We start from the raw sequence: 111138 nt of genomic DNA on the forward strand, positions 1-111138 counted from the left end.
AACACCCAATTCAATACTTATTCCACACCAGGTAACTGAGGAGCCATCACAACTTCAGTCCCTGCCCACAGAACACCTCCGCAAGCATTCATCAGTTCTTGTGTGCAAAGCTCTGTGATCCACTTTGTACAAGGGGAAGATGGGTTACCCAYACAAACAGCAACACACTACACATCGGAATGGCAACTGGTGTTATTCCAGTAGGATCTCTGGGCCACAGCCTAAGTCCAGCCAAAGAGAGGAATCTGGTCACAGGAAGAAGTCCTCCATGTTACTGTGGATGCTGCTGTTCATTGTGGTCTTGGTCTCTAGGTTGTTGTTCTGGACGATCCTCAGGGAGAGGGTTGTAATTGGGATCCTCTTCAGGTGTGTCAAAAACCATCTTCCTGGCAAGGGACATGCCCATCCCACCAAGCAGGCAGGTTAGAAAACTGATGTGAGGATAACAAACCCCCAGCCCTCCTAGGAACACCCTGGCCCTCTGTGGGGCTTGGCTGTCAGCCACAGCCACTGGCCTATTGCACCATCACCAACCATTCTTTTGTTCAGCTCAATACACAGYGATGACAATACCTCCTTCCTTGATCTCTAGGTCAGGTTTGATCCTCAGTGCACAAAGCAGAACAAATTCTGCYTTCTTTAACTACAAAAACACATCCAAAAAAATCCTATCTACATATAGCATTTCCAAAAGCAATAAGAAGGCTCTAGTTCTACTAGCACAGCTGAAGGTGTCAGCAGCTGCTGTATGGGCCCTGTACACATGTATATAATGTGTAAATAATGCAGCAGAGGCATGAACTGTGGAGCTGAAGTSCTGTCAGCAGGCAGTTGCCTCTTATGGTCACAGACCAGTTTGTTATGGAAGTGACCGGGTTGAGAAAGCCCACAACAAAGCCCACAAAGAATCAACTTTACTTACAGAAAGCTGGGGGTTAACAGCAACTTCTTTCCTCCAGGCTGGTTGGGGAAAACATCTTCCAAGAAATAATAGATATGACCCACTGCAATCCCTGGGGAGAGATGCCASAAGGTCAGGCACAGCTGTGACTCCTTTGCCAGCTGAACCACAGCTGCTGGGAGCTTGAGCAGGGCAAAGCTCTAAGGATCCCTCAGCTGTGTGCCCACATCCAGCTCCCAAGAGAGACATGGATGCTGCAGTTTGTGATCAGCACATGAGCAGGCAGGGAGCCCATCAGCCTGAGGGCAGCACCGCACATCCAGGAGAGCAGGAACAGCTCACCATACCCAGCTTCTGCCCCCAGGGAAGGCACACCAAAAAGCAACTCACAAGCAAAAGCAAAGGCCYGAGCCCAGCCACCCAGAAACCCAGCCAGCTCACTTCAGGAAACTCACCATCTTAAGTAAGGTGAACTAAGAGAAGGTGCCAGTGCCCCAGCAGAATTTAGGAGAACTGAACACTATGGCTGCAAGGTGTCCTTGTTCCCATCACCCACCAGCTTTGACTTACCCAGCATATCAATGATGATGGAGTTGCCAAGGAGCAGAGAGAATCCCATCAGGACCCAGGGTAAGAAGGGGGCTTGGAAGTTAAGAAGTCCAAAAAAGTTCATGCGGATATAGGGGTTCCTGCGACTCCATACATACACCAGCATGATGGTAAAAGCCTGGCCCAGGAAAAACAGGCTGGCAAAGAGTCCAAATAGCTAGGAACTACCGAGTTAAGGAAAAACCTACCCACCCTGTGCACCACCTCCAGGCAGCACAGGGTGCTTTGTGATACAAAACTCAACTAGAGCAGCTAATCACAGGATTCCAAGACATTGCCCACTGTGTCACCAAGCCTTTCCTGTCACCAAGCCTTTCAACACAGTCTCCACACACATTTCCTCCCAGAACAAGACACACTGGAGTGGCATATGCAGGTTGCTCACTCCTTAAGCTGATGTCTACAACCAGAGAACTCATACAGCCACATTTACAAAATTAACCTCAAAATGACATTCAAAGAAGGGCTTTCACAATCTTAACAGCACTCGGGACAATGGCACATCTTAACAAACAATTCACATTCAAGTATCTGCCTTCTACAGAAGTTCAGCAGTGAGATGGCTCTTGGAATTCATAGTCCTCTYATTCAAAGCACAAGGAGACAGAGGCAAAATTTCCCCTGCAATTGTTGGAGTGGGAAACCAAATCCACCTATGGCTGCTGCAGCCACCTGGGTGCTAATGGCTCACACAGCTTCATGCAGAGCTGTCTGTGGGGACAGCAGTGCTCTGAGCCATCTGCACAGGACAGCAGAAGACATTCAGAAAAGGTTTATGCTTGGGAGGGAAATATTTTTCCCGATCAGATTACTGTGTTGTGAAAAGAACTTAGGATGTGTGACTGTACCTCCAGCTACAGACAGGTTGCAAGCTCTGGGCCCACACTGCAATCCACTGAGGGCAATCCACTCCAGTCCTCATGGCTCTGTGCTCTTGCCTTTGTCCTGAGCCACCCTCATGCAATGGTAGCCATGCTGCACTCACCAGAACTCAGTCAGTGGCCCTGTCACAGTCAGACAGGTTCTCAGAGCAGAACACAGGGCTTCCTTTCAGGGTGAGCTTCCTGAGCACACAACCACATGTCCTCTTCAGGGATGAGGCAGCCCAACCCAGCCCCTTCCAGGGGCAGCAGCACTTCTGCAGACAGTAGCACAGTCATAGGCAGCTTTTCTCTCCTCTCAGCACCCTGGGTGAGGCACAGGCGGTGGGCAAGATGAGAAGCACAAGCTGTGACACACAGCCAGAAGCTGCCCCAGCACCCCATGCTCATCAGAGCTCTCCCAGGCCACAGGGCAYGAGCCTGGCATGCCTGGGGCACAGGGCCCTCTGTCCTGAAGCACAGAGGAGTTTCACAAACCAGCTGTGCTGCTCAGCAGGCAGTAACTGCTCCACACCACCACACAGCCGGGATGCTGTGGAAGGCAAGCCCTCCACTATCCACAGCACCTCAGGAGACAGCGCAGAGCCTCAACCAACTCAAAAGGATACTGTCATGAGAAACCCTCCAAAGAGGAACATGAAGACAAAGTCAGCCGTCCTTCCACGGAAGGAGCCTTCTTCTAGCATGCGGCAGTACCTGTACCTGAGAGCAGGAGAGAAGGGAGGGGTTGCAGTATAGGAAATTAACAGCTGGGAAYGCTGTGCCCCACAGCACGACTTTCCAGGGAATAAGCTGCTGCAAGCTATTTYATCCCAGGAAGCTGTCAGCCAGGTGTCCAAGCCCCAGAGCAGAACAGTGCAAACTTCACCTCAYACCACTGACCCCAAGGAAAGAAWGAGGCACCTGCTGTGCTCCARCCAGAGCTCACCCCAGCAATGGGCACTGTTCGCCAGCACGAGCCACAGCAGCAGCACTGCCAGCTTCTTTAGCCCTTTAGCAGGGTCTGCCCTGCAGCAAGCAGAAATGGAGGGGCAGGAGGGTCACAGCTTCAATTCAAGAGAGCCAAGGGAAGAACCCACAGCCCTAGACTGCTGTCAAGGCAAGTCATGCTAGGGGGGAAGATGGATGGGGGGAATTGCATCTAGGCCAAAATGGGAGCAGAGAGCTTCACTGAGACCAAAGGATACAGAAATATCATGTTGAAAAAGAAACTGAATCCCAGGGGCCCAAAAAAGAGGAAGTTGGTGATCAGCCTCCATATCTGAAAAAGAAGAAAGAGGAGAGAGAAAAGGAGGTGGACAGGGGTCTCTCCTCATCACACTGTCCACAGGGAATGCCCAGTCATGCACCTGTTCCAGCAGAACTACCCCATGACACCAGACAGCTGCTCCACCCTTGTATGGACCACTTTCCATGATACTCTGATGTATCAGAGTATCTCACCTTTCCAGGTGTGGGGAAAAAAAGATGTCTCTTCTTTTCTGAAGAGGATGAACAGCCATAAGTCAGCACCCAGAGCCAAATTAATTATTTTTCACATCTCTCTACATGAAAGCCTTCCCCAACCAGCCCAACAGCAGGTGCCACACACAGTATAACAGAGAAGGAAGAGATGGGTTCTGAGTTAAGGGAAAAAGGAAATGCCAAGATGGTGTGTGACAGGGAATAGCTGGAAGGAGTTATCTCCATGCAGGTGCCTGTGACAAGAGGGAACGGTGTTGCTGACCCAGCCTGCAGCAATCAGGGCAGGTGGGAGCAGTGGGAAAGGAGCCCCTGGGGATGACACAGCACTCCCTGGGCAGAGGGACACCCAGGCCCACCCTGTCACWCGCACCCCTCGCCGGGAGGAGGCACCAGGCCCCAAACCCGTGCGAGGCCTCACCTGGAACTTCCTGAAGATGAGGTCGGGGTTGAAGTAGAGCTGGAAGGGGGTGATGAACTCCAGCTGCTGTGGGAGACAGGCAGAGCCGCTGCTATCACCCGCTGCCCTCGGCCAACCCCCGGCTCCCTACCACAACCCCCCAGCTCTCAGCCCGCCCGGTCCCCGCTCACCACGGCGGCGGTGGTGAGCACGCAGGCGGTGGTGTAGGCGCGGGTCACGGCCGGCATGCCCAGGTACTCCTGCGCGAAGCCCTGGTACGCCATGGCCGCGCCGCACCGCCCGCCCGACGCGGCGCCTTTAACGCCCCCCCTCTCCGCCGGCAGACCACGCCCCCGCGGGGCGCGCCCGGCCAATCCCCGCGCGACAGCCGGCCAGAGCCGACCAATGGSAGCGCGCCTCATGGCCCCGGCTGGCGGCCGCCGCCAACCCGGAGTGGACTCCCCGCGGACAGGGACGGGAGCAGCCCCGGGCCCGCCCTCAGGGGCAATGGCAGCGCCGGGGGCGGGCGGGACGGGAACGCGGGGCAGGGGCTGCTGTGGGCGGGCAGTCGGGGACAGAGGGCGGAGAAACACCTGGGCTGAGGCGGCACGGCTCACCGGGGACTGCGAGGCTCGGGCTCCCGGGTCCTGGGACAGTGACAGGGCCCTGCCCGGCTGAGGGGCGCGGTGCCTCAGCKCGGTCCCGCAGTGTCCCCTCAAGAGCCGGGGGCTGTCAGCGCCTTGTTCCCCGCAACTCGCTGCCTTGGAGGGAGAAGAACCCGCCGCAGAGTGCTGGGTCTGGGAAAAGGGCGGCGGTGCTGGTGCCTCAGCGGTTGTGCCGGTTGCTCCGCTGATCAGAAGGGTCTTATGTTCACTAATGCACAGGGGGCTTCGGGATTTCAGTAATTTCTACTAAAATCTCTCCTGCCTCCCGAATGGAGCAGTGAGGTGTTTCCCCAAGCTGTGCGAGATCGCACCGGGCTGTCAAGGTGGCAGAAGGTCGCCTGAAGAAGCCAATGGATGTGTGGTCCCAGCAGGTGCTGGGGTGCCCTGGGGAAGGGCGGCATTCAGCCCTCAGGAGAGAGCAGAGCCTTTCTGCTGCCCCATGTCCAATGCACACAGTGCTCCTGAAAACAGGAGCTGATAAACATCTGCAGAAACCTGACATCCTTCAGTCTCTGCTGATTGTGCTTTCCAGACCTGTCTGCCCTGTTCAGGAGTCGGGTCTAATGTTACAGCTACYCTGGATTGAGATGAGGAATGGCTCTGGTGTTGGATTTGGGCTGGAGAGGGTTAAGCTGTCATCAGAGCCTTAATGAGCCCTGAGATTTCCCTTTAARCCCACAGTTAATGGGAAATGAAATTACCGACGGGAGAGGGAGTCTTTGTGTCTTCCACCACCTCCACCCTGAGTGCCCTTTGATGAAATACAAAACCCAGATGGAAGATGACAGGACATGAGGTTAAAACAACAGAGTGGGGGAGAGAGGGGAGARGACCAGAGACTGGTGGGTGTCTGTGAGACTGAGAATGGGCTCCTGAGCGTGCTGCAGTGCTGGCAGCACCTCTGATGTGGTGTGCTGACGGGGAAGGACAAACTGCTCCAGGTCAGAGCAGCATTAGGGATCCTGGAAATGGAGTCGAGCACGGAACTTGGACCCCGAACTGCAGCCGTGTCAACAGGCTTGGCTGTGTGGTTACAGCCTTTTGGTGGGAGTTGGGATGGGTGTGAGAGCTCTGGAAGTTGAGAAGAGCTGTTGGGCCAGGAGCTCTATAAAATGCTGCCATTATTCACTGGCTGTTTCAGCCCAAAGGCCACACTGCTGCAGCTCAGCYCTCCAACACACCACAGAGCTCCCAACCCAGCAGAACGGGTAACTGAGTTAAGAACTGAGAGTCAATAAATGAATAACAAAATAAATGAATAAATATGCAGTTCCTTTGGGTGAGGAATTAGGTTTCGTATCTGCTCTTGCARCCTGTGGACACCAGAGAGAAGCTGAATGCAAACACCATGATTCCTGCCCCTTGTTTGAACCAAGGCTGGGAGATTAATACCGTGAGCCTCTCTCCTGGAAGGAGGTCCTTATCCTAGAGCTCTCACTAACTCCACAGAGATGAGAATCCAGATAGTCAATCTCACTCTCTGTGAAAGACTGTGTACAAATTAAACATTGCATAAAATCTAAAAAAAAGTAATAATCAGTTTCTCAATTTTCTTCTCTTTCCTTGTTTGCTAGCCAGAACTGAAAAACTCTACTTGTCCAGGCTTCTATTTAAAGCCTCTTTTCCATGGTTTGTGGGGAAAGGAGGAGAAGTGATGAAATGGGAAGCTCACCAGCTCCCACTGGGAGAGGCCAAACAAATCTCAGAGTCACCCTGAGTTCCCAGGCTGCTTTCTGCCCATGATCTCACTCCCTTCGGAGCTCAGCCAAGCTGACTTCATGCACTACAGTGCACCCAGGGCAGCTTTAATCTCTGTTACAATCCGTGTCACATTTTATGGGCTTTTGGAGTTACGTCCTTCCACAAGTTCCCATCAGCCAAGGCACATATTTGGGTTTGCATTACACACCTTTACTGTGATGCTGACATGCAGCCTTTTATAAAATYATGAAATCTAACTAAAACCCTAAAAAAAGCAAAGTCAAACTCTTTGTCTCCGCTGCAAGAAGAGGGACTGCCAGAAAAATGCTGCCCAGGATCTTTTTCACTGATTTCCTCCTGCCCTCCTGCCCTGCACAGGGACCCAAAGCAGATGTAGCACAGTGATGTACCATTGCTTCCTGCCATCTGCTGGGTTCCCTTTCCTTTTGAGAGCACTTCAATTCCTGYCAATGTGCAGCATCAGCTTCAAAACCCAAGATGTCAGAAACTCGAAGTTTCCATACAAATAAATCTGATGCCCAGACCTCAGTCCATTTTTGACCGGCTTTCAAAAAGTTCTCTCTCTGTGGCCTCTTGGAGCTGCCAGAGGAACTGGTTAGAACTCCCAACTGTAACCTTTGCACAAATCCTTCAAAGGCAGCACTGAAACATGATGGTATCAGAGGCAACTTTTAGTGATAGTAACCTGCAGCAGAAATTCAACAGCTTCCTGTCTCAGTTTCTGCAAACCAAAACTTCAGCATTAGAAAAAAAGGAAAAATGCTATTAACTCTCCCCATGAGTTAAACAGCACATAAACCTCAAGAAGGCACATGAGCAAAGATAAATGAGCTGTTGCAGCATTCATCTTTTTTGTTTGTAGTAAATTATTGTGTGTAATTCATGTTTCCTGTCCATAAATTCCAGAGAAACTTGAAGACATGGAATCCATTCTAATTCAGTAAAGACAAAAACAACTCCTTTTGAGCCCATCTGGAACTTGTTTTTATCATAATTGTTTTGGGCTCAGTAACGAGTTCAAGATCTAACTGCCATCACTAATTGTTTCAAGAATAAACAGATGCTTTGTTTAAAGGCAGCAGCTCCCATTTTGCCCAGCACTGCAGTCCCGGGGTGGCAGGATGAAAGGAGCTGTGTGCCATGTCAGCACAGGCTCTAACGAGCATTGGCGCCCTTGGCAGGGCACTCACCCCTGCCCACAGGTGATGGGGCACAAAAACACCCCCAGGCACGCACTTGGGGAGAGTCCAGCCTGTGACATGTGCCCTCTGCTCTTCTACACCATTGGCATTTTGTCTGTAACTTCACCCGATGACATTTTGTGACGTGTCCTACTGTGACAAGTCATACCTGGCCTGATGAAGCGTAGGCATCTCCTCCAGCAGGGCTGTAGGGTACCCAACAGAGAGTGTTCATTCCCTGGCCATATAACCCCAAACTCCTTCCTTGGAGTAATGCTCCACCCTCCTGCCTACAGTGCCAAATCTTTCCTTCACCTCAAAACAAAGATACCCCCACACGCCCACTCTGAGAGACTCCTTCACAGGATATGAGACCATGCCAGTTCTGTTTGAGGTCTCTGTTCAAGCAGCCATGGATGTGCCATGCCTGAGACCCCAAGAGCCCTGGTGTAGAAGAGGTCTCTACATCACTGATGCACTGGCACTGGGGACAAATGAGCCAGACCAGCCATGGGGACCTCACTGAAAGGTTGTTTCAGCTCTCAGACTCAGTCCTTGGTGGCATGGACAAGAGGTGCCAAGAGCTCCACAKCCACCATGGAGCAGTCATTAAGAGTTTCTGCTCCAGTTTAGGAAACAAGACTCCATGAACCCGCTGTGCACAGATAAGCTGTGTAATCATAAATGCTTGRGGCACTTGAAATGTTTACTTTTCCATGTATAATAGCCATATATAAATTMTTTCTCCTTCATTGAAGGATTTCTTGTTCCAAATCTTGCTCAAATAACTCTGGAGTGGGATGGCTAAAGTCAGGAGAAAGTGAATCATACAGAATTGGATGGATTTTTAAATTTGTTTGTTTGTTAGAAAGAAACTAAAGATAGCACTTRAGAGTTCAGCCCTCCAAGGACATGTGGTTTGCACAGGGCTTGCTGTAAGTCATAGTTAATGTTTTTTTTATTTCCWATGGTTTTTAGTTCAAAAATACAGCTTTGTGTCTGGCATAACATGAGAAAGAAGATCTCATTTAAATCTTCTAGAGCAGAGCCTCATCACATATCCAAATAAAGCACCTCTTCCTAAACAACTTCTGATCATGAGTTGAAGACWTCAAACAAGAGAATGTCTGTCTCTTTACACAGTTATTTTTTTTTCCAGCATTTAATAATTCTTGTTAAATTCTTTTGCCTTGTGATCTGTCCCCTACACCATTGGTCACCTCCCACAGCTGTAGTCGGGAATATCCTTCAGGGGCCTTTATTTTGTAACATCCATTTCACAAGTGCTGTGGCCAACTCAACGAGAGATCTGAAAAACAATGCTTGTGTCTTATAAAAAGAGGTTGTGCTCAGCTCACAATAGCAGCACATCAACTGAGCATGCTGTCAGCTGCTGCAGACCCCTACAAGGAGGCAGAAAAGGTATTTGTACTTTGGTTTTCACCAAGGCAGGACTRTGTGTCCCAGTCCAGCTGCCTCTCAATAAGCCAGGGCACAGCTCTAATCAAAAGCTGCATCTGAAGTGAGTGTTAAATAAGACAGCAGGATGAGTCTGACACTGACCCCACTGCACACAATTTCCTCTCCTCTGACGGGAACATTCAGCAACATTTGCTGCCATTTGGCACAGTCTAAGGGCTCTTCTCTCACACACAGAAGCAGAGGTTTTGTTCAGCCAAGCACTTTGTTCTCTYTGGCCTTCAGGTCACCCAGTTCCAACTAACTGCCTGCATCAGTCTGATATAAAGATGGAAGGAAWGGAAATAGTTCAGCCACCTAAGACCTACAGCTCACAATGGACTGAAAAAAAAGGTATTCCAATTTTTTTTAGGATTTTGTTTTTTCTCTGTTTTCCAAGAGAAGCTCTGTTGCTTATCAGGAGGAGGAAAAGGCAAATTGCTGATGCAACACACAGCATACAGCCATTCTTCTGGCATCCAAAAATCCTAGCTAGCAAGGGAAAGCAGCTAATTCCCTTGGCTRTATCAGCCCTTGTGTCCTCAAAGGACTCAGTTCCCATGTATCTCCTCTGGGCTGGAAAGCGTCCCAGTGACTCTGTGTGGTAGCAGAAGCTCTGTCAGCATTGGGTCCCTGCCCTGAGAAACCTCTGTGATGAAGCTCATTTCCTGAAGTGTCTTGAACTTAGATAAATTGTGGGGTTTTTGTAAAGAGCATTAGTGAACTGCTGGAACTGAAAATAATGGTGTCACAGCAGGGCACTCATTTCCTACAAAGAAAATCCATTTCAACAACTAAGTTCCGTAAACATTCCTTTCAGCATGAAGTCAGCAAACCTGCTGCATGTTTCTTGAGAAAGCTGCTTGTTTGCAGATCTTATTATTWGTCTTCTATATTCTGAGTGAGTTCTGCAAGAGTCTGGACAAGCAGCCAGAGGTATTTTGTATGTCACAGTGATGGACCTTASAGGAAAGTGAGAAGGGATTGCAGAAATAGCCATGCTAGAGCTTGAGAAATAGCCAGCAAACCAGCCAGGGAGCTGCTCCAAATCTCTYCTGCAATTTGCAGCGTAGCATTTTTAGGGAGAATTCATCCCGGAGATCCAAGCCTCACAGATGGAAATGGGGCCCTTTTTCTCCCCTTGAAGTTGGTCCAGATGATTCTGGTGTAAAAGCATACTAAAACATTGGAACGTCTCAGTTCGTGACAGATCAAAGAGCATGTGTTGATGGTCTTTCCTAACGGCAGGATTACCACTTATTCCTGCAGTCAGATAATTGCAGGCAGAGACTGCCATCACGTTCTCCAAATARCTCCTCTCCCATGTTCATGGCATCATATTTCATCCTGATTATGACAGGTTTGATTTCAGTGAAACAGTATTTGAAGGAAGGGGGTGCTGGGTCCCCATAGCACTGCAGGAAACCTGCTGGGTTTATGTGAAGGCTCTCAGAGCCAGGAGTTTGAGTGACTGCAGAGCAGTGGTTATACCCTGGGGACAGACCCTGACCCTAGAGATATCCACTCCAACTGCACCTCTGAAACTGTCACAACAAGGATGAAACATTGGGAATTCTGTGGGTTTTAAGGCGAAGCAAAAAGCCAGTTAGAAACACAACCAGTATGAACATCTCACAGCATCGAAGCACAAATCATATAGATGTTGTGAAGGAAGGAAAAAATCTATCCCTTCACTCCTCATCAAGGCAKCTGTTGCTAGAAAAGATAGAGGACAACTTCCTGGAGGTCTCACTTCCAACTATCCAGGTGCACACAGATCTGGCCACAGCAACATCCAATTTATGCCCCTTCTGGAAAGGAAGGCTGCAGAACAGCCTGTGCCACAATCTCCAGCACCTCACTRCTACMGYAGGACTTCACTCACCTCTGGCAACTGTCACAAGCTCAGAGCTGACAGCATGAAGAAAYGAGAGCTTTCCTTTTTGAATGAACKACTATTCTTGAGMTATGCTRTCTAAACTGTCCATCCGTGCCTGTTGACTTGCACAGTTACATCTGTTCCCCAGTTAACAAATTATTTTTTGGGAAGTTGCTGGAAGTATTCGTCTAACGCCTGCCACATGCCACAGGCAGCAAAGAACTGGCGTGTTGGATTCAGCCTAATACAGCAAAGTTTGTACTTCTCCTGCCACTTAGTGGCTGCAGCTGATGCAGCACCACGTCCCTATCTACACATTCACCAGAAAATATTTCTATGATGTGAAACAGATTCATATTTCTAATCAACTGCAGTAAGACCTGAGCAGGGATAAGGAGGCATTTAAAAACATTTAACTTATTTCAAATACTCTGAAATCTGTCAGGGCCCTCACAAATTTCACTCTGCAGGATGAAAGGATGTTAAAACACCATGATTACTCCTGAAGGCCAGATATTTTGTGAAGCATCAGCTTTAACATTACTGCTGGCAGTGCAATATGCCTCCATCTCCATCTCCATCTCCAGGATTCATAAGGATTCACCATTTCCCAATGCCAGGGAGTGCCATTTTATTTTATAGGAAGAAGCAAGGCTGTCACTGCTGTCCTCTGTACCTGACAAGGTCTAGTGCTCTAAGTGGAGGTGTTTGCTCTATACCAGGTTATGGGGAAGGAACAGTTCCACAGCTTTCTGTGCGTCCAGGCACAGCTGGATTGCCTGTCTGTCACCAGGACATAGAGTACAGGAAAAGGCCTTGGATAACCAGGGATTTGAAAGGCTTAGGCTTCATTCATTGCACTGATGGGACCAAGGGAAATAGTCTGGTTTGTCTTTCAGATCTTCGATTTTGTTCCAAGACAAATATAATCAGAAAAAAAWATAATTGTAGTTCACTTCTGCTTTGCTGACACCTAATCAGAGGAGTGATAYTGGTAACTGTGCCAGATGCTCTGAGGGGGATTTTAGATTGTAAACCACACTGGYCTTCAAGAGGGTTTAGACAGATCTGAATCTTGGAGAATTATTTCCCCAAACTATCATGCACTTTCAACAGAATTAATTGAACTCTCTTGCTAATGAACATGCAGCTCYGTTTTGAGAATGTAAATCAGCTGGCAAAACACCTGCCAAATCAAGTGTCTTATCCTAACGTAATGGGTGACTAAACACACATTCCTATGCTGGAGATTTAAATAATCCTTTAGAGCACTGTGAGAGTACCAGAGGCTTTGGCAGACAGAGGGAAACCTACGGAAGAGGATGAACAAACTGCAGAGACTGGTAAAACATCTATTTTACTATTATTGTTGACAGATTTTTTTTAATTTGAATTTTTATAAGGCTGTGTAAGTACTGTCAGGCTTGCATAGAATTGTTTTTCCAACTCATAACAGTCCCTGGGATAAAGCTGACAGACTAATGGCTCTGCTGGCAGCTGCACACCACTGCAGTGCTGGGAAAACACTGCAGGAGCCGGGCAGTAAGGAAGGCTTGGGAAGGTCACTCTGTAAATACAGCTCAGCTCTGAGTGCAGAAGTGTTTGCTGGCTCCTGAAGGGAGAAATAAACCATTTTGCTTTAGCTCACGGCCACAAAAGAGCTCTGTGTGTGATACAGGACTTGATAGCGACTCTATAATGAAAGCAGGAAAATGAGCGGGCATTGTAAATAAAAGGAAATGTGCTATTGTAGGGAGATGGAATCTCTCTCACCTGGAGAACTCGAATAAWTAGTAAGAGCAGAGATATCAGGTGCTCAATCCTTGGCTCAGGTCTTAGTAAGAAGACAGGGAAGTGGTGTGTCCACAGAAAGTGCAAGCAAAATGTACCCGCTGCTGGCTGGGACAGGAGAGAGCTCAGCCTCTTSTTGCTGCAGGGTTGGAATAGCCTGGCTTTATTTCTGTCCTGAGAGAACAGCCTGTCTCAGGCTGGTATGGAAGTTATTCAGAAGAAAACACTTTGAGRAAAGGAAAAAATACAAGATTATTTGAATTTATGGTTTTAGAGCTATTGTGAAACTAGACTGACCTTTCCTTTTCTTTGGTGGACGGCTCTGCAAGAGGAAAATGAGCAGGTAAAGCAGAAAGAGCTCCCCAGCTCTGGGTTATTTAAGTTCTCAGGGTCACTGGGGTCATACTCATGTAGCAAAACACAATCTGGCCTGAGGTGCCCTGTGCTGACTGGCAAAGAGCCAAGCCTGAGCATGGGCTCTTCATGTTACACTMGAGCTTTCCCAGTGGGAGGGGTTTCTAAGCAGGGGGCTGGCAAAGGCCATCCTGGCCTTGGGACAMCCAGAACATTCTGCAGGAGATGCCAGACTAAAGATCAGGGGGCCCCACCATGCTCAGAGTGGTCTTGAGACGTGGGACAGAGCTCCCAGGACACCCTGAGGGCTCATCTTGCCTGTCACAGAATTTCACCTACAGATGGGGAAACGAAAGGCAAAGGCACAAAATAGTGGGAAAAGCATGTAAGTTATTGCTTGTCAGCCTGCCAGTGAGCTGTCAGCTGCCACGCTGGGCCAGCCAGGAGAGCTTGTTTGACACCCTCAGAAAGTCAGGAGATGTCACTTTTATACCACACCCGGTCCTGTGGTGCAGCCTCATGGCCCTTCCCGTGCTTCCCAAGGCACAGCAGCAGTGCCAGCTGCAATGAAAATACTCATGAAGAAACATCCTCWAGTGTCCTGAACATGACACTGTCTGCAACATCTCACCTATATAATAATACTGAATACTCAATTATAAACTGCTAAGCACRAGAATATGTAGAAATAACTGCAATGAGAAAGTTCGGCTGAGAAATGTTGTCTGCTCTGTACAACATGTGGAGTGCCATAGGAAAGGCACTCTATTTTATTYTRAAATACATGTTATTAWTATGAAAAGAWAGAAGTAATAGCATGCCAATGAATMATGAATGCACTGRATATACATGGCCATGGGAAAACCCCCCAAATCAAAGCCTGAATGTCTGTTGAGTCATTTTATTCTGTGCAAGGAAACCACCCATTTTCTGCCCATCTTCTTCAGCTTCAGAACAAGATCCTGATTCTGACAATATGTGCTGCTGGGATTGGAGGCACTTTCCAGTATGGTTACAACATCTCCATCATCAATGCTCCAGCCTCAGTAAGTACTGCTGGTCTGAGTGCTCCCCCAGGACAGCCTTGGTGGCTCTGTTGGGCTGTGGACAGTGGTGTGCAAATGAAAATCTGCAGGCTGAGGGATAGAAAGCAGGAATGTGTTGTTCCCTTTGTGTAATTCACATCTGGAGTATGGGACTTTCTTGCCAAAAGCCACCCTTAAGCAGCACCTAGTATCACAAGAATTTATTCAAAAGCTTTGTTTCAACTGCTTTAGCAAAATCAAATTTTAGTTTTCCAACCTGCATCCTTTGAGATAGATTTTTGCCCTGAGATTCAAAGTGAGACCCATTAAATTAATTTTTWAATTATCCAAAATGACTACATACACATATAAAACAACTGCAACTTTTCAACAGCAACAGTTCTACACCCTAAACTCTTAGCTAAAAACACATCTAAGAACGGGAGGAGACTGGAGGAAAAACCCAGAATAAAGAGATGTATTAGTAAGGGAGCCTTTTGCAGTGTCCTTCCCTTTCTGTTGTGGTTATGCAGCCCTGTCCTTCTCTCTCAGTACATCCAGATGTTCATGAACACAACCTGGCTGGAGCGCACGGGTGTTCCCCTGGAGAGCAAYGTGATCCTGCTGCTGTGGTCCTTCACTGTCTCTGCCTACCCTCTGGGGGGMCTCACTGGGGCTGTGGTTGCTGGTCCCATGGCCATCATGTTGGGAAGGTAAGATGTGCTGGAATTTAATTTGAGTGTTCAGCTTCTCTTAGTCCAAGAGGAATTAGGAGCTCTACRGCACAATACCCACTGTAGCTAAAGATAATGAAAACATGTTTTCTATCTGAGATAAGTCYGCTATAAGCATTCTGGGTTGGTGAGGAGAAAGTACCTGACAAGACAATATTTCTTATCTCAAAACTTAACAAGGAACATATTTTCTCCCCACATTACCTGCAAATCATATTCCAGTCCAGATGAGATGCTACAAGGATTTCAGCTCAACTCCTTAGCACAGTAACCATCTACATAATCTCCATCATTTTTGTGCCCAGTTTTCTGCCATACTTTTAAATGGGGAGTCATAATGGATCAGACCAAGGATTTTTCCTCAAAATAAATGGTGGGAATGGGTAGGAATGACACTGGAAAAACAGAAGGTGCTTATAAACAGCAGTGGTTGTATCCCAGGTCCTCATGTCTCACAGGCTGAGTATCCACCTTTTGGTCTCAAATATTTCAGGAAGTATTCATTAATTCTCCACAGTGGGATTTTTTCTCTTTGAGCATCTGAAAAGTATCTGTCTTACCTCACCTATCTTTCACGCACAGCTCTGTCCCCAGTTTTCTTCAGAAAAAAAAAAACCAAACCACTGTTTGACCAACATAAACTAATAGGAAGTTAGATTTTGCCTCCCTCTCTCTTAACCCCAAGATTTTCCTCTATGTGCTACCACTTTGGTTTGCTCTCTTATATGATGAAGCAGGCCCCATTATGGTTTGAGRTCCCATGACTTACAAGTTTCATGGTTATGAAGATCTGAACGGATATGGCTTTCTTATCACATTAAAATTTTAGAGATTTCACCCTGTACTGCTTTAGAATAAAATCATATTCCATCATAAATAAGAGAAAAAAAAGACTGACTGGGAAGGCAGTGAGTGTAGACTAGATAGAATTGTTGGCATTAGTAATAGTATGGGTCAATAGAGCTCTGGGGTTTTTTCCTTGATTTTCAACAGAAATTTCTCCTGGGACACACAAAGACTTTCTGACAAAGTTTCACAACCATTACACTATTACATGAAAAATGCYTGTTTTCAACAAATTAGCATTTTCACCCCAAAGTGCACACACATGGCTTACTGAAGGAATATTCCCCTCCATTGAAATGGAAACTCCGTGTGAGCACCAGAGCCCTGAATCTGGGTGAGAACTGGTGAGAACCTGGTGGTGCCCTCAGAGAGCCTGAAGGCAGCACTGCAGGGACACCTCTGGGCTTGGATTAACCAGGGTGTTCTTTGGTGGGGTTTCCAGGCTTGGCAGGTGGCACCTGCCATGTGAAATGTTTTATCTGATAACTGAACCTGACACTCTTGTGCTCACCACTGTCTTTTCTCTCGGAAGGAAGACGTCGCTGCTGCTGAACAACATCTTTGTGATCATAGCTGCAACCTTGTCAGGATTCAGCCGAATGGCCAAATCCTTTGAAATGATTATGCTCAGCAGATTTTTTACTGGCATGAATGCAGGTATGGCAACATGAGAAATATCAACGGACAAAGGTCATAACAGGTCACAATTAGAAGAAATTTAAATAGGAATGATCCAAGATATTAAAGCAATTAATCCTTTAGGCTGCCCAGACACATATGAGTGAATTAAGAAGTTGTTTCTACAGATATGATACTTGGGTTCCAAGGGCTTTTCTTTAAAGCATACACAAGCAGAGGTTTTGTGTACTACATGAGCCCCTCTGTGCATGGGGRAAATTGGAGCTGAAAATGGATCCCTATCTGCTTGTAAGAATGTCACTCCCTCATCAGCATAAACACCAACACAAAAACTTTTGTAGAAGTTCATTCCAGCAAGCAATGTTCAATGTAAGGGACATAAAATATGGTATTCCCTTCACAATATGGAAGTAGAGGGAAACATTGCGTATAACCTTGGATTTGGTACTGAAAAGACCATAGGACTGAGGCCCTGACAGGTTTCATTATCCACTGCCACTGATGAATATGGAAATGTGTGTTTAGTGGCTTATACAAGGGATAGGAATGAAATTGAAGGTTTGCGTAAATAACAAGCACTGATAGCTTAGTTATCACATGGTCTGCAAAAGAAGAGTGCAGCTATTGAGAGGTGGCTGACTGCATTTATCCTTGTCTCCTCTGGCTCCAAGCTGAGCTCAGTGTTTGTCTTGCCCAGGTGTGAGCATGAACATTCAGCCCATGTATCTGGCAGAGAGTGCCCCCAAGAAGCTCAGAGGAGCTGTGGCCCTGACCTCTGCATCMTTTACAGCCTTGGGACTGGTGCTGGGCCAGGTTGTTGGACTYAGGTAATGTAAAACAAAAAGCAGAGGATGGTGGGTTTTTGCCAGGTTGTAAAAATTCTGTGTAAATTTTGTTTGTTTTTCTCTAGGGAGCTCCTAGGAGGGGAGGAGAACTGGCCATTCCTTTTAGCAAGCAATGTGGTTCCTGCCCTGATCCAGCTCACAGCTCTGCCTTGGTTCCCTGAAAGTCCCAGATATCTCTTGATTGACCGTGGAGACAAAGAATCCTGCACCTCTGGTGAGTTTAGGGTGACTGTTAGCTCCTCAAGGAACATGTGAGGCTTGGGCCCCAACGTTTTTGGAATGATGCCACAAATTTTACATGTAGAAAGTTTCATATCAATTTGTAAATATGATTACTTCCTCTTTTCAAACTAAAGAATATTCTATAATCTTACATATATTTTATCTATTGAGGTAATGAAAGGCATCTTCCCACAACAGACTTACTTGCTACAGTAATAGGATCAAAAAATAAGGCTCGTGTTCACAATTGCAAATATGTTTTGTAACTATGAAGTGAAATAAATGCTGGTTGGAGAGCTCAGGGTCAAATCTGAAGCCAATTYATATTAAAGGATTTGATTAGATTTGTAGCATACAAATCTTTATATGCAGAGTGGCTAGAATTATTTTCTGGGAAATATGTGCTGTGTACCAAGAACATCTTAATTGCCTGCATTTCCCAGGGGAGTCACTTGGGATCTAGGTCAGAGGCACGGCCACTGAAATGGCACTGGTGGGAAATTTTGTTGTCAAACAATGGTGAGGGATTTGCAGCCCCTTTCTCCCTTTCTTTCAAGTGGCTGCACCACAGCTGATCAGCTCTGTGAAGATCACAGCATGATCACAGGCTCTGTTCTGCAGCTTTCTGCAGCCATCACCTGCTGCTCGATCCTTCACCCTGCAGAGCAGCAAACAGAAGGGAAAGCTCAGGGGTAAAAGGTTTCTTTGTCCTTGCAGCACTGCAGAAGCTCAGGGGCACCAGTGACCTGAGTGCAGAGCTGGAAGAGATGCTGGCAGAACAGGCTGCTGTTAAAGGCCAGAGAGCRAAGAACCCGTGGGAGCTTTTCCAAAATCCAGCTCTGAGGTGGCAGCTGGTGAGCATCGTTGTGCTGAGCAGTGCCATGCAGCTCTGTGGCAATGACTCGGTAAGCAGTGGCACCGGAGCAGTGCTGCCTCAGGGGACAGGGCTGGGAGGGAAATCTCGAGTTCAACAATCAGTCAGCAGAGAGGAACAAACAGTGTCTCTCTGTCTGTGGACACCTTGAAATGGCAGATGATTGGTTCCCAAAATACACCTTGCATTACGGGAAGATTTGGAAGGATGCCATCACAATGGCCTATATGAGTGCATTGGTCACTCTGGGTGGTCCTTCAGGAAAAACAATGGCATGTATTTTCAGATGTCTTCCCTTGCTGCTTTCTCCTTTCTTCTCTCCACAGATGTATTTTTATGCAGCTTATGTGTTCCAAGAGGCTGGAATTCCTCAGGACAAAATCCCCTATGTTGTAATCGGCACGGGAAGCTGTGAACTGATCACATCTGTCACTTGTGTGAGACACTCAGTGCACTCTGGTGATGTGCAGCCTCTGTTGGCAGGGAGGAGGCTATTCCTTACAAATTTGGGGGTTACATTGCTTTTCATGCCAAGGAAGCCCTTGAAGTGCAGCAGCCAGGTTGTCTGTCAGGACCCACAGTGGGATAGGTTAATGCAGAAGTATTTGGTCAGATGTTGCATTGCCATTACACTCKGAAATCTCTGTGAAGTGTAACTCTCATGCTTTGTGTCCCTAYGGACAGTGGCAGAGTTTAGGTGCAGCTGGGACATTCTCATCTCCCCTGAGCACCTTCCTTGCCTGACTCCTGCCTCCAGACCGTTCTTATCACCTTTTTTTTGCTATGAAGCAGACAACATCCTGAAAGTTACTGTAGGGCAAACTAGGCATGGAGTATTGAAATGTGAAGAGAAAAAAGCAAGAAATATAAACACAGGTTGAATATCTTGCTTTATTTCACTGTGTTACTTTGTGCAGAACATGATTATAGACTACGCTGGTCGGAGGCCACTGCTSCTGGGGGGATATATCTTCATGGCAGGATGGGCCATTGTCTTCATGGTCGCTCTGAGCCAGCAGGTAACAAACTTTACTTAAATATTTAAGTAGAATGGAGTTGGGCTTTGCCTTTTATATGACTGGGGTRTTCAGTGGTGGCAAATAAGTGTAAGTGCCCTCACTGGTTTTCCRTTGGTCTCTGTGGCTGTAGACTCAGATTAGCTGGATGCCTTATCTCAGCATGGCCTGCATTTTCGCCTATATCCTGAGCTTTGGAATCGGACCAGGTCAGTTCCCTCAGTGTTTTCAGTGAAACTTTTGGGTACTGCAGGGGCTTGGAGATGTGTGCAGGCAGCTTATGGAAACTCTCAGACCCTCTTTAGCTACAGCCCTCAAAGGAATGAGGCAATTCCTGCCTGTGGTGTTTGACTGTTTCCTAGGGGCTTGCATGCCCCAGTGAGTCAGTGTTGTGCAGGGCCAGGCTGTGCCCTTTTCTCTATGTGTTGTTCCCCTTCACAGTCATCCTGGTTATTAGGCCAAGGCACTTGGGAGTGATTCTTGGCTTAAATAGATGACGAGGTTTTGATTTGCTGACTAATCCATTAGSGCTGTAAACCATTGTCAGCTATGCCATCTGATTATTTTCTTGCAGATATCTGGAAGCACAATTTCCACATCTATTTGTTAGCCTGCTAATGTGCCTTTTCTTGGCAGAAACTGTTAGTTTCTGGGGGGTGGGCAATACACAGGCTGTTGTGGATGTTTGCATGGTGAGTGAGTAGATGTGAAACTCTTGTTTGCTCACATGAGTTTGAAGGAAGGTAGGTAARAATAGAACCAAGCTGCCAGTGTCCCATGCCACACAGGTTGGCAATACTTTCTTGTCCCAGTCCCTACAGTGCCATGGGGTTGAATTAATTATAAGCTTTTCTCACCMTTGGGTCCTGGCAAGAATAAWGTGGATTACAAAACTTCTTGGCAGYTCATTCCAACATGAGAAAGTTTGAATAATTAGCCAGTCCTTAATATTTAACCTAAAAATTCACCTCTTACACTTCATGTTGGGTTTTCTTGTTAAGATATGTTATYTCATTTTTAATGTGATGTCAACAATATTAACTTCCTTGCCATTTTCTTTTCCAGCTGGTGTAACAGGAGTTCTGCCCACAGAGGTTTTTGATCAAATGTCCCGACCAGCTGCTTACATGATCTGTGGCTCCCTGCTCTGGTTCAACCTGTTTCTGGTTGGAACAGCCTTTCCATTCATTGTGGTGCGTTCCCAAAGCAAAGCAGCTCTTTAATGTTCTGTACAAGAAAGAGGCTCTGATAGTGACCAGGAAAAGAGAATATGACAAGAGCAAGATAGCACTTCTATGAAAAGTGCCTTTTAGAGGAAAATGGCCAAGATTCATCCAAATCAAACTTTCTCTGTGTTCCCTATGGTGATTTCTGATTTGAGGTTCGCAGCAGATTAATTTGAGGCGTGGATGGCCATTATTCTTCCTCTGTCCTCAGTTGAGAACAGCTGRAACTAAAGAYGGGATGTAACTTCCCTTCACCATTCCCTAAGATGMTCCCTGAAGMAAAAGGGAGCAGAACTCYACAATATACATTCCTGTCCTGTTTCCTGMTGAGGGCTGCCATTCTGCACAATTRTACATAGAGAGAAAGACAGAAAAASAAATTTCAAAATACTGTTCTTGCTATGTCAARTCTCCCAATCTATGCTGGGAAGCTGTTGCATCCAGGCCTGTGAGACCCCACGAGGGTGCACAGAAATCCTCCCTGGGTGACCCTGGTTCATTCAGGAAGAGGAACTAATGGCCTATTTGTCATTGTACATGATGTCACTAACACTGTCTTGTATTTTCCTCCTCCTCAGAAAAGTCTAGCACATTTCTGCTACATCCCATTCCTTGTGGTCTGTGTCTGCACTGCCCTCTACGTTTGGTTTTTCCTTCCTGAGACAAAGGGAAAGTCCTTCCTGGAAATCTCGGAGGAGTTCAGGAAACGGAACTTCAGAACCAAGACCCGTGCAGGTTTTTATAAAGGCCCTGAGGAGATCAAAACCACCACATTGTAGCAGAAGAAAGGAAGATGGTATTTGGGGGAATTCTGCAGTGAATTCAGCAGAGGCTATGTGCCCTTGTAGGGACACAAAGAGATAAGTATGGTTAGGGGCAATATATTACTCTTAGATTCTTGAGTTCACCATGAAAACATACACTTGAACTGATAAATCCAAACARAAGTTTAATAATCTGTTCTCAGTTTTTAGTATTGTGTAACATATTCATATTTTAGTATCCATTTCAAAGAGTATCAGTGCTGCCTTATTCTCTTATCATCATACAACACCATGTAATACTTTAGAAAATTTCTTCAGAATTTCTCCAAACAGTAACTTCCATCTCAGAAGTCCTTTTTTCCTTGCCTCTGAATCTGGGCTTTCTAACACAGAAATTAATGCGATTAAATTCTGTTTTCAGACACCAGATGAAATTTTCAGTACCTTGTCTTGGTGCTCCCATGGTTTTTGTTATTAAGTGATTTCAAATAGACCCCTACTTGTTGAGCAATAGTGAGCAGTTAATTATTTTCAGCTATAAAAACATGTGACAGATGGATTAAAAAGAAAGCTTCTGGTACTTGCTAAGTGGCTTATTATACAACAGATTTTGGGCATTGTTTTGCAGACTATTTATCCTGGACTGGTTTTCTTCATGGTTTGTTTGTAGTCTTCCAGTCCTATGTTGCAAAGCACATGTGATTCCCCAGTCCAGTTTGTACTGCTCTGCTGCATGTTGTAGGGTTTTGCACCTATGCTCTGCTAAGGTTGTGTGCAGTGAGGAGCTTGTATGGAAGCAGCTTCTTTTGGGTGTGGATCTTTAGACCACACCACAAAATCCTCTGCTGCATGTCCTTGTTGTCTCCATAAAGCACATTGGCAAAGACCCAGATGTGACATTGATTCTCYTTAGTTAACCTGATACACAACAGGGCAACACTTCTTGTTTAATATGACTTTTCACATGCATTGGCCTGACTGGTTAAGTTTCTTCCAGTTTCTTCTCAAAGACATAACCAAGCCACCTCTTTTCTTCTGACTTYGTGTGAAAGTCACAGCACTGCTCATATTTTCTCCAAAGAACATGTATATTTTCAAAATAAGCAGGTAAAATTTCTTTCAGTGTGTTTTTAACTACATTTTTAAGAAAAATACAGCTTTTTTGAATAAAAAGACTGTAAACATTTCTGGAGTGTATTACTGTCTTTCTGCACACGAGTGGAGCAGCAGATCTCTTTCTCAGAAGAGAAGTTTGTGCAAGAACTCTCYTTCATGGCCCAAAGTTTATAAGTTATGAAAAATAAAGGTAAACTTTTGTTTCTTTGTGGTTGCTGCTATTTTAGAAGTCATTAATATATAGACATGGACAAGAGCAGCYACCTCTGTTCTTGGAAAACACTGAGATTTTGGAGTATGCAGGATTTTGGGATAAGACTATCAAAAGAAGGACTTCACAGAACTGGCAACTGAAAAGATATTTTTCATTAGTATAGTTTGGAGAGAGCAGTGAGGGGCAGATGGAAAGAGTGAAACATAAAGTCTGTCATCATGATGGTAGCAGAATATTCTGTCATTCCTTTGATGAGGACCAGAGAAAGGACAAAAGATAGAAGTGAAGCAAAGAAGAGTGAAGAAGTGAAGCAAATCAATAGAGGGCATGCAGGGCAGAAAGCAGGGATGGACTGAAGAGGCTGCCTGGGCAGAGGGAGAGGCCTGGCACACCCTGCTGGAACATACAGGTCAGAAAGAGAGAATCCCCCAGTGTCCAGAGGTTGCCACCTTGGCCAGTTCTGTGGCTGCTCCCCTGAGTCAGGACTGTGCCTTTTCCCAGAGCCCTGGAAGGACAGTGGCCATCTGCACCTGCCAGTATGAAACATGCTTGTTCAGAAATGATACACATTTACTTGACTTCCTGACTTTTGGAACCAGTCCTGTGAGTACATGTAGCAGAAAGCACTAATTCCAGCTTTCAGCATTTTTTTTCTGACTGTGACCTGAAATCAGGAGTCTGATTAAGCAAATAAAACAGTGGTTACATTTCAGTTGGTCTAAACTGTTACATTTTAATTGAAGTGTTTAACAAGTTGGTTAATTGATACTGAATTAAAACACCTTCAACTGAAAAATCGATGACACGTGTTCACATTTTCATGTGAAGTGTAAGGCAAAATCACGTTTTGAAAAGTGACCCTCAGAGACTCACAGCTAATATTACTGTTTGCAAATCAAATAATTAGATACTGCTGAATTGATTAATAACCGTCAACACTAGAGAAAATTAGTTACTGCTGCTATCCTCAAACACTGCTCCTCTGCACAAGCCAGATCTCACTTCCAAAGCAGCTGGGGTTGGGATTCTTCCAAACACAYACAGGATCCTAGCCTGTGCAACCACCAAAGGCAGCCACTCACTAGGAGAAGGAATGCTCCCCAGGCTGTTTGAATAACTTGTCAAAAAGCCTTTTAACAGAACCATCTTGGACAATGCTAGATAAAAAGGCCCTTTGAGAATTATGGATAAAAGGGAAGATTTGAAGTCAGGATTTAAAAGTGACATTCAGCTTTCTTAGCATCTGYCTCACAGTAGAGAGACACAGACTTGAACTTTCAGCCAATGACCATTTCTSTTGAAGAGCCAATTAATCTGTCAACAGGTAATTCAAGAGTTGGATGCACAGGCATGGTCAGGTTTGGCCAAGTTGGGCTTCAAAAGGCTTTGCTGAATTGAGGCTCAAGGTAGCAGTCAGGACTTTCCCTTTGAATGTGATAATTGATTATCCAGCCCATGACTTGAGGAGTCCAAGCCAGTCCACTCTAGTTTGTGCCAGTCCTTGGACTTGGACTTCAATCAGTGCTTTTGTCATCCTTCACTCACCTCCCTCAGCCCTTCCTGTCCACAGCTGCTGGAGAGACCTGGCAGGAGTACACAGCTCTCCAACACTGCCCAAAGTTTCAGCAGTAACCAACACTGTAACGACAAACCCAACAGCAAGAACTTCATGACAAACCAAAGGGAGTGTAAACACCGAGAAAGAACAAAATGACGCATTGAGATATTGTCTCAGGCTCCTCTATATAGAGATACATAGAGGAGCTTTCCCCAAAGCAACCAAAGAAAGCGTCAGGCAAGATCTAGACTGGAAGCASGGGTGACTACCTTTGCATGCAAGTTGGTATGGAGAGATTTTATGCCACTTTAAGCAATGGCATTCCCCTGATTAGAAATCAGCTAATAAATGTTTGGCAGGCATTGTTTGAATATGAGCTGTTCTAGGCAAAGAAGTGCAGCATCATGCTCTCACTGCAGAATATCCTTAGGACAGTCAGTCACAGGGAGCAGTGGGAATGGGAGGAGTTATGGTACATATATTGCACTCCTGTATTCTCAAGCCTTCTATCAGATAGTTCTAAGAAAGGGTGAATAAACTATGAAATCAAGAATGTACTTCAATCCCCAAATGTTTATCTAGTCTCAGTCAAGTCACRAAGCAAAATATTCATTTAGGTGAGATAACAAGTGGGAAAGAAGGAGGAGAAAGGAGAAATAAATGGAATTGTTCACAAAATGTTTGCACATTGCCCCATGCTCCCACAACTAGTTACCTACGACAGTGCAGATTAAGATGGCYAAAGCTGAAGACAGAAGCACTGAAGTGTGTAACTGGGTTCTGGCAGGCAGCTGTGAGCTTTGTTTCTACTCAGAGTTCTCACTGCCCTGTGGTTTCCTATTGCTGGCTCCTTGCTCTCGGAGGAGGCAAGTGTGTGCCACTGCTCAAACTGTTAGAGCTCCCAAGGAAAACAYAGGACATTTGGAGTGTCTGAATAGCTGGACCAGTTTGTTTACTGTTTTTATTTCCTGCAAGAAAATGAGCTACAACCTTTTTCTCCTGGCTTTTGTCCTGGGCATTACTGGAGCTTTCCAGTATGGATTGCAAGTCTCCATTATCAATTCTCCTGCTGAGGTAAGCGTAGAGAGCTCAAAGAGTGAGCTACCAGGATTTCACTGTTCTCAGGCATTCATGCCTCCATATGCAATGTTTAACCTTTTWACTTCTGCTTTCAAAATTAGACTTATTGTGGTTTCTTAGTTCTAAGAGTGGCTGCTACTGCTGTTGTGTTTCATGGGGTTTTCACTTGTCTGATGTGACAGAACTGGGAAAAGGAGGATGAATGATTTCCATAAAGTCATCTGGTTTTGCCTTACTGAGCTGAATTGCTCCCAGGGTGTTTTCCTCTCTGCATTGCTCAGGGAGTCCCTTGTACTATGTGCTTGACCACACACACTATTTCCAAGTGGCTGTAAGGTGAAATAGCACAGGGAAGGACTGTAGCTCTAGACCTGAGGTCAGCACTGATACCTGTAGCCAGAAAAGGAAAATTAGGGAAGGTGTTTGTCATCCTGGATGGTACCAAGGTTACTTGGCTCATAGTATTACCACAAGCAGGTGAGAATGGTGGGAAAAGATCAGGTAGCAAACCAATCAGGGTTTAGCACAAAAACAGAAGACCAACCTACCGTTCTCTTACTGCCATTCACTGCTGATATTTACTATTGATATATTTATTCATTGGATCTCATTGCTAAAACTTTAACTCCATGGATGTTAAYGGCAAAACTCCTATTTATTTCATTGGGGCTAAGATTTCAATCAAAGTATCCATAGAAATGTATCAAGAAGAGCAGTAAATAGTTAATAGAACTAAAAAAAAAGRTGCAATTCTGTTGACTGAGACCACTGGTTTCTTTTTTTCTTTTAAAGTACATCAAAGGTTTCATCAATGAGACCTGGCTGAAGAGATATGGCTCTTCTCCCAGTGCAGAAGTGATCACTTTGATGTGGTCCTTTATTGTGTCCATTTACAGCATCGGTGGGCTTCTGGGTTCCTCGTCTGCTGGATATTTATCTGTAAGATTTGGAAGGTAGGAAGAGTGATTACACCACTCCTGTCAGACTGTGCCTGACACAGGGATAACATTTGTGCTCACATTAATTTGAATGAATTCCAGGAAGAAGGCCATGCTGTTTGCCAACATCCCTGCTCTGCTGGGTGCAGCTCTGCTGGGACTCAGCCGGCTGTGTGGATCCTTTGAGATGATCATTGCTGGACGGTTGTTTTCTGGCATGTGTGGAGGTAAGYTGGCATTCCTACCTATGGCATTAAATAGTGGAAAGAGCAGTGACCGGGATTGACCAGCCGGAGTAAATGGATAACAGATTTTTACTGCACTGTGCAGAGGACACGATTCCTGAATGCATTTTTAACTAAATAAGATATCACAAACATAATTGAATTATTAATTTCTAACACCTCCATTTCTGTTTCTTCTATCTTTACATCCAGTTGGTACTGCCAACTTCTGAAAAAGCCAAAACATGCACTATTTCAGGGTAGCATGCTCGCTTAGAGCGACCCCTGTTGTTCCTGTTGYTTCTTGCTGTGACTGATGCAGCCCMCCCTATTACAGACAAGGAAATGGTTTTCAAGCCAATTCAATTAGAATTTTCAATTCTAATTTCCAGATGCCTCAGAAGGTTACATTCCGCCAGTGCTCTTGATCCCTGAGCAGTTGGATAAAGATCATACTAACCAACAACAACAAAAAAAAAAATTAGAGAATAAAATTAATTCACTGAACAGCTAGGATGTTCAGCATTTGCCAGCTTGTTGGTTTCAAGCACAAAATAAGGCACATAGTATCYGAATAACCACTGGAATATTTCATTTGAGACTAAAGGGAGTAACCACAGTCCTGTACATGTGGCTGCAGGAATAATGTAAGAGAAGGCCAGCCTGCCTTAGGACAGATTTCCCAGGGGCACATTCTTGCTTAGTGAAATATTTAGCAAAGGCACAAGGCCACGGTCTGGGGCACATGCTTCATATGAGGCAGCCACATCCTCAGCACAGATAAAAAGGTATCTCAGAGCCAGCCCCTATAGGCGCTGTTCACAATGCCCCCTCCAAAACACCAGAGCTGTGTGGATTTTGCCCTAAGAGTCCTTTGTCACTGCAGGTTTAGCTCTGAATATCCATATCATGTATGCTGGGGAATGTGCTCCACGGAAGATCCGCGGGCTGATTGCCATTACAGCTTCTACCTCCATTGCTGCTGGAAAATTCGTAGGATTTGCACTGGGTCTCAGGTAAGACAGTCTGAAACATACTCAGTTCATTCTGTTATTGAAATATATGCATATATCAGTGCACACCTGTGCCCAGKGGCTGCTGTTTGGGGCAGTTGGTACCAGGCTGCTAACTCACAATCTTGTACTAATTGTAATGTGAGTCTATTTGGATCAGAGGCAGAGGGATCAGCCCCTGCAGGTTCTTGCTGCAGTGCTTGTGCTGGGACTGCTGTTCCCTGTGAGCATGCAGCTGCTGCAGGAGGTACAGGTGGCCTTGCTGTGCCCAGCACTGAGCAGCCCGTGCCAACACTGTGCAACTCATGTGCAAAGGCCTTCTGCACTCCCTGCTGAAGGCTCCTGGGTGGGAGCTGCCAGGCCACGTGCATCAGGGCTGACCTGTGTCTGTGTGTGCTCACCTGGCCAGCACACATGGTTCCTCAGCCCCTCTCTCTGCTGGTTTTGTTCCAGAGAAGTTCTCGGAGTGGAGGCTCTCTGGCCAATTCTCCTGACAGCCAATGTGATCCCTTCCCTCGTTCAGCTTCTCACCCTCCCCTTCTTCCCAGACTCTCCCCGCTACCTGCTCATTGACAAGAAGGACAAGGAGGGATGCATCAAAGGTATGGAAATGGGCCACAAAGCATTCATTTCAGAAAAAAAGGGGAAAATACAGTAAAGCCCCAGATGAACCTGGATGAGAAATGCAGGTGGCAAAAAGACTCTTTGTCCTTGGGCTCTGAAACTACCTTCAGCTTTAGTGAAAGTCAGCCTCTTCTGTTTGCATATTAGTGCTCTCTTGGCACTGGTATTTCCTTATCCTCTGCCAGGGTCCTCCACAGGATGTGATCACACAGAGCTTGTATTTCCATCAATACAATTCTGCCCTGAACAGTCAGAGTACGGATGTAGTCCATTCTCTGAGTGAGGAAGAGGGGCTCTGTACTGTCATGCTGTATCTGTAAGCATTCCAGTTCTTTGGTAACCCTAASAGCAGCTACTGACAGAAACAGAGAAACAGCCATTGTGGGGGTTTAACTATCAAAAGAGAGAACTTGTTGGATGTAAATTTATTTTCTGTATTTAGGAGTCATTTACCTTGTCTGTGTTTTGGAGTGTGCACTATAGCTGCACCTTAGCAGGARCATATTCAGGGAACGATTGGTAAGCCTTCAGGTGTGACTTACATTGAAAGACTGTCAGCACCTATTGGCCAAAGGTGATTAATGTTTATGGGTAAAAACAGATAACAATGAACTAGATCTGTGTCATATCTGAACCCAGATCTCTAGGAAGGTAACACACGAAAAGATCATGATGTTCTAACAAGAACTCTGCAAAGCAGAATTGATGTCTGTGCTGGGGAGTTTGGTCATCTCTCCTTCTCTCCTTCTAGCTCTGAAGCAGCTCTGGGGAGATGGAGACCATATGGCTGAAATAGATGACATGATGTCAGAGCAAAAAGCCATCCGTGGGGAGAAGGCAAAGAGTGTTTGGGATCTGCTCCGTGACAGAGCTGTGCGCTGGCAGGTCATCACTCTCTTCCTTGTCGTCTCGTGCATGCAGCTCATCGGGGCCAATGTGGTACGTGCTCGGCTTTGCTCTGCTCTCTGCATTCTCAGCAAAAGTAAGCTCTGCAAGGAGTTGTCAATGACTGCAACAGTGACTGTAAGAAGGGATCTGTTGTTACTGTTTATTACAATCTTTTCCCATGGATGTTTCTGTCCTGGGCTAAGTTGAGAGCTGTGTTTTAACAAGTGTCTTCTGAAGGCATTTCTATGGATTACCTTGTTCTGGTAAGATGATTTTCTGTTTTGTTAAGGCCTGGTTATTTTCTGTCCAAAAAGACAGAAGCTAGTGTAAACATGGCCACATGTGTACATCTTTCACAAATTTCTATTCTTTCCAGGTTTACTCTTATGCATACAGTATCTTTACAAAGGCTGGAATCCCCCCTGCTCAAACCCACTATGTGTCRCTGGGGATTGGGATCACTGAGATCCTCTCCACAGTCCTGTGTGTAAGTGGCTCTTCAGCTGAATTTTGTTCTGCTGTGATATATGATTCATTTTGATATTTACAAATACTGTAAAGAGCTTCAGGAATCAAATTTTTGCAATGAATGCACCATGGACCTGATCACATAAAATGCTCTCCCTACACCCTGCAAACATGGGCATTTCTATTCAATTTCTGGGAAGAGAGGAGAGTCTTTCTGTCAGAATCATGACCCATTCTGGAGCTGTCTCAGGAGTCCCAGTTGTGTCCTGGAGGAAAAGCAGATGCTATTTTTCAGTAGGACTCAGGGCTGTAGGAATCACAGCAATTAACAGTGTAAGCATCCCCCCTCTGCTCTCCTGCCTGGCTCTCTTTGCCTGCAGAACGTCACCTCTGACCTCCTCTGCCCAGACAATGCTCCCTGCAGCCCTGCACCTCCCCACTTGCTGCTCCTCCCTGCAGCTCCTGGTCCTGCTCAGTCCCCCCAGATGATTTTACTCACCCTCCCAGAGAAGGCACCACGTCCTGGTCCCCAGTCCTCCAGCAATTCCCTGCGTGGCCAGTGAAGGCAGATACTGAGGCAGCTCCCCAGTGCCTGCCTTTGGTCTGTCCTTTGGAGTCAGCAGCATCCTCCTGTTTGCAGGGTCTCCTCATTGAGCGTGCAGGGAGGAAGACACTGCTGTGGAAAAAYTACACTGTGATGGCCTTGGCTCTAGGGCTCCTCACAGTCACCCTCTTCCTACAGGTAAGATACCRTTGATGCATTAAAACTGTGTTCATGTTTTATTTTTATTGTGTAGCAGATATCATGACAATTTCCCTCTCCTCAAATCGCTTTTTAGGGAGTAGAAGTATTTTTGAGGCTAACCATCATATTAGCATCGGCCTGCCCCCAGACATGTACATATGGATTAAAGACAGTGGTTTCAGACAACCAAGATCACTGCTAAGACTAAATCCTCATGAAAATTTTGGAAGTAGAGGAAATAGGTTTATGTTAAACATTGACAACAGTGATGAATATTTCTAATGGAGCTGGATGAATAAAATTTTAATTTCTAATTCTATTGCTTTTCATTTCCTACCACAGGACTCCTTTTTCTGGGTACCATACTGCTCTGTTGCACTTGTCTTTATTTTCATCATGAGCTTTGGCATTGGGCCAGGTTGGTATTTTCTGTTTTAATGGTTTCATTTATTCAGTCATTTCTTCTTCACTGCAGCCCTTAGGAGAGATCCCAGGCATAGCTGTTCCACAGTAGGCTTGAATCCCTACTCCTGATTCAGTGCAGGCATAGATATTTCCCTCCTATGGTTTCCCCTCCCTTTCTATACTATGGTAGGAGGTGAAATCCGTTTCCTATTGCATTCCTACATGCCTCCTTCCTGAGGACCCAAGCAGCACCTCAGACATTTCCAGGCCAGTTAAAACCATGAACTTATGCAGCAATATGAAGAATGAGCTACAGAAGCATCTTGCAAAACTTCTAAGTTTCCTTTTTTTTTTTCTCCATAATTTTTTTCAGCTGGAGTACTGTGCCCCTTGCTCACAGAAATATTTATTCAGTCATACAGACCAGCTGCTTACGTTTTCAATGGTGTTTCGAACTGGATCCAACTCTTCATCCTTGGACTTTTGTTCCCRTTCATTGTGGTAAGCAAAGTAGGGTGTTTATTTCAGTTCAGAGGAAGCTAGATCCCTCTTGAAGCCAGAGCATGCTTCTCTTTTCAATGCTTCATGCAATGGAAAGAGGTCACTTTAATTGCAGTTCTGATGGCCTCTTCCTTTTTATCCAAGTATCTACTGGAAGTGTAACAAACCTACAAAATGCTTCTAACTCTAAGTGTGTATAGAGTGTGACATTGGCAAACAGACACAGTGATCGAGCCACCAACACTGTCAGATGTCATTTGAAGCACGATTTATATCAACTAAGTTTCTGACCAAGTTCTTTTAGTAAATAAAAATCCAGAAACTCTATATCAGAAAAGAAAGAAATCAGTATAAATTTTTATGAACGTATTTTGTCTCTTTGTTTTCCTRTAGGAAGGTCTTGGTAATTTCTGTTTCATCATTTTTCTGTCATACTGCCTCTCCATGGCTTTTTATGTATTCCTGGTGCTGCCAGAGACAAAAGGAAAGACCATGCTGCAGGTCATGGAGGAGTTCAACCGCCTGAACTACCGTGGAAAGAAGGGACAGGCAGCACTACAGCAGAGTAACTGCTCAGTGATTAATGTAACTAGGCTTTAAGAACAAACCCTCCACTTCATATTTTGCTCTTTTGTTACTGTAGTGCTCARAAACTCACTAAACAGGACTGAATCCATAGATCCCCAAAAAGATCACCTGCAATGCAGGGTGCAGGATGAACTGGGTGGTTCTCTCCAGCTCCTGAAATATGAGCTGAATTAATTCCTCTGCAGAAAAACAATTAACACAGGGTATAGAGAAATAAGATCTTTGTCAGTCTCTCCAAGCTTGCAGTTGTAAACTGAAAACACAGGACCTGTTATTTTCTTGGCAAAACCGGGACTCTACAGCTGGAAGAAGTGAGTCTGGAAGGTCCAGAGGTACAGCAGGCTTGCAGAGAAGACAGAGTTTTGACACTGAAGTTATCTGCTCCTATTAACAAGTCAGTGCTGATGAGCTTTCCCAGAGAAGAGGCTTCAGTCCAGAGGAAAAGAGATGTTTAGCTCTTCAATCCAGTGGAAGAAAAGTGCCWTGCCTATCAGAAGATAGAATCGATATGCAATGTGCCCCCTACATTTACAATTTTGGAGATTCCTGTATTGGGATAAAACAGGGTTATGTCAGCACTGAAAGAAAGCATGAGCGAAGAAAGCAGAGCTGCAGGAAATCATGACTGGGCAAATCCAGTGGGCAGATCCTCCTTCTTCGTTAACAATGTGTATGTAATGTGTCTTCAGCCTGGAGAACACTGCATTTCAATGGGATTGAGCTCCTGAGAGTAATTGGTACTGACGAGACAGAAAAGAGGGACACCTCTCCTGGAAAGCCCAATCAGTATGTGTGAGTGTTTGCTTCTCTCTCCAGGTCTAGAAATACTTTATGGTTTCGTTACAAAACCTGGTTAAAAGGGCTTCTCATTTGTATTCATTGCTATATGACATGACAATTTTTTGGTCTTCTTAATGCTTTACAGTTTACTGATAAGGAAATAAAAGGCAATGACTAGGAAAAGACATCCTTCTCATTGTGCCTGGGTTTGGTTTTCATTGAATGAAGAGTTAGGGACAGAGGAGAGCTCATCTTTTGGGATGGTGTTGTTGGGGTTAAGGAATACTGTGTCTGTCTTGTTCTGGAGATGAGATCTTCACTGATGCAGATGYTGCACAATAAATTTTGCAAAAGGATCTGAATATTGAGCGGCAGTTTCTTTCACAGCCCTAAGGCTTCTCATTTTATCTTCCCATCATTCTCTAACAGAATTTGTAGCAGTGCCAAAAGCTAATGCCAGGAGCCAGGGACTCCCCAGTGCAGTCATCCTTCCTATGACAATCATCATCTTACAAAAAAAAGATAGATAAAGTTGATTGTTTCAGGGCTTGAGATCACAGTTTGCACAGTACCACATTAAGAACCAGCATACATTCCTTCTGGTCAAAAATGCAGGGAAAAGAAAAGAAGTATTTGAAGTATTATGAAAAGAAAATATTAGGTAAGACCTTGATTATTTAAAGGTCTTCATTTGGTTTGGTCTTTCTCAAACTTACGGGTTCCCAATGAGGAAGTTTTTACTGTCTTACAAGACATTAAAAACTCAATTCCTTAGACGTGTCTTGGTACAGCATGATCTTGTTCAACCTGCCTTACTGCTTCCCTCTTACTAAATGCTGTCCACAAAAAGGAAAGTRTGGTAAATCATTAACACTGCCATAAACTATTATGGACTGGGAATAAAGGTGAAAGAGGTACTTGTGAATCTGCAGTGTAGGATCCAGGATCAYACAAGTGCAACTTGAGGCATCTTTGAAGACAAAATCCCTCCAAGTCCAGGGGAGTGGGTGAACTCCATATTGGGTCTGGGAAAAGCACATTTCTTGCAGTGTTCAAATCCTAAGTTGAAAGATTCATCTTGTCCTCCTTGTTAGGAAAATAAATGAGAACTATACCAGGCATTTAAGGCTCACTTTTTCCAYCATATAGCACAGAACAAAAGTGTGRGGCCAGATGAAAATGAGACAGCAGTAAGAATACTCTAGGAGAAACACAGACAAAAACAGGACTTTGCAGGGACTGTTTGATCAACCAGATGTTTAAAACTGGCAAAATACAGCATCTAAAAACCTCTCCAGAAAGGTCCAGAGCTGCCATTCTCAGCTCAAAGAGAATTGAGTTCTAGTTGAGAATTCTAGTTCCTCCAGACTCATCAGCTCCTTACCCACTGAGGTTTGGTATCTCATTCTGACACACAGTGGGTCAATTCCACTATTACAGAGAGGAAAGAGTGAGGTTTCTGAGTGGTTTTGGAATGACTGTAACCCTCTATAAAGAGCTGGGTGTYAGCAAGGTCACAAAATGCCAATATTCCAATTCTTCATTTCCTGCACCTGCGAAATTKTTCAAGCAATTGTAAATCTTACAGCAGGCAAGAAGAGACATTAGGGCTCAGCTACAATTCCAAAGGGCTGTTGTAGACTGGAAGAGAAGAAAATATTCCCTGCCTAAGCTRCTTGTCAGAGGTGAAGAGGGACTGCTCCCATGAAGGGAAGATGGTAGCACTGTCTGTCTGTCTCCTCAACAACAGGAACACACAGGTGTTTTAGCAGTGTGAGTAAGGGGCACAGCTCCCAAATCAAGAAGGATAAATATTTACCAGTGGTGTAATCAGCTCGTCATATCTGGGTCTTAGAATAATTAAACCAGCGAGAAGAGGCCCTGGTCAGTGTCAGGGGAGGAYACAATTCACTAAAGCCACATAGTTAGAATTTAACTTCTGTGCTACGATYCCAAGCTCTTGCAATCTCAGTAGAGAAGCCATCTCTCTCATCTATCAGGCTTGACCAGCGCTCTCAGAGTGGGCAGGGTTTCAAGGGGAAATGGCTGGTTTCCTCTCAGACCTGGTGAGTATCCAATTTCTTGTATTCTAACCCTGRTCACCAGCAGCATGATCTTTAAAGATGAGGGAAGGGAATCAAACAGTCTTTCTTGTAATAGAAGTGAGCAACAGAGCATGTGTATGGGACAACACTGGTTCAGCAATAAGGCTGACTACATGGCATCTGTGGAAAGTGCAAAATAGTGAGAGATTTAAAAGAGAACTGGGAAACCAGGAAAGATGGGAATTTTGGGGAAGATAGAGAAAATAGTATCAGTGAAAAAGACAAAATAGAAAAAATCCTCCCGGTTTACTGCTCTGCACTCTCAAGGATAACTGAGGATGTTTATCAGTTTTGAGTGTGACCTGGCTGAATGCCTGAAAACATACGTGCTTGAGAGGAAAGCTCTGAAATTTGGTGTATATCATAGAAACGCAGCACTCAAAGGTGAAAGCAAAAAGGAATTCAAGAAATCTGTAGCTTTTTTCTAGTACAAAGGTAAACACAAATTAGAATTAGAGAATATGTCTTTTCAGATTGCTAATAACCAGGAAAGGAACAGAGTGGAATGTGCAGATTTGTATTTTAACAATTTCCCATGCATTTTGCTTGATTATTGAAAAATTCAAGATGGGTTTTGGATTTTAAAGGTTTCTTAATCATCAGAATGTGAATATATAGATTCCTGTCAATTATCTCATGGTCTGAAAGCCGTACTGGTATCAGAAACTCAGGATGTGTTTCATTCTCTTTGGCAGGTTCAATACCGGAAGCTATTGCTAATGATTGTGGTGCTGGGAATTGGTGGAACACACCTGACTGGTTTTCAAATGGCTGTGATCAATTATACTTCTCCAGTAAGCAAAGCTGGAGGGAAAAAAATCACATCTCTAACTGTTCCTCATGGTTCTAGGCCTTACACTTTGCAGATGCTCTACAAAAGCTCTTAGGTGTCTCTGTATCCGTTTATTCCCAACTCTTTCCAATGCTATGCTGTCACTGTCAAATTTTGCATGATTACCAGGAGCTGTGCTCCAAAGACAGCTTCCCACAGAATTGTGTGGAAACAACATATTGAGATACCTCCTTAAAGTTTATGCCATGGAGAAAAAAAAAAAAAAACCCCAAAAAAACAACTAGCTGATGGAGGCAGCCTTCAGCTCAGCCCTTTTCTCTTTATATCCACAACCAGCAATAAGAACATTTACACTTCATTATAATGAATAAAAGGTCCTAATTTTTTGGTGTAGGAGAGATAGGATTCAACACAATAAAGAGTAGAATTATTTTTGAAAGATTCTCTTACACTATTAGGCTGTATGAGAGGAAATATGAATCCTAATTTGCAAATGAGTGTCTTATAGTTACACTTTTAGTCATGACTATTAATCCAATATTTTAAAATAGTAAACATCATGAAGAACATTCTGACTAGTACCTTGGTGTAACGAAAATCTCTTTTTCTGTCCCAGTACATTCAGAAGTTTATCAACGAAACTTGGCTGGAGCGATACGGTTCTGTGCTGCCTCAGGAGACCCTGACATTACTGTGGTCCCTCATTGTGTCTGTGTACTGTGTAGGTGGGATGATTGGGTGTCTGTGTAGTGGGTACCTGGCTGCAAAATTTGGAAAGTAAGTATATTTCCCAGCATCTCGCTACTCAGGGCTGCAACAGGGGAAGCAATTAAATGTCATTCAGCTAAYAGAAGGGACACCAGAATCTCACTGCCCCCTGCTGCCGCTGAATTTACCTGGCATCTAAAACTACATTTGGGTGCACTGGAGAGACAAAAACATGCAGATATTTCTGATTCCCTTGTCACAGCTTTTGTTGCCATACAATTCCTGAATTTTTGCTGACATTTTATCCTGCTGGAGCTCACCAGCCTCATGGTTTGCTCACATTGCAAGTAACAGGAATCTAGYTTCTCCCTTTCCACTCCTCTGCAAAGACATCATTTTTTTTATAACCAGATGTGGTTGTCCTATAAGATGTGGGTTTAAACATGGCCATGGGTTTGGTCTGTAAATCTAGAGAACAATCAGACATTAGTTCAAAGAAGAAAAAGGGAAACATGGATCATGCCCACGTGCTGTTTGCTGTTGCAGGAAGAAATGTCTACTGTTCAACGATGTGATCCTAATAACAGCCACACTGAACACTGGCTTCAGTAGGAGAGCCAAGTCTTTTGAGATGATCCTGGTTGGGCGCTTCCTCGAGGGCATTGGTGCTGGTAGGGCTCCCCTCTACTCCATGTTAATGKGACTTTGGGGTGGACACAGAAATCTTCCTTTGGGCATACTCAAGAATGTGCAGTAACCCAGTGGAACAAGGAACAGATTGGGGCAAGGTAAGATGAGGTAACAGGTTGTGCAGAGAGAGAGATCTGATGGAATAGCTTAACATCTTGTTTAAAAGGTACATTTCCAGCCTATTATTGTGGAGGAGATATAGGAAAGAGTTCACAAGAGAGAAAAGAGAGCTGAAGGGGAACTGAGAAAGGACCCTCTCTCTTTCTTTCTAAAGCTTTTACACTCTCCTGTCTTCTCCCTTTAGGAATACATTTGAATGCCCATGTACAGTATGCTGGAGAGATCTCACCTAAGAAGTTGCGTGGATTTATAAATGTGACCTCCACAGTGTTTCTTGCACTAGGAAAAACTGTAGCAAGAATTCTTGGATTAAGGTATTTGTGCTACTCCTTTCCATACTGTTTTATTTTTATTTTTCTTCTATATAGCAGGGAAGTGYTGTTCTCCCAGTCCTAGAAACAGATATACACTAAGGGTGGGATTTTATTTTGCTTAACAACAGCAGTCAAGATGGAGTCATCTACTCCATTCAGGTCCCTGAGATTTCCATGTCATTCCCTGGGGASAGAAAGGCCTGTCTCTTGAGAAAGGATGACTCCATCTCTGGAGATGCAGTTTCTCTGCTGAAGTAAATAAGAAAAGATTGTAGGTAAATACTCTTAGTAAATTTGTGAGGTCTGAAATTTTTGCTAATTTCTTGATAACCTCATGCAGACTTRCACTATTGGTTCAGAGGGCTGCTGAGGGAATATTCTGACCTTCAGAAATTATACAAACTCTAAGAAAAATCTCAGTCTTGAAGAAGCAATAAAGTTTTAGTCTATTTTCCTGTCCCTAACCTAAACATCATCTATTTCAATTTAACYTTTCAAGGTCTGTATGTACTTTGTGTCTCTTTAGCTAGCCTAGAATTTAGAAAATAACAAAGTAATTATAAACTGTAATTTTACTGAACTATAACTAGATTCTAACATGMTTTCATAGAGATCTTTTAGGAACTGAAGACCTGTGGAATGTGCTATTGTCCTTCTCTGGGTTGGTGGCATTGATTCAACTGCTCTTTTTGCCATTCTTTCCTGAGTCCCCGCCCTATCTCTTGCTGCAAAAAGAAGACAAAGCTGGTTGCTTGAAAGGTAAAATAAAATTTTAGATCCTTAGTGTGATAAACTATAACGCCTAAGAAAGTGAAACTAACAACAGGGATTGGCTTTTCTGTTATTATAATTACATTATTATAGTCCTCCAGACCAAGCAGAGTCATCAGAAATATTTAAGATCTACCTCTAACTGCTACAGCATTGCCCAGGGAAGTTTCACCATGTTTCAGTAAGTGATGTTCCTTCCAGTTCTTGATGAATCAAAGCATGGACTCAACTGCAAATGTTTAGTATCATTAAAAAAGTTAAAAACCACGGAATTCTGAGTGGATCAGATGATGGAGGAATGTACTTCATTCTGTTTCTTCTGTAGCCATGAAGCAACTCTGGGGAGAAGAGAATTATCACACAGAATTTGATGACTTGATGAAGGAAAAGGCCATAACCAAAGGCACCAAAATCATGAATGTGGTAGAGCTGCTGCGAGAGCGATCCGTGTACCCACAGCTGTGTACCATGCTCCTTCTTGTACTGAGTCTACAGCTCTGTGGCCTGAGTGCAGTTGAGTATGCTCTATTTCCATGCTTGGATCTCCAAAGTGCCACAAWGCCAACTTGTCTCTTTTCTCCGGGTCTGTATTGTTTCTCCTCACACAGAACCCACTGCCTGAGACCTGTGGTATCATCCCCAGTGCTCTTCATACCATTAAATGAGCTTCTCAGGTGGGAATACAAGACACCAACTCAGCCTAAGTTCCTGCAAGRGCAGTGTTGCTTCATTACCCTGGTGGTATACAACAAAAGAATCTGTAGAGAAAAGGGTTACAAGTACCCCAAGGCTTGCAACAACCCAGCACCACTTTCTTTRACTTCTGCAGCAGCAGATGGCCAACTCTTGCCATCTAGTTTCCTTTCATTTGATAAAGGGCATTGATCCATTGAGTAATCTTCCTTCAGCTGTTTCCACATTCCATCYCAATGCAGCCCAAGTTAGCAGTCACTCAGCTGGCAGGGAAATGGTGCCCGTTCCTTCAGGGACTCTGCAGACGAGCAGACTCTGTTCACCAACTGGAAAAGGGCAACAGAATCAACTGTTTGGATGACAATGTATGGTCTGCTAAGACTCAGATTTGCTTTTCTTTCTCTTGTCTTGCCCCTTTCCTTTTCCTTTTTACCAAAACAACACCTTTTCCCCATGTTTTACAGGCAATATGTCCCTTTCAATTATTATTTTTTTCCCTTTTCTTCTTTTTTTTTTTTTCCTGGACTTACAAATCCATTTCCTTGACTGCCATTAACTTTTGATTTCTCACATCTGGARCAGTTATGTCACCTCTACTAAGCCTAAATAATGTATTGCTGGTTTTGCAGTGATGAAAAATGTAGTTCCAAGTGATACKGGATAAGCACATACTACATATGTTAATTATACTTATTTTTCTTATTTCCCAGATCACCTTTTACACCTCTGAAATTTTTCAGACAGCCAACCTGCAGGAAAGCATAATCCCATATGTATCTCTAGGARTCTCGATCTCTGAACTCATCTCTATCATATTTTGTGTAAGTCAGAGCTTCCTGGGGTTTTAAGAATTGAAGTATTCTTCCATAAAGCAAATTAATCTTCTCCTTATGAACTGAAGAACTTTTCTGTGGTGCTGCATAAATACGTACAATGGTTGATGGTTGTTACCACCCACTGCAAGTTTTGTCCCAACTTTCGTGTCTTTCTTCCCATCTTCATACATCTTAATTTCTTACAAGAATTCCTTATCAAATATCATTCAAACATAAATTTGTGTAACCTTTTCCATATATTTGTGTATATCTGTATATTCAAATGGAGTGGTAGCATGCTACCATTGATCACAGTGTTTGAGAAGTAGCTGCAATGCAGAGCAGTGATGGTAATTCATAATATTAGAGAGTCTAGAAGGAATTCAATAAAATAACAAACTTAGTACCAATAAGATTTGTATTCTCTGAAGTAAAAAAAAAAACCTCAATGCTTGATTTGTTGGACAACTCACAGTTGATTTTGCCATGCCTCCAGTGATAGGCAATTCTTTTCTATTCTTCAGAGCTCCATAATCGATCGGTTTGGACGCCGAATGCTCCTGTGTGGTGGTTATTTGCTGATGGCACTGATACTGGCGTTGCTTGAAACAAGCCTTCTGCTGAGTGTAAGCAAATGTCTCTCCAGGAGTGGCCAAAGATCAGAATTCTTTGTGCAGGACAGCAGATAGGCAGCCTKAGCTTTCATGTCCAAACCAGCAGGTCAGAATATCTTCTAAAGAAAAGCTCACCTCTGCAGAYGTGACACCACAAGTTACCTCTGGCCTTCTACTGTGTTCATTAAAGAAAGATAGGCAGGTCTAGAGAGCATCTATTTCAGAGCTCAATGTCATGGGCTTTTYCCCAAATATCGCTGTTCCTGTGCTTAGATCAGCTGTGCTACAGCTATAAAATTRATTTTCATTCTCTTCCCTCCCTTCACCTTTATCTAGGATCGGTTCCCCTGGTTGCGTTACTGCAGTGTTATTCTCATCTTTTTATTCATCATTGCTTATGGAATAGGACCAGGTGAGTATAACAATAAAAGCAACAGGAAAGCTTGAACCACATGGATAAGCACAGGCCATGACTGTATAGAAGTAGAACTACAATGTGTGAGTATATCTTTGAAAGTCAACAGCTTAGTTGAGACTGAGAGTGAGGAAATTTCAATTTTTGATGAATTCAATACCTAAGAAACAATTTCTTTAACAAATTGTATTAAATCATTCACACCCTGATGAATCAGGACCCTGTTTTCTCTCACTGGATTACAGGTTCAAACCAAATAAAATGTTGTTRATCAATTCACTAAGACTTGATTTACAGGGTGTGAATGTTTGTCAGAGCATACGGGTTCAAATGCTCTCTCTCAGAAGGGCAGAGAGGCTTTTCTAAAATATTGGAGTTCTCTCAACTTACCTGTAAAATTCTACTCTGTGAAGAATGACACTTGATAGTGAATGACACTAATGTGTCGTCTGTCTCTTAGCACTGCTCTGTCCTTGCTTGTCGTCTCTTAATGTCACTTTTAATCGCCGATGCCAGACCCAAACTTACAGATCTCTACTAGAAGTTAAATCACCTAAGACTAATATTTACTGACTAAGCACTACTGACTAAACACTACTAGTAGTTACTAAAATCTCCAAATTCAAATGGTATCTTTTAGTGTTGTAAGGGATGTACATGAGGACCATGAATGTCTTGAAAAAATAACAGAATTCCCACAGTAGCAGAACTGATGTATCTTCTATGGGAAATGGCCAATGTTTCTATTATTATTTTTTATGGTTTTTTTTTCCTCAGCTGGAGCSCCTGCATCTGTCATGAATGAAATCTTCACCCTCTCAACAAGGGCCTCTGCTTTTGTAATTGGTGGAATCGTCACTTGGCTAGGCCTCACCTTCACTGGAATGATTTTCCCCTTTGCTGTAGTACGTAATTTGATTCAAATATTCTCTTTGACTCTGTCAATTTATTCTGGATTTCTAGGTTGATCTGGACAGGGAGTAGGATGAAATGACTTGTAGATGATCAAAACTGTGAATCCCGTATCAGTACTGGCATATGGAGGCCATTTATATAAAACACTTCCCGGTACTTCAGAAACCATCTGCTGCCCCACAACAGATTGATAAGATAAATAGATATTGTTTCTGCAAAATGACCCTATTCCTCATTTCACAGGAACAAATCAACAACTTTCAAGAATCTTTAGGGGRAAGTGTTGTCAGGGAAATCACTCATCTTGCTCTGTTTTTGTCTCCAGATGCTTCTTGGTCCTTTTTGCTTCCTCATCTTTATTGTTGTCCTGGTCCTTTCAGTGGTTCTTATCTACCTGTTCCTCCCAGAAACAAAAGGGAAGTCAACCTCTGAAATCACAGAAGAATTCAAAACCCACCATTTTAAGAGGAAACKTCATAAGGCTGTGGAGATGAATGCTACTCAAGAAAAGACATTTTGCACCAGGCTCTGATAAGCCACTGTAAGCAATTTCCAAATTGCTCTGTCTCAAAATTGAGTGAAARCTAAACATTAACATGGACTTTTCTCAATGAAATACAATTCAAAAAGGAATCCAGAGATAGCTTGTCATTCATAGTCCTCGTTTATATTCATCTTTGTTTTTTGTGATGAGAAACAATGGCTCCTTTCTAGAGCAGCTCTGTAGCAGGAAGACGTTGGTAACTACAGACACTTCTCAGAACTGGCATATGGAAAATACGTTCAGGCATAACATGTCGATTGTGTTTCAAGTCTTTCTCCATTGCTGTCATTATAAAGCAGCAAGATTTGTGTCTATGTTTGTTACTTTATAGGAAAGTTCTGCTCAGGATTATGAGCAGGATGAAGAAAGGATTAAACATAGACATAGTTACTACAAACAWTTTTCATGTCATCTCTTTATGCTATCACACTGGAAAGAACTTAATATTGATTGTGAACACCGCACATGAACAAATACCAGGTAGAATAGCAACTTCTGCTTCCTTGAGCTGTCATCAAGTAACTGTATGTCCTGATTGTCGCTAGGACTGTCAGGGATCAACCCTGATCCCTGGGCATTTGGTACAGAACTCTCACTGGCATTCTTTGGAGCAAATTGACTGCACTCTCCATGCATATCAGTGGTAGCAAAATCAGGAGGAAGTTGTTGTAATATATTCTGGTGCCTCATGGATGGCACAAGGGTTAACAAATGCACAGGCAGTGCTGAGAGCTGAAACACAAGAGCCCAGGAAAGACACAGAGAGTAAGCTTTGAGAGACTACTGAGAGGGTAGACAGTTTGAAAATTTAGCCCATTTTATAAATAAGTAACTGCTTCAAAAAGAAGTTGTGATGCCCAGTGTCCTGCTGGCTGTGCACTGGCCTAGGACACACTGCACTCTGCTGCTGCACATCAGCACACAATCCTCCAGTTCACCTCTGCTGTGCTCCACAGCACCCTGTATTCTATTCGGGGGCTGTTAGTACTGCTGATCACTGCAGCATCTAATCAATTCCCTCCCCAACCTCTTCTACCTTCATATAGYATGATCAATTATTTTTCCTTTTTCTGTCATGATAACAAATGGCATTTCTGCCTCCTCTTTAGCAGGACCATAAGTTTGCTTTCTKCAGTTTAAACATTCTTATTTATTATCATTGTGCTGAGCTCAGAATTAGCACTGAGTTTTAGGGAATTTTATATTTAAAATTTTCAAATAATATACTCACTGCTTCTAAAGGAATAACCACCATAGAAGCTCTGATATTAAAGCATCTGTGTGCGTTCCAGCAATTGAAATCTGGGTTAGATTTTAAATTCACTCCCTGTATCAAAATAAGGAGCACTCATGCTACTGRATGTTCCCATTCAGAGGGCCCTCTCCTGCTGAGGCACTGAAATACTTAATCCATCCATTCTAAGAGCTGTCCAGTTGTTGCAAAAACATAAATTGACAGAAATCATACGAAGTAAACATTAACCTCAGCCTCAGAGTAGGATGTTACTTAAGCTGAAGGTGCAGAAGAGGCATGAGAGAAAGCACTTYCTCAGTCTGACAGAGTTCTGACTGTCTGGGATCAGCCACCCTTTTGATATGAGATGGACAAGCTCCTTCCAGAAATGGTGAGTACTTCAGCTGGCAGCATTTAGCTTTCAGAAKAACTGAGAGGTTGTCTGTTGCAATCCCCATTGCTAAAGCAAATGCAATACATATTTACCAAACTTCTTTCAAAATAATAGGATAGGCAGGGGATAATCCTTTTGATTTTGTTACTGTAAAAATTAAAGCTAGCATTTAAAATAAAAAAATCCAAAGATACAGACCTAATGTTCTGGACTAAATCATTATGGAGACTTTGAAGGAAATTCCAGCGGGTTAGAAAAAACTAATTTTTAAAAAATCAAAATTTAATTCCTGTTGTTCTTAAATGGTGTGGTATTTCTGTACCATTTTTATCTGCTCCCACTTGCTTCCATGCCCAAGTTGGTACTATCAGATTACTCTCCAACTGGTAGGCTGATAATGTTATGAAATGGTACATTTGAAAAGAAATGTTTTGTGGAYGGTTTAGTTAGTTAATATGAAGAAGAGTAGCAAAATTGAAAATCCAGAACCTTTATCTGGCTGATCTTTTTTTGCACTGATGCTTTGCATGTTCTGCTGAGATCATTTAAGCATCTTCAAACAAGCCAATACCCTGGAAATGCAGGGACTATCATATCACCAGCTCCTTCTATAATGGGCTTGTACTGTTCCTTGCAGGTTCTATACCAGTGGTTTGTTTTAATGCTCTTTATGTTGGGAGGTGGTCAATCCCTCAGAAGTCCCTCATAAATCCTCATCCATGGTAAGAAAAGTAAATACAGCATCTTCGGGAGTCATTGATGGTGTGGYCACAATGTAAAGGATGCTTCCCAAATCAAATGGCAAATCGTTTCCATTGACTTTYCATTCCTGGCTCTTTTCACCCACCCTTCTTTGCAGAAGAATAAGAGCTCACCTATTGCTGCCTCAAAGTGAGCATGCCCTGGTAACAAATGCATCAATCTCTCCACTTAACAGACACTGCTACCACACCCTCTTCCCTATGCCCTCTCTGACAGCACAGCTTACAGCTTCCCTAACAATGTTATAGTGGGCAATTTCTAATGCCTCCCTTTCCTGTGTGAAGATAAGAACAGCATGAAACCAAATGGAACACAAATGTAGCATTTATCTTCTTCCACGCTGCTCTTTCCCAGYCTGCACAGGTTTCACAGTGAGGTGCAGTTGAAGTGGCAGTAGCTCTGAACTGTGCTGAACAGACATTAAAGCCRTGGAGTCGCTAACTCAATGGGCAGATGGAAAAATCCACCAGGATCAGTGCTCTCTATTGGCACTGTACCAGATCAATGTAYCAGATCTGCACAGCAGTGCTCTGCTGTGATAATTCCCACTTTCATTTCTCACTTCCTTTCTCTGATTTTATTCCCTGTGCTGGTTCTTTCACAGGAACTAGTCTCAGCAGAAGCACAGCTGGCACACTGCAGAGGGACTGTTGATCCTGTCACACGGCACCATGACTGGTTTAAAAACATGAGCCTTGGATCCCTCTGTCCCTCTCTATGAAGTCCAGCYATGCTGACTCTGATACAGCTCCAGTGTCTCCTGTAAGAAGTCAGGTTGCTTTGGGGGTGTCTCCTCTACTTCATGGCTTAATGAACCTTTCCATCTCATGCATTGATCCTCCCAAACTGCACTAACCCAACATGCCAGACCTCAGGAGGCCTGTTCTCCCAAATGCTCACTATTGCTGCATCTCTTGCAGTTACTGATAAACCAGAAAGTATATTATTAACCTGCCAATATTAATGTTTGTGAGTTGTTTTAATCCCATCCCAAGGCCTCTTTCATGCTTCTGCAAGCAACATCTCAAGTTATTTTGACTACTCACTTTGCCTATCTTGCCTTCAGGAAAGAAGAAAATTTTAACTATTTTATTTCTGTTTCTGTTTCACATCTACACACTGGAGTGCATCAYGTCGCAGCAACAAAACTGTATTTCAMAAAGTGAAACTTTGCCATCATTGGCATTATTTTTGTCATCATGTTCAAAATGCTGTAAAAGGAGGAGCAAAAAAATAAAATCAAAATATCTTTCTCTRATTTATTTCCAGGAAAACCTCATCTCTTTCTGCTCCCTTATCTTTACTAAGATCCTCATCAGCTCAACATCTTCATCTTTTTCTTCCTTCCAGAGATAAAGGGGAACTTTTTTATTAAAATAACCAAAGGATTTGGCACTTTACATTTTAGGAATAGACCTCATTCTTTTACAGGAAATGGTTCTCTTGAGAAGTATAACCTACAGCAGCTTCTATCTGCTCATCAAAAAGGTCATAAAATACCTCGATGCCTGCAGACTGCAAAACAAAGGCAAATTATTTCTTTTCTATTATTGGAAAATATATTAACATTTCTTCACAGACATAAGTGTAGTCTTCACGAACGAAAGTCACTCTCTTATCACCTTAAAAACCTGAGAACAGTCAACAATCAGCAAGACATCATAACAGATAATTATGTGCTATTAAACTTACAGATTTCACATAGAATATGTTTGTGCCTAAACACATTTTTTAGCTCGAGTCTTCATGATTTTGCTATTCAGAATTTCATTTTGAGTTTTGGATTACMACAAACCCAAATCAAATCTAAAAGAAACCACCGAGTTTCTCTCAGTATGAAATTTAACTGCAGATGGCTTCAGTCATTCACAATGAGCAATCTAATGTGGTTCAAGCTAGTTTASAACCAAGCCTGGCTTTCAGCTCTTTAGACAAAACTATTTGCCACACCTCACGAAGCTGAGTTTCATGTATTTGTCCATTTCACAGCTAGCATTTCCTAGAGCTCTATAAAAAATAAAAAATAACAAAATCTCCTTAACTCAGTAATAATTCCTTACATGTGAAACCGTGCACAACTTCCAGTGTAACAGCATTTTCAAGAATAAAGGTCATGTTTTCAACAGAAACAGTCAATTCCATTGACTTGATAAAAAACCAAGAAGTAAACTCTTAGAATGAAATTCTCCTAAAACTGCAAATTAGGTGAAATAGTACCATGGCTCAGAATTACCAGAGATCCCCCAAAATGTATGAGAAATTTCACTGTGAGCTGGTGGAATTTGCTGCTATTTGAGGTCCTCAGTAACTATTTTCAAGGGGTGAATCCTTATGAATACCCTCCCTACACTCACTACAATTTGAGAAAAAATACATGATGAAAGGGAAACATTAACATTTTGAAACAACAGCCAAGAGATACACCAGTAGTTACAATGTCAGTATTTAAGAGAAAATTTAAAAATTGCCAAATCATTCTAAACACTATTGCAAGCCAGGATAAACAGCATTTGCTATGCAGTTTATATAGACAATAGTTGGAATTACACAAGTAACCAAGGTTTTAACATTAACATGCATCTTTTCTCTTATTTAGACTTACAGTATTTGCAGTGAGCCCCTCTGTAAATAATTGTGTTCTGTGTTTTATACACTGAAAGTACAAGTCCTAAGGGTGATCTTGAGCATTTWCTGAGGGCTTCAGTATGATCCTATTGCCCCAGTTGCCCCCACCGCAAGCCTTGGGGGCAGGGAACAGTCCCCTGGCATGAGGAAAGGGAGCAGAAGACTTTGAGGGCAAGAAGAGCACAGGGCATCAACCACACTTGAAAACCCCAGGCAAACCAACCTCTTTTTTCTGAGTGTTGGTTCTGGCCAAAGCTACGTAGAGCTGTGGTTTGAGCTTCACTTCACAAAAAAGGAGCCTCTGGGAAGCAAAGGTGATTTTTCAATGCATGCAGCACTTTTGGAGCTGTTCTGTGTCAAAGGTGAAACCTGAGGGACAAAGMTCCCAGTGGTCCTATCCCAGCTCATTAGGACATATTTACCTCCTTGAAAACTCTCATGAGTCTTTAGTCTCTTACTGCTTTTTCACCACACCAGGTAGACAAACATCCCCTTAAACATCAGACAACAAATACCCTTCATCAGTACAGTCTAACTGATAGATAGTGCCAGAACAGTAAAATCAGGCTTTGAAATTTGCCTATTTTTTTCTAATKACAATATTTACAATATCAAAGAGTCTGGAACAGAACACCACATAATTTACTTATTAATAAATGCCTGAACCTTGTACCAGCTTCTTTTTGCTTTATGCAGATTACAGCAGATATACACACCACTCTGTATCATAAAAGTAAAGCATTTTGCTCTTCCTGGAAAACTGTTTGGATTATTTTGCTTCACTCATTCCCTTTCCTTCCCAAAGCCCTCCCTAGCCCACAGATGCAGATTTCATCTGCTTTGGGACTTTCCCCCTAGAGAGTGGACTAGATGTAATTATTTCCTGAAATATTTAATCTGGCAATGTTAACTTTGGCCAGTTGAAGTAAATATAACTGAGTGAAGATGAAATAGTAAAAATTTAACTCTGATTCCTGAAGCCAAATGCCCACTGCTGTACCAGCAGGCAGGAGACAGAGACACACAAGCCTGTGATGACCAAGACACATYACACACTGGACAACCATCCCTCAGCCAGAGATGACCGGCTTCCGATCAAACCTRGTAAGTACTTGGTGGGGTATTCACATCTGTGACATTTTTGACTTTGTGTGACTGGGGTTTCAAAGAAAACCAATCATTATCTTGGCAAAAACAAGGCTCCTGTTCACTACAAGCATCTTGGAAGTAGCTCTGCCCACTACTTTGAGTTATTGCAGCACTTAAAATGCTTTGCCATCCATCTTTGTGATATTTTTGTCAACATGTTAATGTTTCTTAAATGTTTTCATTTACTGGAAAATATTTGCTTATCTACAAACCTAATTTGCTTTGCTTACCTGATTTAAGAAAATAAAAAGTGCATTATTGAATTTATCTAATTATTTAGTGCAAATCATGGCAGGCAGAGGGTTTAAGAGGCAGGGAATAAGACTGGATGCCAGCAGCTGTGGTGCCTTGACAAGGATGTTTGTGGAAGCTGTATTCCCTTGATCTGGATGTAGAGAAATCACAGGAGGAAATATGCCTCATGCCAGGGCAACCATGGGGAACATTCCTACCCAAAAATCCCTTAAATGAATGAGACATTTCTGGAGAATGAAAGACGCATCATGAGAACAGCCTGATGTGGCTACAATTTTAAGAAGATTTTGTTCTACTTCTGCAGGTACAGTACCAGGGGCTCTTTCAAATGATCACRGTCCTGGGGATTGGTGGAACATTCCAAATTGGCTTTCAAATTTCCACCATCACCTACATGTCTCAGGTAGGCAAAGATGGACATGGCACACTGGTTAATGATGGTACTGGGTCTACATCGCTGCCTGAGGATGCTCCTCTGGCATTCAGAAAGGGTTTAATCACAGTATCCTCTCATTTCCCATTTGCTATGCTGTGYTATCATGAAAAGCAGAACATGTCAAAGTGTTGCAAACAGAAGAGAGATCTGCAAGTTGTTGTTTATAGAACTGTTCCTCAGAAGACACACACTGACAGGGGTGGCATCKGCCTCCCCTAAAAACTTCCAGCATATGTGCCAACTTTCAGTTGATGTTTTTATGGTAATCCATGTTCACGGACAAATAGAACAAGTGAACCATGCTGTAGGAGAATGTCTGCTTCTCTCAACTGATCACAGGTAAAACTTCCATTAAAGGCACTGAGGTCTAGATGGAAGACATCAGTATTTTGTAGAGATCATGTTAGGGCAAAATAATTATTTTTTTACTTCAGAGCACTAAGTTCTGAGTGCAAAAGTATTTAGGAACTRAATGTTCACAGTGCACTGAACAGGCACTGTGTAACCTGGCATTCTTGGCAGATACGGGAGAGACAACGGATAACTCATCGCAGAACTCAGTAGTACTATTTACATTATTCTTTAGTACCAGTCCATGCCTCAGTTCCTTAGATTACAAGGCAAAAATCCCCAAAGACTGAACTTTTAAGGACAGAACAAGCATAGCACACTCTCTTATACTATCTGTTAGCTAATATGTAATTTTAAAGTCTATTTGAAATAGTAACTTTAGCTGAAGCACCAAAACGATTTTGTAAATATAATAAAACACCTGCACTGCTGTCACAGGTATTGTTAATGAAAATTCTTTTTCTGTCTCAGCATGTTAAGGCTTTCATTAACGAAACTTGGCTGGAGCGATACGGCTATCCCATCCAACAGGACAACCTCTTGTTCCTGTGGTCTATCACTGTGTCCATCTTTGGTATAGGAGGTCTCTTGGGTTCTTCAGGAAGTAGATACCTCACTGTCAAATTTGGCAAGTATGTATGTTTAAAGACAATTTGTCAATTGAATCTTAGCTTAAGGAAATGATACTCGAGGTTTTGAATGAGACAGACTTTTAGACTTAGTCATGGCTGTAGCACAGCCAGCTTAACTGTAATTTTCCTGCTTCCTGCCCATGTTGCATGGCATGGACTAATCAGTTGAGTTGTCAGCCTGTCCCACCAGGCTCAGTTATTCAGACTGGGTTAATCTTGGCCAAAAGGAAAGGCAGTGCCTGGCTRAAGTCAGAATGGGTTGTTGAAAGCGCTACTCAAAATACAGATGTATTGAGATACTTGTTGGTGGTACAATAATGTGTTTCATAATGGATGTTCAAGTGCAGAAAAACTTTAAGATTTTTCTCTGCTACGCAACCCACAAGTGTTCCCAAAATCCCAGGTCCAGCCACATGCCAAGGCATGAGTCCGGAGGACCAAGTCCTTATTTTGTCCTGGACCACATATGTGTAATTACACTAAACTTGCAAGAGCATTTCAGCCAAGACTTCTTGTGTAGCATGAGTGCCATTTCCCTTCAGAGCCACAAAAAATCTTTTGACTTTCTTGCATTACAGAAAAAAATGTCTCTTGTGCAACAACGTGCTCATGATAGTGGCAGCCTCTGTCATGGGCTGCAGTAAAATAGCCCAGTCCTTTGAGATGATTCTAATTGGACGTTTCATGTGTGGAGTAAGTGCAGGTGAGTGATTTCTCCCACAGGTCAGCAGGATCTCACAAAATTTCACATCTTTATGCAAAGTAAATAATAACCCTCCACTAAGAAATAAAATATTAAAGTCATTGATCTTTTGTAAGATTTGCTCTAACACCCTGCAGTAAAGAGCATAATTATTACTAATTTCACTGATACCAAATGAAATTCAGATTTGCCAAGTGTATAAATATACAAAGCTGTCAGAAATGAGACAGCTTAATTTGATAATGTTTAATTATCAACCAGGTTCATTGTCAACGGTTATATCTTTTTTCTTCTCTCCCATAATTCCCTCTTCACCTTAAGGTCTTTGTGTTCCTCTACACCATCAATATGTTGGAGAGATTTCCCCTAGGAAGCTACGTGGATTTGCAAACTCTACTTCCTCTTTCTTTTGGTCATTGGGAAAAGCCGTAGGGCAAATTTCAGGACAAAGGTATAATGGAATTGATTACTCACACCATTAATTTCTGGATCCCTYGTACCTTTTGCTTCTTCCTCTGCTTTTCCACCCATTCCTTTCTCTCCTCAAAACCAATGCAATGAACTTTTACTCTACACACATTTTATCTCTCCCAGGGAGCTGCTGGGCAGCCAGTCCCTGTGGCCCATGCTGATGGCCTCCTGTGGACTCCCAGCACTGGTCCAGCTGGTYGCGCTTCCCTTCTTCCCAGAGTCCCCACCATATCTCCTCATGCATAAAGGAGACCAGGAAGCCTGCAAAAAAGGTAACTGAGGGCTTCAGGTTCCTGTTCCTCATTTGACTTAAAATCATTTTGTGATGCTTTCTTTCCCCATGTGAAWAATAAACAGGACAAAGTTTCTCCCTGCTCATTTCCAATGGCTCTGTGAATACCTACTAAGTCCATTTTTGTTGTAGTCCCCGCACATGAAACTACTTCCCTCTGCAGCTCTGTATTACAAAACCTTTTGCATTCAGCTGACACCGCCTGCAYTGTCAGTCTGATGATTAATGCTAAATGAAAAATAGCTGTTTGCACTGCAGGGCTCCACTGGGCACCCCTTAGCTCTGTTGGCTGTGTACTCTGCTCACACCCTGAGAGAAGGAGGAAGGCAGAAAAGTGGCCCCATGGGCAGGGAGGGAGCCATTGTGCACCYCACTAGGCCCCTCTGTCTCAGCAGGAGAGGATCAGGGCTCTGGACCCCATAAAACATCTTTGCCTCTCAGCACAGCCCCAGCCCATGCATGCTGGGCTGCCAGACACTTGTATCACCTACTCAGAAAACTTCCTAGGGAAAAAACAGAGACGAATTAACATGGCAGGTCTCRCTCTCCTTCTCCTTCACAGCCATAAGGCAGCTTTGGGGTGAAGGCCAACATCAAGCAGAGATTGATGACATCATGAAAGAGAAGGCAACAATGAAAAACACCAAGATCTTGAGTGTCCTGGAACTAGTGAAAGAACCAGCTTTCCGTTGGCAGCTGTACATGATAGTTATTCTGACCGCCACAATTCAGCTATGTGGCATCAATGCAGTTGAGTGYATTTCCCCCTTTAAGTCCCAAGATATCATGGCTCACAGGAGCTCCCTCCATTTTTCTCAGGCTTCTCAGACCGAACCGTGTTGTCTGCCAGCCCTTCTAGAGGGCAGCAGCAGCCACAAAGCTTGGCTGGACTCTCCATGTGATGTYCCTCTGCCCAGTTCATGGCCCTTGCTGAGTTCCCTGCCTCTGTAGTTAGGCTCATTGAACAGCCAGGTTTGGGAGCCATTGCAGGGYTCCAGAACTCCCTCTTACAAATGAGCCCACCCTCACTGGCAAAATCTGTAGTTTCATGTGAATGCTCACTGCAACTGCTGCTTTTTGTTCCCTGGCTCTTAGCACCCTGAGATGTTGGGAGGCAGCCTGCTCACTCTGCCCTTAAAGCTAATAACAAGCATGGTCCCTCTTCTGCTTCTGCAGTTCTGCTCTTCCCCACAGCAGTGTTGTTCTGGGATCCTTTTTGAGACACAGCTTTGCAGCTGCCTGCATGACCCTCCTACCTCTAACATCACCACATAGCAACATCTGTTAAGGAAATACACAGCTCARTCTAACATAGCTTAAACTGGAATCTTTATCATCTCAGCATATCTTCAAACACTAGCAGAGATAACTGAAAAGATGTTTGTTTTACCTCTTCATGACTCCATAACCCATGCTCTTCTTTCTTGGGAACATCCTACAATGATGTTTTTGGATGGGCTCTGAAAACATGATACACCTGGCTGTTTCTGAAAACACATAAATCAGGATTCTGCAAACCTAATTGCATTGTAGTAGCTGAAAGYCCAATTACCCCAGCATTTTATCTTTTTTTCTAATTAATTAGTTAATTACATTTTATAATATTTTTGTCTTCTGACAAAGTGAATACTATCCAAAAGTGTGGAGAATTCTAACTCACTCCAAAGCGAACTGCAGGCTCCCTGATTAGCAGCTCCTATACAGGGCAAAGTCACACAGGCTAGGGTAAGAAATCAATTATTTTCTACTCTTACTATTTCATGTACTTTTTTTTTTTTCCAGATTTATTTTTATACTTTTGAAGTCCTCCAGGCAGCTGGCTTTGATGAGAAAATGGCCTCCTACATGACCCTCTCTATTGGACTCTCTGAACTTGTAGCTGCTGTAGTCTGTGTAAGTCACATTACCATGGGAATGGGGCACAATTTGCTCTGCAGCACTGACACTGATGTGATTTTTGTGCTTCAGAGCTCCATCATTGAGCGACTGGGCAGGAAAGTGCTCCTAAGAGGAGGTTACTGGATCATGGGTTCACTGCTAGCTGCTATCACTGTGACTCTTTCTCTACAGGTAAGGACATTCTGCTCACAGCAGATTTCTCTGTCTATTCTATTTCTAATCTGTACTCACTGGCAGGACCACGCTACTGAGAAAGGAAAGTGGAGATCAGTTCATCTCTCTAACAATGATACCTCTGTGTCATTGCTGCAGCTTCTTCAGAAGCAAATCATCTGTGATACAGTACTCATCGGGACCTACTCTATACAGATACACTGTAAAATTCGCCTGGAAGCAAGGTGGCAGCAGACTTCTGTTTTTGTTTCACTCATGAATGCTCTCAAACACAGAGAGGAATCTTTTTCCTAAAATATTGAGTCTCATTTCTCCTGGACTAAGATCTAGAAAAACTTTTTTCAGCATCAGTTAGTAAASTTATAACTTAATGAAAAGGAAGAAATATGTGAATTGTCCTTCTCATACCTCTAAGGGTTGGAGGAAGCAGTATGAGGTCAAAAAGAAAGGACAGAGTGCAAAAGTATCTTCAGACTTKTGTTAATTAAAGCTTCCTAAGCTCTGCTGCTGCTCTGCACTGACAAACCTGCATCTCTTCTCACCTAACAAAAACCTCAACTGCTCCATCCACAGAGAAAGCTCTCACATCTCTCAGTTCCCACATACTGAATATTCCTTTCTTCAGGTGACAGTGTTAGAAAAGAAGGAGTATTTCTCACCTAGGGCTATTAACAGTTTTCAGCCAGAAGTTTGTTATGGTTTTTTTTTCCCCACAGGACTGGTACTTCTGGATGCCATACTGCAGCCTTGCTCTCATTGTCCTGTTTTCAGTTGTCTTTGCAGTTGGACCAGGTAAGTTCTCAATCAAAGGGAGTAAAGAAATTTAGTCATGTTAGCTTATCAATATGGTTAGGAAAACACKGCCTTATATTGCATAATATTTAGCATTAATAAACTTGTTGAACATAATCTTATAGTCGTTTAAACATTGTGAGTCCAGTTATTCATCGGGTAAAATTCAATACCATCAGGCTTGGGTTTTGCTAAGAAGAGGAAAGGAACACACTGGAAAAATACAGCAAAAATAGAGTAAAAGCAGATGCGTAAAAGATTTTTTTAAATGCTAGGGAAAAAAAAAGAAAAGAGAAAAGCAAGAGTTCTTTTAAATTCATGTTGTATAATGCTACCTCTTATCCCACATAGACAGAAGTGCAGAAGACCTATTTTGGAGCAATTGTTTTCCTAGCATTTATTGCCTGCTACTCATTAAATTTGGTATTTTGAAGGCTAATAATTTTAAAAATATTTGCCTTCCCATATGGCAGGAATGAATTGTTTTCCTAACTCAAAACAGTTGAAGTCCTGAWGTGAAATGCCCAGAAAGTGAATCTGGGAAGATCACCCATTGGTGATCTAGCAGAATCACACTGGRAATTCCTTTTAGTGCTAATAATTGTCATTCCATCCTGACACATCTTCTTTCATGAGAGTAAATTACTTAATTCTTGGATCTCAAAAAAAAATTGAGTATTTTACTACTGTAACAAACTTACATTTGGCAATTTATTAGATGTCACAAACACTTTCTTTTGTAAAAAAGAGCAACATACTCAATGTCACTACACAATTCTCATACTCATGCCAGTCCATGATAGCATCAGCTGTCTGCCGACTGTGTGTCAGTAATACTCAATCCAAATGTGGAAGCCAAACACATCAACAAGTAACAAGTCTCATGCTTCTCTCCTTTCAGGTGGTGCCACAGTTTCCACCAGGGTTGAAATTTTCAAGCTGTCCTGCAGACCTCCTGCCTTTGTGATCAGCGCAGTTCTYAACTGGCTGGGAGTGTTTGTGATCGGCACAACGTTCCCGTTCATTGTGGTGAGTGCCTTAGCCTGGGATGCTCCCAGGGCACTCAGCTCCAGCCAGCAGTGGCAGTGGGAGGATGAGCAGCAGGAGGTGACAGTGCTGTGTCACTCTAGAGTGCTTTTGGCACCTGCTTTCCCAGGTTCACTTCTGCAACTGAATGGCCCTGATTTGCCCAAGATACTTATAAAGATTGAAATACTTGTCAAAGGTCAAAATGGAAAGAATTTCTTATCAAATTCAAAATACTTTGGGACCCAAGTAMAAAAACTGTGCCAAGAAAGTGATTAAAGCAAAGATATGCTTATCTTGCTCTCTTTCTCACTTTGCTCTTCCCTGCAGGAAAGACTCAAGCACTTCTGCTTCCTCATCTTTATGGTGGTACTTTTCACTTCAGGGATAGTTATCCATCTGTTCCTTCCAGAAACAAAAGGGAAATCAATCATGGAAATCACAGAAGAATTCAACAAGTTAAACTTTAAAAACAAGTGTATTCCAACAGCTCCAAATCATGTCACAGAGGATTATACCTTCTGCACCAGGCTTTGACTGGCGGTAAGGGGGAATCAGGCTTTTGTAAAAAAGTAGGGGGAAAAAAGACATTTGCCATTTTCTGACTAACAAGTCACACCAAATGGACTGTCAGCTTTCCTATCTGTCACTTACAAGGTTCCCATTTYGCCAAACCAGCTTCTTTCTCAAGCACTCCACTCTGGGCAGCTCTGAAAAGGGATAAGGGCTGATATTAAYGGCATAGACTCATGTGAATCATGAGCATTTTGGCTTAATGTGCTGATGTGTAAATATCTTAACACAGCAACCAATACACACTGAAACTACATGCAGAATTTATAATCACTCTGCTGACCACAGAGAAAGGAAAGAYCTATGATCCTCTCTCTCTATGATTTCTGAGTATGTTTTTACAGCCCTGAAATGGGAACAGTGAAGTTCTTGGCTTGCTATCTCTGGCTAGGGTTCAATACATAACAGATTAAAGAAAAAATTTAGTGGAATAGGAGATAAATTCTTTGTTTCTGTAGACTCAACTGAATAACCAAAACCTTGCCAGGTTCCCATGCACAGTGCCATGTTGTCCTTGGGTASTATCTAATCTGACAGAATTCAGCCATTTCAGACTGCCTTTCAGCAGCAATAGAGCTAAAGGATGGATGAATAGAATCCAGTCACCATAAACCCCAGMACCTACAGTCATTTTAGATACTCTGTGCTATCCTGCCCATCACTGCTGTCATCTCCAGTCTGTAGCTCCTCCTCCAGGAGCAGAATTCCCACMGACATCTCAAGGGCTGTGAATCCCAAAGCAACTGAACTGCTACTTTTCTTGTGTGACTTTCGGCTACCTGGAACAASCTTATCCCAGAAGAATCGCCTCAGACTGGAACTGATTTAATCAGAACTTTTTTTGAAATATACAGGCCCATTGGGCTTTTCTTTTCTTTAGAAGGTGTCTMATATTTTGCATGTTTCCCTGTGTTAATGAGAGGCTTATATGGCCATGGATGGAAAGCAAAACTATTAGGAAGAACATGAGCAAAGCTAAGGCTTACAGTGAAGCACAATATGCAATAAAAAGTCAAACTCTAGACTTGCACAATAAAATAAGTGGGTTTACCTCTGCCGTTGCTTTGACTGGMATATTTACTTCAACTCAAATAAGGTTATTCAAAATAATAATTCAACTGTTCATCTTAACTGCTGCTTATTTTTAATTGCAAATGGTAACAGTAATAAAAATGGCAGATTGTCTTGTAAAAAAACTTTTGGCCTCCACAAACGTTTGTTTTTCCACATCATTATCTCTGCAGGGGCAGCTGACTAGAAAAAGTTTTTGGTGTGCATGACTGGGATTTTTCATTATTCTTGTCTTTTACAGCATGACACATTAGACATCTCACTAAATAGAATTAGAACTAAATATCTATGAAACATGAAGTCTCCTAAAGTCAGAAAACTCAAAAATTTTGTAGTGTTCCATATACAAGTAATATGATTAAAAACTACCAGTCATCTGGAAACAGCTACCAATATAAAAAAGAAATCTCAACTGTTTCCAGAAGAGAATTCTCTCTTCCTTACCAGTGATCCTGAAAATACCCTTCCTTCTGTTRCAACAACCCCTGAAATCTTTGGAAACAAGAGCAGGGTGGCATTGTGCAGTATTGCTGAGCCACTCTCTAGTGAGTCACTTCTCTGATCTCAGTTATTCATTAGGTGTTACTTAGGAAARCTTTCCCCATAAGACCCTCACCAGGATGTGAGCAGATGCCCTATGGAACATTACTGTGTCAACGAAGTGGAACAGTTTTGTGGAGCACAGGTCAAACTTTGCCTGTGCTCAGTGGAGCAAGAGCTGTGTTGAGGGGACAGTCAGGTCAAGGGATGAAACAGCAAAAGGTATGGTTCAAATATATATGGGAGCAGATAGGGACAAAGAGGACAGGAAATTAGGAAACTGCACATCTAATAAAGGGGTCCTCTGAACAGTYTAAGCAACAATAGCACACAAGCAGTACAGTCACTAATCAAAGACATTTCACAGTAAGGGAGTTATGGGAGGAAGATTCAACCTACCCAAAGTAGGAAACCTAAACTAAAGCCCGAGAGCAAAATGTATAAGTTCCATGTGTATAAATACACTCCGTAGAAGTGGGTAAAGTAAAACATAAGAAAATATGTGCAGCAGGCTGCATTTGAGAAGGAATGCCCCATGCTGAAATCTACATGTTATTGCCTGTTTGTGTGTTCCCCCAATATCATCTGAACAAGGCAGATACCAGCACCTAACACAGAATTTCATCCCTTTCTATAACTTTACAGCAAAGGAAATTAATTCTTAGCATCAAAGGGACAGTCTCGTTTGCACTCTAATAATATCTTATCTGCTGGAGAACCTAAACTAAAAAAATCCCTCCATGAACTCCCAGCACAAATCAACAGCAAGGTCAAGGTCGTGGTGAAGCCYACACAGAGGAGGGAGAAACAGATGGGTGGTGCCATACACTGTATTTCAAACATTACCTAGACAATCTGGGAATATGCTTTGCATGTGAAATATTTTCTAGTAAATAYGACTGCTTGCATCAAATAAGCCCTGTATGATTTCTTCATCCTCTCCTTTAACTGAAGTGCAAATGRTGAGTGATAACTAAACCATTTACCAACTGAATACATCCAAGACCCGTTTAATTGTGAAATAATTGTAGTTAAAGCCTGAGAATTTTCTCTGAGAAGAAGCAGACACCAATCCAGCTGTGGAGGTTACAAAACAGTTTCAAAGCAACCTTACTTTTCATTGCAGACACAGAAATAAGTATACTGACTAGTGGAAATGCCAGATAAAACTGCATGATGAGCCTTTCTCCCTATTAGCACAGGAAAATCAGCTATTAATACTTAGCTGGTCAAGCTTAGTGTGCCACTGTAGAATTGTTAAGTTTGCACCCCATTTCAAAATCATGGAGTAGTTCAGTTCCTTTCACTGATTAAGTTAAGATGTGCTCCAGTTGCTGTCACTTGAAGAGAGGACATCTGTTTCCTATAATATGGCAAAGTCCTGTAGTTCACTGTCCAAGCCCCATCTAAGATTCCCAACAGAGAACTTTGTCTCKGTGTTTTTTGCTTATACTGAAAGCCAAGCAAGTTATGGTGAAGGGAATCCTGTTAAAATTRTTTTCTCAGTCCCCTATCCCCCTGGCACAAGACAGAGTTCATGGAGTATACAGGTTCCCTGCAATGGAGGCCATCCTGTTTACTTGGGTTAGACATAACCATTGGTTGAAATATTTAATCCAACAATCCTAAACTTTGTACGACAGTTGAAATACGTGTAATTAACTCAAAACCCTCTGAAGTAAAATTTAACTTCACTAACACGGGACTAGTTCACTGATACTGCTGTTGTATAATGTGAGCATTTGGTTGCTTTGGCAGGTACCAGCCAGGGAGCGACAGGCACCGGCTCTTTCATAGGAGATGGCTGCCTTCTTCTCTAACCTGGTGAGTATCTGCTCACACCTCGGGGCTCAGACAATGTTAACATAATACTGGAAACTCTAGTTCTTTAAAGATTTTAAGTTCCTTTTTTACACAGACCATCTTTAGCTTCTGTGYTTAAACATCACCAAGAGCAATGAAGCTTGGGGCCATGACAATCATATTGCATGTTCTTTTCTGTGCAACAAGATAAAGTGAAATGAAATGAAGTGAAATGAAATGAAATGAAATGAATCAAATAAAAATCTAACAACAGCTCTAGCTATTCCATCACTGACAATACCACTTTACTTTGTCTTCTAAATTACTGAAAACAATAGTAATTATTAAGTATTTTGATTACTTCCAAAAATAATTAATATATTAACCACACAGGAAAAGGCTAAGAAATAATGACATAAGTTTTTAAATAAATTATTTTCTTCACTTCTTCAAAACATAATTAATATAATCCATCAGAAGTTTCCATAATCTTAAAAAGGGAAGAAGTGATATGTATTATCTTACATTATGGTTTGGTGTACATTGGTTACTGTTGATTGCAGACAAGGAAATTTATTCCCTCTTCCCTGCATCCAGGACTGACACCTTTATCCAGCCAATCTGTCACATGTTGCAGGCACAMAGTGAGAGTTGTATATCGGGAGTATCTTTTCAAACTCCTTTTCCTTCTTGTGAGCACAGTAATGGATTGCCACCCTTACACCAGCAGGTTGTTTGCTATGGCACTGTGGCTAATGATTGTACTTTGCAGCAAATTGGAGTGATTTTGAAAAAAAGTTTAAATTCAAAAAGATTTGAAGTGGACAAAGAGAAAGGACCACTGTGGCTTCAAAGATTCTGGCCTTGCACAAAACTAGACTACTGAGAAGCTGATGGAGCATTTTATTYTTGCTTTGCAGGTTCAGTTCCAAGGACTACTACAAATGATCTTAGTGCTGGGAATTGGTGGTAGTTTCCCATATGGATTCCATATTTCTGTCATCAACTATCCTTCTGTGGTAAGTAGCCATCCTCCTGAGGCTGAAAACACAAAAGTGAGAGCTTGAGCCCTCTGTTCTCCCATAAACTCCAGATTTACTGATATATCATTCAGATGATATATCTATGTCTTTTCGTTGGCTGACTGTTTCACCACATGTGTAGGGAACTTTTTCTCCTTCAAAGAACTGGATAGCATTTGCTGTTTTAARTAAGCTCTTGCCATGTAGTGTACAAGCCTCCAAAGAAGGGCACAAAATGAGTTCTCAGCATGTTTGCCAGGAAGGTTCCTGACTGATACAAACTTGAARATTTTGCAGTGTGATYTCAGTGAACWTGTTTTACTAAGAAAGTCTCAAWATAAGTCTAATATTGGAACCACAGRCTCAATCTGAAGTACAACAGCYAAATATGAAGGGAYMAYATACCCATTGCACAGCCAAATTTTATTTTATTTTTCAGCACATYAGGAAGTTTATTAATGAAACYTGGATAGATCGACATGGCTCTCCCCTTCATCCTGAGACAGTCATGCTCTTGTGGTCCTTCATTGTGTCTGTTTATGGCATAGGAGGATTCCTGGGAAGCCTCTGCTGTGGCTACCTGACTACGAAATACAGGAAGTAAGTGCTACTTGTAACAGCTCAACAGTCAAAAAGTACAAGGAAATATCAAGGTGGACAAATAAATCCCTTCTTTTTSGTTGAAGCAGCCCTGTTGAAGACAATTGATTTGGCTTCCTGGTACATCCACTTTTTCCAAGCAGCCTTCTGTCCTATTTATCTGCCCTCCCCAGGAACTGTGCTCTGCAAAGGCTGCAGTCATCATCACCTCACCGGATCAGTACCTCTGGGAGTAGTGGCCTAGGATCACATTCTCTTCAAGGTCCCCTATGACTCTCCTAAAGACTTCCCAAACTTTACAAACTCCAATGAAGGAGCTGTGTGTCTTGTGTTGTAACACATTATGTGCAGTTTCTCAAACACCTGGAAAATATCCTTAATTGACAAAGCCAGATTTCCATTTAAATACACATTTTGGGGTGGTAACATTATATTAAATATTCAGATCTACTCTAATGAAAATATGGAGATAGGAGAAAAAAAATTGCCTGTAAAGATATAATCAGCACCAAAACAAATGCTGAGACATCTCTGTTCTTGGCAATCCATTTTGCTGAAAGTCAGTTCCAAACAATCTTTCCCACTGGATGAAGGAAGGATTCCTCACCAGTCTGGTCTGTTCTCAGTGCCTTGTGTGTAACACCACTAATTTCATTTGCAGAGAAATTGGCAAACATATCCACTTGGTGTGACCCACTTAAAGATCTGCTCCACAACACACTGATCCAGAGGCCCCTCATTTGGGTCTCAACAAACCATCTTAGCCTGCCTGCAATTGTGTTCTTTCCTAACAGGTAAGTGCCCCCAAGAAATTTCTTGTGGGACACTGCCTCATCCCACACTCAGAGRGTCTCCCAAGACTGGAAACAAGATCATTCACCTCTCCCATGGGTTATTTAACAGGTGATAGCCTAATTGCTGAATTACAGCCTAAACAGTGTCTGTGAATCCTTAATGTGTGCAAGAGGGCTCTTGTTTAACAAGTGTCGCAACAAAACATTTGAGTGCAAAAGACTTTGAGCCTGAGACATCAGGGTGGTGAACACATCAGCCCACAATTCCCACAGAGTGACTTTTGAAATCAAATATGCCTCTAAAAAATTGTCTGCCATCTCAGATCACCATTTAGCCAAGAGTGTTCTTTAATATGAACCATTCTAGAATGGGACCTATGGACTCAGAGGATTTCTGGAGAACAACCTGACATTTTATGAGCAGTTATAGCCATTTAAAAATCTTGGTGACAAACTGGGCCAAGTTGTTTTTTCCCTACTTGCACTGTGGAAATGCTGACAGAGGATTCCAACTGTTTAAATTCTAACCTAAAAAAATTTATTCATTCAAATCTAAAGGATTCTAAAATTTTAAAGAACCATTTTGACTATCCAAAGTCGAAATTATTTCAGTCATTCCTCAAAACAGTAGGCTGTACCATGCTTCCTGTCACAGCAAGAGTTGTCAAAAGAGTAAAGTTCTCAYTCCACACTGAATTCTCAAGGTCTTTTTTCCCTCCACAGGAAAAAGTGCCAAATGTTCACCAATCTGATCATGTTGGTAGCTGCACTTTTCATGGCCCTCAGTAAAACAGCCAAATCCTTCGAGATGATTCTGGTTGGACGCTTTCTCTATGGCATTGGTTCAGGTATGTAGTGCCCTGCAAGACTTGCAGTCCTCTGACTTGCTGTCCTGAGGTTGTCTTTACAGCCATCCCTGGAGAATGATTTTTAAAGCAAATATAGTAGGCACTCAATAAAAGTAAAAGGTATAATCTCTTTTGCAAGAAATAGTAATCTAAATACCACAGTGAATGGAAACAATGTAAGAGAGGATAGTCAGAAAGTTAAGCTTTTCTAAATATTTTAACTGTCATTTATCCTCTTCTGTGTTTAAGGTTTTTCTCTCAATATACAYCCTCAGTATGTAGGAGAGATTTCACCCAAGAGGTTGCGTGGGTTTACCAACTCCACTGTTGCTGTTTTTCTGACCCTGGGGAAACTCACAGGACAGGTTGTTGGACTACGGTAAATTCTCCAATCTTTCTATCAGGTTACAGTGAAACTAGAAATCTGGTCAGTGAAACTAAGAAACACACTCATCCTCCCCAAAGCATGCCTTAGCTTATGCCAGAAGAAAAATCTTGATAGTATTTGAGGGAAACATAATTTTAAATGTAGGAGGCAGAACATTAATTACTCATAATCTGATTTCTTCTTATTTCCACGCTCTTTCAACTAGGGGATTTCCTCTTCAAAATTCATTGCACTTGAACAAAATGTCTTAGCAAGATGTTYGGTCCTGTTGCCAAGCAGTAGTCAAATGAGTCTTGTCAGCTCTCTAGACATTATATTGGGTCACAGTGAAATTCAGGAAGATTTTGAAAATATCAAATCATTCCTTTAAAATAAATTGTCAGAAACAAAAATAGCTTGATTTGTGAAATTTGCCAAATTAAAATTCAGGGGTTAGCTCCAGTGCATCCTTGAAGGGAATCTGAGCAATCTTCATCCCTCAGAAAAACTTCCTGAACATTCGTTCCATTATTTCAGCATAATTTTGTTTCACATACACTTTCCAGGGAGATTTTAGGAAGCGAAGCTTTGTGGCCATGGTTGTTAGCATCTAGTGGACTTTCAGCATTGATTCAGCTGGTTACCCTCCCATTTTTCCCTGACTCACCATCCTACCTCCTGATACAGAAGGGTAATGAGGAAGCCTGCAGGAAAGGTAGAGTGTCTGCTTTCCTCACTTACTTCCCTTCACCCGCTGTGTTACAGTGACAGCCTCTGCAGAAGACGAGGCAGGGCAGAGCTGTCCTGCACTGTGCCATGGAGCAGTGGCAGTTTCAAACACAACAGCTAAGCTACCTATGACAATATGTCTGTATTAACCTGGGCCTCACTCAGCCTCGTTTAGTCCATGAAGACATGAAACAGAGATGTATATCAGCATGTCTAACATTTCCCACCTAGGTGAGCACTGCTTTATTTCTTTAAAGGAAATGGTTCAGGCTGTTGTCTTCTTTTGTATTGCAAAATAAAACGTATTTAAATGTTTATTTTGTTTACAGTTAAGYAAACTCCACATTAGAAAGCTGTGCTATAGTAACAACCAGGGAGACAAAATTCTTGCAATTGCCCACTGCTCCTGCAGTAACCAGATGGCAGAAGCAGCACCAGCACTGCCCACCTACACCAATGGACAGGCAGATGAAAGGGTTTAATGCAACCACTCCTGATGGAGCTATCCTGGTAGAATAATCCACTTCCCTCTTTCTCCCCAACAGCCATCAGGAAGCTCTGGGGGGAAGGAGACCACCAAGCAGAAATTGATGACATTATGAAGGAGAAGGGTGCAATGGCAAGCACGAAAACCTTGCGTGTCCTCGAAGTAATAAAAGAACGATCTTTGCGCTGGCAACTTTATATTTTGATGACTGTCATGACCACCTTGCAGCTTTGTGGAATCAATGCAGTTGAGTGCTCTCTTTATCCCCAGAACCAGAGATGACACTAGGCAGCACTACAAACCCCTGAAAGTCAATGTTATCAAGCCAGCTTAGAATTGCATCTCAACTGCAGCACTTATTTCACCGGTTCATTTTCTCTGCATTTTTCAGATATACTTCTACTCTTTTGAAGTATTCCACACAGCCAAGTTTGAAGAATACCTTATCCCATAYGTGTCCCTGGGAGTTGGGTTGTGTGAGTGCTTATCCTCTATACTGTGCGTAAGTCTTTTCAGATTTGAGTTTGAAGGAAAAATGTAATGTGGTAAACAACTGTGCTTTTCCTTTTTTATAACTGAGCTCAGGGAAATTTTGCATAACCTAAGCCGTATCTTCCTGCTTCTCCAAAACCACATGCAGGATAAAAAGAAGGATTTTTCCCAAATTATTTGCGTGAGTGTATGTGTTTAGACTCACTTTTTTTCTGCAAAATAATAATTTTCTGATATTCTGATGTTCTGATGTCTCATGTATGTATGTGTGCGCAATTTGACATATGCCAGAATGTAAGAGAGGAAACGGTCTAATAACAGCCTAGGATTGACTAATAAACACCGCTTAATTAATAATGAATTCGTTTGGAAGAAACGAATCAAATTCACTAGAAATTAAGAGATTTATGGAATTATGTAGACAAGTCTTCTGGAAAGAACACATGAAGAGAGAAGGAATTATTTCCTTTGAGAACTGGGATTTCTRATCCATGTTTTCTGCTTTTCAGAGCACCCTTATAGACCGGTTTGGGCGRAAGGTGCTGCTATGGGTCGGATATACCCTGATGTGTTCTGTGCTAGGGCTGCTTACCATGACCCTGTCATTGCAGGTAAAGAGGCAGCAGCCTTCTGGCCATTTCCTCACCACCTTCCTGGTCTTAACTTGCAGGATATGTACAAAATCTTGAGCCAGTGGTAGAAAATAGCTCTGCTATTCTGTCATGTGTCTAATGGGTTGATATCACTGGTTTCTCACTTTTAGCATCGTTTTTTCTGGATGCATTACTTCAGCGTTATCTTGATCTTCCTRTTTGTTGTCTTCTATGGAATTGGACCATGTGAGTACATCAGTGGCTAATGCTGGGAGGAAATTTTGTATTTTATTGGTTGGCAACACAGCTGGCAGAGGAAGACTACTTCCATGGCAAAAGTTCTGGAAATTAAGGAGGGAAGGGCAGACAYATACAAGTAGGAGACAGGAAAACAATACAGACACCTCAAATTTTATTGCTGATCATGTGATCTAAATAAGTAAAAACAGTATCATGTCCTCTAGAGARTTTGAGATGGAAATTTCAAAACAATTTCTAAAATCCTGAGCTAAAAACAGGGTTTTAGGCATTGCCAGGTATGTTCTTGTAATCACCTTCATTAACTCAGCAAGTTAAGCCAATGCTTACCAACATGCTCCAGGTGGAAATGGCCACAGGAGTTGAAATGGAAGCCAGTTTTATAAACCACTGCACCAGTAACAGTTACCAGTGCAATATGGAACTGGACAGATCCACTGATACCACAAAAAAGATTCCAGTACATACAAGAGAAACCTAAATYAACTGCTGTAATCCATTTCTGGAATCAAGGTCTTTCACCCTCTTGGCAGAGGCCACCTACCAACAGGCCACCTATTCTGCCTGTGTGCCATCTTCTGCCATTGCCATTGGGAGGAACTCCAGCAGAAGCAAGAAAACAAATAAACCTGGTATGTRTTTGGCTTTGCTTTTTCAGCTGGAGCCACCATATCTGTGATGGTTGAAATCTTCAGCCAGTCATACAGACCATCAGCCTTTCTGATTGTTGGCTGCATCAACTGGATGGGACTGTTCGTACTTGGGATGATTTTTCCAGTGATTGTTGTAAGTGACTCTAACAGGATTCCTCCTTCCAGGCTAATTTATTTCTGAATACTAACAGAGAACAAAATAATAGCAATAAAATTGAAGTGACATGCAAAACTAAGAGCTCTGTCCAATACCAAAACTGCTCAGAAATCCCCCAGGCCTGTCAGAGGAGCAGCAATTGGACTTCGGTCAAACATCACCCGAGGAAACTCCTGGTTAGGTACCTGTCCTGGATTATGTACTGAGCACACCTCTGAATTTTAACTTCTAAGACAAAGTCTTGCACTAAAAGSAAGGGAGATAGAAATTAGTTTCTCACTTTCCTTATTTTATCTTGCATTTCTGCTTGCAGGATAACCTTGGACCCTACTGCTTCCTTATCTTTTTGGGAATCCTTGCTTTATCAGCAATTTTCATCTACCTGTATCTTCCTGAGACCAAGGGAAAGTCCATCATGGAAATAAAAGCAGAATTCAACAAGCTGAACTTTGGGAAAAAAGAAACCTCTGTCACTGAAAATAACTTTCCGAAGCAGCAGCTGTCCTGCACCAAGCTCTGAATGTTCAGAGAAGAAATTTGCATCTCTTAGAAAAGACAGGAAACAATTTTGCAACAGAACTAAAAARGAAACATTAAAAACAGACTGCAAGCTCTTCTGTCTCATTTATTTTTTCTTTCTTAAGATAGGTATGAAACTCATTATGTTAGAGTAACACWAAGTACCTTATAAGCAGGAGCCTGMTGGCAAACAGCTCAGAGAAGAGTATCAGAAATACAAAAGACTAAGTAAAATCATTTAAGAAGACAAACCAATGTAAAGAAGAATTAAGAAAGCTCAGTGACCATCAGTCATGAGACTGAGGAAATACAGAAACCTAAAGCTGGAGGTCAGGCATGTAGAGGAAAAGCTAAATACACAGTTTAGGGTGACCCAAGCAGCTACAGATTAAAACTTAGTGCCTCAAATTAAGAAAACAGGTTTCAGCGTGATAACAGAAAAAAATATTGAGAGTGAAATTTGCTGTGCAGYAGTCCTAGAGATGCAATAGAAATCTCAGTGGAGAACATCCTAGTAGCCCTAGGCAGGGAGAAGGACCTACAAAACCAAGATATCCTTGCATGCAAAAGAAGTAAAATGGCTGCTATAAAATAAAGCACACTCTCAAGAGCATCTCTCCTGCTAAGGAACTGATTTCCAACCTGGTGCATCAGCTTCTGGGAATTACATCAGATGTTTTCACAGAAGAAAGAGTTTGTTTTGGAAATGTTTTTTCTTGCTATGTAAGCAAGCTGGGAATAACGACTGATTATTGTACCCAGCAGTAAAAATAGGTTGTGAAGTTCATTGGAAATAGTCTAAGTTTTTCCAAGTGACCAATAACAAGTATAGTATGATTTGWAACTAAACACTTCGGCTCATGTCACCTGCTTTCTTCTAACCACTGAAGAAAAAATGAATCAATATTACAAACTACAGTTCCTCTTCTTACAGATGGAGGTGTCACTTGGGTTTGTTTTTAACACTTTGGCTTAGGAAACATACCCTGAAAAGGCTTTTTGTAAACCAGAATTTATTTCTGTGGTTTTTGGGGGTTTTCATTATTTTTAGAATGCATACAGGAAACACAATCCACAAGCATGGGCTATAAATGAATATTGACAAAATAATTTAATCTTCTGACTTCTTATTTGCTGACTTTTTACAGCAAGGGTGCTACAGTGAAGGAACTGAATTAAAATCAACATATACCACACATAGAATGCATTGGGTTGGAAGGAACTTCAAAGATCATTTATTCCTACCCCCTGCCATAAGCAAGGATGCTGCCCACCAGGTCGGGTTGCTCAGGGCCCAGGCAACCTGAGCTTGAACAAATCAACTTCAGCATGTTCATACAAGAGTTTCAATATTTAAAAGTATTTGCTTCAATTACACTGTCCAGTACAAGCATTTAGTGCAAGCTATAGAAAGCTCTCCCTCTTTTCTGCTGCCTGGGGAAAATGGAGTAGAAAAGCTCTTAACTCAGAAACTAGCRGGCATAAAGACATCCATCACTTTTAAAACGGAGAGATTGTCAAACCATTTATTTTATCCCTATCAGCATTTCCACACATCTGTTTTACCCACGCATCTCACTGTGAACACCCCCTACCAAATGCCATATGAACCCTCTAAATCACTTCTCTCATGAAAGGCTTTACTAGGCAACAGTGAGAACTGAAACCAGCCCTGCCACACACTCCYCTCCCTGTACTCTGGATAAAAGCCACTCATGCCAGAAAGCCTGTGGATTTCCTATCTCTCAGGAGTTATGACTGTTATGGGACTATTTGCACAACAAAAGAGCAAGTTGAAAACAAGCCTTCTCTGAGCGTGTAGACTCCAGCRATCACTGCAGAGGAAAATCAAAACCTTGATTTTGAGGCAACTTTGTCATGACTTAGTCATGGTTCAGGAAAGGTCTGCACAACATGTGTCACTGTGGTTTTTTTATTATGATCTATTCCACAGAAAGTGTTTCAGACCTCACAATTGAATCATCCATCCAATTTTTTWAAATGACTACTATTCTTGCATAAAGAGGTACATTACAACCTACACTCAGTCTCTCAAACACTTGCTTTTTCACTGCTTTCATGGTCTGACTGTATCCAAATATGAAGTGTCATTTTGGATGCTTTGATTTCCAGAATGCCAAATTCAGATTCCCTCCTAGGRCATGGAAGGGAATGTCTGTCTGCATTAGCAGTCTGCAGAGGGCACATTCAGGCTCACCTTTCCCAAAGCTTCTCAATGCACCTGCCAAAGGTATCACTGACTATTTAAAGGCTCCTGAGGTGCTTACTAGCACAGTGGGCTGGGCCTGCTGGTGAGTGAGTTAGAAAGAAAGCTGTGAATAAGGTGAGCTGAAAGGAAATCTGCTTGTGATCCAAAGATGCCTAAATTCAYTGTTAACACAAATATAAGCAACGATAAAGTTCCAGAATCTTTTAAAGATGAGCCACCCAACAATTACCRAAAGCATTGGGCAAACCAGCACAGGTAAGTCCATTTGCTGAAATGTTTTCCTTCTTTAGTCAGCTGTGCCAATGCAATGAGCTGTTTCTGAGTGATAGCCTTGATAAACCAATTTATCTAATGACTCACCAGTATTTGCAGTCTTCTCTCTGGGAGAATATCAAATACTTGTTTGTTGTAACTTAATTTTGTGAGGTCTCAAAACACTGAAGAATTTAAACTAGCTTTGTGTAGGATGGTATTCCATGTAGTTACCTGTGTAGGTGAAGACACTGGATGAATGTGGGTATATGTGCACAGGTTTCTGTGAATACCTCTTAACAATCTGGCTGACTTAAAAGCAAACCTCACCCTCAACTTCCTTGCTGAGTGCTGTTGAATAAGTGCCTTTTATCTGCCACCAAATTGCCTGTAGCCTAGTGGTGACAGTTAAAATGAAAAATTATTTATTCAGCTTGCTTGGACATCTGGCAAAAATATCTATGTGGCATCCTGCTATTTGTAGACAAAATACCAGAGTAAAAGCTGTCTGCRGGTTTCATTACCAAACTGAAGGGGTTCTACCTGCCAAAACCCATGGCAGTATGCTACTGAGGTAGAGTACTGAAATACAGGTATTAAGGGTCTTATAAGGATTTATAAGACTAATATTTTCTTGACTGGTCACTACTCACTGTATCTAGTCACAGTTGGTTACTGAAGACTGTTGAATATGAAAAACCCAAAGAAAGCTTCTCTACAGAGCTATAAACTTCGTACCATGAGCTAYACCTCACTTGCTGTACAGCAGTAACTATAGTGAATTGGTTATGATCTGTAGCAGCTTGGTTAAGCACTCCCCTTTCTGCATATTCACTAGCCCATTTCCAGAAAATGTTTATTATGCTTTGGGAGTGATGCTTTGAAACATCAAAGAATGAAGTTTTGGTGCCTACAGAAAGGACTCTGAGGGCTCCTAAGCAAACGTTTCTCTATGCACTGGGACATCTGAACACATGAAATTCTTGTGTAAAATTGATGAGTTCTATCTCTCTTTTAAAAAGGCCAAAAATTTTATCAGGCTAGCAAACAAGTGCTTGCTTTTGAGGAAGCAGGGGGTGTGTCAGCTGGTGGTTCTTGCATAACAGCTTCTGAATATAAAGCTAGAGGCCAGGACTGGGATGCAGCTGGAACAGGTTTGTGCAGCTGTGTGGAAGGGATATGTAATGGGACTTAGAAATATACAGGGAATAACAAAGAGATTTTTCTGAAAAGGACATACAAGCTCTTCGTGACAAAGGAGGCAACGGGAAAGGGAGAGTCTCTTAGTTATAACACAGAAAGAAGGAAAGGATTAGGGTGGGATGGAATGCAGAGCTTTCCTCTCACAGGACACTGTACCATTTTGGAAAAATACTGATTTTTAATCAGATAGGGTTTTTTCCTACTGGAAGAACTGTTTCAAGTATTTTCAAACTGCTCTAAGAAGAAAATAATGTTGATTAATGCTTCAGCTGGATTATTCTGTCAATAATGATAACCCCCTTCCCGGTAGATGTTAAAGGCATAGATGTACCTACATTTGGCATAAAGTTGAGAGCACATGGTGTCCAGACAGGGGAGAACAGGGCCAAGCAAGTGGTACCTCAGCAGGATCTCCTTGGCTTACCCTGTACTGCTGTGGTCTGATGCACCTTACACCCAAACAAGCTGTAAGTTATGGCCAAGACTAATTACCCAGACAACTCCTGGTACTCAGGCTGGCTTGTTTTACCAGGAGGGTTAATTGCTGCTGAGTTCCAACGATGCGCTGCTAATAAACGTGGGTAAGAAGAGAATAGAAGCTARATGAATGCCAAAGGAACTGATCCCCAGATTCCCCAGTCTGTGGATCTGACACTGTGTGTTAACAGCAGGGAAAATCGCRGGCTGGTCATTAATATTAACATAGATACTTTCTTCTATTTTTCCTGATATCAAGAACAAAAGTAGGATTAGGCTGTGTTTTGTTTAATGAGGGGGATGTTGATTTAGACCTCTGCTGTGTCAGTTCACATTTACCTCAGCAGAGGAGACTGCAGCAGGAGCCAGTGAGGTGCAAAATCTCTCTGGAACGCAATGCAGCAGCAATGCAATTGCACACCCCCCTCGCCCCTGACCTTTCCACACAGGCAGGGAGAGCCTGGTGGCTCAGAGGAGGTGTTGGAGTGACCTATTACCGGTCACTGAGCTCCTGGAGCACCTGGACTAGGAGGCCTAAATGCTATGGAGTCTTTGTACTGGCCTTCAACACAGCAGTGAATATCTTGGAGTAGAATGCAAATCCAGACCAGAAAGATGTTAACAAATTAAAGCCTTGCACATRAAAAACATGCACTTATTTTCACTGCAGTTTAGGCACATAAATACCTTCCTGGATTTTCAAAACTTATCCTAATATGGCAAAGAMAATAATGCTCCTTTTCTTCTTCCAGCAGTATCTAACAATACAGACCTGTCCTGATCAGGTGATGTACTTTGGTGGCTCCACAGAGTCTYGTGCTATGTGCTTTCTGTTTAGCACTGGAAAGACGGAAGAGCAGGAGAACAAGGTCTACTCCAAATTGCTTTGACTTGCTGAACAAACAGCTGAAAATACCATCTGACAGGTGAGCTCATACAGCAACTTGGCTGACATGGCTTTCCACAGATTGTTAAAACTATTCATCCCAGGCTGGTCCTTGGCTTTTCTCTATTAATGTACTGTTTGAAGAGGCCAAATGCCAAGTCAATTGAGCAACTCCACAGCTAAAAAGAAGAGAGGAGTAATTGCATGAGCTGCACTGTTGATGTCCAGAAGCTGCTGAATTCCTCGGTTAAAATTATGTAGGTSCAGGCACTGCATGTACCCACAGATCTAATGTGCAGAAGACCAGGTACAAACACAATAACTTAATGTTATTTATATTGATAACTTGTGTGACATGTAACAACACTTCCCTTCTGCCTGTGGGGTATGAGTGGAGGCATATTCCAAGAGCTTCCACTTACATAAAAGCCTTTCTAGTCCTTTTCCTGAAGGTATGCCAGTCTTCTCCAGAAATGACTGTAAATAAAATACATTATCCTGACAGATTCTTAAAATATGAAGTAGAAAAACACTAGAAACRCCAGAATGAAAGTAGGTGAGGCATTAAAAGGGGTGGGAGGAAGGGGGTGCAAGTCCTGAGAAGTATACAGCCCTAGTGGAGAGTCTACAATGGGGCTGTGTGTCCTGTTGCAGGAGCACCCTGACCAGCCTGCAGCACTCTGCTCTCAGCTGCTAACGGTGCCTGCCTTTGCTTCCAGAATCTACATCAGCTTCTTTGACATCAGTCCTGGCAATGCAGGCTGAAACAACATCATCTTTGCTTGAGTTGCCCTGGGGTGGTAACAGCTTATTCCTGAACGCTCACTGTGGTTTAAGGAGTGTAGTTCTTGTCACCTTACTGGTATCTGCCAAATGCAAAAGGCATTGGTACCTTAGTTGCTGCTATCCACTGCTGYTGAACATCTTGCCTGCTGCTCAAATAAAAGTAAAAACACTTTAAAAAAAAGAAACCTCATGACCAAGACTTTCTTGTTACTCTGCAAAGTCCTACAGTTGAGATAGAGGGTGCCTTTTCAAAATATTCTTAACAGAAGCATTTCTTTCAAAAAAAAWAGTCATGTATGAAGATGAACACACTATTTGCCTTTGTCCATGCTCAAGAGCCAAATTTCAAGACAACTATCTCGACTTTGTTTCAAGATACATTTAAATCAATAGATGTAGCTATAAATGTTGCATATAGACCTCCCTTCAAAAGGAGGAAAGACATTATTGCCTCTTATTTAAAAGGGATGGATTGCAGTCCAGATCCTCTTTAGGCCTAACACTACAGGAATATCTAGCTGATTAGCAGAAAAACTTGTGCTGTGAGTCTCCCAGGRCTCAGCATATGCAGAGGGAGTGAGTGGAAAAAACCACTGTTCGCTGTTGTGCCCTCCCCTTTTCATCCACTGAACAATTTGTAGTGACAGTGAAGATTAGAGCACAGCTCAGAATGAGGCAGAGGCACAGCAAGCCACAGTAAGCCATTACTAGGGACTRAAGTGGTGAATTAATTATGAAAGGAAGATTTGCATACAAATATTCATCATTTAAGCCCTTGGTCAGATAAGATCATGTGCTTCCAAAGTAAAATAAAAGACTGAGTAGAGAYGTTTCCTGAAATTCTATAGTTAAGTGTACTGTGACTTTTTTCTGGAAGAGCAARCCTTTCACATCCCTGCTCTGAATTCTATTGTGAACATCCCATTTTGTCCCTACCACAGCTTTGCTTTGCAGCCACAGACTTTAAATACAGACCTGTACTTCAACCTACAAAAATGCTTTGTTGAGATAACAAATGGAAGCTGCTTTGGTGAAAGCCTCTTTCTTAGTCAGGAAGGCAAAAGAGAATGAAATTGCAAATGCCTCTCCATTGTGTGGCCGCACAGCCAGAGGCTGCCACTGTGGGCCTGGCAGGCCATAGAGCAAGCATGCAGTGGTGAAGCTGCTCTCAAGTTTTTCTCCCTGCATAGGTAGAATTCCCACCCTACCTCCATACAACAAACCTGGGAGGCAGGCACATGAGAGGAATAAGTGGGACTATGCAATGGCAGTGAGATGAGGATATGAAAGGGAGGAAACTTAATCGGTTCTTAGTTGCTGTTCTTAATGACTGCTAATCACTAAAAAAGGAAGTGCTCCAGTTCTCAGCATTATAGCCTGTGTCACACCCAATCATTCCCATATAACACCATCGCTTATCATTCAGGGCTGTGAGTGTTCACATGTGTAACATGTATGTATCATGTAACATGTCTGTATGGTCAACCTTTCTAGCAGCAGCAGTGCTGATTCCTGGGTGCGACATATGTGGGTGGAGAGGGCTCCGGGCCTGATCCTCTTTAGCCTTCCTGTGAGTCATTTGGTGCAGCAGAGCAGCGCTGCCGCCGTCGGGGCAGGCAAGAGTCAGGGTGGGGAGCCGTGCCTGGCAGGCTACGTGCATCACATCACACAGCCCAGCACACGGCTCGGCTCTGCTGCCTCTCACCTCCGAATAGACATGCACCAGTCTATTCCTAAACAAATCAAAAAWCACTTCTGCCTTATTCCAGCAGAAAAAAAAACATGCTGTGAAAATGGGAACGCTAAGGAGTAATAGGTCATYTGAAATACATTTGAGATTAAATATGCCAGCAAGGCAGACGTTTCTGCTTACACCGAGCTAAAGCTGTGCACACAATTAAAGCAAAATCAGTACTAATGTTACTTGATTTTGCAAAAGAAAAAAATTCCCGGAGAGAGGACAAGTATCCCTTTTTACAACTGCCAAGCTAGGGCCTATATCCCTCTCTGGCCCGGATCCTGCAGAAGCCAGGGGATGTGCTRCAGCGGTAGTATCACATGCGCTGAKAYCAGGTTATGTATGAGCTGCCCAGCGCGCCCRGACTCTGTTCCAGGATGGAGCCTGCAACAAACCCTCAAAAAATGTTCAGCGACAGCAAAAAAAGCCAAGGAATAACGGCGAAGCGGGGAAAAGCTCTGGCCGAGAGCCTATCGCGGGAGGTGTCTGCACGCCACAGCGGGAGCGGCAGACCGGTGAGCTGGCGTGTGTGTGCGTGTGTCTCCCCGCCCCGCCCCGCTCCGCTCTCTCCCCTCCCTGCCGGGCGGGGCCGTTTTACGTCCGGTGCGGCCCCGCGCACTAAAAGCGCCGCCGACGCCTCCGCGCTCCAGTGTGCTGGTCCTGCTGCTCGGTTACGTTTACRTCGCCGGTCCCGCCACCCCCCTGCCGCCACCATGCCCATGTTCGCTATCTACACCAATGTCTGCAAGGACGCCGTGCCCGACAACCTGTTGGGCGACCTCACCCAGCAGCTGGCCAAGGCCACTGGCAAGCCCGCGCAGGTGAGGGCGGGCGGCGGGGCCATCCCGCGCCGGGAGCGGGGCGAACACGTGCGCGGCGGAGGCTCGGCGGGCCCGGCGGGAGGGGAGGCGCCGGTGGGGCGGCCCCGGGCATCTCCGCTCTCTCGCCCCCTGGGACGGGCGGGCTGCGGCCCCCTTGGGGAGCGGCTGTGGCACAACAGGGCTGCGGCCCCGCTGCTCTGGAAGAAGGAGCTTGTGCTCGTTCCACCCCGCGGCACTGAGTCTCTCACTGCGCGGCCCCTGCTTGGAGCAGCAGCCGGGCCTGCAGAGCGCGGCGCTCACGTAGCCGGGGATGTGCTGCGCCTGTGCTGGCGGTGGCGATTCGAGCAGCGGAGCTGCGCAGTGGCACGGATTCACCCGGGCAGGGGCTCGGATACACCGAGCGCTCCGAGCCGCTCCCGGCGGTTCAGCCATCCAACACACAGCCCCAGTTGGGCCGGACCGCAGCAGCCCCAGGAGCCAGAGCCCGATAAGGCCGAATTGCTCAGGCTCTCCGGCAGGCCCGGCATCCCGGTCCGTGATTTGGGGATGTGAGCTTTGGCACGCACCGTTTTCGGGCCTTTATCTCGCTCCGCCCCGTGCGGCGGCGGGGCTTTGGCGGGCAGGAGTGCCCGTCTGGCCGGCGGCTTTGTGAAGATATAACCGTGTTCCTAAAGCTGAGAGCCGGGCCGAGGGCTCCTGCAACCCTCAGCCTGTGTCCCCCATGGGAGCTGCAGGGCCTGAGCCTCGCCTGGGCCTAGGCAGTGCGCAGAAGGCAGCACTAAAGAGCTGCCTGACCTCAAAACAACTGCTCTGTTTAGAATTGGTACCTAGAGCAAGTTTGAGCAGAGGGCAGATCAGATAGCTTGTAACTGAGTGTTTTCCTCCCGCAGTACATAGCTGTGCACATCATACCTGACCAGATGATGTCCTTTGGGGGATCCACTGATCCCTGCGCACTCTGCAGCCTCTACAGCATCGGCAAAATAGGAGGGCAGCAGAACAAGACTTACACCAAGATGCTGTGTGATCTGATCTCGAAGCACTTGCATGTATCTGCAGACAGGTATGACTGGGACACAGTTTAACCATATTTATCTGACTTTCTGAAACTGCTTTGAGAAGTTTATTTTAAAATACAAAAAGCCAGGGAAAAGTCAATGTGTTTTGGAAAATACCAACTGATTGCTCGCAGCACTTTCACATCTGCTTAAGAGTTTGGTGCCTGCCTCTCTCTATGGAGAGCCCTCTGTTCAATGGCTTTCTGCTCTGAGAGTAGTGAAAAATACCAGACCACTGACACGTTGCCCAGTGTGTCTTTTGTCTGTGAGGTGTGATCTTTTGACCTCTGGTGAAGCAAGGCTGGAAGCACAAGGGAGGTGCAGTAACAGGCTGGAGGTGAGAGACTAAAGCAGGAGCCAGCAAGCTGTGAACGGCTCCCTTGCAGGCTGTGGAACCTCAGGAGGAGCTCTATGTGCAGCCAGGAAGGATGGGAAGAGCCTGCTGCCATGAGGGTTGGAAGGGAGATGTGCAGAGCCAGCCCTGAGGGCCTGATTAAYTCTGCAGGGCTGCCAGTCTGTGTGACACATGTGAGGGACTCAGAAACAAAAGGGGTTGATCTCCGGAAATTCTTGACAGGCTGCTAAACAAAAGCTGTCTGGTATCTGGACAATCCCTGCCTGCAGAAGAATTTGTATTAAAAAAAAAAAAAAGAGAAATATTGACTGGAGGCTCCACCATATTTTTGGTAAAGATGAAGCTTGATATTTTTTCAAGCAGAAGAAAGAGAAGCACTGTGCCCTGTTTTGTTGTCCTGTTTCACTCATGACTTACAACAATGACTTTATTAACTCATTTATGTTTTCTCCTGTACCTCTTCTGCAGGGTTTACATCAACTACTTCGACATGAACGCTGCCAACGTGGGCTGGAATGGCTCTACCTTTGCATAGAGCTCTCCCATCTGTCTGAAGAGGCTGTTCCTGGACCCCCCTCACCCTGCCCTGTAGCAGAGACCACGGCACAAATGGCCCCGTGTTGCACTTTGTGCACTCTCACAGATTGATGGCTCCTTGCTAGTGTGTTTAAATATTGCTGCTTCAACATTCCTCTGTTTTCTCTGTGTAGAAAACAAATAAAGATTTAGAAGTAAACTGTGTGGTGTAGGCTTTGGCAGGTTGGGGATGGAATTGGGCAATTGCTAACATGTCTGTTTCACTCTGATCCTAAAGCAAACAAAAGGAATGTTTTGAGTTTGCCCGTGTTTCTTAGATACAGGATTTCACACTATGGTGGTGGTKTCTGGGGCTGGTTCCTGACAACACTCCAGTGATTTTTACCTTGCTGTGTCCCAGARGCTGTAGGTATTCAGGGCTGCTTGTTGCTCTGAGGTTTGGTTTTGGACTGTCTGCCATTGCCATAGTGGAATCACTCCTTGAACCAGTCCTGTACCTGCTGCTTCAGGGCAGCTTTCCTYTGGTGATGTGCCACCTCTGTGGGGCCAAACAAGCAAGGAAGGAGTGCTTTTTCTCGCTGAGCTGAAATGCTGTTATCCACACTGCTTTCACCGCCTGCTCCAAGCAGCAGGGATGGCCCTCAGGAAGCTCGGCAGGGACCTGCAGTGCTGTGGGAAGCTCCAGTGCGCTCTGGCAGCCTGTCCCACTCGTGCTGTGCTCTGTCCCGCACTGATGCTGTGTTGTGCCAGCCTTTCCAGCGATGGCGCTGTGTTCCTTCCCTCTAGTCCCGCTCTGAGGCTGCCCTGCGCTGGGCGTTCCCTCCCCTCCCCTCAGCGCTTTCCCGCCCTCCCCTCACGGTGTCTCCACCCCCCGCCGCCAGGGGGCGCGCGCCCTCCCCGCGCCTTCTGGAGCGCGCGGGGCCCGTGACGTCATCTGGGTGCGCCCGGGCGCGCGGCGTGGCCATGGCGCTGTTCTGCATCAACAGGTACCGGGCCCGGCCGCTCTCCCGCTCCCCGTCCCGCTCCCGGCTCCAGTCCCTGCCCTCACCCTGACCCCCACCCTGATCCCCACCCTGACCCTCACCCTGACCCCGCGCCGGGCGCTGCCTCCACCCCGCGCTCGGGTGTGTGGCCGGCGGTCCGGGTGCTGAGGAGGTTTGTTTGTCTGGGCTGTTCCAGGTACGGCGGGGAGGACGAGCGAGAGGAGGGGGCTGAGGCGGAGGATCGGGCGCGGATACTGCTCGAGCGGCTGCAGCAGCAGGCGAGGGCCCGGCAGCTGAAGAAGCAGCGAGAGGCGCAGCCCCAGGGAAGCCACGACCCAGAGAGTGCTGGGCTGAGCCCCGGGGGTGAGCCCGGCGAACGAAAAGGRAAGAGGAAGAGGGAATCTGAAGAGCAGCCCAGTGCGCAAAGACAGAAGAAGCTAAAGACCTTAAAGCATCAGCCCCGCAGCTCTTCGGAAGAAAGGGCAGCTACTGAGGAGGCAGTAGATGGCAGCAGCCCCACAAAGAAGAAGAAACAAAATAGAAGAAAATCGAAAGTGCAGCGAGAGAGGACTGAAGCAGGTAAGGATAAACTGAGGCAGTAGGATTTCAGTTCATGGTGGTTGACAGTTTCCACAGAAAAGTGAACACAGGTTGCTCTTTGAGTACCTTACTCAGTTTAGCTGATTTTGTTTCATCTTCTTAATATGTTAATAATATGTTAATATGTTCATCTTCTTATATTAATATGTTCCTAAGTTGTTTTTTTTTTAGGGCAAAGCCCTGTATTGCAAACTTTGAGGATCACTTTGGTGTAAGGGGAGGAGGGAAACGTGCCACATCACCTCAGTCTTGTTGCCTCCATACAAACAAAGAAATGTTTGACTTTTGCCCTTGGATTTAGGAAAAATGAGGAGCTTGCAAGTTTTTGCTTAAGTCCTGTGTTGTAATGTTGCCTGCATCCTTTTTCTGCCATGGTCTGAGCTTTAGCTTTGTATTGCTATTGTCCAAATTTCAGATTCTGAAGAAGACATCAACCAACAGGAAAGCAGAAACAACTTTAAAGAGAAATCTAACAAAAAGAAGAAAAAAGATGAGAAAACAGAAGGAGATGAAACAGAGAAGAAAGAGAACACAGAAAAAGGAAATCAAAGTACAAAGGAGGAACTGCCCTTAGCAGCCTCAGGGGAAGAGGCAAATTGTCCACCTTCCAATGTGATGATTCTTGGAGACTTCGATGCAAAGCCTGTGCAGAAGGTAACCAGCTTGATGGAATTTTGATGATGATTAGGATAAAACATTCTTCTTACAAGTTTATTTTACATATGGCATTGCCACATTCTCCTTTCCCACACCTCAGGTTCAGCCCTTCTTACCACAGTGGCTTGCTCAACCCAAACGAGTGCAGAAACGCATCAAAGATAATCTCTGTCCAATCACAGATGTGCCAGGAATCCATCCCCGGCTCTTGAAAAAGCTGCAAATTAATGGAATAGAGTCCTTCTTTCCAGGTACTTTGGTAGTGCTTTTGTTTCTTTCTAAAGAGACCTGAGAGTTCCTGGTGCTGTATATTTTATGTAGTCAGTGAAGTAAAATTTGGACAAAATTTAATGTGTGAAAGTGGTGCTACCAGATTTAACCCTTCTTTGTCAAAGCTTTGTCTAGGCTGAATGAAAGTCTGATAAATACAGCTCAAAGTAATGGCTCAGATCTGCCCAAAGAGCGTGTCCTCACATTTTTCCTCCTTATGCCAAGGAGGAAGCACGTGTTTTAGCTCCTTACTCTCCACCATCTCTGCTGCTGAGCAGAGCTTTCTGGGAACTCATTCAGCTCATTAAAGCACCAGAAAAAACACCCAAACAAAAATAAATCTATTTGTTTTCCATTATTTGGCCAGTTTTGCMAACAAGTGCAATGAACACCAGCACTTCAGTAGAAAGGACAGCTGAGCCTGGAGGCTGGGCTGTGTCAGAGGATTATGCTGGGAAGCAGACATGCATTTTCTCATTTAAAAGTTGATTTTCTATAACATTTTCAGGGTATCAGTGAGTTCATTAACCAAATAGCTTGTGTTTATTKCTGGTTTTGCTCAGTTCAGGCAGAGGTGATTCCTGCCATTCTCCAGAGTGCCTGCAATGGGTATCTGATGGGACCKGGAGGATACCGCCCCAAGGACATCTGTGTCTCTGCACCCACAGGCAGTGGCAAAACCCTGGCCTTTGTCATCCCCATTGTACAGGTGAGTTAACCCCCAGGGATCTGTCTAGGGGAACTGCTGSGGTGCTTTWGTTCAAGCAAAACCTGAACTTAAAACTAGGTCAAAACCCCAAGGAATTTGTGGACATAAGGCAGCAGATTTTCAGCTCAGAGYTGCCTGAGGGAGCTTCTTGTCAGCATCCCACTCCTTTTCTCAGACAGCAGGCACAGCATGAGGAGTTGGGAGGGTGGAGGGAGAAAAATGGAAACATAAAACTGTGAGAATGTGTCAAACCCATCTCTTCTCGCTGAGTTAGGTAAAAGAGCACCATTCTCCTGCTTGCAGGGACTCATTTGGCCTTTGTTTTGGCAGGTTCTGTTAGATCGAGTGGTTTGCCATGTACGAGCTCTGGTTGTTCTGCCCACCAAAGAGCTGGCACAACAGGTATGTGGCTCTTCACCATCTCTGAGCAGAGCTGGGCTGAGGCACAGGCTGGTGCAGCCAGTCCTTTGGCTGTTCTGTGGAGCAGGCTGAAGTAAAAAACCAGAAAGTTTTAGCTGCAGCTGATTCTGTGGCAGCTGACAAAGCCCATCTCTTTGCAGGTGAGTAAAGTGTTCAACGTTTACACTGACGGGACAGGTCTGAAGGTCGCTTTGATTACTGGCCAGAARTCTTTTGCAAAGGAGCAGGAGATGCTTGTCCAGAAAAAGTAGGTTAAAAGTATTTTGATAAGGTTTMTACAGATTGCAAGCTAATTAATCTCATTAAGCAGGGGTCAAAATATGGTCTATTGCAGCAACTATCATGCTATTGTGCTTTTGGATAATGGATTTATGTGCTGGACGCTGGTGGTTCTGTCTTTATCACAGTGCCTGTTACTACCCTTTTTTGTGATTGTAATGTTTTACTGGATTTTTGGGGTTCTTCACCAGCAAATAYTCAGAATGTGAATGTTTACCTTGTGCCCACAGGTACAGATGACTGTGGGATTTTGCTGCAATTAACCTTTTTTTAAGAGCAATGAAGAATGTAATTTTCTGTTTAAAATGAGGCAGTACAGCAGAGGCTGGGGTTTGGTGTCCAGTACTGCCTCTGCACACTCTCCAGTGTTAAATCCATATGGGAATTTTATTGTTTCTCAGTTAATTGAGGGGTAGGAGAACCTTAAGGTGTGCTCCTTAAGRTCTCTGCTACAGGCTTTATGGTAAAGAAGGAGACTGATGGGCTGCTTGTCCTTTCAGAGTGACAGGCTACTGCAGCCTGGCTGACATTGTTGTGGCCACTCCGGGGAGGCTCACGGATCACATTAACCAGACCCCAGGCTTCAGCCTGACGCAGCTTCGCTTCCTGGTGAGTCACCTCCRCAGGTCTCCCATCTGAGGCAGTGTCTGCTACAGCAGTAATTCCTGCTTTCTTCTTGTGGGGAGCATAAATACATCTCTGTTGGAACTGTTGTGTGGGCCTGTCTAYGCTCCAGATTGTGGAGGCAGCATCACAAGATGAGATGTCTTATTCCAACTYGTGACACCCAAGCATCCACCCACTTCCCCTTATCTCTTAGGCTCTTGCAAAGTTGGAGTAAGGATGGGCAAAGAAAGCAATTCTGTTGACTAGAAGCTTCCATTATCTCACATTCTTGGTTACAGATACAAAGGAAAATAAAAGCTCCCAGTATTTAACAAGTGATGGTTTTCATCCTTGTGAATTCAGATCATAGATGAAGCTGATCGTATGATCGATGACATGCACCAGAACTGTCTGAACCAAATTGTCAAAGCTGCATTCCAAGTAGAARATGGCTCTGGCTCCAACATGCTTTTTCAGAGGACCAAGCCAGGGCCTCTAACAGCAGCCAGGTAAGTTGCATAATATATTTCTTTGAACTGATGTAAGGACAGCAGCACCTGGATGTCACTGCTCTGCTCCACAATACCYTCCCACACAGACTCTCAAAGCTTGATTGGTCTGAAAAGCATCTCCCAAAGTAAGGCAGTGAACAACTGATTCCAGAGGATGTCTTTCAGACTAAGTATTGTATTTTCCAAGCTTTCTTTATTTAGACTAAAGGAGCATCCAAAAAATACACAAATATTGCAGATCTGTGATCCATTTGCACAGTAACTAATGCCCTCTGGCAGAGCTGAGTAATGGATTTGGTGGAAAACTCTTGCAATTAACTATCTGCAGCTGCTGTTTTTATACAGCAGTGGTAGAGATGTGTCAGAAACTGAGATGAGTGGCCAAGGAWGGGCGTGACCAGAGTGAGGACATGAGTAACCAGGGTGCAGGGACTTGTACAGGACTAATGGATTGGGGTTGTGCACTTCATTGAGAATGCTGGTTAGTTCTGTCTGTGAAGACCATCATAAAACAAGGGTGGAAAACAATCTGTAAGAAAGGCCCAGGGCAGGAAAAGAGCATCAAAGAACATTCATTGCATCCTTCATGTCATCTGAAGGCACTTGTGGAATTCCTTTGCCTAATCCCCAAAGCCCAGTTTCCATGTGCTGTTTCTTTCAGCTGCTGCTCTCCTCAGATCCCCTTACAGAAACTGCTGTTTTCAGCCACACTGACCCAGGACCCAGAGAAATTGCAACAGCTGGATTTATTCCAGCCTCGCCTCTTCACATCTGTGTATTCCGAGAAGAACAGGGATGGAACAGAAACTGAACAAGATACTAATAATAAATACACACTCCCTGAGGGGCTATCGGTATGACATTAGTTCTTTTGAATAAGTTATACCTGAAGATTTATTCAGKTCTTGACTATCTAGTTGTGGTTTTGCCCTAAAATGAGTATGTCTTCATTGTGTTTCCTGCAAGAGTGACTTTGGGAGTATCTATGACCCAGAGAGCTCTAYCTTTGCACATTTCTTTTCTCATTACTTAATGTTCATTTGGTTAAGATGGGATTTTTTTTTAAATTAACCTCTCTTTATGTGGAATTGTTTACTAGCAACAGGGGGTGAAAGTATGAAGTAATAATATAGTAGCATTTATCAATTGTCTATATGTCTAACATGCATTTCAAGGCATGTATATACAGGCCAGCTCATAGATAGGAAGGCAGTGCATGTTGTTACTTGCTGTGGAGAAGAGCATTAGAACAACTCAGGTCTCTTGTCTCCACTTGTGTTGTAGCCTGCCAGCCTGTAAGTGTGATATATTCTAAAGGGGATGGCATTATGGGCTCTGCTTTTGCTGCTTTTAGTCAGCTGTAAAACATCCAAGCCTGTGTGGGTCATGGACCTGTAGTGAGTTTTGGGGAAGATAGTCTTGGCAAGAAATAATTTTTCTCTCTGAACTCCTTCCCTGTTGACTGCAGCAATGTTATGTGCCTTGTGACCTGAATTCCAAGCCTTTGCTCCTCTTGTATTTCATGCTGAAAATGAAATTCACCCGCGTGTTGTGTTTTACCAACTCCAGGGAAGCCTCTCACAGGTAAACATTACTGAGATCACTGTATCAGTATCTGCCAGGTGTTGTTACAGAGGTAAGGAGGTGACTTTTCTCTCCTTTTTACCTGCAGGTTGTTCCTGCTGGTTCAAGCTTTTGGTGGAGTCACGGTGGCCGAGTTCTCTTCTCGGTTAGCTCCAAATGAGAGGCAGAGGACCATGAAGGAGTTTGACCAAGGAAAAATACAACTGTGAGCATCTTAAATGAGTTTCCTGTATGTTTTCCAGCTTAGGCTGTGACCAGCATAAAATGATAAACAGAACTGAGGGACACAGTTACATGGGGTCTCCTAAAACAAAGCATGCAGGATTCTATTGCAGAATAGGTGTGAGACTTGGACTTGTGACTTTGAATTGTTTACCCTGCATGTAACTCAGCCTATTCTAATCTAGCTGCAACCTGAATGTCTGTGTGTTGTTTTATAACAAACAATAAATGTAAATGCTTGTTCACAGAGTTGCCCAAAACACTGAGGTTTGCAAATACGGACTTCAGTGTTTGTGCTGGGCATCTGGTTCTTGTAGGGAGGAAATGGATGTTGGTGCTAAAGCTATATGTARAGTCAGAGCTTTCTACCACAGCAGTCCCTGCTCAGACTGGCATATAGGTCTACTTCTATCCATGTGTTTGATTTGCATTATAGTTTTGATAGCTATATGAGATTGTAGCTGTGGAATGTCTCTGAGGAGAAGGTAAATACTTATTTTCTGGGTGTTCTTTTTATCCAAACCTGTTGTATAAATTCCTCCTTGACTATTAGAATTTCTCACCCCACTATCTGTGTTCCAGGCTTTCATGGAATGTTCAGATACCTTGGAGGTTAGTAACCTCCAGTGTGCTGGGAGCTGTCTGGCATGCTTGGAGAACCTGGAAGCACCCAGTAACTCCCCGCTCAGCAGAGGATGACAGGCCTGTAGTGATGTTTGGAGGTCTATGGATAATTAAAAATGCCAGTGGCAATAATGAGCGACTTGCAGTGCTGCTGCCAGGCTTAGAGACAGAGGCTGACTGTCCAGTTTGAACAGAATTGTGCTATGTTCACTTGTGTTTCACTTGTGTCTGTAGTGTCTGAGATGTTACCTGAAAATGACTGTGCATACATTTACAACCAGGTTAATTAGCACTGATGCCACAGCCCGAGGGATTGATGTTAAAGGAGTGAATTATGTGATAAACTATGATGCACCACAGTTCATCAGAACGTACATTCACCGGTAAGAAACAAACAAACAGAAGATGTCTGAGCTTGTTTTGCTTTGAAATATTTAGCAAAGGTTACATGCACTTAGAAGGGTTTTTAGCTTTTCTTTTTAGTTTAATATACAGCTTTCTAACAAAAATTAACCCCAGAGCATTGCTTGGAATCAGACTTTCTTAAATCTGGATCACTTCAGCATTGGAATCTTGGAATTGATGATAGCAATGGCTCTAGGGCTAAACTGACTTGAAGCTACTTTCTGTGTTTTCAGGGTTGGAAGGACAGCTCGTGCAGGGAAAACAGGTGTTGCTTTCAGCTTGGTCCTTAGAATTCAGGTAACGTCTTTGCCATGGGATTCATTGGGTAAGGATGCACACAGGGGCATAAGGAACGTAAAGTTCATACTACTTCCAACCCTTTCCRGTCAGCTGAGCTTTGTGCTTGGAAGGTTCAATTATTTCCTGATTGAGCAGCATGTTTCAAAATGTGCTCATTTTCTAGCTGATAGGCAATGGGATGTTTCACCTCTGTCTGTYTGGTTGCGCAGGAGCGGCGGTTTCTGCGGATGTTGAGGGATGCTGGCATCCGTGATATAAAGAAACACCCAGTGAAGGGAAACTCATTGAAGCCATTGCTGCAGCAATATGAGGGAGCTCTGTGTAAGCTGGAGAAGACAGTCAAGGTAATTAAAATGGGGAAGAAAATTAAAAAMCAAACTATTAACTTGCACAGTTTATTGCAAATCATGCTTAGCACACGTATTAGTGTCCAGGATCCTTTCCTTTGTCTGAGACAACACCATTTCAGTGTGAGGGCAGTATTTGTGGGTGCATCATTATGAAATACTTAGAAAGGGTGGAATGGGAAGAAGGAGGTTTTCTGTTAAAGTTAGGCAGCATGCCTGGAGTCATTTAAAAGACATGTAGATGTGGCAGTTGAGGGCGTGGTTTACTGATAGGTTTGGTAGGGCCAGGTAAATGGTTGGACTCAATGGTCTTAAAGGTCTCTTTCAACCACAACAATTCCGATTTTTGGTGTTTTTTTTTTTTCTATTCTGCTCTTCTCTTTACCTCTGTAGCTGGGATTTTGACAGCTACCCACAGGACTGCAAGCAAAWTGCAGAGATTAAACCTTTTGTCATTACAGACTTTAAGACTGTATTGTACTATTGCAGTCTATGCTGACTAGAAGTWGAGTATCCCAAGCCTGGAAAGAATTATCTGCAGGCCGTGTTTTGTACACCAGTGGGAATTTGAGAGCTTTTAGACATAAGCTGGGTAGCATTTGCCAGGCCATTAACCTGGACTAAGGTTAATAGACTCTGTGCTGCATGATTTGGGCAAGTGTTCTGCTCTCTAATTTGAGAACCCCTCATAAATACCTATCCTTGAAAAATGATGATTTGAGTTATAGACTAGGAATGTTTGAGAACTGGGGCAGAAAGGATTATTAAMTTGTCCTATTTTTCCCCAAAGTCCCTTCTGTGTGTCTCTGACACAGGGGCATTTTCAATCACCTTTTCAACTTTAATTTTGAACAGAACGAGCGAGCACAGAAACGAGCCTGAGTGATGGAAGCTGAGATGGCTGATGTGGCACTGATGCTGCTGAGTGSGACAGGACATGGACTGTCACCCAGSACAGCAACRCTGAGRYATGGTCCCTGAATGGTTGGCTCCTTATCATGTCTGAAGTCAGCTATTACAGGTCTTGTTCCTCTTTCAAGGACACTGTGAACAGAGTTCAGTTCCTGGTTTAAAAAAAAAAAGATGAATTTTGAGATACAGGTTGTCTTGAAGAGGACTTTGCATCATGTGCTGCTGGCATATGTAGAACTGGCACTTTGAGCATGGCCTGATGGAACTGCTGTCCTCCAACGGTGAGGGCTGGGCCCTCACTTCTGCACTGGGACAATGGTTCTGTCTGCARATGCATCAACACCTGTGCAGTGCCTGCAGCAGAAGTGAGATTGAAGAGCTGCCCTAGGCTGCAGTGACTCCARCTTTTAAATAAATATTATATATATATTTTAAACTGTCTAATAAAGATTCCTGGGCTCAGGAATTGGACTTGATGATCCTTGTGGGTTCCTTCCAACGTGGGCTATTTTATGATTAGGGATGGAGATACTGTTAAAGGGATTTTTCAGTGGTACAGTGTTATGCCTTGTCCTTCTCTTGCCTRTGTTGTTTCCCTCCAGTGTTCTGTACCAGAGGTAACAGCAGGCATTATTAAGTGTTAGGTTGGTGTTAATGCAGACTGAAATGGCTGATGTCAAATATGAATGTCCTGGAGCCAGCTAGTGTCACTTCAAGTCACACACRCCATGGTATTTTTAGCTGCCCTGGCAGAGGGCTCAGAGCTGCCACGGAGCTGCAGCCTGCAGCTACTCTCCAAGGTTGCTTTTCCTTCAGCAGGAATGGCTCCAGCTCTGGTTTATTGTTTTACAAAGCATTACCAATGCACTATTGAAAGCTGGGAATCTTCAAGACATGGTTTTTGGGAAAGGTGGTTGAATCTTGTGAAGATAGGAGCACGGTTGTTTCATAGTAGTGAAGCAGTGTTTTCCTACTGTGACAACTTGCCTTCCAGTTGTTTTTCCATAGCAGGGGTGTCTGGGCTGGAGTCACAGGAATGGAAAGTCCTCTTGTGCAAGAGCTGTGAGCTCCCACGGGCAAAACCAGGATCTGCCTGTTTTGCACGCACGTCTGCTCAGCCGGGCTGGGGCTTCTTTATCATCAAGGATTAAGGGCAGTTATTGGGACAAGCCAGAGATCAGATGTGAGGTGGCAGAGCCCAGCTGAAACTTTGTCCCGAAAAGTGCCATCACCCTAGTCCTGCGAGTCTGGAGGCGCGGCCCCGCTCCCCGGGCGAGGGGAGGGCTCGGAGCTGYCGCTCCGCCCCGGCCGGGCGGGACCGCTATTGGCGGGACAAGAGGGGACAGGACGGCACCAGGAGCCAGCAGCAGCGGCAGCGACACGATGGGGCTGGAGCTGTACCTGGACCTGCTCTCGCARCCCTGCCGGGCGCTCTACATCTTCGCCCGGAGCAACAACATCCCGTTCGAGTTCAAGCGGGTGGAGCTGCGCAAGGGTGAGCGGGGCCGGAGGGCGGCGGGGGGATCCCTGTGCCCCGGGCGGCCCCAGCCCCTGCCTTAGCGGGTGCTCACCACGCCGGCACCCCGGGGCCCTTCGCCTCTCCCGTGGGAGATGCTCCATTCCAGCCGTCGGGTGGAAGTAAGTGGGTTACTCACCGTCCCCAGCAGTGCGAGATGCTGTGAGAGGGTGCGGTTCTCCTCCCGCTGCAGAGGAATCCAAGATGTTTTTGTGCCTGCACAAAAACAATTCTCTAATACAATCGTTTTTAAAGTACTGATTTGAGTGTTTGTGCTGCCCTGCAGCAAACAGGACTCTGCAAAGGCATGTGATATCTTTGAAATCAGCCCCACCCCAGCAGAAAATGGGTCTCTGAAAAAAGAGAGGCTTTTCTAAGAAGYGCTCAGGATGTGCCAGGTCTGAGGCCATTCCCCATTTAGATGGGAAACAAAAAGCTGCATAGATGGGATGTTCAGGTATGGGCAAGGACAGCTGAGATGTGCGGTTCTTGTTTGCTCATTCAACTTTGTGCTCTGGTAAGCAGCAGCGGTTGCTGCAGAGCAGCTCTCCTTCTCTTGGCAGGGGTTAACACCCCTTGGGAAGCTCCTCATGCATGAGCTTGCTGAGCTGTCCCCGTGTGCAGGTAGGGCAGGGCAGGGTAGGGCTGCCCCTCTGCCCCTCCATTGGGTAGAGCGGTTTGTGGTCAGGTTATTTTGAGGGTTGAGGACCAGTCTTGTGGAGGCTGTGGAGCGAGACAGTGCAGCTGCCAGCGATCTGAACACAGAAATGAACGGAGGTGGTTTAGTTGAGTAAAAACCAACTGATATCTGATAGGAGCCTATCCAAGGGGTATTGTGTACTTTCACCAAAGGATGCCCAAAGATCTGTATCTTCTTTCTTTGTAACTGAARCTGGTAAAAGCTATCCTTCAATTTTTCCAGAGATCTGCTGGATTTGAAATTAAGATAATGTATTGGGCATAAAAAGGCCTCAGTAAGTWATGCTTAAAAACAATGAAAGATGAGAACGCTCCTGGGGCTAAAATTGATAAAGGAACAAAAGGGGCTCCAACTTGTGACAAACATCAGATGTGTTGTGGTTGAGTCTCTGGGTGTTCCCCAGCACACCTTAGCTGTGTGTTGGTTGTATCTTACTGWGSCTTTCCTCCACTCTCATAGCAAAASTTTTTGCAATTTCTGTAGGTGGGAGTTGGCTCATCTTGTGTCCTTCCCCTTCTTTCCCAATCATATAAGTGTTGTGGTTAGACACTGGAACAAAGGAGARGAGAACAACTGAAATACAGGTATAGGGGAAGTGAGAGGAAGGAAAGTTAATTACATCACAGCTTCCTACTTCTCTGTGCCCCTTGGCAACAGTGCCTGCTTTTGGCCAGGGAATTTAAGGTKGGTGATTTGGGTGTATCCATCCCATTCCTGCAGCGTGTTCAGCTCCCATGCCATGGGGAAGTGCTCCAGGTACCTGCTCTGGGTACCACAGTGCAGGCCTCATGGCACTGGTGCCTGTCCCTGCACAGCTTAGAAGGACAAGGTGAGGAAGCTGATACTCAGAATTGAGCTGGTGAGTTAAATATGATGCCCCAGAAAAGCTCTTGGGCTCCCACTAGGGGAGGTGTCAATGAAARGGGTAGAAAGATTGAGAATGGACAGGAATCACATGACATCCAAAGGACATCTGAGGAGCTGGAATGTGCACACTTCATCTTTTTGAAAGGGGTAGGGTAGATGGGCTGTGAGCCAAGTGACAGGGGAGTAGTCACAAATCACATTTGCCAAGTACCAGAAAAGCTAAATTTGCTTCCAGAGCATCTCCTCTGGCACACAGATTCTCAGATGACTAACGTAGCAGGACGTGGCACAAGGTTAGTTACACATTAGAGAGGTTTGAATAAACAGGCAGCCACATGTGACTGAAGTGAATGGCTGGAAAAGGCTGTCACAAATAAATCACATAAAGCAAGGCTTCTGGGACTGGCTTCAGACATGGTGGAGTACATTGAGACCCCAGATGAACAAAGAACCTTCTCCTGTCAGGTTCACTCTGCCTGCCTTTCAGGGAGGACCTACAAGATAGCTTAAAAGCAACCTCAAATCCATACTTGCTYGGACAAAGGATATGCAGAATGCACAGGAGCTAATTGAAAGATCTATAATGAAGTACTCATGGCTTTACATGGAATTACAGAAAATTATTTCCATCTGTGGACTTTAAAAAGAGAGTTGGATATAAATTATGTTATCTTCCAGGAAAAGAAATTATCTGCTTTCTCACTGTCCTTGTCATTCATGTTTCTGATAGTGAGATCCCTTTCCTCTAAGATGCTCTGTGCTCACCTCTGGGTTTGTGCAGGACAGGTATCTCCAGGCACAAATTTGGAGTGGATAGAGCCCCAAGTTAACAAGCGCTGAGGTATGAAAGGACTCCTAAACATCCTGCCCTTGGTCCAGAGGTGGGTCTGGTATGCAGGCAATAAGCAAGCAAACTGATACCACAGGGCAACCCCCTACTCACCCTGCAGCACTTAYTCTTTGCTTATAAATTTGATCCAAGTCTGTATTTGTACAATTAAAACCAAGAACTTGAGGGTAGATGGTCCCCACAAATCCTTGGGTGTTTATAGACAGGTCCTGAGGATCCCTGCCAAGTTAAATTTCTCATTTCCCTCCTCAGGGCAGCACAAGACAGAGGAGTTCCGGAAGGTGAATGTCCTGATGAAAGTGCCTGCACTAAAGGATGGTTCTTTYACCTTAGCAGAGAGGTGAGGCTCTAATAACTCAATCCCCTACTTCAGTATTGTTTWTTCCAGTGCTTGGATTCTGCCAGGGGACTCCATCCCAGGCAGTTTTCTGACTCCTTCGTATCCTGTGTTCCACTTGTACATAACAAACTTGTGTTTCAAGAGAAGCTGTCTTATGTAAGCAACTTGAACAGCATTAATAGTAAATAAAGCTGCTGCTTGGAGCTACTTTGCCTATAAACAGTGTTTCTGAGCTTAAATCCCWGTCCATGTGTCCTCCTGCTCTGCCTGCTGCTGGAGGCTGTAGGTCAGTGCAGGAAATCTGACCTAAAGTACCTGCTGCTGGATGGCCAGGCAACGTGAAGCTCAGATTTGGAATGAACTCATTCYGCAGCTTCTCTTTGCTCAAAAATAYTGATGGGATAACTGTACCAGCAGACCACGCCTGTCTCACTGGGCAATTATCTAATGTCAGRTAATTGCTGTCCACAAGCAGCCGGCTGAGCCAGCACAAACTCTCTCCTGTGCTGTGCCTTGCTGCACTTCTACCTGACTTGGATCAGGTTTGAGTTGCTGCTTGTACAGCAGTGCAAAATTTGGGGGGAAAAGAAAGGATGAGGTGCTTTAATCTCGGATGATCGGCTCACTGTCTTGTTCTCTGGGCAGCATTGCAATCCTCCTGTACATGGTCAACAAATTCAAGACTCCTGATCACTGGTATCCATCTGACCTGCAAAAAAGGGCTAGGGTTGATGAGTACCTGTCCTGGCAGCATGCCAACATCCGTGCAAAGGGGAGCAAGYTGTTCCTAAGCAAGGTAAAACCATTATATACATCAAAAATAAAGTGCTAAAAACKGAGTGAAAATGGCCTGCCCATGTGCAGGGCTTTTCTAAGCAAATGTACAAGCCAGGTGACAGAAACAAAACTGACTTGATTGCTGAACTGAGCCTAACTGAAGTGGCCTGGATCCTTCATGCTGCAGCCAATGGTCCAGAGGAAATACATCTTGGGTGAACAGCTCTCACCAGACACAGCTCATTGCTGCCTGCCTGGCTTCATGGAAATAAACAACCTCCCTCTGGAAAACAAAACATAGCTGTGGCAGATGATACAGTCTTCCCTTGAGAGGAGACTCTTGTGGTTGAATTTTCAGATTTCTAGGCAGGAGACAAGGAGAGGCAGGAAGCAATGACTGACATTAATCTTAACCTGGCAAGGCTGATGAGCAGTTCTAATTGTTCTCGTGTATGGCTGGTGAGGGATCCTCAGAAGTGAGGATAGTGAGAGGGTGATGATTAGATTTGGAAGGAAACACATAAAAAGCAACTTGTTTCTTCTCCCTGCCAGGTGCTGCTGCCTCTCCTCACAGGCCAGCCACTTCCTCCAGAGAAACTGGAGTTTGCTACTGAGGAGCTGAATGTTGCCCTGAAGCAATTTGAGGAAAAGTTCTTGCAGGACAAGCCCTTCATCGCAGGCAGCGAGATCTCCCTGGCAGACATTGTAGCAGTGGTGGAGCTCATGCAGGTGAGTATCCACCCCAGCACTGCTACAGGAAATCCTAAGTGTGAGTTGGGCTGTGGCTGCTGCACCCCCAGCCCTGTAATGGCAGATCTTCTTTGGGGTTAAGTCTGTTCCTTTTTGACTTTGACCACAATTAARTTTGCTGGGGAACACTGATGAATCAGTTCTTTCTATAGAAATATAGGCAGAATTTATCAGGAAAGAAAGATAAATTGCAGACTGGGCAGGACAGTAGATATTTAGAAGAGCTGTTTTGGTGTGCATGGACTCCCATGTTCCGTGTTAGACCGTTCTTGGGTTGGCCAAGGCAGAGCTCTTTGCTGCATGTCCCAAGGGACAGCAGCTGCTGAGGGTGTCACCACTTGCTTCCTATGACCTAAGGGCCAGAGATGAGCTCCACCCAAAGTGATGACTGACTGCTGCCTTGAGCCAGGAGCACTCCCATCTTTCATTTGGTTCCATCCCTGCTAAATGCCTTGTTTGCCTCAGTCCCAGTGCTCTCTCTGTCTCTGCAGCCTGTGTGTGCTGGCTACGACCTGTTTGAGGAGAGGCCAAAGTTAACGGAGTGGCGCAGGCGGGTGGAAGAAGCTGTGGGGAAGCAGATCTTCCAGGAAGCCCACGAAGAGATCATGAACATTAAGAACTTGACTGCTGATCAGTTTGCACCTGAGCTGATGGAGAATTTCAAGCAGCAGCTCCTAAAGCAGGTCAGCCAGAATTAGAGGATTATGCTCTAATAAAATGGATTTTTTTTTCTGAAGGCTTATTGTAGTGTTTCAGTATCTCCTCTAAAAATCAACAGAAACACCATTCCAAAAAATGCATTTCCCTTAACTCACAGCCCTTCTGCTACCTAGAAGGGAAGAAAAATACATCTTAAACTGCCTTGAGTTGCTTTTCCCTCTTGTCCACTGCAGCATGGGAGCTGCAGCCTGGTAGGCTTTTCTTTCACGCTCCACTGGATCCGTTTCAGGGTGGAGGTGATTCAGTCTGTGTGGGAATGGGGGCCAGTAAGAACTGCCCTCTCCATCTCTGTTCTGAGTTTTCCAGGCCAGAGCAGAGGTTTCCTGAGGGTATGGCAGAACAGGTGTGTCTGAAACAAGGAAAAATCATTGTAGCAGATGGTTTGCACTTTGCAAAGTGAAAACAGTCTGCTGGAAGATTTTTGTTCCTTGGGAAAGAGACATGTCAGGACCCAACCCCCGGTGGGAACTCTGCCAGGGTTCTTGGGACTCCTGGCCACTAGATGCTGCTGCATCACCTGTGAGAGCAAAACACAGTGCCCAGGAGCAAGGAGCGGTGCTGGCACCCAAGGGACACCTCCAGCTTCTGGGAAGGACAGGGTCCATAAAGCTCTTTAATCAGAGAYTCATGCTACACTCTACAAAGAACACCCTGCGCAGTGGAAAAAAGCYGCTTTTCTTGGTCAAGCAGCTGCCAACCACACGGTCCCCTCTGCAAACCACATCAGTGCTCTGTCCCTTTCCCCCAGTGGTTTGTCAGCTGAACAGAAACCATTTCAGCCAGGCTGTCAGGAATGAGTGCTGCAGTGGCTGGGCCAGCACTGGTAGCAGAGGGAGCTGTGCTGGCCAGCCCCAGGTGAGCACATGAGCTGAGGAATGTCCCAAACATGGTTAATGCTCCAGTGCTCTTCAGTCCCAGCAGATCCTCCAGTAACGCTAATGGTTACGTGTGCCAGGTGTGTAGCTCTGTTTGGATTTGTAATCAGGATTTGGAAGGAAATGGACATGGAGTCATCCTCCACACCTGGGCAGCACCCTTCACAACTTCTTGCCCGTGTCCTTTTGTGCCACTTGTGCCTTCCTGTTCTCCTGTCCCTGTGGCCCCTATTTCCAGGCCTCCATGAGGAGGGTTCCAGTTTGCAGAATTGTTTTTCTCCCCTCCTAGTTAAGCTGTACCTGGAAATCTGTCTCTGCTTCTGATTACCCCATCCACAGGGAAGGCTGCACAGTATGCTGGCTGTGAGATGTCAGTCATCTGAATGCAAGTCAAGTTATTACAGTGCCCAGAAAGGGTGAATGTAGCTGCTCAAAGTCTCACACATTCTTTCAGTTGGATCTACTGTTTTTGGGGAACGAGCCAGCTGGCTTTTCTGTTTGTTTTCTGTGTAAACCTGCCCTTTAGTTCAAAAGGCCTCATGAACCACAGTTTGCAATGCACATGCCTGTGGGCTGARCCAAGCAGGCTGGTCCCTTTACTTTCCATCCTTCCAACCTACAGGAAATCCTAAGTGTCAGTGGTGAAGAGGGACATTTGYGCTCAAACTCTCTCAACTTCAGTGCTGACGCATGCAGGGATATTTGTCTTCTTCCCTGATTGTTTTATTGGTAAATTTGTTGAGAAGGGCCAGTGAGTAAAGTCAACGACAGCAGCTCTCTTCCGTCCCTAAGAGTGCTTGCATGGCTGSTGCCTGAGCAGCAATCCCTGATGATGCTGCCCTGCTGCAGTTGCCAGCAGTGCTGAGCCTCAAGAGCTGTTTATGTTGTACCATAACCACTTCCTTTACCACAGCCACCAGCTGGGCTGCTCTGCACCCCTGCAGTTAAAGAGGTGCCTTTGCTGCCGTACCATGGCTGCCCAGCCTCACGCACTCTGCTGTTGGCACCTTTTGTACTTTCCCTTGGCTTTYGACTTTTCCCTTTCTTGTAGAGAGMARATTTCTACCAGCWCCATAAATGTTTTCYACACATTCTGTTGAAGTATACACAAAGCAGAGRAATAATCAAAACCAAAAGCCTATTTTGCAGGGTGCTAATCTTGATAGACCTCAAAACRGRCTTGGGAGCAGAGCCTTTTGTGACACACATCTCCCTGCAGAATCTCCAGATAGGTCTGCTCTGCATGCAAACTATTGCACAAGCCAAGGCAAAATAAAGTGTCTTTTTAAAAACTTTTTTATTTATGATATTTGTACCTCAAGAGTTCCACAAAAGAGTCTTGAGCCAATTTTCTGCTTGTTGGAATAAGGCACAAGTTCCTTAAATGTYACCCATTGTGCACTCCTGTGAGGACAGCTGCCTTCAAAACCAAGCTGCAGCTGTGTTCAGAGCTGGCTGTCTGGTGCTCCTCCACCTCTGCTTCATAAAGGATAAACACACTGGCCTCACTTCACTTGGATTATGCTGAGACAAAGAGATTTTAAATTGTTTTTCTCATAATCTCTACCTGGTGTGTATTCAATGACCAGTGKCATTTTGGGATTTTCTATGCTCACAGGACAAAGTATGTCCCTAAAGTAACTCCTTGGATGGCCACAGAGTTAAAAAACAGATAAATCTACCTTGTTTTTTTTCCTCTTGATTGTGGAGATAAAGCTGCTCATCCTTGTACTTTGCCTTTTGCTATCCCTCCTCCTCCACATTTCATTGCTTTGTGTTACTGGATCTTGTGTGTTTCCAGTTCTTAGACTGAAAGCCCTGGGAGCAGTCTGCCAAAACCCAACAGGTTGTGCAAGAGTTTTGCTTGCTTTGGTACAAGGTCTGTTGAGTCTCCACTCCCCTTTCACCCTGGAAAGGGAGAGGGGTTACACCTCCACTGTCAGCTTAATGTGTCAGTTTAATCGAACATGTTCAATTCAATTTCCTCMATTCTTGCCAGGGCTATTGGGAAATAAGTGAGAAACTGTGATTTCTGGAATGAAATGAAGCTGGAACACACAAAATAGGAGGAATGTTTTAAAAACAGAAAAACATCCTGAGACWTTTTCTAAATGATTAAGAAATAGATGACAAAACTTAATACATTTTTTCTGTCTTGTTCCTGTTTCCAAAATGCTGACAGAGAAAATAAAGGCAGAAAAATGGGAAAAATTGTCTTTGAGTTGAGGGAGTCAAATGAAAATACAATGCTAGAAGCACTAGCACAYGAGCCAGGAATAATAAATCAAATGGCCTATAACACAACCAGATGAAAATACCTCTGTGGTAATGTGSGCTGAGCAGTGCAGTCAGCAAATTGGAGAAAAACTGAAGGAAGGAACATTACCAGGAGGCACATGAAAAGATCTTTGAAGTTCAGATAGGACTTGTGGATCAACTGAACYATAAATAAAGGAGAAAAGTGAACCCACACTGCTAACGTTGCTGCACACTGCTGAGATCAACACTCTTCTCAACAATATCTCAGAGTAGGGACATGGAAGCACTTTGAAGCACAAAGACTTCTCTGACTATGACCTGCAGAACCACTTCAATGCTCCTTTTCCCCCTCCCTTAACATTTAAGATTCCTTTGCACTGAAGGAGTTTGAATTCCAGCACATGCCACGATACTCTATGAGCCTTGATCTCCAGCATATTGCTGCTGGGTGCAGGTGCTCTAGAGGGTGAGCTCTGCTGCAGGGGAAGTGAACGCTGTGTACTGCCCCTCTCCCTGTTCTGCTGAGAAACTGAAAAGTTCTTACAGTGCTGTTCTAAATCTGAAAGTTCTAAACCCCTGGAAGTGTTCCAGTTTGCAATTTACCTAGTTCACAAACTCCCAGCTCAGTACCCAAGCCTTTCACCACCCTTTTCACACAAGAAAAAGAGCAACTGATCCTCTAGTTCCCTCTCCCTGAGATTCCCATGGTTCTTTCCAAAGATCTACGTGTGGCATACAAGCTCTCTGGCACAGCATTGATAGCAAGGTGTCAGCACAGCTGAGGTGGGTTTGATTGGGGGTGACTTTGCCCCGAGTGGTTCAGCTGCTCTATCTGTTCCACAAGTCCCTGTACTCAGCCAGAATGTCACCTTTCCGAATCACACAGGTGTGAAATGCTGTGGGCTCAGTGCGAGGGCTTGAATTGAATCTAAGCTTCTTTAGTTCTCCTCCACGTGCATGAAAACCTGAAGTGACAAATAGCAGAGAGAGAGGAAAGTCACTTCAAGTGAGTATGCAGACAGAATGCCCACAGAGAAGTCCTCCACACTTCACTGCCATTCAGATGTCACCCTGCAGCACTCAGCAGAGACTGTGTGACCAAAGAATTACATTCTGAATAGAAAAACCATACTGAGATCTGGCAGTTTGTGATTAACATTGGCTTAGAGAACATCATGCAAAGGCCCTGTCTGCAGCATGGCACAACCCCACAGAACTGTGTTACAAAACTCAGATTTACCTTGTGACAGTCGCAGTGGGATGCTGTGGGTGAGAGTGGCTCCCAAGCACCTTCAGTGCCAGCCAAGGCTGTGGAAGAGAGTGACAGCCCCTCTATCTGACTGCTTAGGGACAGTCTGTCTTCTCTTTGGAGGCTGGCAATAGCCAGTTACTCGCAGTTTATCACTACTCACGTTACCTTCCCTTCCTGAAGGAAAATGAATAGCCATAGTGCCGGCCCCAGAGGGCCAGGGCCGCCTGACGCTGTGGGAAGGGGAATTCTGTAACCCCTGCCCCAATTCCACCCTGCCTCCCCGCCTCTACCCCGCCCGGGGGGCTCTGCTGGGCACTGTCCAGGAGATTGGCGTCCCCCGGTCCCCCCAGGCGCAGATCCGCTGCCCGGCCCGCACAGCCGCCGCTGCCGCCCCCCGCCCGGCGCGGGCCGGGGAGGAGGGGAGAAGGGAGGGACGGAGGGGAGAAGGGAGGGACGGAGGGGAGAAGGGAGGGACGGAGGGCACCTCCCGCCCGGCGCGGCTCGGCCCCCGCCGGCCCATGCAGGGCGGCCCCGGGCGCTCGGCGGCAGAGCCGCGGCAGTTCCCCTCAGGGCGGGCCGGGTCGGGATGGGGCTGGAGCTGTACCTGGACCTGCTCTCGCAGCCATGCCGCTCCATCTACATCTTCGCCCGGAGCAACAACATCCCGTTCGAGTTCAAGCACGTGGAGCTGTTCAAAGGTGGGACGGGCGGGGCCGGGGTGGGCGCAGCCCGGCGGGGCGCGGGCTCAGCCCCTCTCTTGGCTCTTGGCAGACTCGGTGCTGGGGAAGAAGCCGGCGGCGGGGAGCGGCGCGGAGCAGCCCCGCGCAGGTGAGGGCAGGGCGGGGGACGGGAGGGTCCGTGGTGGGCACCGGCCCTGCCCGGCCGAGCCTGATCCCGGGCGGCGGGGAGGGACCGGAGCGGGCCCTGTAACGCGATCCCCGGGCGGGGGGCGAGCTGAGCCCGCCGCTGCGGCTCTGGACACGGCGGGRGTTTGCTCTCACGGCCCCCGTGGGAACCCCTTCGCCTCCTGGCACAGGAGCAGCAGCGCGTCCTTGAGCCCGGTGGGAGGGAAGGACGAGCTGCCAGGGTCACCCGAGTGATGCTGAATCCCTGTGCTGCCCAGGGGCGTTGAACGCAGTGGTTTGACCGTGCGGCTCCTGTTCCCAGACCAGTCTCGCAGCTCTGCTGCATCTATTTTTGTGGCTCTGCAAGGAATGTTCCTCTAGCCATTGCTAGCAAATTAGTCACAGTGACAGCCGAAAAGTGCTCTGGAAATGCTGTACTTTGCAGAAACACTCAGCTGTTCAGGCTCATCTCATTGTATGACTATTGCCCTGTTCTAGTAAAGYGTTACTTTTGTGCCTAAGGCAAAGCGTATTTCTTAGCAACCCGTGGCTCAGGCGGTGATTAGGCAGGTATGTGATTAGCAAATAGACTGGGATTTTTCCCCTTCTATTTCCATAAAATAGATTTTATGGAAAGAAAAAAAGAAAATTTCTTTTCCACTGCTCTTTTCACCCACCAATACCCTCCTTCCCTGCACTGTGACTTATGCTTAAGATTTCCTCATGTCTGCAGTCTTCTTGCTTTTTTGCTGTGTATACTCTGCTTGTTGAAGTTACACCTCAAAGCCCAACAACACTGTGTGCATATGGATAGATCTATCTATCTATCTATCTATCTATCTATCTATCTATCTATCTATCTATCTATCTATCTATCTATCTATCTCCATCCTTGGGGGTCCATCAAGAACTAACTACACCAGATACAGCTGATGTTAAACTGAACCATAAGTCAAGCCAACATCACAGAAATTATAAAGATGGGCTACCTAATGCCACTAAAAAAAGAGGCTGGCTCTGCTGGCTGGAAGAGAGGAACAAGCCTAAACTCTGCTGAACTGCARATACAAATATTGGTCTCTATTTTCATACAATAAGCAATGGGTCCCAGTGAAGCAGCCTGGAATTAGTGTTCACACCAAGGCATTTACTAGTTCACAGCTGAATTGCAGAGTCTCAGCACAGATCTTTTTATGTCTGCATGCAAAGACCYTGTACAAAGCAAAGTAAATGATGCCATCCCTGGGTTGTGGTGCAGGCTGTGTAACAGACACTGACCTACTGTCCAACCTGCTGTAATGGCATGTTAGTTCCCTCAGGGAACAAATAYGCTGAGTATTCCTGCTAGGATTGCTGTATAATGAAACCTATCTGAAATCTGATTCAGGCTGTCCTCAACCCCTGCTTACTTCTTATATGCTTGTTTCTTAGTTTCCTGCTGCCCTGGATAATAAGCACAGACAGCAGGACAACCAAATAGCTGGGTCTGACAAGGGACTGTCAGTTATTACTGACTGGCAACTTTCTGCTGCATTTTTCCAAGGATCACCTGAACACTACAGGTCTTAGCAGAGCTGGGTATGTGATGACCACCCGCCTTTGGAACCCTGCTAAAAGCAGAGAACCAAGCACCTTCCCTGAGCAACTCCATGCCATGATAGTAGATTTACAAACATTTGCCTCGCTGTTTCTGTGATACAAATCATGGGTGTGACATACCATACTTTGCTGGCTGGCTTGATTTTTGGGCATTTTTATTTTTATACTCATTTTTCTCAATTATTTGGCTTAACTTGTACTTTATATCAGGCTTTTATTCTTAAGAAGCCCTGTCTTCCTGCCTCTTCTGACAATGTTGCCTGGTTCTGCTGTGCAGGTGGAATCTCTTACCCAGCTAAGCTGGAGGCCACCGTCACAGCAGGTAGGCAGAGACTTTTCCTAATGAGATGGAAGATATGGGTTTGAATCCCTGTAAACAGCAGATCAATGTAAACCTTAGTGTCTGATGAAGCGACTTACACTGGATTTTTTTWWAAAAATTCACTTCTCAAAGAAGAAACAAGGTAGAGGCTAATTAGCTAGAAAGTTGAACAGGCGGTAAAGTAAAGCAGTTTGTAATTGTAATGCAGCAACCTGCCTTCTCTCACCCCTTCCCAAACCAGCTGCAAATAAATTCATTTGTCCAGAGGCTGGTTTTATATCCTGGAGACTATTTCCTACTGCTTCCTATTTGTTCAGTAATGTACACACTGGAGATCACTGTAAGTTAATGATCCTTTTTTGGTGTTTGTTTTTTTGAACAAAGGGATTTTTGTACAAGACCTCCTGCAGGTCAGGCTGGTTTTATCACGAGTTGCACCCTAGGTGTCATGTCTCTTTCTCAGGAGCACTTAAAACAGGCAAAGCAAACAAATTCCTCACAGCTTTTCTTACTCGGGTGTTACTGCATTGTTGTACAATTCTCTGGCGTTTAACTGCTGACTGGCAAGTCCAGTGCCAGCAGTGGGAAACTGAAAGCCTGATTAGATAGTCAGCTGTTGATGCCTCCAAAGAACTGTGGAGTTTAAATTCTTACAGGATGGTRTCTTCCTCCTGCGTTTTCCTGTCAGAAGTAGGCTGACATGCGGAGCCAGGAGCAACACAGAGTCAGGATGCAGGGTCGAGGTGTCTGAGCTTTCCTGCTCCTAGCGAATGTCCATTCTGTCGATAAGTTTTGCAAACACCCTGGAACCTGAGTGAAGCAACAGAACTCCTCTACAGGAGTATAAACTGCTCCATACTGTGTGCCCAGCCTGAGCCGAGTGCCCTCTGCAGACAGCTCTTACRCTGACTCTGCCATTTCATTACCTTTCAGTTGTGAGCTACGACCATACAGGGAAAACCTTACACAGTTCACTGATCATCAAGCTGGCTGCAGGTATTTAATTTATCATGCACTGGCAGATAGACTTCTGACCTCAGACTTGTCTCTTCATGTTCTTAGGGCCATCAAATACTGAAGGTGCTGGCAAAGTCAGCCTCTTGAAGAAAGTACCAGCGCTGAAGGATGGCGACTTCACCCTTGCAGAATGGTAAGAACTCAGTCCTTAGACTTCTTTGGGTACCAGCAATCTGTGCTGCATTCAGAAGATGTCATTCCCATGGAATAATTAAGGATCACAGAATATATGAACATGCTGGTTATTTTTAATAGTATAACCTCATCTGATCTCTTTCCATTTTCTGTTTGAATTATCTTTCAGAATGTAAACAACTCAGCTGACTTAGCTTCTTGATCTCATCCTGAATGCACTTACCTCAAAATGGGATTATAAACATTTCTGGGAAATGTTTAAAGCTTATAAAAATCCCTTTCACCCTAGGAAAAGAAATCCCTTTTACTCTAGGAAAGAATTCTGTTCATCTAAATTAGTCATAAAGGCTGAGTGGACATCTACAGAGATAAAATTTAGGCTTTACATGAAAAGATTAATAGGGAGACTGGTTAATGGTGTCATAATAATGAAACAACTGAGCTATTGTGGTATCAGCATGGTAGGGGTGTCTGAATTCTCTTCCATTTTGCCAGCACATTTTCTGTGGCATCTCTTTTTGTACTAACACCCTAAGTATTGTTGCAGATGACTAAGATATTTTTCCATCCGACTTCTGCCAGTTAGTGAAAATATAAACATCTGGACAAACACAAAAAGATTCTGTAGGGTTTCCTTGCTGAGACTTCCACTGACTTCAAGGAAGCTGCAGGCTGGAGACAGACTTGATGAAAAGGCATTATAACCCATCAGAGTTTCATGCAGCACAGAAGCACAGAAACAGTGCAGGTSTCACAGAGATGGGTCAGAACACTCAAGGATCAGGTGGAGTTACCATCACTGATAGATGATCATGGAGATTTATTGTTTGTTTGCCCCAGTACTGTTGAGCAGCACCATAGAACAGTGCTGTGATCTTGCAGCAGGTTAAAGTTTTCGTGGAAGCTAAGGTGATTAAGGGCCACTGATGTCAACRTGAATTAGATGCCTTTGTATGGCCCCTAGACTCCACTGGAATCCCTGATCTGAATGCTTTTTAGAGGAAGCAGCAAGTTGAGAAGAAGCAGGAGAGGGAGCTTAGGCATTTGCATCATCATACCTGACCCCTTTCTTGTCTCCTGTTGATGCATGAGCAGCACTGCCATTCTGCTGTATCTGAGTCGAAAGTACAACACTCCCGACCACTGGTACCCCTCAGACATACAAAAACGGGCCCGGGTAGATGAGTACCTCTCCTGGCACCAYGCTAACATCAGGGCTAATGCTCCTAAGACCATGTGGATCAAGGTAAGGAGACTGAATGTAAAAAAGTGAGTAAAGTGATGGGAGATTACTGARCATTTGAACAGCCCAAATTCAGAGACAGTTTGTCACTGAAACAACAAACCTGGGCCATTCCTAGCTGAAAAGAGCTGTTAGAGAGGGGGCTGTTTCAAACTGATCATCAGGATTTGGCAAAAGCAGCTTTGGCCATTTTGGTTTTTCCCTTAAAGAAGGGTACAACAAGGTCTCAAAGGGTTACACAAGGTCTCAAACCCAACCGACTTCCATTGCCTGGATTTGTAAGCAAATATGTAACAGTATTGCTTCCAGGGGCCTCCCCCTCACTGCACAGCTGTGCAGAGTGTGCACATAGGCAGTTTGGCKTTGGTGAGCATGTGTTTTGTTGCTGGAAGCAGAAAGACTTACATTCTTCATACAAGTCCCTGCAGCCTCATCAGGGTGGAAATGCAGAAGGAACCTTCTGCTTCCAGCACTCTTCTCTGAAATAGGCTGAGGGACAGAGAGAAGAGAGCCAAGACAATGAGAGGCAGATCTTCTTTACTCAGTGTAGTCAGGTCAGTTTGCATTTAGGCAAAATTAACTGATTCACCCTGAGCCAGAAAATCATTTAGTAGCAGATGATTTTTGCTGGACAYCTATTTCCAGCCAACTCACCAGACATTAAATGCAACTGTCTTTAGAGAGACCCAGGTACAAATATAGCCCTGCAAGGAGAGCTGTGGTATGGAATTTCAGATGAAATCAGGATTGCTAGTAAACTGGTAAGAACTTCACTCCTCCATTGTAAAGTTTGCCCTTGTTTGTGCCTAACAAAGCATATCAGGAATCATTTATCTTCTTTATTGATATTTAATTTTTTGGCTATAGAATATAGAAAAGCAAATGAAATATGAGTCAGATTCATACAAGAAGTGGTTTCTTCCAGCCTCTGCAGGCTGTAACTGCAGTGCTCCAAGGGAAAGAAATCCAACTAATTGCTGCTGATGATTAGATAACCCAGATGCAGAAAAGGTACTCAGAATMACCATAAATACAGAAACATATAAAGCCACCATATAAGAGAAGCATAYTAGCTAGAAATGGGAGAAGATAGACTGCCCTGAGATAAGGAAAAGAAAGATCCCATCATGCTTAATTGGAATCACTTAGGAAGAGAACTGGCCATGAATTTTCTGATGAAATAGATTCCACATGTATTTGGCCAAAATCCTGGCTTGTATTAAGCAATCCCAACTTGAATTGTTGAATATACTAGAAGTAAGTAGAAATTCAGTCCACTGACACTGACTGAAATTTGTATCTTTAATTTTGATTCCCAGCTATATTTCTCTAACTGCGCAAGGTGAAGGCAGCAYAGCTGTGAAACACTGTGGGCTTCAGTGGTGTACACACCTCTGAGTGGTGAAAAATACCACAGAAAAGCAACTACCCCCTGTGCCAGCAAGTCTGTAGAGACACAAGTACTGCAGTTATGTGATTGCTCTGAAAAAATTTCTGGTGGTTTAAAGAATGGTGCTTGAGAGGCCACAGAAATGCTTGTGTAAAAATGGTGTTGACCACTTCCAGCCTTGCTGGCTGCTGTCACACAGAGGCAGCACTGTCTCATTTCTGCCTCTCCAGCCAGYGTTAATGCATTCTAGTCCTTCCAACACTCCTACCACAGCCACCACCATTCCCTCCTCTCCATCACCCTGAGGGACAGGCAGCTGCCTCCAGCACCCAGTTCCACAGCAGGGTGGCTCGCAGGGGTGGCTGATAAGCAGCTTCTGGTGAAACAGAGGATGTAGCAGTGGTGACTGTGGCAGAGATTGATTTTCTCTGGAGCTGTTGCCCATTTTTCTTTTGTAACCCAGCAGGGTGGATTGGGAGGGCACAGCTGCCAGGCACAAAATGAGATGAGGATCCTTGATTTCATTCTGCACATTGCTGCTGATTAGCTGGAGTTCCCTGTCATTGCAGATGAGCTGCTTAGGACTGCTTGTGTGCTTTCTGTCCAGGAGCTCCTCAGACCTGCAGCAGTCCATGAAGCTCTACCATCCCCTTCTGTGGCTTTATTGCAGGATCACTGATGATCATGGGGTGTAACTTAAATTGCTACTACTAGAGAAGATAGTCATCTGTTCTATTATGTCCCTTTTCTCCTCAGGTGTTGATACCCCTCTTCACAGGGCAGCCACTGCCCTCTGAGAAGCTCCAGGAGGTTATGGAGGGGCTGTCCRCTTCCCTGAAGCAATTTGAGGAGAGGTTTCTGCAGGACAAAGCTTTTATCATTGGGAGTGAGATCTCCCTGGCAGATCTTGTGGCCATTGTGGARCTGATGCAAGTGAGTGCTGGAGTGTGGTAAGGAAGTGTCAGCACAAGGGAAAACAGATGCTGCTGGGCAGGGAGGGTGCAGCATGTGGTAACACTTCACTAGAAGGAAAATCGAGGCTATATCTCAGCAGAATGGGCCTAAGACAATGGGGAGAATGTGAAAGCGGGTTCAAAACACCAGTGAAAAACAACAACAACAAAAAACCTGGCTGCAACAGATCTCTTTTGTTTCTCTTCTCTAGCAATATCTCTTCTTCATTTTTTATCATGACTTTTGACTTTATTTTTAATCTCTAGAGAAGGAAGTAATATATGTAAGTGAGAAGCAATAGCAGACAGGTCTSATGAAATGAGAAAACCATACAGGAATATTTCTATCATTCAAGAATACAGTACATGCCCATGCCAYGTCTGGAAGATGAAAGAATTAATCTCAGAAAAAGGCAATCAAATTAAGTCTTACAAACTGGTTGTTCTCTACCAGACCATCAGGGCCTGGATCCTACAGCTCAGCAGGGATTTCTTTCTTCCAATTCAGTGTCCTAAGGGACTGAAAAGCAGCAGTTCTGCTTCTCTACATTGTGTTCTAGAGAGTGGCACAGGCAGAAAGTAGAAGGGGGGGTAGATTATGTCAGTGAGGACACTGGTACAGTTAAAACATTTAATKTTTTGTTGCTGTATGATACAGCACTCAGTACTGCAAACTGGACAGTTGTCCCTGGAGCTGCCAGCCCACCACATCTGCAGTGCTGTGGCTGAAAATCACTCACAGAACATGGTCATCTATGCTGTATTTAACAGCTGTTCCAGCACCCAAGAATTGACTTGTAAATGACCTTTAAAATAAAAGCTCATTTCTGTGTCCACCCAACCTCCTTCCTGCTGCTCCTCTATGAGCTCTTCATCTTTTTTCCWTTAGCTGTACCTGCAAGTGCATTTTAGTGCCTGTTTTTTCGGTTAAGAAGTGACTGCCCAAAGCCTCACTGTTGCTCTCTCCCCTTTCTGCAGCCTGTTGGAGTTGGTTGTGACATCTTTGAAGACAGACCCAGGCTGAGGGAGTGGCGCAGGCGGGTGGAGGATGCTGTGGGGAAAGAGCTTTTTTTCCAAGCCCATGAGATGATCCTCAATATCAAAGAACTGAGCAATATTCAAATTGATCCACAGCTGAAAGAGCAACTGGCACCTGTGTTGATGAAGATGTTGAAATGAAGTAACCTATCTTAGCATTTTCCTGCCTTTTTTCCCCCCTTTTTAACTTCTCTGACATCCAGTTCTACATGTAACTGGAAAGAGCACTGTAATTCTAAAAYGGAAGCTGCAGAGTGTTTTTACCCTGTCTTTGGGGGTGGAAGCTGAGGAAAGCTTAAGACCKAAAACATTAAATTTATATAAAAARCTGAGGCCCTACAGGTCACTTAACATGCATCTGGATTTTATTTGTGTCAGTTTTTTCAGATATGGTAGAGACAAGAATGGTATTTCCTGACAGAATTTGAGCCAGTCTATAAACTGGGGACATTAGAGAACTGAATAGGATGAGGATCATTTTTTTAATGAGATTTTAACATTTGTACTACAAAGTGTGCTTGATCCTCATCTTCCTGGCATATGTCTGCAAGACATGTAGAGCACAAAACTACTTCACAAAAGTGAAAAAATGAAATTTTTAAAGTTTCTTATTGCTGAGGCATCTTGCTTGGCTGTCTATGTACATTCCACAATTCTATTTGTCTTGAGGTTCCTTTCAGAAATTTCTTTCTATTCATCTACAACTGTGAATCTTCATAATTCTTCAGTTTAGCCACCGTGTTTGATTTCTCAAAGCCTGGGTTCTGTGTGTGCTCTGTCTGCCAGTAGTGTGTGGCAGGGGCTGTTCTTGGAGATTYGTGCTGCTGGTGGCCACAGCCTTGGAGTAACTGCCTACCTGAAATACCATTTTGATATTATACAGGGARTACCCTGAAAGAATGCTTTCACAGTGTTTTCTTGAAAAGATATAACAGCATACAAACTAGGTTGGTTTTTTTTTTTTTTTTCCTGTGGTTATTCTGTAACAGCAATCCACATTTCTCCTAGAAAATGCAGAGGGGGAATAAATGCTCTTGTCTCAGACATGCTCTTCTGAGACTGTTTTGAGTGGAAGTTCACCAAGTAAGTCGCTGTGCAGCTGAAGTAATAAGAGAGATCTTGTGGCATTGAGCAACACATGCATCACAATAAAAGGGCAAAGAGTTGTTTTGGAGCTTTTGGGCTCCTTGTCTTGGCTGTTTGTTTYTGCTTAGCTATAGCTCAAATACAAAATCCTTTTGTATTGCACCACAGTTCATGAGGTAAAACTGAGCAAATCCAGYCATTTCTAATTTCTTCAGCTGAAAGTTGTAAAGGATGCAAAAAACTGGTGTAATATATATCTGTGTATTTCCATTCATAACTAGTGGTTGCCCTTGAACCTTGCCCTGAAATTCTTGCCAAAAAACTCTTCCTGGAAAGACTAAAATGAGTAATGGAATTCAGGAATTGCTTCTCTCATTAATCAAATAACTGTTTTGTTGTTTTTTTTCCCCCAGTACTGCCATGTCTTGGCTTGTGACATTTTTGCTGGCAAGTTCTATAAAACCTGTTGTGTTCTCGTCGTGTTTTTCACCAAGGTTTTAGTTTTAGATACTACTCTGTCCTAGAAATCTTTTCACAGCCTTATTCCTGGCTGGTTTTTGCACATGACTCTTTGTGCCAGTATTGTCTTCATTAACAGCAGCRTAGGCCAAGCAATTCCCTAAGCAAAAAAAAAAATGGGCAATTTCATCAGTTTTCATCAGCATTGTCTAGAATTGTAGAAAACCAAGATGTCACATTACAYAAGGCAATTTTTTCCAACAGTTTTGTGCTTTAAACAAGGTGACCTTTCAATCTAGCTGGCTAATAACCCTTTARTGTAAATAAGCACGTGGAACCTCACTGGACAGAAGCTCAGCTTCAGAGAAACCTCTGATCTCTAGTTTAGACACCTGTGCTGACTGTCCCTGTGAGCCAGATGCCCTGGTTACTTTTATCAACTTGGGAGTTCAAAGTCCTGATTGCTTAAAGTCCTTGTAATTAATACACATTGGATAGAGCAGTAAACCTCTCTGCTTGCTTTTTAATTTCTTGTAGCGGTGGTTGATCTAAGAAAGCACTGGGTTTCCATTCTCAACCCTCCGTGTACAGAGGTGTCTGTTGTAGTGACCTGAAATGTTTTTCCACTGGCAGTAAGGGCCATACAAAACTCATTTTACCCATCCGTCAGCGAGATGTGACCGTTTTGGTCTCACAGCCTTTAATGCCTGTCCCAGCGACACCCATGGTGAATCCCTTAGGCCCGGCAGCCAGCTGTTGAGCTGTGGTGAAGCAGAGAACCCCGGGAGCCSCKCYTGGGGCTGGCASGRGGCGCGGGGCASTGGCACYGGCAGGGCAGGACKCGCACCGCGCTGCTGCGGGCGGTGCCGGGGGCTGAGCCCGCCCCGCCGGGGCTCCGCTGCCTGGGGCGCTCCGGGGGCGGGGCAGGGGCCGAGCCGGGTCGGGTCGCGCCGTGCGGGGCCGATCAGAGGCGGTGCGGGGCAGCGGAGCAGCAGCGCSATGCCGTTCGTGGAGTTGGACACCAGCCTGCCGGCCGAGCGGCTGCCGCCGGGACTGGCCCAGACCCTGTGCGCCGCCGCCGCGGACATCCTGGGCAAACCGGCGGAGGTGAGCGGGGCCGGGGCGGCAAGGCCAGAGCAGCGCGGCTGGAGGCCGCGGGGCCGGGGTGGCTGGAAGCGGCGGGGACTGACGGTGGTTGTCYCGGCAGCGGGTGAACGTGACGGTGCGGAGCGGGCTGTCCATGGTCCTCTCGGGCTCGGCCGAGCCCTGCGCCCAGCTGGTCGTCTCCTCCATCGGCGTGGTGGGCACGGCGGAGCAGAACCAGCGGCACAGCGCCCGCTTCTTCGACGTCCTGAYGGCGCAGCTGGGCCTCAGCCAAGAGCGGTGAGTGCGGCCCGGCGGGGGCTCGGCCTCCAAGGGCAGGGAGAGCGTTTTTCCACTCAGTCCTACAGGTCTGTGGGGTCCATGGATATGGAACACGAGAAACAAGTACAAGGGGATGTTCAGAGTACTGAGGGTAGAGGGAGTTCTCACGTGCTCCAGGAGTTTAAGTTGTAATGTACATCCAAGACTTGCAAACACTAAGTGCTCTTGGATTCTGAATCCCAGACATGTGGTTTGGAGRCAAATAAAACCATAGACTGGTGTGCACTTGTTGAACAGTCTGGATATTACTGAAGATCAGTAATACCAGATGGTGAAACTGGTGCGAAACCCTACGGGAATAGGTAGAGCTTCACAGGGAGTCACCCTGCTAAATGCTGGAACAAGGCTGTTCCTGAAGGTCATTCATGGTCCTCTCTGCCCCTCTTATCCAGCTCCCCAAAGGAGAATGGTAATAGCATTTCCCTGCCTCTCGGATGCTGTTGGGATAAATTCCTGACAAGATTATGGCCTACATGAGTCCTTCTAAAATGGACAAGTATCTCATTTAAAGTGCTGAAATTCAGACTGCTTCTGTTTGTGTTGGTGAAGTCTGGCACCTGTTTGTACCATGTCCATACACAACTTACATTTGCTTTTATTAAATTAACTCCCTGAAGTGTAGAACAGTGAGACCCTAGTGCAGATTTTCTGGGCAGGAATAATATTTAATTGCAAAATAACATTTCCTGTCCACATTTTTGCTCTTTTATACCCAAAAGGATTGTCATCCGCTTTTACCCGCTGGAGCCCTGGCAGATCGGCAAGAACAGGACAGTCATGACATTCCTGTGATCCCTTGAGCAGCTGGTTGGAACAAAGCAATGATGAAGGCAACCCAGAGATGACCAGCTCTGTCTATCTACTTGTTTCCTCTTGTGATCAAATCTGTGTAGCTCTAAACTTTCACCTGAATGATTCACTTTTTGCCTTTGCATCCTGTACACACAAAGCTGAAGAGGGACGTAATCAATTGCACTGATTTTATGGAAAGAGTTCAAGGTCTTTGTCTCAAGCCTGGGCCTAGATAAAGCTGATTATAGTAGTAAAAAGTTTAATTCCAGAACATTTGGCTTTACTGAGGATCAGAAAGGTTCTGAGGTTTATCMATTTTTTCTTATAGTTTGCAAGGCAGAAAAAATCCTTTTCCCTCTTTCTCTGTGGTAGCAGAAGGGTCCCAACGAAGATTACCTGGAAGTCAAATTCTTTTTCAAGCTCCTCTGAAAGCCCTTTCTGGAAAGAGGTGATTTTTGGGAGAGAAGTTTAGGCACTGAAGGCTCATGTCAGATCTTGTGCTGTGTGCTCTGCCCTTTTGTGGCTGCTCCTACAGTGTTATTTGTCCACAAGATTTTCAGGGCTGAATATCTGTGTGCTGATGGCAGTGTCTAGAGGAGAGAGCTRCTTCTGAAGACCTGCACTGTGCTACCAGAAAATATTTTGAAGTTTCTGCTATTGCCATTATTAATTCTTGTTGTTCGCTGTTTGTTCAGCGTCCTTTTCCTCACCCTGCTGTTATGGGATGTTTTGGGATGATACAGCATCTCACTGTGATATGTGGCTGATGTTTCCAGCTCAATGTTTCTGCAGAGAAATGTTTTTGGTTTTTAGGACCCATATACTCCTTCAGTTTGTAACTGGAACACACATGGCATTTTATTAAAATAAAAGCAGGGTACTTTTTATGTAGAATGTTTTCTCTGCCTTCTGCTGCTAATGAAAACATTTAACAGTTCTCTTTCACTCTATGATTTGGTCAGGTCGAGGTCAGGGAGCTCAGTGGAGCTGAGAGCACGCCCCTGGGATATGGGGGTCCATGGAAACACAAGGCTGAAGGGGCCTTCTGTGCTCCTTCATCATTCTGATTGATGTTTTATTTGTTTGTTGTCTTGAGGTTCTCAGGATTATTGAAAATATTCCATCTAATTACCATTTAGTTGTTTGTTTCCTATACACCAGAAATAATTTATGTGTTTGCCAAATCTGTCAGGAATGTAATACCAAACACCAATTTGTGTTACCAGGCTGGGGGGGGCTACACCTTATCTGGTTAATAAACTGTAGCAAAGCTTCTTTTGATAAGTGTCACTTTATTGGCTCACAGCACTGGGGGGTTGTAG

The 111138-nt window shown here is 44.3% G+C and overlaps 11 protein-coding genes and 1 pseudogene across 14 annotated transcripts; 11 read left to right on the forward strand and 1 right to left on the reverse strand.

Moving 5' to 3' along the window:
* Positions 1 to 6: 6 nt before the first annotated feature.
* On the reverse strand, positions 7 to 4581 carry DERL3 (derlin 3). 2 transcript variants are annotated; one of them, XM_057373859.1, is made up of 7 exons: positions 4444 to 4581; positions 4274 to 4336; positions 3579 to 3652; positions 3000 to 3093; positions 1472 to 1667; positions 923 to 1013; positions 7 to 386 (listed from the first exon to the last, which is right to left on the reverse strand). In XM_057373859.1, the coding sequence occupies exons 1-7, from the start codon at positions 4534 to 4536 to the stop codon at positions 272 to 274; spliced, it is 726 nt and encodes a 241-aa protein (XP_057229842.1). In that variant the 5' UTR covers positions 4537 to 4581; the 3' UTR covers positions 7 to 271. The 2 variants fall into 2 exon arrangements, with proteins under 2 accessions (XP_057229842.1, XP_057229841.1); XM_057373858.1 differs by having other exon boundaries at positions 4274 to 4339.
* Positions 4582 to 12442: 7861 nt separating this feature from the next.
* SLC2A11 (solute carrier family 2 member 11) lies at positions 12443 to 22289 on the forward strand. The gene is made up of 12 exons (XM_057373871.1): positions 12443 to 12500; positions 14250 to 14348; positions 14880 to 15040; positions 16440 to 16564; positions 17244 to 17373; positions 17457 to 17605; positions 18331 to 18518; positions 18814 to 18924; positions 19405 to 19506; positions 19637 to 19712; positions 20569 to 20696; positions 21308 to 22289. Exons 1-12 carry the CDS (start codon positions 12480 to 12482, stop codon positions 21506 to 21508), a joined length of 1491 nt encoding a protein of 496 aa, XP_057229854.1. The 5' UTR covers positions 12443 to 12479; the 3' UTR covers positions 21509 to 22289.
* Positions 22290 to 25359: 3070 nt separating this feature from the next.
* Positions 25360 to 32985, forward strand: LOC130578023 (solute carrier family 2, facilitated glucose transporter member 11-like). Its single transcript, XM_057373812.1, has 11 exons — positions 25360 to 25455; positions 26254 to 26414; positions 26502 to 26626; positions 27510 to 27639; positions 28090 to 28238; positions 29012 to 29199; positions 29525 to 29635; positions 30257 to 30358; positions 30704 to 30779; positions 31140 to 31267; positions 31661 to 32985. The coding sequence occupies exons 1-11, from the start codon at positions 25360 to 25362 to the stop codon at positions 31865 to 31867; spliced, it is 1473 nt and encodes a 490-aa protein (XP_057229795.1). The 3' UTR covers positions 31868 to 32985.
* Positions 32986 to 34519: 1534 nt separating this feature from the next.
* On the forward strand, positions 34520 to 42238 carry LOC130578035 (solute carrier family 2, facilitated glucose transporter member 11-like). Its single transcript, XM_057373830.1, has 12 exons — positions 34520 to 34701; positions 35436 to 35534; positions 36150 to 36310; positions 36788 to 36912; positions 37236 to 37365; positions 37976 to 38124; positions 38462 to 38649; positions 39540 to 39650; positions 40169 to 40270; positions 40595 to 40670; positions 41451 to 41578; positions 41914 to 42238. The coding sequence occupies exons 1-12, from the start codon at positions 34678 to 34680 to the stop codon at positions 42118 to 42120; spliced, it is 1500 nt and encodes a 499-aa protein (XP_057229813.1). The 5' UTR covers positions 34520 to 34677; the 3' UTR covers positions 42121 to 42238.
* Positions 42239 to 42248: 10 nt separating this feature from the next.
* On the forward strand, positions 42249 to 57119 carry LOC130578033 (solute carrier family 2, facilitated glucose transporter member 11-like). The gene is made up of 14 exons (XM_057373825.1): positions 42249 to 43757; positions 44398 to 44482; positions 48128 to 48251; positions 48856 to 48954; positions 49810 to 49970; positions 50549 to 50673; positions 50995 to 51124; positions 51268 to 51416; positions 51999 to 52186; positions 53219 to 53329; positions 53405 to 53506; positions 54226 to 54301; positions 55203 to 55330; positions 55658 to 57119. Exons 3-14 carry the CDS (start codon positions 48228 to 48230, stop codon positions 55862 to 55864), a joined length of 1500 nt encoding a protein of 499 aa, XP_057229808.1. The 5' UTR covers positions 42249 to 43757; positions 44398 to 44482; positions 48128 to 48227; the 3' UTR covers positions 55865 to 57119.
* Positions 57120 to 59296: 2177 nt separating this feature from the next.
* On the forward strand, positions 59297 to 66921 carry LOC130578034 (solute carrier family 2, facilitated glucose transporter member 11-like). 3 transcript variants are annotated; one of them, XM_057373828.1, is made up of 12 exons: positions 59297 to 59335; positions 60235 to 60333; positions 60776 to 60936; positions 62454 to 62578; positions 62828 to 62957; positions 63512 to 63660; positions 64220 to 64407; positions 64553 to 64663; positions 65163 to 65264; positions 65417 to 65492; positions 66163 to 66290; positions 66628 to 66921. In XM_057373828.1, the coding sequence occupies exons 1-12, from the start codon at positions 59312 to 59314 to the stop codon at positions 66832 to 66834; spliced, it is 1500 nt and encodes a 499-aa protein (XP_057229811.1). In that variant the 5' UTR covers positions 59297 to 59311; the 3' UTR covers positions 66835 to 66921. The 3 variants fall into 3 exon arrangements, with proteins under 3 accessions (XP_057229811.1, XP_057229809.1, XP_057229810.1); XM_057373826.1 differs by lacking the exons at positions 59297 to 59335; positions 60235 to 60333 and adding an exon at positions 61598 to 61730 and having other exon boundaries at positions 60872 to 60936; XM_057373827.1 differs by lacking the exons at positions 59297 to 59335; positions 60235 to 60333; positions 60776 to 60936 and adding an exon at positions 61436 to 61730.
* A 2290-nt stretch (positions 66922 to 69211) lies between these two features.
* Positions 69212 to 72667, forward strand: LOC130578039 (macrophage migration inhibitory factor-like; annotated as a pseudogene).
* A 2337-nt stretch (positions 72668 to 75004) lies between these two features.
* Positions 75005 to 77375, forward strand: LOC130578056 (macrophage migration inhibitory factor). The gene is made up of 3 exons (XM_057373868.1): positions 75005 to 75226; positions 76117 to 76289; positions 77108 to 77375. The coding sequence occupies exons 1-3, from the start codon at positions 75119 to 75121 to the stop codon at positions 77172 to 77174; spliced, it is 348 nt and encodes a 115-aa protein (XP_057229851.1). The 5' UTR covers positions 75005 to 75118; the 3' UTR covers positions 77175 to 77375.
* A 733-nt stretch (positions 77376 to 78108) lies between these two features.
* DDX51 (DEAD-box helicase 51) lies at positions 78109 to 86656 on the forward strand. Its single transcript, XM_057373857.1, has 16 exons — positions 78109 to 78162; positions 78356 to 78738; positions 79175 to 79413; positions 79517 to 79667; positions 80250 to 80395; positions 80726 to 80797; positions 80956 to 81062; positions 81595 to 81703; positions 82064 to 82209; positions 82874 to 83066; positions 83681 to 83796; positions 83885 to 84001; positions 84924 to 85025; positions 85281 to 85344; positions 85557 to 85691; positions 86550 to 86656. The coding sequence occupies exons 1-16, from the start codon at positions 78140 to 78142 to the stop codon at positions 86574 to 86576; spliced, it is 2130 nt and encodes a 709-aa protein (XP_057229840.1). The 5' UTR covers positions 78109 to 78139; the 3' UTR covers positions 86577 to 86656.
* Positions 86657 to 87426: 770 nt separating this feature from the next.
* On the forward strand, positions 87427 to 93128 carry GSTT2B (glutathione S-transferase theta 2B). Its single transcript, XM_057373861.1, has 5 exons — positions 87427 to 88101; positions 90792 to 90879; positions 91525 to 91675; positions 92209 to 92385; positions 92898 to 93128. Exons 1-5 carry the CDS (start codon positions 87990 to 87992, stop codon positions 93102 to 93104), a joined length of 735 nt encoding a protein of 244 aa, XP_057229844.1. The 5' UTR covers positions 87427 to 87989; the 3' UTR covers positions 93105 to 93128.
* Positions 93129 to 97995: 4867 nt separating this feature from the next.
* On the forward strand, positions 97996 to 107228 carry LOC130578041 (glutathione S-transferase theta-1). The gene is made up of 6 exons (XM_057373848.1): positions 97996 to 98210; positions 98284 to 98340; positions 101341 to 101428; positions 102526 to 102676; positions 104820 to 104996; positions 105995 to 107228. Exons 1-6 carry the CDS (start codon positions 98099 to 98101, stop codon positions 106193 to 106195), a joined length of 786 nt encoding a protein of 261 aa, XP_057229831.1. The 5' UTR covers positions 97996 to 98098; the 3' UTR covers positions 106196 to 107228.
* Positions 107229 to 108525: 1297 nt separating this feature from the next.
* LOC130578051 (D-dopachrome decarboxylase-like) lies at positions 108526 to 111091 on the forward strand. Its single transcript, XM_057373860.1, has 3 exons — positions 108526 to 108706; positions 108807 to 108982; positions 109744 to 111091. The coding sequence occupies exons 1-3, from the start codon at positions 108599 to 108601 to the stop codon at positions 109814 to 109816; spliced, it is 357 nt and encodes a 118-aa protein (XP_057229843.1). The 5' UTR covers positions 108526 to 108598; the 3' UTR covers positions 109817 to 111091.
* Positions 111092 to 111138: the final 47 nt, after the last annotated feature.

This window comes from Malurus melanocephalus, unplaced genomic scaffold (assembly GCF_030028575.1).
Source record: "Malurus melanocephalus ecotype Western Australia unplaced genomic scaffold, MMel_1.1 scaffold_208, whole genome shotgun sequence".
NCBI lineage: Eukaryota > Metazoa > Chordata > Aves > Passeriformes > Maluridae > Malurus > Malurus melanocephalus.

What these genes read in the sequence shown, in the direction of transcription:
- LOC130578056 (XM_057373868.1), top strand. Translation starts at nt 75,119, where the DNA reads ATGCCCATGTTCGCTATCTACACCAATGTCTGCAAGGACGCCGTGCCC. An exon ending in CCACTGGCAAGCCCGCGCAG is followed by an intron (nt 75,227 to 76,116) that starts GTGAGGGCGGGC and finishes TTCCTCCCGCAG; the next exon opens with TACATAGCTGTGCACATCAT. An exon ending in TTGCATGTATCTGCAGACAG is followed by an intron (nt 76,290 to 77,107) that starts GTATGACTGGGA and finishes CCTCTTCTGCAG; the next exon opens with GGTTTACATCAACTACTTCG.
- DERL3 (XM_057373858.1), bottom strand. Translation starts at nt 4,536, where the DNA reads ATGGCGTACCAGGGCTTCGCGCAGGAGTACCTGGGCATGCCGGCCGTG. An exon ending in TGCTCACCACCGCCGCCGTG is followed by an intron (nt 4,340 to 4,443) that starts GTGAGCGGGGAC and finishes TGTCTCCCACAG; the next exon opens with CAGCTGGAGTTCATCACCCC. An exon ending in TTTTTCAACATGATATTTCT is followed by an intron (nt 3,094 to 3,578) that starts GTATCCTTTGGT and finishes TCCTGCTCTCAG; the next exon opens with GTACAGGTACTGCCGCATGC.